We start from the raw sequence: 144179 nt of genomic DNA, 5'->3' as shown, positions 1-144179 counted from the left end.
CCACTTTACTTGGACAATTAAACACAGCAGAATAAATGTGCAAAGAAACAGCAGAAAAAAATGCAGCATTTACACTACATGTGAATATGGACTAATTGTCCAAGCAAAGTGGATGAGACGTCCTGAAATCTTCGCTCCTGGTGCGTGGAAAGACGCCGCTGAACTGTGCGGATTTGGTGTTTCTTTCTTTATAAGGCTGGTTTCACACTACGTCTTTTTAACATCCGTTGAAAACGTTATTTTAGCGGAAGTACGGATCCAGTGCAAATGCGTTTTCATTTCAATGCATTTGCAATGGACTCGCGTTAACATCCGTTCACCTGCGTTTGCGTGCGTTATAGTGCGGATCCGGTGACTTGCAGTTTTTTAACATGTTTCAAAAACGCTACTTGTAGCGTTTTTGAGCTGCGTCAAAATACTGCAAGTCACCGGATCCTGACTAAACAGCACGCGAACGCAGGTGAACGCTGGCGTGCTGATAGACAGGATCCTGCTTTTGTACTGAGCATGCCCAGAAAGTACTGAGCATGCCCAGAACCAGTCTCGCGTGATCTGTCTATCTCTCTCCTCCTCCCTCCCTCACCCTCTCTCTCTATCTCTGTCTTTCCCCCTTCCTCCCCTTCCTCTCTCCCCCACCTGAGAGCTGCGGACACTCGTAACCAAGGTAAATATCGGGTAACCACTTCTCTTAGTTACCCGATGTTTACGTTGGTTACGCGTGCAGGCAGCCCTGCTCCTAGCAGCTGCAGACACTCGTAACCAAGATAAATATCGGGTATCCAAGGCCGATGTTTACCTTGGTTACCAGCGCGTCTGCAGCTGTCAGAAGCCGGCTCCCAGTCTAGTTTCCCTCACTCCCGATCACATGACTCCAATGCCCGCCCCTAAACATCCAGTGCAGGATCCTGCAAAATAACACATGCGTTTGCATACGTTATTTGCTGTAAAAGCAGGATCCGTACTTCCGCTAAAATAACGTTTTCAACGGATGTTAAAAAGACGTAGTGTGAAACCAGCCTAAGCTTCAGGATTCACATCAGCAACAAACATGTATCAAATAAGGGGGACAATGTATAAAAAATACCGCAAACACGCAATAATCAGAGAACATTGTTATTGCACTCGTGGCGCGGACACCTGCAGAAAAAATGCAGCATTTACGCTATGTGTGAACACGGCCTCAGTGATCCATTTTTATTACATTTTTTATGGGTTTTAATAAAGAAAATTAATAAATTGCGCCTTTTTTTCCCGCCATTTACCGATCCCCATAAATAATCTGATCGCTGTGTTGTTCAGGTCATTACGATTACAGGGACACCAAATATGTCCATGTTATTTGCTGATTTGTGATGTTTATTATTTTATAAAAAAAGTGCAATAAAATTACATTATTCTATTTTTTTTATTATTTTTAGTAACTTTATTAGAAGAAAAAAAAATCCTCTTTTCCTCTCCCTCTAGAATACAGGACATAGAGATGCTGTTCTGTACAATGTAGCTGTGTCCTGTGTAATCTGCTGTGTAAAGGCCCCGTCACACTAAGCAACATCGCTAGCAACATCGCTGCTAACGAACAACTTTTGTGACGTTGCTAGCGATGTTGCTGTGTGTGACATCCAGCAACAACCTGGCCCCTGCTGTGAGGTCGTTGGTTGTTGCTGAATGTCCTGGGCCATTTTTTAGTTGTTGCTGTCCCGCTGTGAAGCACAGATCGCTGTGTGTGACAGCGAGACAGCAACAACTAAATGTGCAGGCAGCAGGAGCCGGCTTCTGCGGAGGCTGGTAACCACAGTAAACATCGGGTAACCAAGAAGCCCTGTCCTTGGTTACCCGATATTTACCTTTGTTACCAGCCTCCGCCGCTCTCACTGTCAGTGCCGGCTCCTGCTCTGTGCACATGTAGCTGCAGGACACATCGGGTTAATTAATCCGATGTGTGCTGTAGCTAGGAAAGCAAGGAGCCAGCGCTAAGCAGTGTGCGCTGCTCCCTACTCTGTGCACATGTAGCTGCAGCACACATCGGGTAATTAACCCGATGTGTGCTGTAACTAGGAGAGCATGAAGCCAGCGCTCAGTGTGCGCTGCTCCCTGCTCTCTGCACGTGTGGCTGGTCACTGGTTGCTGGTGAGCTCACCAGCAACTCGTGTAGCCACGCTCCAGCGATCCCTGCCAGGGTAGGTTGCTGGTGGGATCGCTGCAGCGTCGCAGTGTGACATCTCACCAGCAACCTCCTAGCAACTTACCAGCGATCCCTATCGTTGTTGGGATCGCTGGTAAGTTGCTTAGTGTGACTGGACCTTAAGAGGCTGCATTGTAGGTTCATTTATGTGAAATCCTCCCTCTGACATCATCAATCCTAGTGGCTCAACAGCTAGAGCAGCTAGGAAAGCCAGGAGGTTGCTGGACACAAGTTTTGAACGTTGCTGGTTTGAATCCAAGGTGGTGAAGATAAAAAAAAAATAAAAAAATTGTATTTGTATTTTTTTCCTCATTTCTTTATAGTAGTTTTATGGGAACAAATGAATCTGACTCTTTCACCAACATTGAGATACAGTATTTATCTATCTATCTATCTCTATCCCTCTATCTATCTATCTATGATTCTATCTATCTATCTATGCTTCTATCTCTCTATCTATCTAAGATTCTATCTATCTATGATTCTATCTCTCTATCTATGATTCTATCTATCCATCTATCTATCTATGATTCTATCTATGATTCTTTATATGATTCTATCTATCTATGATTCTATCCCTCTATCTATCTATGATTCTATCTCTATCTATTATCTGTCGTGTATCTATATATCCCTCTATCATCCATCCCTCTATCATCCATCCATCCCACTATCATCCATCCATCCCTCCCTCTATCTCTCCATTCATCCCTCCATTCATCCCTCCATTCATCCCTCCATTCATCCATTCATCCCTCTATCATCCATGCATCCATCCCTCCCTCTATCCATCCCTCCATTCATCCCTCTATCATCCATCCCTCCCTCTATCCCTCCATTCATCCCTCCATTCATCCCTCTATCTCTCCATTCATCCCTCCATTCATCCCTCCATTCATCCCTCCATTCATCCCTCTATTTATCCCTCTATCCCTCCATTTATCCCTCCATTCATCCCTCTATCATCCATCCATCCCTCCCTCTATCCCTCCATTCATCCCTCCATTCATGCCTCTATCATCCATCCATCCCTCCCTCCCTCTATCCCTCCATTCATCCCTCCATTCATCCCTCTATCATCCATCCATCCCTCCCTCTATCCCTCCATTCATCCCTCTATCCCTCCATTCATCCCTCCTTCTATCCCTCCATTCATCCCTCTATCATCCATCCATCCCTCCCTCTATCTCTCCATTCATCCCTCCATTCATCCCTCCATTCATACCTCCATTCATCCCTCTATCCCTCCATTCATCCCTCTATCATCCATCCATCCATCCCTCTATCCCTCCCTCTATCCCTCCATTCACCCTTCCATTCATCCCTCTATCATCCATCCATCCCTCCCTCTATCCCTCCATTCATCCCTCTATCCCTCCATTCATCCCTCCTTCTATCCCTCCATTCATTCCTCTATCATCCATCCATCTCTCCCTCTATCCCTCCATTCATCCCTCCATTCATCCCTCTATTATCCATCCATCCATCCCTGCCTCTATCCCTCCATTCATCCCTCTATCCCTCCATTCATCCCTCCCTCTATCCCTCCATTCATCCCTCCATTCATCCCTCTATCATCCATCCCTTCCTCTATCCCTCCATTCATCCCTCCATTCATCCCTCTATCCCTCCATTCATCCCTCTATCCAACCCTCCTTCTATCCCTCCATTCATCCCTCCCTCTATCCCTCCATTCTTCCCTCTATCATCCATCCATCCCTCCCTCTATCCCTCTTTTCATCCCTCTATCCCTCCATTCATCCCTCCATTCATCCCGCTATCATCCATCCATCCCTCTCTCTATCCTTCCATTCATCCCTCCATTCATCCCTCTATCATCCATCCATCCCTGCCTCTATCCCTCCATTCATGCCTCCCTCTATCCCTCCATTCATCCCTCTATCATCCATCCATCCCTCCCTCTATGCCTCCATTCATCCCTCCATTCATCCATCCCTCCATCCATCTTTGCAGCTGAATAATCTGCTTCTGGTGTCTCACCTGCAGTATAGAGGTCAAGATAACAAAATCTTCCTATTGCTTTCATTACAGGCAGTAGCTCAATGGTAAAGCTGCTGCCTTTGAAACAAAGAGCTCACAGCTCCACGAGTTTGAGTCCCGGCCGCCCCGAAAATCTAGCCGATGATAATTTAATTTATTCACTCCACTGAGGGGAGGAGCCAGGACATCAGCTGTGAGCCGCGGGAGTGCGGGACAGCCCTGATAAATCGTGCAAGTCCCGCAGAATCCGGGACGGTTGGGAGGTATGTCTACCTCCTGAACTCAACTCCTTCACTAAACTGACTTTTTCCCGCCTCCAGGCCTGTGAACTCCTCGGTGGGTGGGGCCAAATGTATGGCTCCGCCCCACCTGGTGTGGACATCAGACCCTGGAGGAGGCAACAAGGGTTTTGTTTGACGGATTTTCCCTACCAGGGGAGGGGTGTGTGTGTGTGTGTGTGTATGTGATGTTATACTGTGACCCCTGGGGTCCAGGGCGTCACACAAGAATGGATTTTTTGCCGCCAAACTGGATCCTTTACAAATGCGTTGTCATTTCAATGCATTTGCAATGGAATCGTGGCAAGATGTGGCTGTGAGGTCAGCTGAGTTCGGTCGGCACTGGAGTCCTCCGCTGATCTGAACCCAGTTGAACTCCAGCCCGCACACTCTGCGATGGATGCAGGGGGACACAGAACAAGTAATCGTCTGACACTGGAGTCAGCTCATCTGATTACTTGTTCTCCTGGCTATGAGGTCAGGAGTTCAGCTGAGTTCAGATCAGCTGACTCTAATGCCGGCCGAACGCAGCAGAATTCTATAGCCCGCACACGCTGCGATGGATGCAGAGGGACACAGAACAAGTAATCGGCCGACACTGGAGTCGGCTGATCTGAACTCAGCTGAACTCCTGACCACACAGCCCGCACACGGTCACACGTGAGCGGCACCAGGCAGTGACTGCTGTTAACCTGCATCCATTGCAGTGTGTGTGGGCTGTGTGGTCAGGAGTTCAGCTGACTCCCGATCAGCTGACTCCAGTGACGACTGATAAATTTTGTGTCCTGCTGCATCCATTGCAGCAGCCATAAAAAGTAGAAGTAGAAGGATCTGGTAAAATAAAGTACCGGTGAATTGCGGTTGCATGCATATGCACAGGATCTGGTCAAATGCGGTTTGCGGTATTTTACCCGCAGACTAAAAAACGCTGATGTAAAACCAGCCTAAGATGGCACCAACAGGTATAAGACAGAGGTCAGGGGACTTAGATTTAAATCACCACTCCAGTGGTGAAATAAAAAAAGCTGGATTGATACTTTAAGAATATCTGCAAGGGGCTTCTTTGTCCTCCGTGTATTTGCCTGGGTTTCCTCCCACACTCCAAAGACATATCGATAGGGAATTTAGATGGTGAGCCCCAATGGGGACAGTGATGAAATTTGTCCGTGAAGTACTATAGGGTATATTGGCACTATATAAAAAAAAGCTAAATAAATAAATGATCAGTTTAGTTAGTTCCTTTTCCCAAAACTTGATAATTTTTTTACTTTACGAAGATACTACTTTTCTTTAAAGGGGATGTCCACTACTTGGACAACCCCTACTCATTCCCCTTGTGCGCTCCCGTAAAAATAAATAAGCCTATACTCACCTCCAGTGTGGCCGCGGTTCCAGTGATGTCTGAAATTGCGTTCCCGGGACCCACGTGACATTGTTATAATGACGTCTGTGTCCCCTCCTTTGGACATTAGAGCAGGATGTGAGTGCTGCATTTACTTCCTGATCAAATGTCTGAAGGCGGGGAGAAGGAAGTTAGCGCTGATTGGTCACGGGAACTGTGGCATCACCGGAGGTGAGTATAGGCTTTTTTATTTTTCTGGTGTGAAGAAGGGGAATGAGAAGGGGTTGTCCAAGTAGTGCACAACCCCTTTCAAGACCTCCAGACCCTTTCTTTGTTGCTTAAATTCTTATGTTTAGTACAATATTATGTAACTATATGAGATATTTGTATACTCTGACCAAAGTGTGCTGAATTTTCATGTCCAAGTTTGTGTGGAAAAGTTAAGAAAGTGCCTTTGCTGCCCATAGCAAGAAATCAGGGCTCAGTCTTTATTCTTCTAGATCAGTTTAAAGAATGAAAGCTGAGATGTGATTGGAGGATAACTATTTTCTTCATCAAACAGCGCCACCCCTCTCCTCAGGTTGTGACTAGTACTGCCGATAGCACCATTAAAGCGAGTGGGACGGAGCTGTAATTCCATACTCATCCTGTGATCAGGTATGGCGCTGTTTGACGAATGTGGCCATGTTTTTCACATTTTTTACACCCGCTTTAACCTTTTGAATAGACACCGCAGCTGGAACCAGGAGATGAATTAGGAGTAAGCTTCCAAACAACAGGTTGTGGTTCCTCTTTTGATCTCCAGATAAATGTAAGATGTCCTGTTTAGTTGAGGTAACAATGTCCGCCTCTCCCTCGTCCTCCCCTCCGACTGTATCAGAGTTGAATGGAAGGTGACTTCCTGTAGGACAGCTGTTGTGCGTTTGACAGACTGCGGGTGGCATAGAATCACTAATGGAAAGCAGATTGTACAGGGCGGGTGACACACAACCAGACTTTAAATAGAATCTGTGACCCAGTCCAGCGCCGCACATGACATAATCGCACAGTTCACGGTGACATCATAGTCCCAGATGTTCAAACCTCCTTTCAGCAGAGTCGAAGGCTTAAGACGACGTTTAATGGGACCGCACCGGGGTCCTCTCTGGGTTATTTACACAGCAATGGTGACATCTGCTTACAGAAAAGACTAGAAAATAATAAATTGCGCACTGATTTGGACTGTTAAGAAAATCAGGCAGTAAGGGCCACAATATTGTCGTTATAATGGCACATTTTTAGGCTGCTCCTCTTCATAACCCCAGTGACGAGGTCTTAGTGTAGCAGAGTAGATTTGTTTAATGAGCCTCAGAGGGTATATAATAATTTTATGGGAAAAGCCCTAATGCAGGACGCTGACGCCATGTTCTCTAGTATATAAAAACATAAAGAAGAAAATGGTTTGTAAAACTGCTTCTTATAGAACATTTGCCATCTTTTTAAGTCACAGAGCAATGGAGCACTGCCACCTAGTGGTGAAAATAATGTCAAATCAATGTAGAGGTGGAATTGCAGATGTATTTAAACAAGGTCCCTTTATACAAGTGCATTTCAATAAATTAGAAAATCATCAAAAAGTTAATTTATTTCAGTAATTCAATACAAAAAGGGAAACGCATATATTATACGGTGTGTCCACCCATATCCTGTCCACCTCCATTAACTTGAGAACGGCGGCATCTATAGGCATAGACGTGGTGCCTAGGTATAGTAAAGTATCCATGCGCTATGCAATGAAACCACCTATAGCGCCACCTGGTGGAAAACAACGGAGTTAGCATTTTTATCTCAAAAATGGAACGAGATAGAGAAAAAAAGTGAATTACAAAGTTGTAGGGCATCATCAATTCAATATGAACCGACACCTTGCATACAGAAATGCTATGATTAGAACGTGTAAAACTCACAAGGCTGCGGATGTGAAGCAATACCTCATGGAGACCTTAATAAGGGTATGGTGGCTGCGTGGAGTGGTCTCCACGCTTACCTGACCTGACCACATTGGACTTCTTTCTTCTATGAGGTCACATCAAACATCAGGTGTATGCGACCCCTCCACCAACATTGCAGGATCTATGACGACGTATTAGAGATGCTTGTGCAAACGTGTCACCTACCATATTGCACAACGTGCAGCAAGATACAGTATGCTGTCCAGAGTCCAGATGTGCATTGTAGCTGACGGTGGCCACTTTGAGCATAAACTTAAATGAGCGCCATATACATGACCAGCATTCAATGTTTTGGGAGGGTCATGGGTTTCATATCATAGCATTTCTGTATGCAAGGTGTCAATTCGTATTGAATTGATGAGGCCCTACAATTTTTTATTTCACTTTTTTTCTCTATCTCGTTCCGTTTTTGAGATAAAAATGCTAACTCCGTTGTTTTCCACCAGGTGGCGCTATAGGTGGTTTCATTGCATAGTGCGTGACTACTTTACTATACCTAGACACCACTTCTATGCCTATAGCTGCCGCCGTTCTCAAGTTAATGGTGGTGGACAGGATATGGGTGGACACACTGTATAGAGCCATTACAAACAGAGTGATCTATTTCAAGTAGACTGTGAGCTCTCGCGGGCATGGTCCTCTTTCCTCCTGTACCAGTCTGTGCTTATATTGTTCAATATTATTGTACTTGATTTTATGTATACCCTTTTCACTTGTAAAGCGCAATGGAATAAATGGCGCTATAATAATAAATAATAATAATAAAAGTGTTTATTTCTGTTAATGTTGATGATTATGGCTTACAGCCAATGAAAACCCAAAAGTCGTTATCTCAGAAAATTAGAATAATTACCACAAAACACCTGCAAAGGCTTCCTAAGCATTTAAAATGGTCCCTTAGGGCAGCTTTACACGTTGCGACATTGCACGTGCGATGTCGATGGGATCAAATCGAAAGTGACGCACATCCGGCGTCGCAGTCGATATCGCAACGTGTAAAACCTTTTTGATACGATGAACGAGTGCAAAAGCGTCGTTATCGTATCATCGCTGCAGCCTCCGACATTTCCATAATGCCGGTGCAGCGACAGGTACGATGTTGTTCCTCGCTCCTGCGGCAGCACACATCGCTGTGTATGAAGCCGCAGGAGCGAGGAACTTCACCTTACCTGCCGCCGGCTGCAATGAGAAGGAAGGAGGTGGGCGGGATGTTTACATCTTGCTCATCTCCGCCCCTCCGCTTCAATTGGCCGCCTGCCGTGTGACGTCGCTGTGACGCCGCACGACCCGCCCCCCTAAGGAAGGAGGCGGGTCGCCGGCCAGAGGGACGTCACACGGCAGGTAAGTGCGTGTGAAGCTGCCGTAGCGATAATAATCGCTACGGCAGCTTTCACTAGATATCGCACGTGCGACGGGGGCGGGACTATCGCTGCAGCATCGGTAACACATTGTTACCGATGTCGCAACGTGCAAAGCCCGCCTATGTCTGGTTCAGTAGGCTACACAATCATGGGGATGACTGCTGACTTGGCAGATGTCCAGAAGGCAGTCATTGACACACTCCACAAGGAGGGTAAGCCACAAAAGGTCATTGCAAAAGAAGCTGGCTGTTCACAGTGCTGTATCCAAGCATATTAATGGAAGGTTGAGTGGAAGGAAAAAGTGTGCTAGAAAAAGGTGCACAAGCAGCCAGGATAACCGCAGCCTTGATAAGATTGTTAAGAAAAAGTCATTCAAAAATTTGGGGGAGATTCCCAAGGAGTGGTATATACAGTGCTGGCCAAAGGCATTGGCACCCCTGCAATTCTGTCAGATAATACTCAGTTTCTTCTTGAAAATGATTGCAATCACAAATTCTTTGGTATTATTATCTTCATTTATTTTGCTTGCAATGAAAAAACACAAAGAGAATGAAACAAAAATCAAAGTATTGGTCATTTCACACAAAACTCAAAAAATGGGCCAGACAAAAGTATTGGCACCCTTAGCCTAATACTTAGTTGCACAACCTTTAGCCAAAATAACTGTGAACAACCGCTTCTGGTAACCATCAATGAGTTTCTTACAATGCTCTGCTGGAATTTTAGACCATTCTTCTTTGGCAAACTGCTCCAGGTCCCTGAGATTTGAAGGGGGCCTTCTCCAAATTGCCATTTTGAGATCTCTCCATAGGTGTTCTATGGGATTCAGGTCTGGACTCATTGCTGGCCACTTTAGTAGTCTCCAGTGCTTTCTATCAAACCACTTTCTAGTGCTTTTCGAAGTGTGTTTTGGGTCATTGTCCTGCTGGAAGACCCATGACCTCTGAGGAAGACCTAGCTTTCTCACACTGGGCCCTACATTATGCTGCAAAATTTGTTGGTAGTCTTCAGACTTCATAATGCCATGCACACGGTCAAGCAGTCCAGTGCCAGAGGCAGAAAAGCAACCCCAAAACATCAGTGAACCTCCGCCATGTTTGACTGTAGGGACCGTGTTCTTTTCTTTGAATGCCTCTTTTTTTTCCCTATAAACTCTATGTTGATGGCTTTTCCCAAAAAGCTCTACTTTTGTCTTATCTGACCAGAGAACATTCTTCCAAAACGTTTTAGGCTTTCTCAGGTAAGTTTTGGCAAACTCCAGCCTGGCTTTTTTATGTCTCTGGGTAAGAAGTGGGGTCTTCCTGAGTATTCTACCATACAGTCCCTTTTCCTTCAGATGCCGACAGATAGTACGGGTTGACACTGTTGTACCCTCGGACTGCAGGGCAGCTTGAACTTATTTGGATGTTAGTCGAGGTTCTTTGTCCACCATCCGCACAATCTTGCGTTGAAATCTCTCGTCAAGTTTTATTTTCCTTCCACATCTAGGAAGGTTAGCCACAGTGCCATGGGCTTTAAACTATTTGATGACACTGCGCACCGTAAACACAGGAACTTTCAGGTCTTTGGAGATGGACTTGTAGCCTTGAGATTGCTCATGCTTCCTCACAATTTGGATTCTCAAGTCCTCAGACAGTTCTTTGGTCTTCTTTCTTTTCTCCATGCTCAATGTGGTACACACAAGGACACAGGACAGAGGTTGAGTCAACTTTAATCCATGTCAACTGGCTGCAAGTGTGTTTTAGTTATTGCCAACACCTGTTAGGTGCCACAGGTAAGTTACAGGTGCTGTTAATTACACAAATTAGAGAAGCATCACATGATTTTTCAAACAGTGCCAATACTTTTGTCCACCCCCTTTTTATGTTTGGTGTGGAATTATATCCAATTTGGCTTTATCACAAATTTTTTGTTTGTTTTTCATTGAAGCCAAATTAAATGAAGATAATAATACCAAAGAATTTGTGATTGCAATCATTTTCAAGAAGAAACTGAGTATTATCTGACAGAATTGCAGGGGTGCCAATACTTTTGGCCAGCACTGTATGTATGATCAATTAGAGGTAATATATGTACAAAGCCATATATGCCAACAATCCAGAATGTGCAGGGACAGTCCAAATATTTCAAAATAGTCCTGGCACATCGTAATGTCCGAGACTAAAAAAGGACAAATGGGCATTTCCAGCGAGATTGTGGTTGGCCCCTGGAATAATAAGGAGGAGGACTATATTGTTAACATTCATGTTGGTAACTTTGACCTGGTAATAAATTCTAAATTAGGGCTACGTCTGTGCAATTCAACTGCAAACAATACATGACCCCAAAGCTTAAATCTGACATTTACGTCTATATACTGTGGGGAAAATAAGTATTTGATACACTGCCGATTTTGCAGGTTTTCCCACCTATAAAGAATGGAGAGGTCTATAATTTTTATTGCAGGTACACTTCAACTGTGACAGTCAGAATCTCCCCAAAAATCCTGAAAATAACATTGTATTATTAAATAATTAATTTGCATTTTATTGCACAAAATAAGTATTTCATACTATAGAAAAAACAACTTGAAGGGATATTCCCATCTCCAAGATCCTATCCCAATATGTAGTAGGTGTAATAATAAGAATATTAGCAAATACCTCCAATTAGAAACCTAGTATAGTTCTTCTTATTCACTATGTCGCTAACTTCATGTTTAGGGCATTGCAGGACCTTAGGTATCCATGGTTATGACCACGAGCAACTAAGTAACTAACAGCTGCAACTATGACTGGGGCCCGGTGAAGAGGCTGCCCTGTTTCCTGTAGTTCTCAAGCAAGTTTGGACACCCTGCAGCAGGGAGTGTGGCCCACTCCTCCACACAGATCTTCTCCAGGTCTTTCAGGTTTCGGAGCTGTTGCTGACAATATTGAATTTCACCTTCCTCTAAAGATTTTCTATTTCAGGTCTGTATACATGACCCCATCCATCCTCCCTTCAATATGGTGCAGTTGTCCTGTCCCCTTTGCAGAAAAGCACCCCAAAAGTATGATGTTTCCATCCCATGCTTCACGGCTGGGACGGTGTTCTTGCGATTGTACTCCTCCATCTTCTTGCTCTAAACACAGCGAGTGGAGTTGATACCAAAAAGCTCTATTTTGGTCTCATCTGACCACATGACCTTCTCCCATGCCTCCTCTGGATCATTCAGATGGCTTTTGGCAAACTTCAAACATGCCTGGACATGTGCTGGCGTGAGCAGGGGGATCTTGCATACCCTGCAAGATTTTAATACAAAACAGCGTGGTGTATTACTAACGGTAATCTTTGAGACTGTGATCTCAGCCTTCTTCAAATCATTGACCAGGTCCTCCCATGTAGTTCTGGGTTGATTTTTGACCTTTCTCAGAATCATCCCTACCCCATGAGGCAACATCTTGCATAGAGCTCCAGATCGAGTAAAATTGACAGCCATCTTGTGTTTCTTCCATTTTGTAATAATGGCACCAACAGTTGTTGCCATCTCACCAAGCTGCTTGCCTATTGTCCTGTAGCCCACCCCAAGCTTGTGTAGGGCTACAATTTTGTCCCTGCTTTCCTTAGACAGCTTTTTGGTCTTGGCCTTGATGGAGAGGTTGGAGTGTGATTGAGTGTGTGGACAGGTGTCTTTTATACAGGTAACAAGTTCAAACAAGTGCAATTAATACAGGTAATCAGTGCAGAGTAGGAGGGCTTCTTAAAGAAAAAATAACAGGTCTGTGAGAGCCAGAATTCTTGTTGATTCGTAGGGGATCAAATACTTATTTCATGCAATAAAATTATTTATTTAAAAATCATACAATGTGATTTTCCGGATGTTTTTATTCTCTGTCTGTAACAGTTGAAGTGTACCTATGACAAAAATTACAGACATTTCCATTAATTGTAGGTGGGAAAACTTGCAAAATCGGCAGTGTATCACTTATGAAATTAGACCCTCTGTAGGTCTAATTTCATTATGGCGAATATGCACCTCATTTGTCTTTGCCCAGAAATTGGTGTGTAGAGGGAACCATCCGATACCATCATAATAGGGGGATAGTGCGATGTACATGTAATAAACAGTGGATATTAGGGTGCAGTGTGATGTACATGTTATACATAGTGGATATTAGGGGTACAGTGGGATGCACATGTAATATATAGCTGATATTAGGGGTATAGTGGGATATACATGTTATACATAGTGGATATTAGGGGTACAGTGGGATGCACATGTTATATATAGCTGATATTAGGGGTACAATGGGATGTACATGTAATATATAGCTGATATTAGGGGTACAGTGAGATGTACATGTAATATATAGCTGATATTAGGGGTACAGTGGGATGCACATGTAATATATAGCTGATATTGGGGTACAGTGGGATGTACATGCTATACATAACTTATATTAGGGATACAATTGGATGTACGTTATACATAGCTGATATGAGGGGCACAATGTAATGTACATATTATACATAGCAGATATTAAGGGTGGGATGTATGTACATGTAATATATAGAGGATATTAGGGGTACAGTGGGATGGACATGTTACACATAGCGAATATGAGGGGTATAAAGGGATGCACGTGTTATACATAGTGGATATTAGGGGTACAGTGGGATAGACATGTTATATATAGCTGATATTAGGGGTACAGTGGGATAGACATGTTATATATAGCTGATATTAGGGGTACAGTGAGATGCACTTGTAATATATAGCTGATATTGGGGTACAGCGGTATGTACATATTATACATAGCAGATATTAAGGGTGGGATGTATGTACATGTAATATATAGAGGATATTAGGGATATAGGGGGATTGGATTATCATATAGGGCACTTATATAGCTTATTTATAGCTTTTCTTATGCTTTCTGGAATTCTGTCTTCTTTTCGTGGTTTCACCTTCATCCCATGAACTTGTTTCCTATTTGTGGCCTCTTTTCTCTTCTCACCGTTTAATCCATCACAACTGGCTGCAGCTCCATCTCCACAAGAGGTTAAGTGGTTTCCAGCAGGAGAGAGTAAAGTAAACCAATCTGGTCCCGTCTCCGTGGCCAGAAACCGCACACTCTGCACAAACATAGCCGGGCCTTTCCCACACCACATCGGGCTACACACAGACATTTTATCTGGTGGAAGAGGAACCACAGTGAACTCTGGATGAGGACAGGATCACACCCACAAGAGCCGACCGTTCCCCTGTATCCAGGCCGAACACCCAGGGACCGGCGCAGGACATGGGCATGGTGTATGTCCTGATACAGCAATATTATATAGTGACCACATCACAAACAAGAATAATCTAAAAGCTATTTTATTATTTCATGATGATGGGGAATGTACCAATGTATTATCTGAGGCGATCACTCATGATAGGATTAGATACATCAGCTCAGCAGACAGTATCACACATGATAGGGTTAGCTACAGCTAAAACCAGAAGTTTACATCCACTATCTAAAAAGACACATCTGCATGTTTTTCTCACTATCTGACATGAAATCAGAATAAACCTTTCCCGTTTTAGGTCAATTAGGAACCAAAATTATTTATATTTGCCAAATGCCAGAATAATGAGTGAGAGAATATATTAAGGCATTTTTATTACTTTCTGCAAAGTCAAAAGTTTACATACACTAAAGGGTGCTTTACACGAGACAAACTATCGTGCGATGCATCGTCGGGGTCACGGTTTTCGTGACGCACATCCGGCATCGTACACGACATCGTCTCGTGTAACACCTCTGAGCGACGCAGTATCGCTCACAAATCGTGAGTCGTGTATGCGTCGCTTAGTTCCATAATATCGTTTAATTACAATGGCGCTGATTGTTCATCGTACCCGGGGAAGCACACATCGCAGTGTGTGACACCCCGGGAACAATGAACACATCTTACCTGCGTCACGCGGCACCCGCCGGCAATGTGGAAGGAAAGAGGTGGGCGGGATGTTTACATCCAGCTCATCTCCGCCCCTCCACTTCTATTGGCCGGCGGCTGGGTGACGTCGCTGTGACGCCGAACGTCCCTCCCCATTCAGGAAGAGGATGTTCGCCGCCCACCGTGACGTCACCCAGGAGGTAAGTACGTGTGACGGGGGTTACCGACTTTGTGCGCCACAGGCAACGATTTGCCCATGACGCACAAACGAGGGGGCGGGTACGATCGATCGTGAAATCGCACGATCGGTCGACCCGTGTAAAGCAGGCATAAGACTACTATGCCTTTAAACAATATGAAACTATATGATGATGTCATGTCTCTGGAAGTTTCTGATAGGTTTATTAGCAACATCAGAGTTAATTAGAGACACATGCACACCTGTTGATGTATTTTAATGCACATCTGAAACACACTGCTTCTTTGTGTAGCATCATGAAAAAGTCAAAAGAAATCAGCCAAGATGTCAGGAAGAGAATTGTGGACTTGCACAAATCTGGTTCATTCTTGGGTGCAATTTCCAGATACCTGAAGGTGCCACGTTCATCTGTACAAACAATTATACGCAAGTACAAACAAGATGGGAATGTCCAGCCGTCATACTGCTCAGGAAGGAGACAGGTCCTGTGTACCAGAGATGAACGTGCTTTGGTCAGACATGTGCATATGAACCCAAGAACAAAAGAACGACATTGTGAAGATGCTGACGGAAGATTGTGTCATTATCCGCAGTGAAACGAGTACTGTATCAACATGGGCTGAAAGGTCACTCTGCCAGGAAGAAACCATTACTCCAAAGAAACATTAAAAAAAATATTAATGTTTGCAAATGCACACAGGAACAAAGACCTTAATTTTTGGAAACATGTCCTGGGGTCTGACAAAACTAAAATTGCACTGTTTGACCATAATGACCATTGTTACGTTTGTAGGAAAAAGGGAGAAGCTTTGAAGCCTAGAACACCATCCCAACTGTAAAACACAGGGGTGACAGCATCATGTTGGGAGATTGTTTTGCTACAGGAGGGACTGGAGCACTTCACAAAATATGAAGGAAAGAAGATTATGGGGCAATACATCTCAAGATATCAGCCAGGAACTTAAAGCTTGGGCGGAAATAGGTCTTCAACATGGACAATGACCCGAAGCATACTGCCAAAATGGTTACAAAGTGGCTCAAGGATAACAAAGTCAATGTTTTGGAGTGGCCATCACAAAACCCTGATCTCAGTCCCATTGAAAATGTATGGGCAAAACTGAAAAGGTAGGCATGAGCAAGACGACCTACAAACATGGCTCAGTTACACCAGTTCTGTCAGGAAGAATGGACCCTACCAACTATTGTGTGAAGCTCGTGGAAGGATATCCAAAACATTTCACCCAAGTCATACAGTTTAAGGGCAATGGTACCAAATACTAATGAAATGTATGGAAAGTTTTGACTTTACAGAAAGTAATAATAATGCCTTAATATATTCTCTCTCGCTCTCTCAATATTTTGAATTTGGCAAATATAAATAGTTTTGTTTCCTAATTGACCTAAATCAGGAAAGTTTTATTCTGATTTCATATCAGATAGTGAGAAAAACATGTATATGTGTCTTTTTAAATAATGGAAGTAAATTTCTGGTTTATATATATTATATATTAACTACAGTTAGGTCCAGAAATATTTGGACAGTGACACAAGTTTTGTTATTTTAGCTGTTTACAAAAACATGTTCAGAAATACAATTATATATATAATATGGGCTGAAAATGCACACTCCCAGCTGCAATATGAGAGTTTTCACATCCAAATCGGAGAAAGGGTTTAGGATTCATAGCTCTGTAATGCATAGCCTCCTCTTTTTCAAGGGACCAAAAGTAATTGGACAAGGGACTCTAAGGGCTGCAGTTAACTCTGAAGGCGTCTCCCTCGTTAACCTGTAATCAATGAAGTAGTTAAAAGGTCTGGGGTTGATTACAGGTGTCTGGTTTTGCATTTGGAAGCTGTTGCTGTGACCAGACAACATGCGGTCTAAGGAACTCTCAATTGAGGTGAAGCAGAACATCCTGAGGCTGAAAAAAAAAAAATCCATCAGAGAGATAGCAGACATGCTTGGAGTAGCAAAATCAACAGTCGGGTACATTCTGAGAAAAAAGGAATTGACTGGTGAGCTTGGGAACTCAAAAAGGCCTTGGCGTCCACGGATGACAACAGTGGTGGATGATCGCCGCATACTTTCTTTGGTGAAGAAGAACCCGTTCACAACATCAACTGAAGTCCAGAACACTCTCAGTGAAGTAGGTGTATCTGTCTCTAAGTCAACAGTAAAGAGAAGACTCCATGAAAGTAAATACAAAGGGTTCACATCTAGATGCAAACCATTCATCAATTCCAAAAATAGACAGGCCAGAGTTAAATTTGCTGAAAAACACCTCATGAAGCCAGCTCAGTTCTGGAAAAGTATTCTATGGACAGATGAGACCAAGATCAACCTGTACCAGAATGATGGGAAGAAAAAAGTTTGGAGAAGAAAGGGAACGGCACATGATCCAAGGCACACCAAATCCTCTGTAAAACATGGTGGAGGCAACGTGATGGCATGGGCATGCATGGCTTTCAATGGCACTGGGTCACTTGTATTTATTGATGACATAACAGCAGACCAGAGTAGCCGGATGAATTCTGAAGTGTACCGGGATATACTTTCAGCCCAGATTCAGCCAAATGCGGCAAAGTTGATCGGACAGCGCTTCATGGTACAGATGGACAATGACCCCAAGCATACAGCCAAAGCTACCCAGGAGTTCATGAGTGCAAAAAAGTGGAACATTCTGCAATGGCCAAGTCAATCACCAGATCTTAACCCAATTGAGCATGCATTTCACTTGCTCAAATCCAGACTTAAGACGGAAAGACCCACAAACAAGCAAGACCTGAAGGCTGCGGCTGTAAAGGCCTGGAAAAGCATTAAGAAGGAGGAAACCCAGCGTTTGGTGATGTCCATGGGTTCCAGACTTAAGGCAGTGATTGCCTCCAAAGGATTCGCAACAAAATATTGAAAATAAAAATATTTTGTTTGGGTTTGGTTTATTTGTCCAATTACTTTTGACCTCCTAAAATGTGGAGTGTTTGTAAAGAAATGTGTACAATTCCTACAATTTCTATCAGATATTTTTGTTCAAACCTTCAAATTAAACGTTACAATCTGCACTTGAATTCTGTTGTAGAGGTTTCATTTCAAATCCAATGTGGTGGCATGCAGAGCCCAACTCGCGAAAATTGTGTCACTGTCCAAATATTTCTGGACCTAACTGTATATATGAAAAAAGCAGTGGAAAAATCCAGCTGGACTCCAAAGGGATAAATAAAAATGCTTCTTTATTTATATCAACTCGATTAAAAATATATATCCATTTCTCAAGTAAAGACATTACATTTTTTTCTGTATTTTATCTGGATGGATACCTATGTAATTTAAGGTTAGATAAATACTTCATGGTCTTTTTGTACTTTCCTCTTGTGAATTTGTGATTTTACCTGAGCAGTGTATACTCCCCTATATAATTAATTTATTGAGAACATGTGAGTTACTTCGCTGCTCAGGAAAAACATTTATAAATATCCTCTTAATCTTGTACTGACTATGACCTGAGGAAGGCGTTCCGCCGAAACGCGTAGTAGTATACATCTGCCATGCATCAGTGTGAACAAGCCGGTGTCTTTACTTGAGAAATGGATATATATTTTTAATCGAGTTGATATAAATAAAGAAGCATTTTTATTTATCCCTTTGGAGTCCAGCTGGATTTTTCCACTGCTTTCTTCTATTATCTTCTCGGCTTGCTGCCGTAATCCGTGCCGGACCAAAGGGGACTAACAGGAGGATATATTCAGGCTTGTCTCTGCAGTGGTGAGCGGTTTTGTTTGTTTTTTGTACTTAACTGTATATATGGGTGCGTTGAAATCCTCAGAAAGCTCTCGGATCTCATCCAAGTGCAGTCCGATATACACCAAAAGAGACAATGGAGAAATTAAAGACGTTTTCCACTACTAATGTGACCCCTATTCTTTTATCTTAACTCTTCCTAGCTAACACTTTCCTAATATACTTCTGCTACCTACATTACTCCTGTAAGCTGATCTTTATGTGGTGCGTATATTCCTATGTTGATGTGACCAATTGAGCAGGGTACGTCACTGGTAGGGGCGAGGCTGCCAATGTGTGAGAGATAGATATCTGGGCAGGCATGCCCAGATCACACTTCACTCTGCTCCCAGCCTGCTTTACAGTGCGGTGTTTTCATGTAACAAGCGCTGCGATGTGCCAATCACAGGGTGATATACTGTACTATGTAATGATCGGCACAGATCGCAGTGCAGACTTCACTCTCCTCTCAGCCTGCTTTACAATGCGGTGCTTTCATGTAACAAGCGCTGCGATGTGCAGGTTGTGCAATGTGATATACCATCACCACACTATAAAGCAGGCTGAGGGGAAAGTAAAGTGTGATCTGTTCATGCACGCCCATACTGCTGTCACTCATATATAGGCAGCCTTGCCCCATCTGTGACATGCCCTGCTCAGTTGGACCAATTCTAGTCCCCAGACAGGAAGGATCAAAGCCAAAACATCAACATAGGAATATACAGTACGCACTGCAGAGAAATCAGCTTACAAGAGCAGGGTAGGTAGCAGATGTATATTAGGAAAGTGTTAGTTAGAAATAGTTAGGACAAATGAAAGTGGGTCACATTAGTAGTGGAAAACCCTTTTAATTTCTCTGTCCTCATCTGTGATACGATTCTCGCATGCGAAAGAATCAGATCACATTAACCTGACGTTCGGCTCAAACACGGATCAGTTTGAGCTGGGTGTCATTAACATAATATGGCTCATTCTTCTCATGAGAGAATATATGCCCGCATGAGCGAGCCCCAATTCTGGAGCTGTGATGGAAAACATGAGCCTGGGTATGATAGAATGTCATAAAGTATGCCCTCTGAAATCAGGTCAACTTCTAAAATAAATTAATGCGTGTCCTGCTCTGCCCTTATTCACATTGATGCCATTTGAAACATGGTAGGTTTTTAATACTAAAGGCAGGTTAGGACCGTTCCGATGGGTACACCATGCCATTTTGGGATGGCTTTTATGCTTTTTTTAATCAAAATAGCGGTAACTAAGTACCCTATGTTTTTTACATGTACTATTAATATTTACTTATTTACTTGCTGCTCAATTTGCTTTTTTTTCAGGGTTTTTTCTGTGAAATGGACATAGTATGAACGTGCGCTTACACTTTGTAAGTCAACCAGCGTATAGTCCGGCTCATTTCTTTGGTTTTGCTGCAATCTCTTGTACTTGGTACCAACAGGGGCATGGTCCCCCTTTCTGAGCTAAGTATGGAGGTAAAAAAGTTTGTTTCTAATTTTGCAACCCCCAGGTGAGTGCGGTCATTGTTTTATGAGGAAATAAGAAATAACGTTTGGAACTCCATTCTATGTCTGAACTGGGTGCAAAAACCTAAAAAAAAACATCACTATGGGGAGATAAGGTATGCACACCAGTGACTATGTAAGGGGAATACATGGAATAGCAGAAACTGCTGTGTGAATACTGACATGAAAAATTCAATAGCTATATGTAAGAATGAAATGTGAAAAATGGAACCTGCATTACTGCCATGAATATATGAATAAAGAGAAATTTAGCTACTGAATTGATCAATGCAATAGAGCCCCAACACCACGCCAAAGTATTTCTCTACGTTGGGGTCCCTAGCTTGTGTGTGTCCTCTCATGCAGTTAAAAAACTTACTGTGTATGGGAAGCTGAGACCCAGGCTATATATACGATGTGGATTGGCAATAGGTGTGTATGGGGAGGGTTCACAAACGAAAAACTACTAACAAATAAGAAATAACGTTTGGAACTCCATTCTATGTCTGAACTGGGTGCAAAAACCTAAAAAAAACATCACTATGGGGAGATAAGGTATGCACACCAGTGACTATGTAAGGGGAATACATGTAATAGCAGAAACTGCTGTGTGAATACTGACATGAAAAATTCAATAGCTATATGTAAGAATGAAATGTGAAAAATGGAACCTGCATTACTGCCATGAATATATGAATAAAGAGAAATTTAGCTACTGAATTGATCAATGCAATAGAGCCCCAACACCACGCCAAAGTATTTCTCTACGTTGGGGTCCCTAGCTTGTGTGTGTCCTCTCATGCAGTTAAAAAACTTACTGTGTATGGGAAGCTGAGACCCAGGCTATATATACGATGTGGATTGGCAATAGGTGTGTATGGGGAGGGTTCACAAACGAAAAACTACTAACAAATAAAAAATAACGTTTGGAACTCCATTCTATGTCTGAACTGGGTGCAAAAACCTAAAAAAAACATCACTATGGGGAGATAAGGTATGCACACGAGTGACTATGTAAGGGGAATACATGTAATAGCAGAAACTGCTGTGTGAATACTGACATGAAAAATTCAATAGCTATATGTAAGAATGAAATGTGAAAAATGGAACCTGCATTACTGCCATGAATATATGAATAAAGAGAAATTTAGCTACTGAATTGATCAATGCAATAGAGCCCCAACACCACGCCAAAGTATTTCTCTACGTTGGGGTCCCTAGCTTGTGTGTGTCCTCTCATGCAGTTAAAAAACTTACTGTGTATGGGAAGCTGAGACCCAGGCTATATATACGATGTGGATTGGCAATAGGTGTGTATGGGGAGGGTTCACAAACGAAAAACTACTAACAAATAAGAAATAACGTTTGGAACTCCATTCTATGTCTGAACTGGGTGCAAAAACCTAAAAAAAACATCACTATGGGGAGATAAGGTATGCACACCAGTGACTATGTAAGGGGAATACATGTAATAGCAGAAACTGCTGTGTGAATACTGACATGAAAAATTCAATAGCTATATGTAAGAATGAAATGTGAAAAATGGAACCTGCATTACTGCCATGAATATATGAATAAAGAGAAATTTAGCTACTGAATTGATCAATGCAATAGAGCCCCAACACCACGCCAAAGTATTTCTCTACGTTGGGGTCCCTAGCTTGTGTGTGTCCTCTCATGCAGTTAAAAAACTTACTGTGTATGGGAAGCTGAGACCCAGGCTATATATACGATGTGGATTGGCAATAGGTGTGTATGGGGAGGGTTCACAAACGAAAAACTACTAACAAATAAGAAATAACGTTTGGAACTCCATTCTATGTCTGAACTGGGTGCAAAAACCTAAAAAAAACATCACTATGGGGAGATAAGGTATGCACACCAGTGACTATGTAAGGGGAATACATGTAATAGCAGAAACTGCTGTGTGAATACTGACATGAAAAATTCAATAGCTATATGTAAGAATGAAATGTGAAAAATGGAACCTGCATTACTGCCATGAATATATGAATAAAGAGAAATTTAGCTACTGAATTGATCAATGCAATAGAGCCCCAACACCACGCCAAAGTATTTCTCTACGTTGGGGTCCCTAGCTTGTGTGTGTCCTCTCATGCAGTTAAAAAACTTACTGTGTATGGGAAGCTGAGACCCAGGCTATATATACGATGTGGATTGGCAATAGGTGTGTATGGGGAGGGTTCACAAACGAAAAACTACTAACAAATAAAAAATAACGTTTGGAACTCCATTCTATGTCTGAACTGGGTGCAAAAACCCAGAAAAAACATCACTATGGGGAGATAAGGTATGCACACGAGTGACTATGTAAGGGGAATACATGTAATAGCAGAAACTGCTGTGTGAATACTGACATGAAAAATTCAATAGCTATATGTAAGAATGAAATGTGAAAAATGGAACCTGCATTACTGCCATGAATATATGAATAAAGAGAAATTTAGCTACTGAATTGATCAATGCAATAGAGCCCCAACACCACGCCAAAGTATTTCTCTACGTTGGGGTCCCTAGCTTGTGTGTGTCCTCTCATGCAGTTAAAAAACTTACTGTGTATGGGAAGCTGAGACCCAGGCTATATATACGATGTGGATTGGCAATAGGTGTGTATGGGGAGGGTTCACAAACGAAAAACTACTAACAAATAAGAAATAACGTTTGGAACTCCATTCTATGTCTGAACTGGGTGCAAAAACCTAAAAAAACCATCACTATGGGGAGATAAGGTATGCACACGAGTGACTATGTAAGGGGAATACATGTAATAGCAGAAACTGCTGTGTGAATACTGACATGAAAAATTCAATAGCTATATGTAAGAATGAAATGTGAAAAATGGAACCTGCATTACTGCCATGAATATATGAATAAAGAGAAATTTAGCTACTGAATTGATCAATGCAATAGAGCCCCAACACCACGCCAAAGTATTTCTCTACGTTGGGGTCCCTAGCTTGTGTGTGTCCTCTCATGCAGTTAAAAAACTTACTGTGTATGGGAAGCTGAGACCCAGGCTATATATACGATGTGGATTGGCAATAGGTGTGTATGGGGAGGGTTCACAAACGAAAAACTACTAACAAATAAGAAATAACGTTTGGAACTCCATTCTATGTCTGAACTGGGTGCAAAAACCTAAAAAAAACATCACTATGGGGAGATAAGGTATGCACACCAGTGACTATGTAAGGGGAATACATGTAATAGCAGAAACTGCTGTGTGAATACTGACATGAAAAATTCAATAGCTATATGTAAGAATGAAATGTGAAAAATGGAACCTGCATTACTGCCATGAATATATGAATAAAGAGAAATTTAGCTACTGAATTGATCAATGCAATAGAGCCCCAACACCACGCCAAAGTATTTCTCTACGTTGGGGTCCCTAGCTTGTGTGTGTCCTCTCATGCAGTTAAAAAACTTACTGTGTATGGGAAGCTGAGACCCAGGCTATATATACGATGTGGATTGGCAATAGGTGTGTATGGGGAGGGTTCACAAACGAAAAACTACTAACAAATAAGAAATAACGTTTGGAACTCCATTCTATGTCTGAACTGGGTGCAAAAACCTAAAAAAAACATCACTATGGGGAGATAAGGTATGCACACCAGTGACTATGTAAGGGGAATACATGTAATAGCAGAAACTGCTGTGTGAATACTGACATGAAAAATTCAATAGCTATATGTAAGAATGAAATGTGAAAAATGGAACCTGCATTACTGCCATGAATATATGAATAAAGAGAAATTTAGCTACTGAATTGATCAATGCAATAGAGCCCCAACACCACGCCAAAGTATTTCTCTACGTTGGGGTCCCTAGCTTGTGTGTGTCCTCTCATGCAGTTAAAAAACTTACTGTGTATGGGAAGCTGAGACCCAGGCTATATATACGATGTGGATTGGCAATAGGTGTGTATGGGGAGGGTTCACAAACGAAAAACTACTAGCAAATAAAAAATAACGTTTGGAACTCCATTCTATGTCTGAACTGGGTGCAAAAACCTAAAAAAAACATCACTATGGGGAGATAAGGTATGCACACGAGTGACTATGTAAGGGGAATACATGTAATAGCAGAAACTGCTGTGTGAATACTGACATGAAAAATTCAATAGCTATATGTAAGAATGAAATGTGAAAAATGGAACCTGCATTACTGCCATGAATATATGAATAAAGAGAAATTTAGCTACTGAATTGATCAATGCAATAGAGCCCCAACACCACGCCAAAGTATTTCTCTACGTTGGGGTCCCTAGCTTGTGTGTGTCCTCTCATGCAGTTAAAAAACTTACTGTGTATGGGAAGCTGAGACCCAGGCTATATATACGATGTGGATTGGCAATAGGTGTGTATGGGGAGGGTTCACAAACGAAAAACTACTAACAAATAAGAAATAACGTTTGGAACTCCATTCTATGTCTGAACTGGGTGCAAAAACCTAAAAAAACCATCACTATGGGGAGATAAGGTATGCACACGAGTGACTATGTAAGGGGAATACATGTAATAGCAGAAACTGCTGTGTGAATACTGACATGAAAAATTCAATAGCTATATGTAAGAATGAAATGTGAAAAATGGAACCTGCATTACTGCCATGAATATATGAATAAAGAGAAATTTAGCTACTGAATTGATCAATGCAATAGAGCCCCAACACCACGCCAAAGTATTTCTCTACGTTGGGGTCCCTAGCTTGTGTGTGTCCTCTCATGCAGTTAAAAAACTTACTGTGTATGGGAAGCTGAGACCCAGGCTATATATACGATGTGGATTGGCAATAGGTGTGTATGGGGAGGGTTCACAAACGAAAAACTACTAACAAATAAGAAATAACGTTTGGAACTCCATTCTATGTCTGAACTGGGTGCAAAAACCTAAAAAAAACATCACTATGGGGGGATAAGGTATGCACACCAGTGACTATGTAAGGGGAATACATGTAATAGCAGAAACTGCTGTGTGAATACTGACATGAAAAATTCAATAGCTATATGTAAGAATGAAATGTGAAAAATGGAACCTGCATTACTGCCATGAATATATGAATAAAGAGAAATTTAGCTACTGAATTGATCAATGCAATAGAGCCCCAACACCACGCCAAAGTATTTCTCTACGTTGGGGTCCCTAGCTTGTGTGTGTCCTCTCATGCAGTTAAAAAACTTACTGTGTATGGGAAGCTGAGACCCAGGCTATATATACGATGTGGATTGGCAATAGGTGTGTATGGGGAGGGTTCACAAACGAAAAACTACTAACAAATAAGAAATAACGTTTGGAACTCCATTCTATGTCTAAACTGGGTGCAAAAACCTAAAAAAACATCACTATGGGGAGATAAGGTATGCACACCAGTGACTATGTAAGGGGAATACATGTAATAGCAGAAACTGCTGTGTGAATACTGACATGAAAATTCATAGCTATATGTAAGAATGAAATGTGAAAAATGGAACCTGCATTACTGCCATGAATATATGAATAAAGAGAAATTTAGCTACTGAATTGATCAATGCAATAGAGCCCCAACACCACGCCAAAGTATTTCTCTACGTTGGGGTCCCTAGCTTGTGTGTGTCCTCTCATGCAGTTAAAAAACTTTCGTTTGTGAACCCTCCCCATACACACCTATTGCCAATCCACATCGTATATATAGCCTGGGTCTCAGCTTCCCATACACAGTAAGTTTTTTAACTGCATGAGAGGACACACACAAGCTAGGGACCCCAACGTAGAGAAATACTTTGGCACAGGGGTCCAGGAGGTAAGGGCAGAAGCAAAGGTAGGGAGAGCGGCACAGGAAGAACAAAACATATTTGAGTGAGCCCCTAACTTAGGTTAACATTTTTTTTACCTACAGGGACACATCGAAAATTGAATGTGTATTGGGAGAACCTCTGCAGAAGACAACTCTGTTCCTCTGTAAATCAAAAACACTTTAAAAAGACCAATATCAATATTACCACCATATGGTGACAATATATTGGTAGCTACTATATTAGCAGACCAAACAATCGATTGCAGTACAGTTATATGTGGTGAAATGTTCACTTTTCCCCTCCTTTCCATCTGACCCAGACATTAGAGTCCTGCCTCTACATGGAGGGGTTCCAGATAGAAGGGTCCAGAGGACAGGACTTTAGTGGTCAGGCCGCCAACCGTCAATGTAACGGGTTAATACTAACTGGCAAGTGAATGAAGTTGGCTTTCCCCAGTAGAGTGTCCCCAAATGTCCAAGAGCACAACAATCTGCTCTGGCACTAGTGGCTGCCAATGAGCCCCCCCTACAAGGAGAAGAGACGTGGACACGGAAGCTTCTGGGAGCACAAGGCTCTACTCTGCCCATAGTGACAGGACCACTGACCCCCTTCTACGAGGAGAATGACTCGCCCACCCCAGGGCTATGGGACACCCGGTGCCGGGCCGGACTAGTCCGGTGGTAGTCAGTGGTGGCTGGGCCCGGCTCCGTGGCCCTGGTGGGTGTCAGTAGAATATGTGGCTGATGACTTTAAGTTTGTGTTCGTGACGCCACCTGTGGTATGCGGCTAATAGGCCGCCGCTGCTGTATGAGGCCTCCGGGGGATGTTATAGCAGCAATGGTGGTACTGCTCCCCACAGGTGGAGCGGTGTCCCGGGGCACAGTTGGTGCTTGTGGAAGTCTATGGTGTTGTGTGACTAACACGGTGCAGGGCCGACAAGCAATGAAAGAAACAGGCACAAACAGTAGTCTCTTTACCTTCTCCTCTTTTACTCGGCAGAAACTTAGTCCAGGGAGACCGTCACAGATGGTAAAGATGGTCCGGCCGGCCTGGAAGTGCCTGGGGTGATCTTTGGCCAGTTGAGTATGAGGCCTACTCCTTAATCTTTCTTTGCTGTTTTAGGACACTGCACTTTGGGTTCGCAATTGCCCTCTTGCTGCTGGGACTTGTTGTTCGTCCCTTTTTCTGTGTGGTAGACTGCGCAGGCCCTCTCTGGTGCTTCGCTGCTGGAGTCCACACCGGGCCCCTGGGAATGCAGCTGTACCTTCAGATTACTTCTGGGCCAGGGGGCTTGCAGCTCTCCTGCCCTCCGGATTCAGCTACCAGGGATGGATTTTATGCCCTGGCAACCACAGACTCCGATGTCCGAGTCTCTGCTGTGCCTCTCTGCACCTCTTGCTTCACTGGGCCAAGCTATCCCAGCTCTAGGCCCCAGTTCTACAAGGCAGCACTACTCTGCGTCTGTCCTCCTTCACTCCTGTCTACAGACTAACCACTACAGAGCATTGATGACCCCACTCTATGCACGCCGGACGGGTTTTTCTTCAGGGGTGTTGAGCACACTGGTGCTAACTATGAACAATTTAGGTGTTGACCACCCATAGTCCAGTGGCCCAATTGTCCATTTTCGCAATCAAAGAAAAAGAAAAACATTTTGTACACAACATTACAGACATTTCGCATAACTATTTACATTCTAATAAATACTCTTTCTTTTTCCCTTATACAGTTGACTCTCTATACCTTGGAGGGGGTTGTCCCCGAGTGCTGCGTTGAGACCTGCGTAGCTCTGGTGTTTGCCCCTGACTACTTGGTGTGTCTTCTACCTCAGCACTACCGGTAGGCCTAACCCCGATAGGTAAGCGTGATGATTGCCTATGTGGTCTAAGAGTCGCCAAGGGTATGACAGGTTCACCACTGACAGGGGGTTGATCCTCCTGCTCCACTGCTGGCGTGTCATCTCGTGTTGGAGCGGACGGTTCTTTAGGTGGATTCGGAACCTCTTCTGTTTCTGGCTCGACCAACTGCGGAAACGTCAAAACTGGTACCACTATGGCATTGTTTATTCGGGTCCAAGTTTTAGGGAATTTTCCAAGGATTGTTTGGATCATCTCCCCCGCTTTCTCTTGACTTTGGGGACTTCCTTGTACTTCTTCCATTTCTCTTTGGATTCTGCACCGTTCAGGGCATGCTTTCAGGCGGTCTCGAGAGATGGCTTGATAGGTCTTGCCTTCATCCTTGCTTATGAGGCATACCTTACTGTTGTCAAAGTTGGAGGGGATAATGGTGTAGGGCTCGTTTTCCCACTGATCATCCAATTTATGCGTCCTCCGCTTCTTCTTGAGGACTTGTTCTCCAGGTGCTAAGGGAGTTGCTGGGGCTGTTTGATTGTAATGCTGCTCTTGTCTCGTTCTTGCTTGAGACAGGGCCCTCTCTACGCATTCCTGGACCTTCGGTACCGCTGCTGCCGCTCTGTATCCCAATCTTCCTTTTCCTGAACCGCCTCAGGTGACACAGTCTCCATCTCAAAGTCTACAGGTAACTTGCCAGGTCTGGCTCGCATCAGGTAAGCAGGGCTGCAGTTGGTCGAATTTACCGGGATATGGTTGTACAAGTCTACCAGATCTGGTAACTTTTCTGGCCATTGGTTCCTTTCTTCCAGAGGTAGAGTCTTGAGCATGTCAATAACCACATGGTTCATCTTCTCGCACAATCCATTGGTTTGGGGGTGATACGGTGTGGTTCTGATTTTCTTACAACCGTACAGGTTACAGAACTCTTGGAACACTTCTGCCTCGAATGCAGGACCCTGATCAGTCAGTACCCTTTCAGGGTAACCGTGAGGTCGACAAAAGTAGGCCTGAAATGCTCTCGCTGCTGTTCGGGCTGTCTGGTCCTTCACGGGCACTACTACCAGGAAACGAGAGTAATGGCCCACAATGGTAAGGGCGTACACATAACCTGACCGGCTTGGTGTTAACTTCACGTGGTCCAGAGCCACCAACTCCAGGGGCTGCTTTGTGACAATTGGCTGTAGGGGAGACCTCTGGCTAGCATCATCTTTCCGCCTCAGGTTACACGGACCACAGTCTCGGCACCACTTCTCGACTGTCCCGTAGAAGTCTGACTTACAGACGAAACGGCCGTCGTCCTTTGGAGGGACTCGCATCCAAGCCACCTCCCGCAATTTTATCTGCACCGATGAAAAGAACGTTTGAATAAAAAAGAATTTGTTTGGCATAGCAGCTGTTTGTGGTCGATTATTCATCTCCCTGTTGTTGGAACTCCAGCTTGAAGGAACTGTAGTTTTCTGGATTCCTTTCTGTGGGCCGTAGCTTCCTGCTGGCGTACGCTATCACCCTCTCTCTACCTCCCTGCACCTGGGACAGAACTACTCCCAGTCCCACGTTGCTGGCGTCTGTATACAGTACAAACGGCTGGCTGTAGTCAGGGTAGGCCAGAATCTCTTCTCCCGTGAGAGCCCCTTTCAGCCGGGCAAAGGATGTTTCTAGTTGGCTGCTCCATTCAAATGGAGGGCTCTGCTTCTTAGCCTGCTTTGGCTGGCCCACCAGGAGATCTTGAAGGGGCGCTGCTATCTTGGTGAAACCATCAATGAACCTTCGGTAGTAGCCCACCAGCCCAAGGAACTGCCGCACCTCCTTTACCGTGGTGGGTCTTGGCCAGTCCTTGATTACGGTGACTTTCTCTGGATCAGGTGCCACACCTTCCGCGCTGACCACATGACCCAGGTACTGTACCTTTGGCTTCAAGAGGTGACATTTGGACGGCTTTATCTTCAGGCCATACTTCGACAAGGACTCAAACACCTCTGCTAAGTGCCTCAGGTGGTCTTCATAAGTCTTGGAGTAGACTATAACGTCATCCAGGTACAACAGCACGGTTTCAAAGTTGTGGTGGCCCAAGCAGCACTCCATCAGCCTTTGGAATGTCCCTGGCGCGTTGCAGAGCCCGAATGGCATACAGTTGAACTCACAGAGGCCCATTGGTGTCGTGAATGCAGTCTTCTCCTTGTCCGCCTCTGCCACGGGAACCTGCCAATACCCACTGGTGAGATCCAAGGTGGAGAAATAGTTAGCTGACTTTAAGGCTGTTAGTGACTCCTCTATTCTGGGCAGTGGATAAGCATCTTTATGTGTAATGCGGTTAATTTGCCTGTAATCTACGCACATTCTCATTGTACAATCTTTTTTCTTTACGAGCACTAGGGGAGCTGCCCAGGGGCTACAACTATCTCTGATAACCCCAGCCTCCTTCATTTCCCGTAACATTTCTTTGGCACGCTGATACTGTGCGGGGGGCACAGGGCGGTATCTCTCTTTAATGGGATGATGATCACCCGTGGGGATTTGATGTTTAACCCCTTTCACCTGCCCAAAATCTAGGGGGTGTTTGCTGAAGACCCGCTCGTACTCCTGTACCACCCGGTAAACCCCATGCTTTTGGTGTGAGGGGGTGGAGTCGGTGCCCACATGTAAGTTTTGGCACCAGTCTTCCAGCTGCCCCTTGGAGCCATTGTCTTCCGCCTGGTCGGACGGGATCAAGGGTTCCACTGCTTTAATGGTATTGTTGCTGACAGTGTACAGTTTTGCTACAGTGGCGTACCGGGGCAATTTGGCCTCCTCCTCCCCACAATTCAGGACACGGACGGGCACTCTCCCCTTGCGGACGTCTGCTACCCCTCTGGCTATCAGGACTCCAGGCCTACTGTCTGAATACACCGGTTCTACCAAGGCATGGTAATCCTGACCCTTGAGGCCTATTGCTGCCCGACACCATATCAACATTTCACTTCTTGGGGGTATTGCAATGGGGAGGGGGTCACTTACCCTCACACTGCCAATTTCTCCTCCGGCCAGCTCTACCTGCTGCCTCCTCATCAGGGCTCTGATCTCCCTCTGTAGGGCACGCTGCTGCCCGGAGCTGGCGGTTTCAGACGCCTGTTGCAACAAAATTATCACTTCGGCAATACAATTTTCTATCACATTTGTACCAATGGTTAGCAGTGGTTCAGATTCTTTGCGATCTATATCTACAATTATCATCCCCTGACATGGCAATTCTACCCGCCCCACTTTAATGGTTACTTCTTTGTACCCAATTTGGGGTAAGGGCTGACCATTACTGGCCACAATTGTTAAATCATCATCTGGGCCATGGTCCATGTCTGAATCAGCCCAATATCTTTTGTACAGTTTGTAGGGGATGGTTGTTACCTGGGACCCCGTATCCAGGAGGGCATTCAAAGGGATCCCGTCCAGCACAATAGGAAGGACCGGGCGTCCTCCCACATACTTGCTGCGGCTGGGGGTTGAGCCGGGCTTCCTCACACCTGGGGGTTGGCTCCTGGCCCCAGGCTCGGCCCATTTAAAGGACAGCGTCGTGCAATGTGGCCCGCCTGGCTGCAGCGACGGCAGATCGGTTGTCCCGTTGAATCATACCGGTCTGTGTCTCTGCCTCGGGTCGGCGGAATCCTCCTCTGTCGCATCCAGGGGACGTCATCTGGGCTGGAGGCCAACTCGAGTCTTGCAGGCGATGGGGTCACTTGTAGAGATTGCACGGTCTTGGCCAGGGCAGCTACAGTCTTGGTCAGCTCCTGGACCTGCTGTCTGAGCTCTGCAGTGGGGTCCTTATCCAAGGACTGCGCCTCAGCCCCTGCAGCGGCTCGTGTTGCAGGCACCACCCCTGGGTACGTGATAGCAAGAGGCCGGAGGGGTACTGGGTCACTCGGTGTAGATTCTCTCAGTACCCGGATGGCCTGGTCCTTAAACTTTGCAAAGTCCAGAGCAGGGTTCTGCAGGACCATGATACGCAGCTGTGTCCTGTGGGCATCTGACAGGAGCCCTTCTATGAACTGCTCAGTTAGGAGTTTGTGTTCTTCACGTACACTCTCTGGGTCCACCTGTTTAACTGCTTTCAGGGCCTCCTGCAAGTTTAGGGCATAGTCCCTTATGCTGTCTGTGGCCCGTTGCTTGCACCCAAAGAATCTCATCTTTATCTCTGCTGCGGTGCGGGTGTCAAAAGTACTCTTTAGCTTGGCCAATATCTGGGTTACTGTCCCTTTATCTGTATCAGGCCAGGACTTCACTTCACGCTGGGCTGCGCCGGCTAGCTGTCCCATTAATATGCCCACCTTCTGGCTCTCAGTCAGAGGATACACCCGGAACAAGCTGTGCAGGCTTTCCCTGAAGTCGCTCAAGGTATGGGACTCCCCGGAGTACTGCGGTAGCCATTCTGCTCCCGGGATGTACGGCATTGTGATCGGCATTACCGGCGCTGCAGCGGGGGCTGGGGCGACGGCGACTGGGATTGCTTCGGCTGGTGCTGCGGCGTCTCGGGCTATGGCAGCCACCTGCTCTCCCTCTGAATCGGACATCTTCCTCCCCCTTAGTGAACCTTACCAGGCTCCGTTCACTTTTCAAATTTTCTTCCGGGTCGCGCGGGGTTAACAGCGCTCTGCTCTGATGGCGCGCTCCCTTCGCGCTCTTTGTCAGGCACGCCCCCCTTCTTCCTGCGCTCGGCGAGGCTAATGGCGGCGGCGGTTTGCAGACAGTACACAGTCTTTTAAGCACAATTCCTGCAGGCGCACAGTACCCGGTGTGACCGGGCACGAAATCCTGTTCACAGCGCCAAAAGTTGACTCGCCCACCCCAGGGCTATGGGACACCCGGTGCCGGGCCGGACTAGTCCGGTGGTAGTCAGTGGTGGCTGGGCCCGGCTCCGTGGCCCTGGTGGGTGTCAGTAGAATATGTGGCTGATGACTTTAAGTTTGTGTTCGTGACGCCACCTGTGGTATGCGGCTAATAGGCCGCCGCTGCTGTATGAGGCCTCCGGGGGATGTTTTAGCAGCAATGGTGGTACTGCTCCCCACAGGTGGAGCGGTGTCCCGGGGCACAGTTGGTGCTTGTGGAAGTCTATGGTGTTGTGTGACTAACACGGTGCAGGGCCGACAAGCAATGAAAGAAACAGGCACAAACAGTAGTCTCTTTACCTTCTCCTCTTTTACTCGGCAGAAACTTAGTCCAGGGAGACCGTCACAGATGGTAAAGATGGTCCGGCCGGCCTGGAAGTGCCTGGGGTGATCTTTGGCCAGTTGAGTATGAGGCCTACTCCTTAATCTTTCTTTTCTGTTTTAGGACACTGCACTTTGGGTTCGCAATTGCCCTCTTGCTGCTGGGACTTGTTGTTCGTCCCTTTTTCTGTGTGGTAGACTGCGCAGGCCCTCTCTGGTGCTTCTCTGCTGGAGTCCACACCGGGCCCCTGGGAATGCAGCTGTACCTTCAGATTACTTCTGGGCCAGGGGGCTTGCAGCTCTCCTGCCCTCCGGATTCAGCTACCAGGGATGGATTTTATGCCCTGGCAACCACAGACTCCGATGTCCGAGTCTCTGCTGTGCCTCTCTGCACCTCTTGCTTCACTGGGCCAAGCTATCCCAGCTCTAGGCCCCAGTTCTACAAGGCAGCACTACTCTGCGTCTGTCCTCCTTCACTCCTGTCTACAGACTAACCACTACTTCCTCCCTCCAGCCAGACTTAAGGAATGCTCCCTGAAGTTCCAGGTTCAGAGCTCCCCCTGCTGGCCGGAGGGAGAACTGTGTTGGGTGTTAACTTTCTGGCCAATAGATCTCCCAATTACCTCCAGGCTCAGCATTAACCCTTTGGGAGGGCAATGCTGTTGTGGCGACCAGGTCCTGGGGCGCCACAAGAACACATGTGAATACAGAAGCTTCTGGGAGCACAAGGCTCTACTCTGGCCATAGTGACAAGACTACTGACCCCCTCCTACGAGGAGAAGAGATGTGGATACAGAAGCTTCTGGGAGCACAAGGCTTTACTCTGGCCATAGTGACAAGACCACTGACCCCCTCCTATGAGGAGAAGAGACATGGATACAAACGCGTCTTGGAGCTTAAGGCTCTACTCTGGCCATAGTAACAGGACCACTGACCCCCTCCTACGAGGAGAATAGTCGTGGATACGGAAGCTTCTGGGAGCAGAAGACTCTACTTTGGCCATAGTGACAGGACCACTGACCCCCTCCTACGAGGAGAACAGACGTGGATACGGAAGCTTCTGGGAGCACAAGACTACTCTGGCCATAGTACCAATACCACTGACCCCCTCCTACAAGGAGAAGAGACATGGATATGGAAGCTTTTGGGAGCACAAGTCTCTACTTGGGCCATAGTGACGAGACCACTGACCCCCTCCTACAAGGAGAATAGACGTGGATATGGAAGCTTCTGGAGCACAGAGCTCTACTCTGCCCATAGTGACAGGACCCCTGAATTCTCCTCTACAAGGAGACTGGATATGGAGACGTTAGAAAGGTGACTGTCACGAGTTGGACTGTAGTGTTGAGCTGGGACTTACAGAACCAGTAAGTCTGGAAACAAACCAGTGTCAATTGAGACTGTGTCTGAATATGCCTTATAGAATTGAAACATGCTGGAAGATATGTGCCCGCTGTGTATAAAGTTGTTGTTGAAGATGAACCGCTGAGTAAAGAACTGTTGTTTGAAGTGAACTGTCATTCTGCTTGTGAGTACGAGTCGTCATGTGGTCCTGGCCAGCCAACATCAGTGGCAACATGCGACCTGCATGAGATCACAGCCCACACGGCACAAGTCCAGAGATGCAGCCAGGCCCATGGTTTTCATGTAGCATGCTGGGGTGTCTGGAGTCAATCCCTCTACCTTGACTACCAGTTTTGATACTCTACATATATATCACTACTGTCCTCTATATACTCTCCATCTTGCAGTATATGACTACTGTCCTCCATACACATTCCCATCCTGCAGTATATTATTACTGGTCTATACAGTGTGTCCACCCATATCCGGTTCACCGCCATTAACTTGAGAACGGCAGCAGCTATAGGCATAGAAGTGGTGTCTAGGCATAGTAAAGTAGCCATGCGCTACGCCATATGCGTGACCAGCATTCAATGTTTTGAGATGGTCATGGGTTTCATATCATAGCATTTCTGTATGCAAGGTGTCGATTCGGATTGAATTGATGATGTCCTACAACTTTGTTATTCACTTTTTTTCTCTATCTCATTCCGTTTTCGAGATAAAAATGCCAAGTCTGTTGTTTTCCACCAGGTAGCGCTATAGGTGGTTTTATTGCGTAGCGCATGGCTACTTTACTATAGCTAGACACCACTTCTATGCCTATAGCTGCCGCCGTTCTCAAGTTAATGGCGGTGGACAGGATATAGGTGGATACTGTACATACAGCTCCATCATGCAGTATATCACTCCTGTCGTCTATGTACAGCTCTACTGTCTAATTGAGTCTAATCTTTATTATTTTACCTGGGGGAAAGATGTGGAGTCAGAAGTGATTGTACTAGTAGTGGTTAATCCTTTAAAGGGAATCTGTCAACAGCTTATTGCTATGTAATCTGACAGCATCATGTTGTAGGGACAGAGACTCTGATTACAGTGATGGATCACTTAGTTTACTGGGTGCAGCAGTTATTGTAAAATCACAGTTTTCTCTGCTGCAGATCTAGCAGAGCTCAGAATGCTGAGCTGTGTATAACCCCACCCACATCACTGATTGGCAACTCTCTGTGTACATTGTATAGTGACAGTAAGTTGTTAATCAGTGGTGGCGGAGTAGTTGGACCAGGAGGCACAAGACAACTAGTCCTTTAGAGATAATCTCCTGAGGATAAAACACTGATTTTATTAAAACAAAACACAAAACAACAGGACTACGGTAGTAAGTGACATCACTGGAATCAGAGTCTCTGCCTCTACATGATCCTGGTCTGAGATTACATAGCAAAAACCTGCTAACAGGAAGTGTTTACCTGCAAAACTGAAAAATACAAGTCTAGGTGTACAGTGCCTACAAGTAGTATTCAACCCCCTGCAGATTTAGCAGGTTTGATAAGATGCAAATAAGTTAGAGCCTGCAAACTTCAAACAAGAGCAGGATTTATTAACAGATGCATAAATCTTACAAACCAACAAGTTATGTTGCTCAGTTAAATTTTAATAAATTTTCAACATAAAAGTGTGGGTCAATTCTTATTCAACCCCTAGGTTTAATATTTTGTGGAATAACCCTTGTTTGCAATTACAGCTAATAATCATCTTTTATAAGACCTGATCAGGCCGGCACAGGTCTCTGGAGTTATCTTGGCCCACGCCTCCATGCAGATCTTCTCCAAGTTATCTAGGTTCTTTGGGTGTCTCATGTGGACTTTAATCTTGAGCTCCTTCCACAAGTTTTCAATTGGGTTAAGGTCAGGAGACTGACTAGGCCACTGCAACACCTTGATTTTTTCTCTCTTGAACCAGGCCTTGGTATTCTTGGCTGTGTGCTTTGGGTCGTTGTCTTGTTGGAAGATGAAATGACAACCCATCTTAAGATCCTTGATGGAGGAGCGGAGGTTCTTGGCCAAAATCTCCAGGTAGGCCGTGCTATCCATCTTCCCATGGATGCGGATCAGATGGCCAGGCCCCTTGGCTGAGAAACAGCCCCACAGCATGATGCTGCCACCACCATGCTTGACTGTAGGGATGGTATTCTTGGGGTCGTATGCAGTGCCATCCAGTCTCCAAACGTCACGTGTGTGGTTGGCACCAAAGATCTCGATCTTGGTCTCATCAGACCAGAGAACCTTGAACCAGTCTGTCTCAGAGTCATCCAAGTGATCATGAGCAAACTATAGACGAGCCTTGACATGACGCTTTGAAAGTAAAGGTACCTTACGGGCTCGTCTGGAACGGAGACCATTGCGGTGGAGTACGTTACTTATGGTATTGACTGAAACCAATGTCCCCACTGCCATGAGATCTTCCCGGAGCTCCTTCCTTGTTGTCCTTGGGTTAGCCTTGACTCTTCGGACAAGCCTGGCCTCGGCTCGGGTGGAAACTTTCAAAGGCTGTCCAGGCCGTGGAAGGCTAACAGTAGTTCCATAAGCCTTCCACTTCCGGATGATGCTCCCAACAGTGGAGACAGGTAGGCCCACCTCCTTGGAAAGGGTTTTGTACCCCTTGCCAGCCTTGTGACCCTCCACGATCTTGTCTCTGATGGCCTTGGAATGCTCCTTTGTCTTTCCCATGTTGACCAAGTATGAGTGCTGTTCACAAGTTTGGGGAGGGTCTTAATTAGTCAGAAAAGGCTGGAAAAAGAGATAATTAATCCAAACATGTGAAGCTCATTGTTCTTTGTGCCTGAAATACTTCTTAATACTTTAGGGGAACCAAACAGAATTCTGGTGGTTTGAGGGGTTGAATAATAAATGACCCTCTGAATAAACTTTTCACAATTTAAAAAAAAAAAAAAAAAGAAATAACATTCTTTTTTGCTTCAGTGCATTTCACACTTCCAGGCTGATCTACAGTCCAAATGTCACAATGCCAAGTTAATTCTGAATGTGTAAACCTGCTAAATCTGCAGGGGGTTGAATACTACTTGTAGGCACTGTATATACCATCTTATGTAACAATGAACCTCTGGATTGAAGGTGTCTCTTTTCTTCATAGTGTGGCATGGGAATTTTTTTGGGATATTTGCAGCAGCGTCATTGAATGGAAGTTTTCTTTTTTTTTTTTTTTTTAAAACTATAAAAAAAAAGTATTGGCTAGAATTAGTATTTATGACAAATTGTGCTGGCTTCGGTGAGTAAAAATATGTATGAGTTATGCCAAAAATGCGGGGTACCCTTCTAAATGAGATAAACAGCGTTTGGGTTACACAACACAGAACATTGATGCTTACAAACACAGCCACAAATGAAGACACCAGAGAGTGTCCCGGCGTAAAGACTGCACAGACGGGAGACCACTGGACAAGGCTGGGGGTCCGTGATGTGCTGCAACAGAAAAAGCCAGAAAAAAATCCTATATACACACAGCTATACTGCAGCAAAAAAAAATCATAAAAACTCAGATCAAGTATATATTATATATATCTATATATATAATTGCCTTATTCTGTCTGTCTGTCTGTCTGTCTGTCATGCTCCGAAATTGTGTCCTTACGGTGACACAAAGCTGATTGGCCGCTGGGCTCGCCATGGCCCCGCCCCCCCCACACGGATTGGCCTCTCGCCCCGGCTCTCTGCAGGCCCCGCCCCCCTCACGCAATGCACGCTCGCTGTGGCCCAACTGACACGGGGCTCCGATTCCCAGGTGAGTACACACACACATCAGATCACACTCACTCTCACACACACCTCACACACACCTCACACATCACATCCACACATCACAACATGCTGGGATATCACTTGCTTCTACACCGGCTCCGTCAGGATCCCGGCAGCGCCAGACATAACCTTGCGATGCTGGGATCTTAACGGAGGCCGTGAAAGCTGGTAACCATTATAAACATCGGGTAACTAAGGTCCCTTAGTTACCCGATGTGTATCATAGTTACCAGTGTACACCGGCTCACACTCACTCTCACACACACCTCACACACACATCACATCGCATCCACACATCAAGGTCCTGCAGCTGCGGAACACACATAACATAACAGCACACACACACACACACATACACACACAAATCAGATCACACTCACTCACACACACACATCACATCGCATCCAAATACTCACAACATCCTGGGATATCGCTTGCTTCTCGGCGGCGATATTGTGCTGTGAGCTTCCAGGACCTGACGGAGGATCACATGGCCAGAAGCATGTGATATCCCCGGATGTTGTGAGTATCAGCGCGTATGTGCAATATCGTCAGTGTCTGTGTGTGTGAGTGTATGCGATCGGGTGTGTGTGAGTGGATGCGATCGGTTGTGTGGGTGAGTGGATGCGATCGGTTGTGTGGGTGAGTGGATGCGATCGGTTGTGTGGGTGAGTGGATGCGATCGGTTGTGTGTGTGAGTGGATGCGATCGGTTGTGTGTGTGAGTGGATGCGATCGGTTGTGTGGGTGAGTGGATGCGATCGGTTGTGTGGGTGAGTGGATGCGATCGGTTGTGTGTGTGAGTGGATGCGATCGGTTGTGTGTGTGAGTGGATGCGATCGGTTGTGTGGGTGAGTGGATGCGATCGGTTGTGTGGGTGAGTGGATGCGATCGGGTGTGGGTGAGTGTCGGCAGAGGAGCACGGCGTGCTGGAGGAGGCTGGGAGCAGAGAGGCTGATCTTGGGGAAGGCTGGGAGGGGGAGGCTGATGCTGAGGGAGGCTGGAAGGAGAGAGGCTGAGCAAACGTGCTCCATCCGCCATACTGCGCACTCCCCATCGTGCTGCATCCCCCATGCTGCGCACTCCCAAACGTGGTCCATCCGCCATGCTGCGCACTCCCAAACGTGGTCCATCCGCCATGCTGCGCACTCCCAAACGTGGTCCATCCGCCATGCTGCGCACTCCCAAACGTGCTCCATCCGCCATACTGCGCACTCCCAAACGTGCTCCATCCGCCATACTGCGCACTCCCCATCGTGCACCATCCGGCATGCTGCGCACTCCCAAGCGGATGGAGCATGATGGGGGGTGCGCAGCATGGCGGATGGAGCACGTTTGGGAGTGCGCAGCATGGCGGATGGAGCACGTTTGGGAGTGCGCAGCATGACGGATGGAGCACGTTTGGGAGTGCGCAGCATGACGGATGGAGCACGTTTGGGAGTGCGCAGCATGCCGGATGGTGCACGATAGGGAGTGCGCAGTATGGCGGATGGAGCACGTTTGGGAGTGCGCAGTATGGCGGATGGAGCACGTTTGGGAGTGCGCAGCATGGCGGATGGAGCACGTTTGGGAGTGCGCAGCATGGCGGATGGACCACGTTTGGGAGTGCGCAGCATGGCGGATGGAGCACGTTTGGGAGTGCGCAGCATGGCGGATGGAGCACGTTTGGGAGTGCGCAGCATGGCGGATGGAGCACGTTTGGGAGTGCGCAGCATGGCGGATGGAGCACGTTTGGGAGTGCGCAGCATGCCGGATGGTGCACGATGGGGAGTGCGCAGTATGGCGGATGGAGCACGTTTGGGAGTGCGCAGCATGGCGGATGGAGCACGTTTGGGAGTGCGCAGCATGGCGGATGGACCACGTTTGGGAGTGTGCAGCATGGCGGATGGAGCACGTTTGGGAGTGCGCAGCATGGCGGATGGAGCACGTTTGGGAATGCGCAGCATGGCGGGTGGAGCACGTTTGGGAGTGCGCAGCATGGCGGATGGAGCATGATAGGGGGTGCGCAGCATGGCGGATGGAGCACGTTTGGGAGTGCGCAGCATGGCGGATGGAGCACGTTTGGGAGTGTGCAGCATGGCGGATAGAGCACGATGGGGAGTGCGCAGCATGGCGGATGGAGCACGTTTGGGAGTGCGCAGCATGGGGGATGCAGCACGATGGGGAGTGCGCAGTATGGCGGATGGAGCACGTTTGGGAGTGCGCAGCATGGCGGATGGACCACGTTTGGGAGTGCGCAGCATGGCGGATGGAGCACGTTTGGGAGTGCGCAGCATGGGGGATGCAGCACGATGGGGGGTGCGCAGCATGGGGGATGGAGCACGATGGGAGGTGCACACCTCCCCCCAACACACACACACACACGCGCACTGCACAACACACACACACTAGGAATCACAAACAACGCCCTACACAGACACCCACACACACAGACAACGCTGCACACACAAATATACGCACATACTGCACAACACACACATTGCTCAAAACATACCTCCCCCCAAAACACACCACACCCACACAAACCGCACAACACACACACACAACGCTACAGACACACAGCGCTCCACAAACAACGCAACACACGCAACACACATACAACACCGCTCTCACCCCCCGCGACACTCAGAACATGTACAGCGCCCTACACAAACACTTGGTAACTACACACAACAACATCTATATATATATATATATATATATATATATATATATATAACAAAAATCATACATGAACTACACAATACGTAAATTCTAGAATACCCGATGCGTAGAATCGGGCCACCTTCTAGTATATAATATATATATATATATATATATATATATATATATATATATATATATAAAAAGCTGATTGTGTGTATGTATGTATGTATGTGTGTGTGTGTGTGTGTGTGTGTTTGTATGTATGTGTGTGTGTATGTATGTCCGGGATTGGCATCTGCACCGTCGCAGCTACAGCCACAAAATTTTGCACAATCACACTTCTGGACCCCGAGAGCGTCATAGGCTATGTTTTGAGGGGAAAGGTTAACCCCGCGCTTTACAGTTATTCACCCAAAAAACTGCCTACATTAAAGCGAATGGAGCTGGGAGCCACAGTGCAGCCAGAACTTCAGAAGAATGCGCAGCCACACCCTTAAATGGCATGTTGGCGTGTCACAATGCAGCCAGGGAAAGAGACAGACACAGACAGGGAAAGAGGCAGACACAGACAGGGTAAGAAACAGACATAGACAGGGTAAGAGACAGACACAAAGAGACAGACAAAGAGACAGACTGACAGGGAAAGAGAAGGAAACAGAGAGACAGGTTAAGAGACAGACACAGACAGGTAAAGAGACAGACACAGACAAAGAGACAGAGACAGGGAAACAGACAGACAGGGAAAGAGAGGGAAATAGACAGACAGGGTAAGAGACAGACAAAGACAGGTAAAGAGACAAACAAAGAGACAGACAAAGAGACAGAGGGAAAGAGACAGACAGGGAAAGAGACAGACAGGGAAAGAGACAGACAGGGAAAGTGACAGAGATAGATAAACAGACAGGGAAAGAGATAGACAGACAGGGAAAGAGATAGAGACAGACGGAGAAAGAGACAGTCAGAGACAGACAGGGAAAGAGACAGACAAAGAGATAGAGAGAGAGACAAAGAGATATATACAGAGGGGGAGACAGACATTACAATTACATTTATATCTATTTGTTTTGTGGTTTTTATGTGCAGAATACATTTTTGTTAATACATTCTATTTTGTTAACAGCAGTTATTAACCCGGGCGAAGCCGGGTAGTACAGCTAGTATATATATATATATATATATATATATATATTTTTTTTTTTTTTTTTACTTCAATGCACTTATTTGGGGCTAAACAATCATTTTGCTATTGGGTTAATTTAAAAAAACAAAACAACATTTGCCTTTACACACTTCTGTGTTGGCAGAAGAATATGTTATCTAAGAATTCATCAGCGAGCTTTATGTATTTATTTGTATAAATACATGTGTGGTCAATATAAAGGACTGGCACATGACTTATTTCTTCCAAAGACAATACTAAGGACCAGGGGGCACTCACTGCGAGTGGAAGAAAATCGATTCCGGCAGCTGAATAGGATAGGGTTCTTTACAGTTAGAGCAGTCAGATTGTGGAATGCCCGACCACAAGAGGTAGTAATGGCAGATACTATAACAGCTTTAAAAAAAGGGCTAGATGATTTCCTCAGTACACACAAAATTGTTGGTTATAAGTGACTTAGGGGTACTTTGCACGCTGCAACATCGCTAGCCGATGCTTGCGATGCCGAGCGCGATAGTACCCGCCCCCGTCGCACATGCGATATCTTGTGATAGCTGCTGTAGCGAACATTATCGCTACAGCAGCTTCACACGCACTTACCTGCCCTGTGACGTCGCTCTGGCCGGCGACCCGCCTCCTTCCTAAGGGGGCGGGTCGTGCGGCGTCACAGCGACGTCACACGGCAGGCGGACAATAGAAGCGGAGGGGCGTAAACATCCCGCCCATCTCCTTCCTTCCGCGTTGGCCATGGAGGCAGGTAAGGAGATGTTCCTCGCTCCTGCGGCTTCACACACATCGATGTTTGCTGCCGCAGGAACGAGGAACAACATCGTATCTCCTATTGGTGCGATATTATGAAAATGACCGACGCCACACAGATCACCGATTTACAACGCTTTTGCGATGGTTTATCGGTGCTTCTAGGCTTTACACGTTGCGACGCCGTTACCGGCGCCGGATGTGCATCACTTTCCATTTGACCCCGATGATATCGCAGTAGCGATGTCGCAACGTGCAAAGTACCCCTTAGGGACAAAATGTAGAACTGGTGGAGGAAGGTTGAACTAGATGGACCTAGGTCTTTTCAACCTAAGTAACTATGTAACTATGTAGCTCATTCTGTTCTCTTTCATCTGCATTTTTCGGCGCTCCTCTAGGCTAAATTGTGACCACATCAAAGTTGAGATCCACTTTGTGCTCGTAAATCAACTGATGAGCTCTGAAAAGACAAGAATCTGATGGGAGTCACAAACTTTCACAAAGGAGCAAGCTCACTAACAAATCCTCAGTTAACTCGTTCAGCAGCCAGCAATGTGCAGGGAAGCAAAAAGTCTGTAAAAAACAAAACGGTGCAAAGTTTTAAATAAAACCAAATAGCAAAATTTAACCCCAAATATAAATATTTATGTAAAAAAATGAACATTTTAACCTAATATGTCTCACAGCTGCGGTTTTGCTACAAAGGTGTAAAATTCGGACAATACTCAATATGTGACATACACAGACTGGTACATTGTAGCAAACTATCAGCACATGAGAGCTTTTCACTTTTCACTTCTGTCTACACTGGATACAATTGTAACAAAACCTCAGCTGTGAGAAGTTGAAGAACTTTAAGGACCGTGTTATTAAAAACAAGAAAAAAAATGAATGACACGCGTTTCGAGCTTGTAGAAATGTGGAGAATTTTCTCTGGATTCTGGGAGGTTGATATAAGGTTTATAAACAGGATACGTGTTCTTGTGAGGCGCAGTAAGTGGTTAATCTATGTTTAAGGAAATCTTGAGTGTGTTTAGAAAGTCTCCAGTGTGAATTCCTGTCTTACTGCGGGATCGCAGCCACAGGACTGGATGTTGAAAGCCTCTCATACCTGGGATACCATTATAAAAGATAACAGGCCCAGCTCCGGCTAATAGTATTATTTTAGGTATTTCTCTGAGGAGCGGATTTGGAGCCATTAAATAATCACTCGCCGCTCCATGTGTCAACACTGAGCATTTCTTCCATTTCCCCCCAGGTCTGTGGTATGTCCAGAGATGTGTCCTGAGGACCAAGAAAGTGGCCAAGTTATTATCAGCATAATCCTGCCCCAAGCGACTGGGTAATTAGCGGCTCCAGAGACCGAAAACAGCCACTGATATCACAGCTCTCACATGTGACTAAAGGGAAAGTCTCACAACTGATAGGAAAAGTTCAGCGGAGTGACCCTATTTTTAAGACTATAACTACTATAACACTGCCCTCTATGTACAAGAATATAACTACTATAATACTGCCCCCTATATACAAGAATGTAACTACTATAATACTGTTCCCTATGTACAAGAATATAACTACTATAATACTGCTCCCTGTATACAAGAATATAACTACTATAACACTGCCCTCTATGTACAATAATATAACTACTATAATACTGCCTCTATGTACAAGAATATAACTACTATAATACTGCCCATATGTACAAGAATATAACTACTATAATACTGCCTCTATGTACAAGAATATAACTACTATAATACTGCCTCTATGTACAAGAATATAACTACTATAATTCTGCTCCATATGTACAAGAATATAACTACTATAATACTGCCCCTATGTACAAGAATATAACTACTATAATACTGCCCTCTATGTACAAGAATATAACTACTATAATACAGCCCCTATGTACAAGAATATAATTACTATAATACTGCCTCCTACGTACAAAAATATAACTACTGTAATACTGCTCCATATGTACAAGAATATAACTACTATAATACTGCTCCCTACGTACAAGAATATAATTACTATAATACTGCCTCTATGTACAAGAATATAACTACTATAATACTGCCCCCTATGTATAAAAATATAACAACTATAATACTGCCTCCTACGTACAAGAATATAACTATTATAATACTGCCACCTAAGTATAAAAATATAACTACTATAATACTGACTCCTATGTACAAGAATATAACTACTATAATACTGCCCCCTATGTACAAAAATATAACTACTATAATACTGCCTCATATGTACAAGAATAAAACTACTATAATACTGCTCCCTACATACAAGAATATAACTACTATAATACTGCCCCCTACGTACAAGAATATAACTACTAAAAAAGGACTATTAGGTCCTATTTACTGTTATCAATGTGAGCATATGCAATACTGCGCTCCCTAAGCCGCAGAGAATAGTGCAGACACAGGAGCAGGGAAACACAAAGTCAATAGTGATCAAAAGAGGATGTTCAGTATCCACAATCCTTTATTAGTCCAGGAAAAAAAATCTATAATGCAAAGTGAGGTGTATGGGCACCATGGCATTCTTGACCGATAACAATGGCATTCTCTCTATACTATGGATATTACTTCTTGTTTGGGGTCTTCAGTCGATTTTGTTTAGTTTATCGTTACTTAAGGAAACCTGGAACGTCACGTGCACACAGTGAGTATTTGGTGAGTTTTTTACCTCAGTATTTGTAGCCAAAACCAGGAGGGGGTAATAAATACAGAAGTGGTGACGAGTTTCTATTATACTTTTATTCTGATTGTTCCACTTCTGGTTTTGACTTACAAATACTGAGGTACAAATTGCACCAAATACTGAGCGTGTTAATGTCGTCTTATAGATCTCTGCACTGCAGGCCGTTTGAAGGTGCAGTTTGCCCCATCCAGGTGGAGTAGGATCTGTAAGGCCCCGTGTGTGGGCCCTATCAGTCTCCCCCACCCTGGCAGTCTGGAGGTGCAATTTGCCTTATACAGGTGGAGCGGGATCTGTAATACCCCGTATGTGGGCCCTATCAGTCTCCCCCACGCTGGCGTCTGGAAGTGGAGTTTGCCCCATCCAGGTGGAGCGGGATCTGTAAGGCCCTGTGTGTTGGCTCTATCAGTCTCCCACACCCCAGCAATCTGGAAGTGCAGTTTGCCCCATCCATGTGGAGCAGTATCTGTACCCTGTGTGTGGGCCCTATCAGTCTCCCCCACCCTGGCAGTCTGGAGGTACAATTTTCTCATCCAGGTGGAGTGGGATCTGTAATGCCCCGTATGTGGGCCCTATCAGTCTCCCCCACGCTGGCGTCTGGAAGTGGAGTTTGCCCCATCCAGGTGGAGCGGGATATGTAAGGCCCCGTGTGTGGGCCCTATCAGTCTCCCGCAGCCCGGCAGTCTGGAATTGCAGTTTACCCCATCCATGCATCCATGTGGAGCAGTATCTGTAAGGCCCCGTGTGTTGGCCCTATCAGTCTCCCCCACCCCGGCAGTCTGGAGGTGCAGTTTGCCCCATCCAGGTGGAGTAGGATCTGTAGGGACCCGTGTGTGGGCCCTATCAGTCTCCCGTACCCCAGCAGTCTGGAGGTGCAGTTTTCCCCATCCAGGTAGAGCAGGATCTATAAGACCCCGTGTGTGGGCCCTATCAGTCTCCCCCCCCGGCAGTCGGGAGGTGCAGTTTGCCCTATCCAGGTTGAGCGGTATCTGTAAGATACCCGTGTGTGGCCCCTATCAGTCTACCTCACCTTGGCAGTCTGGAGGTGCAGTTTGACCCATCCAGGTGGAGTAGGATCTGTAAGGACCCGTGTGTAGGCCCTATCAGTCTCCCCCATTCTGGCAGTCTGGAGGTGCAGTTTGCCCCATCCAGGTGAAGCAGGATCTATAAGACCCCCGTGTGTAGGCCCTATCAGTCTACCTCACCCTGGCAGTCTAGAGGTGCAGTTTGCCCCATCCAGGTTGAGCGGTATCTGTAAGACCCCCGTGTGTGGGCCCTATCAGTCTCCCCCACCCTGGCAGTCTGGAGGTGCAGTTTGACCCATCCAGGTGGAGTAGGATCTGTAAGGACCCTTGTGTGGGCCCTATCAGTCTCCCCCACCCTGGCAGTCTGGAGGTGCAGTTTGACCCATCCAGGTGGAGCGGTATCTGTAAGACCCCCGTGTGTGGGCCCTATCAGTCTCCCTCACCCCGGCCGTCTCTGATTTTATTGCCATGACTCTATCTCAGAAGTATTTTTGCAGTAAACAGAACTAATTTGCCCCCCTCGCCTCCTTCTTCCTTCAAACAGCTGTTGACATCTGTAATTCAGGAACAATCATGAACTTTCCTAAACTGCGTCTGGCTGTAAACACATCACAAATCAGCAGCAAACAGGGACTGAAGGTACGAGTCCTCCCCAGCAGATACATGGGGCCGTTTCACGTGACCTCTGCGGTATATACTTTATCATTCCATAATTTTTAAAGGGGAAGTCTACTTCAAAATTACAAGTCACCCTTCTAAGTCTGCAGCCTAAAACCATGGACAGTGATTCCTGCTTGTATCCTGAAACTGCAGGGTTTCTTGTGCAATCTCCTCCTCGCACAACCGCACAACAAGTCTGTGTGGCAAGGAAAGACAGTCTACTGTATAGCAGGCTGAACTTGATATGACATCAGTAAGAGACGTGAAAATCGGTCATGGAACAAGCAGGTCTGGATCACAGACTATGTGTATACCAATGCTTGGCATTCGGCCGGCATTACCAGTGGGCTCCCACAATGATCGGAGGTCTATCCAAGAGGCTATCCATCATGTCGTTTATGGAGGAGGCAGTGAACACACTGTATGTCCAGCCCTCTTCCATGGAGCAGAGTATTGTGTGTAGTTGCTGGCCCCTGGACCCCCGGCAACGCGCCTGGTCAGAAGTGTATGGCGTCAGCACAGTTTGCAGACTGTATCCCATAATATCCCTAAGCTATAATTTTCTCCTAGGCCAAAGTGCAACCATTCTGTAGCCAGTGATCAGGGACAGTCATGTTTCCAAGAGGTGTTTGTCATATCACCCCTGTACTGGGACCCGAGTGCCTCCAAGAAGGGGTTAACATGCTATTTCCAGTCATGAGGGGGAATCAGTGGTCCATGTAAGTTGCCTGTGGTTAAAGTCACTTTGTATTAGTTCCAGTGATGTGGGCTCCCAGCACTGAGAAAGGTCAGAGAGCTGGAGGGGGGAGGTGTCAGACTGGAGTTACTGCTTTTATTGTCCAAAACAACCCTAAACTGTGCTACCCTGGAAGAAGCTGATGTGCAGCCCGAGATATCTGTAGGAAAGACGGCCTGGAGTGACGGCCAACAAGCGGCCGGGGCACCACAAGCTCAACCTGTGTGTGACAAGCTGCCCAGACCCCAGCAAGAGACATGATACTGTGCTGTACCCCAAGTGTCACTGTCCTGTACCCCGAATGTCAGTGTCGCTATCCTGCACCCCAAGTGTCAGTGTCACTGTCCTCCAAGTGTCAGTGTCATTGTCTTGTACCCAAAGTGTCAGTGTCATTATCCTGTACCCCGAGTGTCAGTGTCATTATCCTGTACCCCAAGTGTCAGTGTCTTTGTCCTGTACCCCGAGTGTCAGTGTCATTATCCTGTACCCCAAGTGTCAGTGTCTTTGTCCTGTACCCCGAGTGTCAGTGTCATTATCCTGTACCCCGAGTGTCAGTGTCATTATCCTGTACCCCAAGTGTCAGTGTCTTTGTCCTGTACCCCGAGTGTCAGTGTCATTATCCTGTACCCCGAGTGTCAGTGTCATTATCCTGTACCCCAAGTGTCAGTGTCTTTGTCCTGTACGCCGATTGTCACTGTCCTGTACCCTCAGTGTCAGTGTGATTGTTGTGTTCCTCAAGGGGGTCATTTTCCCCTTCCCCAAATGTCTGTGTCATTGTCCTATGTCCAAAGAATTCACTGCACACATTAGGTTTGTGATCCGAAAGAGTGGTATTTTATTAAATAAAAAACGTGACTGTTAAATCAAATTGACGTTTCGACCCTCCCGGGTCTTAATCAAGAGTCGCTGGAGGATGGGTAGCAGGGAAGTATACACACTACCCACAGCAATAGCGCTGTTGCGCTTTTAGGCTCACCCACCACAATCCTGAAGGACACCTACATAACACAAACAGTAGCGCTGTTGTGCCCCTACTTCCACTTCCCTGCTACCCATCCTCCAGCGACTCTTGACTAAGACCCGGGAGGGTCGAAACGTCGATTTGATTTAACAATCGCGTTTTTCATTTAATAAAATACCACTCTTTTGCATCACAAACCTAATGTGTGCAGTGAATTCTTTGGACATATTACTATAGGGCCATTGACCCATTTTTCACTTGCACTTAGGATCCTAGTCTGAGTGCAGACCATTTTTTGTTTCTGTGTTATTGTCCTGTACCCCAAGTGTCAGCGTCATTATCCTGTACCTCAAGTGTCATTATTTTGTCCCATGAGTCAGTGTCATTATCCTGTACCCTAAGGGGTACTTTGCACGCTGCGACATCGCTAGCCGATGGTAGCGATGCCGAGCACGATATTACACGCCGTCGCACATGCGATATCTTGTGATAGCTGCCGTAGCGAACATTATCGCTACGGCAGCTTCACACGCACTTACCTGCCCTGCGACATCGCTCTGGCCGGCGACCCACCTCCTTCCTAAGGGGGCGGGTCGTGCGGCATCATAGCGACGTCACACGGCAGGCGGACAATAGAAGCGGAGGGGCGGAGATGAGCGGGACGTAAACATCCCGCCCACCTCCTTCCTTCCGCATAGCCGGTGGAGGCAGGTAGGAGATGTTCCTCGCTCCTGCGGCTTCATACACAGCCATGTGTGCTGCCGCAGGAACGAGGAACAACATCGTACCTGTCGCTGCAGCGAAATTATGAAAATGACCGACACTACACAGATCACCGATTTACGACACTTTTGTGATCGTTTATCGGTGCATCTAGGCTTTACACGTTGCAACGTCGTTACTGGCGCCGGATGTGCGTCACTTTCGACTTGACCCCGACAACATCGCAGTAGCGATGTCACAACGTGCAAAGTACCGCTAAGTGTCTGTGTGTCATTATCCTGTCCCTCAAGTATCTGTATATTAAACACTTAACTTTGCACCATTGTGGTCTGTTTATTGGGTGGTTACATGACCAAATGCTCTAGTAAAAGTAGCTGAATACTTCTTTACCTCCAATAACTTTGACAGGGATGAATTATGGGTAGTGAAGGAATTTTACTCTTTGTAACGTAATCTAGTCATGACTGTATACGTCACTTATATTCCATTGGGGACAAAACAGACCAAACACAACTTGATTTCCACTCGGGGTCTGAGAGAGGTGAAGGCTCAGGGGTCACATTTTAAATTCTTTAGTGAAGCATCTGGTGGAGATTTAAGAGGTCACAGAGCAGACGTTATTTTCAGAGTCACCTTACCCCGTCATCAATCATTATTAGGTGGCTCCGTGTTGGAGAGGTGGGTAATCTGCGCCCATGGGGACCTGTGCAGGTCAGGGCGAACTTCTAAGTTACCCATAACTCATGTCAGTAGCAGCAAGTGTGAGGAAACACTTTCTCAATGTTCCTGCATCTGGATTAACCAATGAAGTACTGCCTGATGGAAGGACCAATGTCGGAGAAATGCCGACTCTATATAAGTAGCAGATGGAGCGCTGTACATTATGATATAGTGACATATTATTTAGGGAGTCTAAATACATATTCCAAACATCTGTTCACTTATCTCCAGATTAGCAGGATGTCCTGACCATCCCATGTCATGGTCCCAATTCATGTCAACGAGGTAGCCTTTGAGTTTCATGGGAAATCAGTTGACACAACTTGGATCTTAGAAAATCTAAAAATTGACACAAACCAACATCGTCCTTAAAAAGGGTCACCAATGAACTCTTTGCTCTAGGAGTCAGTGAGGTTCTCAAAATGCCAAGGATCTACTAAGTGCCCTGAACCTTCATTAACCCCAACGATTTTTGTGTGTCTGAGTAAAGCCTCCGGCTACAAAGGAAATAAATAATAATGATTAGTGATGAGCAAATACTAAAATATTTGGGTTCTGGATATTTATACCGAACACCTAGCACTATTCCAGTATTTGTCATGAATAACAAACCTAATGCAAGGCAATGGTGGACTCAAGCAGTTTTCTGGGAATTCAAGAAATATGCTCAGGTTCCCCATTGACTTGCATTAGGTTCGTTAGTCATGACGAATACTGGAATAGTACTAGGAATTCAGTAAGAATATCCCGAACCTGAATATTTTACTATTCGCTCATCACTAATGATGATATTACCTTGATATTACCTCATTACCTTGTGCACAGTGGATGTATCCACTCTGCTGGATCTACCTCTCTTTCCATTATAGTACCAATGCTTTATTGGGAGATCCACCATCGTAACGTTGCTGGTCTTGATCTAAAGATTTCGATGACATAAACATTTGCTTATCACATGTCAACGAGTCTTTTACTTCCAGAATTAGATGGGTTTGCAACTTAAGGACCACCATATATACAGTGGAAACCACAAGTTTACATCCACACTCTATAAAGACTCATCTGCATGTTTTTCTCACTATCTGACATGAAATCAGAATAAACTGTTTTACGTCAATTAAGAACCAAAATTATTTATATTTGCCAAATGCCATATTAATGAGACAGAGAATGTTTTAAGGCATTTTTATTACTTTCTGCAAAGTCAAGAGTTTACATAAATTTCATTAGTATTTGGTACCATTGCCCTTAAACTGTATGACTTGGATGAAACGTTTTGGATCTCCTTCCACAAGCTTCTCACAAAAGTTGGTAGGAATTTGGGCCCATTCCACCTGACAGAACAGGTGTAACTGAGCCGTGTTTGTAGGTCGCTTTGCTCACACCTGGCTTTTCAGCTTTGCCTACACATTTTCAATAGGTTTGAGATCAAGGCTTTGTGATGGCCACTCCAAAAAATTTACTTTGTTATCCTTAAGCCACTTTGTAACCAGTTTGGCAGTATGCTCTGGGTCATTGTTCATTTGGAAGAGCCATTTCATACCAAACTTTAAGTTCTTGGCTGATGTCTTGTGATGTTGCTTCAGTATTGCCACATAATCTTCTTTCCTCATTATGCCATCTATTTTGTGAAGTGCTCCAGTCCCTCCTGCAGCAAAACAACCCCACAACATGATGGTGCCACCCCTGTGTTTCACAGTTGGGATGGTGTTCTTAGGCTTCAAATCAGCTCCCTTTTTCCTCCAAACGTAACAATGGTCATTATGGCAAACAGTTAAATTTTAGTTTTGTCAGATCACAGGACATGTCTCCAAACATTAAGGTCTTTGTTCCTATGTGCATTTGGAAACATTATTCTGGCTTGTTTATGTTTCTTTTGGAGTAATGGCTTCTTCCTTGCAGATTGGCCTTTCAGCCCATGTTGATAGAGTACACGTTTCACAATGTTACCAGCTTCCACCAGCATCTTCACAAGGTCTTTTGCTTTTGTTCTTGGGTTGATATGCACATGTCTGACCAAAGCACATTAATCTCTAGTACACAGAAGCCTTCTCCTTCTTGAGCGGTATGATGGCTGAACATCTTGAACAAGGTACCTTCAGGTATCTAGAAATTGCACCCAAGGATGAACCAAATTTGTGCAGGTCCACAATTCTCTTCCTAAAATCTTGGCTGATTTCTTGTGACTTTTCCCATGATGCTACACATAGAAGCAGTGTGTTTTAGGTGTGTATTAAAATACATCCACCGCTGTGTCTCTACCTAACTCAGATTTGCCAATTAATCAGAAGCTTCCAAAGACATAACATCATCATATGGGCTGTCCCATATTGTTTAAAGGCATAGTACTCTAAAGGTTGCTTTACGCCTTACGATATCACATACGATATCGTATGCGATCGTACCCGCCCCCATCGTATGTGCGGCATGTTCAATTTGTTGACCGTGTCGCACAAACGATTATTTCCCGTTACACGTACTTACCCTTACGCGATGTGTACTTACGACCTCGATGTGGATGGCGAACATCCACTTCCTGCAGTGGGAAGGACGTTCGGCGTCACAGCGACATCACGCGGCAGCCGGCCAATAGAAGCGGAGGGGCGGAGATGAGCGGGACGTAAACATCCCGCCCACCTCCTTCCCTCCGCATTGCCGGCGGGAGCCGCGGGACGCAGGTAAGATCTGTTCATCGTTCCCGGGGTGTCACACACTGCGATGTGTGGTACCTCGGAAACATTGAACAACCCGACGTGCAATTTTAAGGAAATGAACGACGTGTATGCGATGAACGGTTTTACGTTCAATCGCAATCGCACGTAGCTGTCACACGCTACAACAACACTAACGATGCCGGATGTGCGTCACTTACGACGTGACCCCGCCGACACATCGTTAGATTTGTTGTAGCGTGTAAAGCCCGCTTTAGTGTATGTAAACTTTTGACTTTGCAGAAAGTAATAAAAATGCCTTACAACATTTTCTCTCATTCATTATTCTGGCATTTGGCAAATATAAATAATTTTGGTTCCTAATTGACCTAAAACGGGAAAGGTTTATTCTGATTTCATGTCAAATAGTGAGAAAAACATACATGTGTCTTTTTAGACATAACTCCTAATCTCAGAGCCTTGGCATGGAAATTAGGAGAAACCCCAATGACATAACTCAGTGCCCTATAACTCAGTGCCCTATCTGAGGGACTAAATGATGACCTGTCTCAATAATCCTTTCATTTGTAGGTATATCCACTGAAAATATGACAATGGGACTGGTTTTAGTACCCAAGATGTAAAGGAGACTGATTTATTTCCACTCTGTACAAGGACATGATTCTGCAGCTCTGACATCAGCCAGAAGACTGGATTAGTATTGTTTTTTTATTGCTATCTATCACCTCATCTTGAGGAAGGTCTCATGTATGGATGGCTGGTGATTCCAACCTGACACGACAGACCAAAGTCAAATGTCTCCAAATATTAATCATCGTCTCACTCAGTCTTGTGTCGGCAGCTTGAAAGAAGATCGGAAAATTGTCTGAAGCCAAGAATGCTGTGAACTCCAACCACAAGGCAGAATATGAAGTGGACATATGATTGCAGAATGTTTTATCTCCCCATCGGCCCCAGTAAATAGTACAGGAGACATAATGATTGCGTATCGCTCCTGGGGCAGAAATAGAGCCTGTTCCCGAACCTCCTGCAACACATAGAGCTGTGACGGAAACCATGTTCAGAATGAGATAAAACACAAGTGGACAGGACCTGAGCGGTGGGATTGGACAGGTGAGTGCAGTAGGTTGTTATTTGCTGGTTGGATCGTATATGGCTGCGGATCTTCCATGCTATTAATGACATCCACAGGTCCTGACCACCATGTTCCTGTATTTTTTAAGTATCACATTGGAGCTGTCGTCAAAATAGAGAACAGATATGGCGGTGAGCTGAGTGGGAGCACAGCACGGCTTGGGCACGGTATCCGGGTTGATAAAATGAACCTGTGTGGAGATAGAAAAGCAAATTCCAGTTATGAATGGACTTTCCTCTTAAAGATAACATGTAGACATTGTATATACACGTCTATACACAAAGTCAGAGAAGATGTAAAATATTGGGAAAACAAGTAGGTAGGAAGGTGCACTGAACTGTTTGACCACACCAAGGGTGCACCGAGAACCTTTCCTTGGTTTGAGCCGTCATTCAGTACTGGCAAACTCCCTTTAAGGTGTTATTCTGAAGTAGTCTCTTGAGCAATACACAGCTTTCCAGTCTCTTTACTTCCTGGTTTCTGACTGGGCAGGCTCTCCTCTTCGGGATACAGTATCGGTGAATTGCAGAACTGTATTATTAGTAGATTTAAAAAGCTCAGTTCTGCTGTAACACATTCAGTCATCAGTGCTTTGTTCCGGAGTCTACAGTATTATCACTCTATTTAAACAAAGATAACAAAGCATTTTGTGCAAAATGTGCATTAGGAGTGGTGAGTCCCTGGCGGTTTCCTCTACAGGTATATATCCGTGTGTTTTGTACTTTAGGGATAGGTCTCCTTGCTGTCTGTCTCTATACTTTATATATGATCAATCCCATTTTGGTAATAATACTGATTACCATCATTGCTCTTTGTTCTTTTAAATAATTATTTAGCTGGATGTCACTATATGCTTTAAATGTATATAATTTATTTTTTTTATGGAACTGTGAGGGATAAATATATAGATGTCAAGGTGTTCTTAGCAGTGATGGGCGAAATCGCAGGTATCAGGGATCGGCGGGACTGACCGGACTTAAAAAAAAAAAAAATCAGTTGCATCCCGGAACTGATCCCAGATATCTGGGCGGATGCTGATCCCCATAGAAGTCTATGGGGACCAGAATCTGGAGCTTAGAAATGGTTTTAGAAGGGATAGGAGGATTAGAGCAAGTGCTCTATATTTACCAAGTCTCCAGCACGGTGTAACACCTTCCAGGCCCATCACGCTTCTTCCGGGACCGCTCACTTACCTTCATCCATATTCACTGCTTCCCCTACCCACCAACAGTTCTGGCGTTTGTGAATGGTTGCAGTCAGATGCGCCCCCAGCCTGTGTGACAGCGTCTGACTGCTTGCAATCGTACACCGTCTCTGCGGGTCCCTATTGTGGTATAAATTTACATAAAGAAAATGGTGTAGGATCCCCTTGTATTATGATACCCAGCACACATAAAGCAAATGGCTACAGGCTGCAGACCCCAGTCGTGCGCTTATCTTGGTTGTGTATCAAAATAAGAGGAACCGCATGTGGCTTTTTTTAAATTTTATTAGTTAATGAAATAATTTTAAAAAATGGCATGCGGTCCCCCCCCCTCCCAATTTTGATATACAGCCATGATAAAGCTGACAGCTGAGGGCTGGTATTCAGTCTAGGAAGGCCCATGCTTATTGGGCCCCCCAAGCCTAAAAATAGCATCCTGCAGCTGCCCAGGATTGTCGCATCCAATAGGTGTGACAATCCCAGCACTTTACCCGTCTCTTCCCAATTGCCCCAGTGCAGGGACAATCGGGTAATAAGGGGTTAATAACAGCCCACAGCTGCCACTAAGTCCTAGATTAGTAACGAGAGGCGTCTATGAGACCCCCCTTTACTAATCTGTAAGTGAAAAGAAATAAAACACAAATACCCAAAAAATTGTTTATTTGATATATAATCAAAACAAAACCACCCTCTTTCACCACTTTATTAACCCCAAAAGCACCCACATCTGACGTAATCCACATGAGGACCCACAACTATTCCAGCTCTGCTACATCTGAAGGCACAGTGTGCAGCCAGAGAACATGACCACCTACTGTGAGCTTTAGGCAGAGAACAATTGAGCCACACAATGAGTGGTGACGTCACTCAGGTTATTTACAGTCACAGCTGGAGGTTCCCAAGGTCCTCCACCTGTGATCACAGGTAACCTGACCTCAGTAAAGTCAGTCACCTCACCTCAGGTGAGGTCTCTGAGTTTACAGACCTGCATCTCCTGGCAGGCTATTTTTAGGCTGGGGATCCAATAAGCATGGGCCTACGCATGCTGAGAATACCAGCCCCCAGCTGTTGGCTTTATCATGGCTGGGTATTAAATAAAAATAAAAAATGCTGCATGCGGTTTCTCATATTTTGATACCAGCCAAGATAAGCGCACGGATGGGGGCTGCAGCGTGTAGCCGTATCCTTTATCTGTGCAGGGTATCATATTACGGGGGGACCCTGCGCCAATTTATTTATTTAATTTTATACCACGATAGTGACCCACAGACAAGGTCTATGATCGCACGCAAGCAGTCGCTATCACACAGGCTGGGGGCGCGTCTGACTATAACCATTCACAGATACTAGGACTGCTGGTGGGAGGGGGAAGCAGTAAGTATGTATGATGTTAACAAATGGCCTCGAAAGAAGAGTGCACAACCCGGAAGCAGTTATAGCCATGCCGGAAACTAAGTATAGTTTATGGTAAGTATAGTGCACTTGCTTTACTTTTATTTTTCCTTTTTTTTTTTTATTTTATTTCCAGAGTTACTGGATCCAAATTATCAGCTGGAGTTCACTGAGCCGGAGTTCACTGGGCTCAGGTCCATCACCCAGATACTTTTGAAACCGCGTGGATCCGAACTTTTACAATCCGGGCCCGCCCATCACTAGTTCTTACCTTTAGCCTCTTAAGCGGGCTTTACACGCTGCGATCTCGCTAGCGAGATCGCAAGCGATCGTACCCGCCCCCGTCGGTTGTGCGACACGGGCAAATCGCTGCCCGTCGCACACAACCTCGCTTATCCCCGTCACACGGACTTACCTGCCTAGTGACGTCACATGGCAGGCATCCAATAGAAGCGGAGGGACGGAGATGAGCGGACATAAACATCCCGCCCACCTCCTTCCTTCCGCATTGCCGGTGGAGGCAGGTAAGGAGATGTTCGTCACTCCTGCGGTGTCACACATAGCGATGTGTGCTGCCGCAGGAACGACGAACAACATCGCTAATTAGAAGAGAACAATTTTTTGCTTTAGGACGACCTCTCCGCTGCAAACGATTTTGGCCGCTTATGCGATCGTTGTAAGTCGCACATAAGTGTCACACACTGCGATATCGTTAATGACGCCGGATGTGCGTCACAAACACCGTGACCCCGACGATAATTAATTAACGATATCGTAGCGTGTAGAGCCCGCTTTACTGTTTGTTGCCTATTGACTTTATGTTTTTACTCTTTTTTGAAATGTTACCAGGCTTCAGTTATATTATTTTAGGTGTGTACACATAGCGATACCAAAGCATTTGAACACACACAGGGCTCAGTAGAATGAGAACCAAGATTAGGAGACCTGCTCTTAAAGCTACTGATGCTGGGGGGATGATGATTTTGCAAGACTTATAACATCAGCTTGTCAGGAGCTGATAGGGAACAGGAGGAAGGTGGCAACTGGAGGAAGGTGAGCGGCTAACTGCTGTATTTAAATCACTTAGCTGGAGAGAGGTGGCTGGTATGTTAGGAGTTAACCTCTCCTGGACTGAAATTACTGCACACTATTGGCCAGGGTCTGGTGGCTGAGCTCCATGGAAACCAGCTGTACATTATCAAATATAAAGGCTGTCATTGCATGAGATTGAACACAAACAAAAGAATACAGTAGCACACTGTAAGCGCCAACATGTATGCAAACATTCTACATATGAAATCTGAAATGCATTACTGCTATATGAAATACTTGGCGCATAAATTGGCTAATTCAAAAAAGTCTATCAGCCATGGCAAGGCATCCTTCCTTGATGGGACTAATATCATGCGGCTAAAATTCTACAAATTTAAGGGCAGGTAGGATTCGGCACTAATTAAAAATAGGGAGGAGTGCTCAGTCAGAAAAGTATATTCCATATAGCAGTAATGGAGTTCAAATTTCATATGTTCAATGTTTGCACAAATCTTGGAGCTAACAGAGTGTTGCTGTATTCTTTTTTTCTATATTATGCAGTCATGGCAGCTTGTACCTGCTTACACTTGCTTTATTCTGTTTGGAGGTGTTAATCAGTGTTTTGTTTATGGTCCAGGAGTGAACAAAGCATTCTATATACGAAACACACGTGTATGGCGACTCTGCCTGTATTTATCTCTTTGGACATAATATGTAGGTATCTTTGGACATGCTATAAAATGTATCCATCCACTTAATTGTGGACTTCCATACTGCACATGGACTTGTACATATATTTGTGCACTTTACACTGTATTAGTTTTTTGTTGACACACTTGTCTTTTTTGATGCATTATATATTTATATAGTTTTATACTTTTTGAGACTTGAAAAAATATGAAGTATATTTAAATATTATTTTATACATTTTTGGGGGTGATATTTATCTTTATAACTCCTTGCGTACAGTATATAGATGCTCCCATTTAGGCTTTCTTTTATACATTACTGTAATATAGGGTGTTTCATGTTTCTTTGAGGGTGTTTCATGTTTTATATCTAATTTTATTGGGTTGCATATTTTCTTTTGTTGTTGTTAAGTTCTGAGGAAGAGTTTATAGTTCTTATCTTCCTTCTTTTGACCACATCAAAATTCAACTCAGCTTTGATGTGATCTGTGGTTAAATATCAGCACAAAAATAGAGATAAGCGTGTTACACTCTAATTGTTAAAATGTTAGACTCCAAGTTAAAGGGATTGTTCACGACTGGATAATCTTTTTTTAATATCCCTAACATGTCTATTAAAATTAATAAAGAGCAAATTTTCCTCCCAGACTGATGCTCCCCTGCACCGCATGTTGTGTTCCCTGGAAAGTATTATTTATGTCACATGGGTTCTGCAGCCAATCGGTGGCCACTGATTTTCTCAAAAAATGTTATTAGGCATATTAGGGACATTGAAAAGTTGATGTCCTGTACTAAATAGAAACTTATTTAGCAGCCAGCAATGTGCAGGGGAAAAAAAGTCTGAAAATCAAATGGTGCAAACGTTTTAGTGAAACAAAATTGCAAAATTCATGCCTCAGGCTTAACCCTCATGACATATAACAAGTCCATACAACTTACCAGTGTTTGTACGATAGCGTGATTTGTCGCATTCATGTAGGAATTTAACGGAAAAGCGCACTCTCCTTCACAGTAATATGCAGCGTAACCTTCAGGAGCGATGATCCAGTCCTGTGTGAAATGGAGCAGAGCATTTACATTAAATCACGTTTAGTTGATGAATTTATAGTGAACCTGGTCAATAAAGGTTGGTTTCTGTCTTTGTGAATCTTTCACCATTGAGATATTCTATTTGGTCAGTGTTAGGCCGGGGCCACAAGGGGCACTACTGCGATGCTCGCATGACACTCGGCTCGCGCTGGCAGCACAGCAGGAGCCGAGTGTCATGCTAGTATCCCTGCGTCTGAGGTCCGACTGTGCGTGTGGAGCTCAGCTGTGGGGGGCGGTCCGGCTCTGCAGAGGGACGGGCTGGCACAGAAGAGGGGAGGGAGAGATTTATCTCCCACTCTCCTCCGTAGCCAGCTATTGCCATTCTCGCCCTGCACTCGCATTACACCGGTGTCTGCGAGTGCAGTGCGATTTTTCTCTCGCCCCATAGACTTGAATGGGTGCGAGAGAAAAGAGTCTCGCATTACAATCACAGCATGCTGCGATTGTTTTCTCGGTCCGATTAGGGCTGAGAAAATAATTGCTCATGTGTGCTGACACACAGGCTAGAATTGGTCCGAGGGGAATGCGATGTTTTATCACACTCCACTCGCACCGATTTTCTTGCTGTGTGGCTTAGGCCTTAAGCTATTTGAGTCAACGAGTTGCTCTTCGTAAATGGATATTGTCAGATAGTGCTTATTACATAGTTACAAAGGTTGAAAAAAGACCTAGGTCCATCTAGTTCAGCCTTCCACTACCAATTATACAATTTTGTCATTAAGTCATTTATAACCCGACAATGTTATGTTATATTAAAGGGAACCAACCAGCAGCTTTTTCACATATAAAGTACAGGCAGTGCCATACTTGCGCTAGCATGGTGAATCAAATTATGCCTTTACTTTACAGATTGGATGCTTGATTGCAGAAAACTCCTTTATCAAACCTTCACAAATTACGTCATTGATGCAGTGCCTTGATCATCGGGGTGGGAGTTTGTGGGTTGGGTCCTCTGGAATGATTCCTCCATTGCTGATGTTGGCGGCGCATGCATAATGCTAGTATGACACTGTCTTCAGCAAAATGATGCATGTACCGTGATCGCCGGCGCCATTTTATTGAAGACACTGGGAAGATAAATATGAGCGGTGGCGCATGCGCAGAATTAATTTTTCTTTTTTATCAGCGCATGCGCCGCCGCAGCTCATTGAGTACACTGTGGAGATGACTGGCGCAAGTAATGAGAACATTAAATAAAGAAAAGGAGGCAATGCAGGAGGAGGAATCATTTCAAAGGACCAGACCCACAAAGTCCCGCCCCGATGCTCAAGCCACTGCACCAATGACATAATTTCTGAAGGTTTAATAAAGGATTTTCCTGCAATCAAGCACCCAATTTCTAAAGTGAAGATATAATTTGAATTAGCATCCCAGTACAAGTATGGCACTGCCTGTACTTTATATGTGAAAAACCTGCTGGCTGGTTCCCTTTAAAATCTGCAGCTGCTCGAGATATTAACACTATTCTATTGTTTACAGCACGTTGCCTAGGCGACTGACCACTGCTGCTCCCCAGCTTCAAGCACTGTCCAGAATTAGGCGACAGCGTGCCTGAGCAATCGTGGTAAGCTTCAAAACAGTGCTTACGAGATCAACAGGAATGAATCTGTAAGCACTGCACATGTCCTGCAGTCTAGGAGTGGTGGTCGGTCTCCAACGCAATGAACTGTAATCAAGAGAAAAGCGTTAATATCTCAAGAACCGTCGAAAATTTTAACAAGCAATAAAATGCTAAATTGTTTGTAGTTACAAGCACTATCTGTCAATATCCATCTGTGAAGATGATAATACCCCTTTAAATGTGTCATAATATATAAGTCACTTGACTCTCCTGCACCAACACAGAATTACGGACTACTGCCCAAGACATTATTCATTCTTTACTGCCTATAAATTGGAGTGGTCTGTCATTTGGCAGACTGGTAGGTAAGTAATCTACTTGCTAAAAATCGTATACCTTGTTAAAGGGGTATTCCAGCTGGAAGCATTTAGCGCCCATCCACTGGATAGGCAATAAATAAAAGAGAAAGCGGTGGGAGTCTGACAGCTATGGCGACAGGCAGAACCAAAGACTCCGGCCCCCCTTTCCACTGGCCCATGACCAGGAAGGAGTATGAATAGACCGATGGCCAAACATGCTGCTCCATGACAGAAGAAGCCGAGTGCTGCAAAGGGCAGTCAGATTTAATCATGTCTTTGCAATAAGCTCCCTAAAATGAAAAAAAAAATAAAATGTGTTACCTGCCATCCCAGGTCCCGAAAGCTGACATATAGTTCGTGCTTCTTGCAGGCCTGCTTCTGATCTGTGCTGGTGTTCTCTGTAGAGATGGGGGAAAATGCAGAAAGGTGATGTTAGGCAGGATTGATGCTCCGGGTCTGCTGCAATCGCCCATTTTCATTCCATGTTAAGGTGGTGTCACACACAGCGACGACGACAACGACGTCGCTGCTACGTCACCATTTTCGGTGACGTTGCAGCGACGTCCCGTCGCTGTCGCTGTGTGTGACATCCAGCAACGAGCTGGCCCCTGCTGTGAGGTCGCCGGTCGTTGCTGAATGTCCTGCTTCATTTTTTCGTCGTCGCTCTCCCGCTGTGAAGCACACATTGCTGTGTGTGACAGCGAGAGAGCGACGAAATGAAGCGAGCAGAGAGCAGGAGCCGGCGTCTGGCAGCTGCGGAAAGCTGTAACCACTGTAAACATAAGGTAACCAAGGGAAGACCTTTCCCTGGTTACCCGATATTTACCTTCGTTACCAGCCTCCGCCGCTCTTGCTGCTAGTGCCGGCTCCTGCTCTGTGACATGTAGCTGCAGTACACATCGGGTAATTAACCCTATGTGTACTGTAGCTAGGAGAGCAAGGAGCCAGCGCTAAGCAGTGTGCGCCGCTCCCTGCTCTCTGCACATGTAGCGACGTTATGATCGCTGCTGCGTCGCTGTGTTTGACAGCTAAGCAGCGATCATAACAGCGACTTACAAGGTCGCTGTTACGTCACAGAAAATGGTGACGTAACAGCGATGTCGTTGTCGCTATGTGTGACCCCAGCTTTATTGATTCTCTCTCTCCAGCAGGAGGTGAAGTGATTTACGACCCTTGGTTTGGGTGGATATCTTTGTACCTACCGGCTATATTGGCTACTCGCAGCGCCTCCTGGTTCTTTGGTCCTTTGGATCGGTTTTGGTTGCGCTGCTTGCCACCTGTTGATCGAATGCTTCGCAGGTGAATCTCTGTAGCTTTAAAGAAGGCCACCATGAATGGCTGCTTGTTGTGAGGTCCATTAGTCCCAACCAAACCGGCTAGTTTAGGGTTTATGCTCTGACCTAATACACAAATGAACATTTCACATGATAGATAGATAGATAAATAGATAGATATGAGAGATGGGTAAATACACTGCATGGATAAAAGTATTTTGCCCCCTTCACATTACACCCAGAGGAGTTTATGACTTCCCATTCTACGTTAATGGCCATTAATATGTAGTTATTCACCTCTTTGCCACTATAACAGTCTCTACTCTACTGCGAAGCTTTTCTACAAGATTTTGGAGGTGTCTGTGTCAATTTTTACCCATTTGTCCAGAAGAGAATTTGTGAGGTCAGACAATGTTGGGCAGAGGCTGGGCTCATAATCTCTGTCCTGATTCATCAGGTTGGGGCTCTGTGCAACCGTTTACGTTCTTCCCCCAAAAAATTCCCTCAACCATATCATAGGTAACAGAAAAGGACCTTTTCTCAAACTGCTCCGACAAAGTTGGAAGTTACAATTATCCAAAATGTCTTGTGCTGAAGTATTAAGATTTCCCTTTACTGGAACTAAGTGACTTAGGCTGATTACTGAAGAACATCCTCATATCATTATTAGGGATGATCGAATACCACAAATATTCGGCTTCGCGAATATCCGACGAATAGGTTGCCACTATGCGAATATTCGATGCGCAATGGAAGTCTATGGGAAGGCCGAATAGTCGTTATTTGGGTTTCCCATAGACTTAGGGGTACTTTGCACACTACGACATCGCAGCTGTGATGTCGGAGGGGTCAAATAGAAAGTGACGCACATCCGGCGTCGCTGTCGATATCGGAGTGTGTAAATCGTTTTGGATACGATTAACGAGTGCAAAAGCGTTGAAATCGTATGATTGGTGTAGCGTCGGTCATCTCCATAATCTCGGAAGGACCGATGTTACGATGTTGTTCCTCGTTCCTGCGACAGCACACATCGCTGTGTGTGAAGCCGCAGGAGCGAGGAACATCTCCTACCTGCGTCCTGTGGCTCATGCCGGCTATGCGGAAGGAAGGAGGTGGGCGGGATATTAACGTCCCGCTCATCTCCGCCCCTCCGCTTCTATTGGCCGCCTGCCGTCGCTGTGACGCCGCACGACCCGCCCCCTTAGTAAGGAGGCGGTTCGCCGGCCAGAGCGACGTCGCAGGGCAGGTAAGTCTGTGTGAAGCTACCGTAGCGATAATGTTTGCTAGGGCAGCTATAACACAATATCGTATGTGCGACGGGGACTTTCGCGCTTGGCATCGCAAGCATCGGCTTGCGATGTCGTAGTGTGCAAAGTACCCCTTAGGCTATGTGCGCACTAGAAATGTGAAGTTTCTCAAGAAAATTTCTTGAGAAACTTCTGGGAGTGAAAGATTTCCGGACCTCCGGAAAAAATCCGCACCAAATCCGCATGCGGATTTGACGCGGATTTGCCGCAGATTAGCCGCGGAATTGCCGCGATTTGCCCGCGGGTGGTTCCCTGCGGATTTTTGCAGGCTGTACTGCCGAAATCTGCAGGGTACCTGCGGAAATAATGGACATGTTCATTTTCTCAAGAAAGTTTCTCGAGAAATTCTTCTCAAGGAAATTTCTTGAGAAAAATCCGCACCAGTGCGCACAGCTTTTTTTTTTTACCATAGAATTTGCTGGGAAATGTCTGCACAAAGATTGCAGACATTTCTCAAGAAATTTCCGCGGCAAATCCGCGGGTAAATCCGCGGGCAAAACAGTCGAATAGCAGCAATCTATTCTGCGAATATTCGTGAAGATGAATATTTGTGGTATTCGATCATCCCTAATCATTATCCCTCTCCACCAAACTGTACATCTGGCACAATGCAGTCAGGTAACGTTCTCCTGGTATTCACCAAGCCCAGACTGATCCGCCAGATAGAGAAGTGTGATCCATCACTGCACAGAACACGATTCACTGCTCCAGAGTCTGGTGGTAGCAGCTTAACACCACACTGTCCATAGCTTGGCATTGTGCTTGGTGATGTACGGCTTGCATGCTCCATACTATGTAGCTCCTGGCACATGTTTGTGCTGATGTCAATGCCAGACGAATGGACTCTGCAGTTATGGAGTCAGAAGAACGTTGGTGACTTTTATGCCCTCTGCTCCTCAGCACTCGGTGACCCCGCTCTGTAATGTTATGTGGTCTCCACTTCGTGGCTGATCTGCTGTGGTTCCTTCCACTTCTCAATAATATCACTCACAGGTGATGGTGAATATTTAGGAGAGAGGAAATATCATGAACGGATGTGTTACCTGGTGGCTCCCATCACAGGACTGCACTGGTATCAGTGAGCTCTTTACCACCAGCCACACTCTTCCATGTTAGTAAAGAGACGGCATGGCAAGGGGTTTGATGTTATACACTGGGGGCAATGTGGCTGAGCAAAAAAAATCTGAATTCAGTAATAAAGATGTATGTCTTAATACTTCTGTCCATACAGTGTGGATACATTGTATATAACTGCTCTCAGCATATCACATCTCCTTGGGTGCACCCGGCACAGCGCCTATATTTGCCTTTCTCTGCACGTCTGAGGAATCAGTCACCGGTCACCTAATCCCGGCCTGTGTACAGTTAAGTTAGGTAATAAATAAAGCCGCTAACCCCACCGCTGCCCCTGACTTGTTCTAAAGGGTTGTACAGAGTTCACCATCTTTTAACACCAGAAGACCCCCCCTACATCAACCTAAGAAAAATAAAATAAAATAAAATTGTAAAAACAACAAAAAAAAAGTGCGTAACCCCCATACAAGTAATACCCGTGTTCCTCAGGAGAATCTTAAATTCCAGCCTCAGGTAATTTATTCAGCGCAGAAAACAAATGCGGCCTGTAAAATGTGTTACTAGATTGTGTGAGATAGGCAGGGGGCCGCTCCCTCGCTCAGGAGCAGGGGTACAGCCGCCACTGCCAGCAGATCACATAGCGCCGAGAGACCCCGCACTGCAAGCTGAGAAATCAAGATTTAAAGGGATTGTCCGCTGTGATGTAAAGCTTTTGTTTTAAAAAAAAAAAGTTAAAACTGCATGTTTTTAATAAACTTCGTATATCCTTTAATGATTTATACTTGCAGTTAGTGATGAGCGAGCACTGCCATGTTCAAGGGCTGAGTACTCGTAACGATTAGTGATGAGCGAACACTGCCATGCTCGTGGGCTGGGTACTAGTAACAATTAGTGATGAGCAAGCACTGCCATGCTCGGGGGCTGGGCACTCGTAACAATTAGTGATGAGCAAACACTGACATGCGCGGGTGCTCGGTACTCGTAACGATTAGTGATGAGCGAGCACTACCATGCTCGGGTGCTCGGTACTCGTAACGATTAGTGATGAGCGAGCACTACCGTGCTCGGGGGCTGGGTACATGTAACGATTAGTGATGAGCGAGCAATGACATGCTCGGTACTAGTAACGATTAGTGATGAGCAAACACTGCCATCCTCGGGGGCTGGGTACTCGTAATGATTAGTGATGAGCGAGCACTGCCATGTTCAAGGGCTGAGTACTCGTAACGATTAGTGATGAGCGAGCACTGCCATGTTCGAGGGCTGAGTACTCGTAACGATTAGTGATGAGCGAGCACTGACACGCTCGGTACTCGTAACGATTAGTGATGAGCGAGCACTACCATGCTCGGGGGCTGGGTACTTGTAACGATTAGTGATGAGAGAGCACTACCATGCTCGGGGTCTGGGTACTCGTAACGATTAGTGATGAGTGAGCACTGACATGTTCGAGGGCTGAGTACTCGTAACGATTAGTGATGAGCGAGCACTGACATGCTCGGTACTTGTAACGATTAGTGATGAGAGAGCACTACCATGCTCGGGGTCTGGGTACTCGGAACGATTAGTGATGAGCAAACACTGACATGCTCGGGTGCTCGGTACTCGTAATGATTAGTGATGAGCGAGCACTGCCATGCTCGTGTTCTAGGTATTCGTAGCGAGCAGTCGGACACTCGGACAGACTTGACTCATGTACTGATTAGTCAATGGGGGACTCGATCATTTTTCCGGATCTTTGAGTACCAAACCCCCGAGCATGGTAGTGCACGCTCATCACTACTTGCAGTCAGTAAATGGAAACATTTCTTTTCTCTACATTCAGAGGCTGAAAGTCCATAGTCTGCTGTCTGTTATAATGTGTCAGTGCAGGAAATAGTGAAGGAGTCTGGGATGAGAGATCTGTGATCACACAACGTCAGGGCTCGGTGCAGTGTTTGCCAGTCCTCTCTAGTACATCTGTGATTGTCACACAACGAGGACACATTCTGATCCTCCAGGAGGAACTAATGAAAGTTTTTAACAAATAGGAAGGGCCATCAGTCTTTTTACTTGGATTATTTGGTCATGCCTTAGATTATAGGGTCATGCCTTCTGACTGAGCTCTCCTGCTCTTCAGCCTTAGGCGATTTTATTTCTTTATAATAGGTTCCTATTTACCCATAAATTGAGGGGGGGGGGGGGGGTTTAACCCAAAAAGAGGCATTAGTGTAGATAGGGACCAAACATCAAAAAGAGAATTTTGTTTACTTACCGTAAATTCTTTTTCTTATAGTTCCGACATGGGAGACCCAAACCATGGGTGTATAGCTTCTGCCTCCGGAGGACACACAAAGTACTACACTCAAATGTGTAGCTCCTCCCTCCGGCTATATACACCCCCTGGATGACAATCTACCCAGTTCAGTGCAAAAGCTGAAGGAGGACATCCACCCATAAGTAGAGATAGAGTAAAACTCGGCAAGACCAGAACTCTGTCTACTAACAACAGCCGGTGAAACACACGGAACAAAAAACTGCCAACAGGCAACAGGGAGGGTGCTGGGTCTCCTATGTCGGAACTATAAGAAAAAGAATTTACGGTAAGTAAACAAAATTCTCTTTATCTTTATCGTTCCTTATGGGAGACCCAAACCATGGGACGTTCCAAAGCAGTCCATGGGTGGGAAATAAACCAAACTGAGAAGTAGGCAAAACCTAACTTCACAAATGGGCGACAGCCGCCTGAAGAATGCGTCTGCCCAAGCTCGCATCTGCCGAAGCATGAGCATGCACTTGGTAGTGCTTCGAAAAAGTGTGCAGACTGGACCACGTGGCAGCCTGACAAACCTGCTGAGCCGTAGCCTGGTGCCTGAAAGCCCAGGAGGCACCGACAGCTCTGGTCGAGTGCGCCTTAATCCCTGGCGGAGGAGGCACCTGAGAACACTGGTAGGCATCGGTGATAGCCGACCTGATCCAACGAGCTAGGGTCGGTTTAGAAGCAGCGAGACCCTTGCGCTGACCAGTGGTTAGCACAAAAAGTGATGTGCACCGCCTAAAAACGGCGGTGCGTGACACATAGATTCGGAGCGCCCGCACCAAATCTAAGGAGTGCAACGCCTTCTCAAAACGATGCACAGGGGCCGGACATAGAGAAGGCAATGAAATGTCCTGGTTAAGGTGGAAAGGAGACACCACCTTAGGGAGAAAGTCCGGAGTCGGACGAAGAACCACCTTGTCTTGGTGAAACACCAAAAAGGGAGATTCCGAAGAGAGCGCAGCCAAATCAGAAACTCTCCTGAGAGAAGTTATGGCTACTAGAAAGACAACTTTCTGTGAAAGTCTAAACAAAGGAACCTCCCTGAGAGGCTCAAAGGGGGGTTTCTGTAAGGCCGTGAGGACCAGATTAAGGTCCCAGGGATCCAAGGGCCGCCGGTAAGGAGGAATGATGTGAGATGCGCCCTGCATGAAGGTGCGCACCTGAGCCAGTCGGGCGATACGCCGCTGGAACAATACCGACAAAGCCGACACCTGTCCCTTGAGGGAATTGAGGGATAGACCTAGCTGTAGACCGGACTGTAGAAAAGACAGGATGGTCGGCAAGGAGAACGGCCAAGGAGCGTGGTCGGAAGAGCGACACCAGGACAGGAAAATCCTCCAAGTCCTGTGGTAAATCTTGGCCGAGGAAGACTTCCGAGCCTGAGTCATGGTGGAGATGACCTCAGAGGGAATGCCTGAAGCCGTCAGGATCCAGGACTCAAGAGCCACGCCGTCAATCTGAGAGCCGCAGAATTCTGGCGGAAGAACGGACCTTGAGAGAGAAGGTCTGGGCGGTCCGGGAGATGCCACGGCACCTCTACGGACAGACGGAGCAGGTCTGGGTACCAAGCTCGCCTGGGCCAGTCCGGAGCAATGAGTATGACTCGACGGCCCTCCATTCTGATCTTGCGCAGAACCCTGGGCAAGAGCGCTAGAGGGGGAAACACATAGGCCAGACGGAACTGAGACCAATCTTGAACCAGTGCGTCTGCTGCGAAGGCTTGAGGATCGTGGGAGCGAGCCACGTAAACCGGAACCTTGTTGTTGTGCCGGGATGCCATTAGATCCACTTCTGGAGTGCCCCACTTGCGGCAGATTGATCTGAACACTGACGGATGCAGGGCCCACTCGCCGCCGTCCACGGTTTGATGGCTGAGATAATCGGCCTCCCAGTTTTCCACGCCTGGGATGTGGACTGCAGATATGGTGGACTTGGAGTCCTCCGTCCACTGGAGGATTCGTTGAACCTCCAACATCGCCAGACGGCTGTGAGTCCCGCCCTGGTGATTGATGTAGGCAACCGCTGTCGCGTTGTCCGACTGAACCCGAATGTGCCTGCCCGCCAACAGGTGGTGAAAGGCTAGGAAAGCTAGAAACACAGCTCTGATCTCCAGCACATTGATCGAGAGGGCTGATTCGGACGGAGTCCAAGTGCCCTGTGCTCGGTGATGGAGAAATACTGCTTCCCAACCGGAGAGGCTGGCATCCGTGGTGAGGATCACCCAGGACGGAGTCAGGAAGGAGCGTGCCTGTGACAGAGAGAGGGGCCGAAGCCACCACTGAAGGGAGCTCCTGGCCTGTGATGACAGAGCGACCAGCCTGTGCAAGGAAGAGATCCGCTTGTCCCAACAGCGGAGAATGTCCAGCTGCAGGGGACGCAGATGGAACTGGGCAAAGGGAACCGCTTCCATTGACGCCACCATCTGACCCAGCACCTGCATGAGGTGTCTGATGGAATGACGGCGGTGCCTCAGCAGAGAGCGCACCGCCAGACGAAGGGACTGCTGTTTGACTAAGGGCAACTTGACAAGTGCCGGCAGAGTCTCGAATTGCATCCCTAGGTACATAAGTACCTGGGTCGGGGTCAGAGTGGACTTGGGCAGGTTGACAAGCCACCCGAACTGAACTAGCGTGGCGAGAGTGAGAGAGACACTCCGCTGGCAGTCTACACTGGATGAGGCCTTGACTAGAAGGTCGTCCAGGTAAGGAATCACTGCCAACCCCTGGAGGTGCAGGACCGCAACCACTGCTGCCATGACCTTGGTGAACACTCGAGGGGCCGTGGCTAAGCCAAATGGGAGAGCCACGAATTGGAAATGTTCCTCTCCGATTGCAAAGCGTAGCCAACGCTGGTGTGAGACCGCAATAGGCACATGCAGATAGGCATCTCTGATGTCGATGGATGCCAGAAAATCTCCTTGGGTCATTGAGGCAATGACCGATCTCAGAGATTCCATGCGAAAGTGCCGCACCTGAACATGCTTGTTGAGGAGCTTGAGATCCAGGATGGGCCGGAAGGAACCGTCCTTCTTGGGGACTAGAAAGAGGTTTGAGTAGAAACCGCTGAACCGTTCCCGGGCGGGAACCGGAACAATTACCCCGTTGGCCTGCAGGGATGCCACGGCCTGAGAGAAGGCGGTGGCTTTGGAGCAGGGGGGTGTGGACAGAAAAAATCTGTTTGGCGGGCTGGAAGAAAATTCTATCCTGTAGCCGTGGGAGATGATATCCCGCACCCACTGATCGGCGACGTGTTGAAACCACACGTCGCCAAAGTGGGAGAGCCTGCCACCGACCAAGGACGTTGCTGGCGCAGCCAGATAGTCAAGAGGAGGCTGCCTTAGTGGCAGCGGCTCCTCCGGTCTTTTGAGGACGCGGCTTTGCGCGCCAGTTTGATTTACGATCCTTGGCTGCGGTAGTGGACAAGGTCGAGGGCTTAGAGGATGACCAGTTAGAGGAACGAAAGGAACGAAACCTCGATTGGATCCTGCCCTGGACAGGTTTCCTGGCTTTAGTTTGTGGCAAGGAAGTACTCTTCCCGCCAGTAGCTTCCTTAATTATGTCATCCAGCTGTTCCCCAAACAGCCGGGACCCAGCAAAAGGGAGACTCGCAAGGTACTTCTTAGAGGAAGCGTCTGCTTTCCACTCTCGAAGCCACAAGATCCTGCGGATCGCGAGGGAGTTAGCGGAGGCCACCGCCGTGCGGTGAGAAGCCTCCAGGATGGCAGACATGGCGTAGGATGCAAAAGCCGAAGCTTGAGAAGTTAAGGTATCCATCTCAGGAATAGAGTCCCTGGTAAGGGAATGTATCTCCTCCAGAGAGGCAGAGACTGCCTTAAGAGCCCACACTGCCGCAAAAGACGGGGAGAACGAGGCTCCTGCCGCCTCATATACAGACTTGGCCAAAAGGTCAACCTGGCGGTCAGTGGGATCCTTAAGAGAAGTGCCATCAGCCACAGCTACGACTGTGCGGGCTGAGATTCTGGACACCGGAGGGTCTACCTTTGGGGACTGGGCCCATTTCTTAACCACCTCTGGTGGAAAAGGAAAACGGTCATCTGAACTACGCTTCGGAAAACGTTTGTCAGGACAGGCCCTGGGCTTGGTAACAGTGGTCTGAAAGCTGGAGTGGTTAAAAAACATACTCCTAGCTTTCTTAGGTGAGGTAAACTGGTGCATCTCTACCAGAGAGGCTTGTTCCTCTGACTCTGGTGGGTTGAGGTTCAGTACGGAGTTAATGGACGCAATCAAGTCACTGACATCCGCATCACCCTCAGACAAGTCAATGGGGTACATAGAGGTAGCGTCTGAGCCCACAGTAAACGAATCCTCCTCGCCCTGTACCTCGGCACGTGAATCAGAGCCGTGGGAAGAGGAAGGAGAAGGGTCCCTGCGTCTCCGTTTAGGGGGACGGGGTCCTAGGACATGCTCTGAGAGCTCTGCAGAGCTAGGAGCAGCAGAAGCACCCTGAGAAGGGGGCTGATGCATGGTCAGCAGTGTCCGGGACAGCTGCCCCATGGAGTCGGCAAAAGACTGGGAAATAGCTTGTGAAAAGGATGCTACCCAAGCCGGGGGTTCAGCCACCGGGGCCGGAGCAGCCGGAGGGACCCCTGAGGAGGCTCCAGGCTGAGACACAACCATATTAGCACAGGCATCACAATGTGGGTATGTGCTTGGCTCTGGCAGAATGAGCTTACATGCAGTGCATATAGCGTACATGTTTGCAGCCTTGCTCCGGGTGACAGACATGCTGCTGAGGTGGAAGCTCTGCAGCAAGAAAACACTCCTGTAGAATGTCCTGAGAGTGTAATAAAAAGCCCACAACCAGAGGTTGTGGCTTACCAGACCGCTCTCTGTGTGCCCTCCGGATTCCACAGCTCAAAGCGCAAGTGAAGCGTCAGCCCTCCTAAACAGCAGCAGCTGCAGCATCCAGCGCCGTCCAGTGTAAGAACGCTGAGAAAATGGCGCTGGAAGGAGGAGGGGGGCGGGTATTAGGCCAAGAGCGGGAAAACGGAGGGCCAGGGAGAGATGCAGGGATAGATACAGGGGAGGGAACATCTCCCCAGAGAGGAGTGCCCTCCCCTCTGCTGGCCGAGCGGTGGGCGGCGCCACGCTATGCCTCCTGTATGCATGACATGCAGAGAAGCCGAAACCGAAACTAGGCCCAAACTGAAGCCGGGGCCTAGATTTTAAAATGCGGCCGACGAGCAGGCACCTTCGGCGCGGTTCTCAGGGGAAACCCCCAGAACCGGCCGGAATTTACAGTAACGATAAAACACATACTGTCCCCCTAATAAAAGTACCCGGGACCCCTGAAAAACGTCTCAATACTTAGCTTTTGAGACGCAGGGCCAGTCCCTGAGGGGGGGTGAACGCTCCTTCCAGCAGGAACCAGACAGGGCTGAGGATGGAGACCGGTCTCCTGCAAGCAGAGAGGACCGTGACGGCTCCCACTTCAAACCAGAGCCTCTCAGAGGATGTGAAGGAGCACGGCATGTGAAGGCTCCAGCCTTGTAAAGTCAACCTTAACAGCACCGCCGACAGAGTGGGGTGTGAAGGGACATGCCGGGAGTCCAGACTGGACCCGCTTTTCTTCCAAATCTTGAAAATCAAAATAAAAATGAAAAAATATCAGAGAATGCAAGTGTGTGTACCTCCTGAAAACACAAAGCATTGAACTGGGTAGATTGTCATCCAGGGGGTGTATATAGCCGGAGGGAGGAGCTACACGTTTGAGTGTAGTACTTTGTGTGTCCTCCGGAGGCAGAAGCTATACACCCATGGTTTGGGTCTCCCATAAGGAACGATAAAGAAAGATACACCTTGATATTGGCTGTTGGGCTCACATAAAACTGGCCTCTTTTATATACCAATTAACTCCTTTTTTATATGGGGTTTTTTCCATAGCAGTAATGCATGTCCATATTCCTATATTCATTGTTAACATATCTTAGTATTGCAGGGTGCAACTGTCTGTTTAGGCTAGTTTCACACTTGCGTTGAACGGGATCCGTAGCATTGCGTTGTGTGACGCATGCAACGGATCCGTTGCATATAGTGGCACAACGCATGCTACAGATCGTACAAAATAACGCAGTCCGTTGTAGTTTTTTTTCCTTGACTTTACACATCTGGGCATGCGCAGTTGTGTAAAGTCGGAATCCGTCAAATGACGCATTCTAACGGAATCCGCCACCATAGGGGTCCATTATAAAAACAACGGACGCCTAACGGATTCCTGCAGATTGCGTTTTTTTGACACTCCGCCAAGCGCAGAAAAACGTTACATGCTGCGTTCAATCCGCTAGACGCAGCGTCAAAATAACGCCGCTGTGTCGTCTAGCGGATGCAACGCAGACACTTGCGTTACAGTGCGTCGTCCATACAACTCTATGGAGAATAGCGCGGTCCGTTAACGGACTGCGCTATTCTTCATAGTGACGGAATGCGCTGAACGCAAGTGTGAAACTAGCCTTATTTGTTAATATAGCTCAATCTCACTATGCACCTGTTCACACTTGCGTGTTATGAAATGCCATCAGTCTTTTTCCTTTTATTTAATGTAGATTTTTATTCAGTGACTGCAAGCAGAAAGTTTGATAATTGCACAAAATTAATAACAAAAATCCCGTAGCCTTCCCTTGAGCATTTTCCATAAAGCAGCAGTCACATCTGTGACATCTGCTGCCCAGAGAGCCGGGGATCGTACAGTACGGCATCTGTCCGGGATACCAGAGGTACACACGGCTCACATGTCGGCCTCATTATCCCAGTACTTTTTTTTTTTGTTGTTCCTTTTTTTGCTTCTTTCCTGGTAATTTTTTTTATGGGTAAACACAAACTTAACTATCTTCCGGACGCCATTTACTGATAATATCTGCTGCGGTTTCCGCACAGCACATGTGCTGATCATAGGGCTCACGTCAACCAGAATGGGACTACCTGACTTATTAACCCCTTGGCACCACAGTCCGTTATTACCTATAGGATGTGGAGGTTATTTTTCCATTTACGACCTTTTTATTTTTGGATCGCCATAGTTATATAAAGACTTGATATTTGTGGAACAAGTAATATTTTTAAATGGCTTGATTTGGGGGTATAATATATATATATATATATATATATATATATATATATATATATATATATATATATATATGTATATATATAAAATATGTGCATAAGTATGTTGTTTTTTTCTATTCAGTGCCAAAAAACGACTAACAAGTTTTGCTAATGTCTAAAAAATATTATTTTTTTTATTTTTTATGGTTTTATTTATGTTATGTTTTAACCCTTTTCCAACCCAGCGATTTTTCCACTTTCATTTTTTTTCTTCCCCGTCTTCCAAGAGCCATAACTTTTTATATTTTTCCGCCAATATCATTTTGTTATTTTGCAAGATGAGTTGTAGATTTGAATAGCGTCATTTGGTCTACCATATACTATAGTAAAAATCTGAAAATGTTCAGTGAAATAGTGGAAAGAAAGCAATTCTACCATTGTTTCGTTTTGGGGAGGGGGGGGTTGGTCCTTTTTATTATTATTATTATTATTTATAGAGCACCATTGATTCCATGGTGCTGTACATGAGAAGGGGGTTACATACAGAATACATATATAAGTTACAATAGACAGGCTGGTACAGAGTGAAGAGGGCCCTGCCCTTGTGGGCTTACATTCTATAGGATTTTGGGGAGGAGACAGTAGGTGGGGTGTAGATTGGGCGGCAGCTCCGCACAGTGGTGGGGCGGCAGCGGTCCTTGTACGGAATTCATTGTGCGATAGGGCTATGTGCACACAGTGCATTTTTTGATAGTTTTTTTTAAAAGGAACCAATCAGCAGGATTTTCGTATATAACTAAAGCCAGGGCTATACTGGCACTATCAGGCTGATTCTCTACATACCATTAGTGGTCAGCTCGGATGTTTAGGTTTTGAAATCCAAGAAAGTAAAGTTTGTAAAATGAGCTGCTTCTTGAGTGACAGCAGCTGAGGATCAGATAATATATTCATACTTATCTCCTCCCCCTGTTAGAATTAGCATAAGCATTATACAAACGACTCACTTTGTCTGGCAGGACTTGTGGTGAGGTCATACCCATGTGACCTGGTATCCAGCTTTGGTGGCTGAGGCCCCGCCTTCTGGTCACATGGGTATGACCTCACCACAGGTCCTGCTAGACAAAGTGAGTCATTTTTATAATGCTTATGCTAATTCTAACAGGGGGAGGAAATAACTATGAATATATTATCTGTTCCAGTGCAACTGTCACTCAAGAAACTACTCATTTTATAAACTTCACTTTCTTGGATTTCAAAACCTAAACATCGGAGCTGACCACTACAGATATGCATACCTCCCAACTTTTAAAGAAGGAAAAGAGGGACAAAGTTTGCGGCGCGCGTAGCGCGCCGCGGCAAATTTTTAGGCCACGCCCCCTAACCACACCCATTTCACAGTCACGCCCATATCCACTCCCCATCCACACCCATTCAGCACAAACACGCAGGCAGCCGGCGGGCCTCCAGCACGGACACGCAGGCAGCCGGCGGGCCTCCAGCACGGACACGCAGGCAGCCGGCGGGCCTCCAGCACGGACACGCAGGCAGCCGGCGGGCCTCCAGCACGGACACGCAGGCAGCCGGCGGGCCTCCAGCACGGACACGCAGGCAGCCGGCGGGCCTCCAGCACGGACACGCAGGCAGCCACAGTGAGGCGGCCGGTCGCCTTCACAGACAGGCGGCCGGCCGCCTTCACAGACAGGCGGCGGGCCGCCCGCACAGAGAGGCGGCCAGCCGCCCGCAGAGAGAGGCGGCCGGCCGCCCGCAGAATGAGGCGGCGGGCCGCCCGCACAGACAGGCGGCGGGGGGCGCCCGCACAGACAGGCGGCAGGGGGGCGCCCGCACAGACAGGTGGCGGGCCGACCGCACAGACAGGCGGCCGGCCGACCGCACAGACAGGCTCCGGCCGGGGGTGAGGGGGGAGGGAGGGAAATCAGCGCTGGGGAGATTAGTTTACTGTACCAGCAGCAGCACAGGCAGCGCTCCTCTCTATGCCACGTCTACTAGGATGGTAGGAGGGAAAAGCAGGGAGGCGGAGAGAGAGTGGGTGGGCGGAGCCCGGGAGCCGGCCGTCCCGCCCGTGGCAACGGGACAAACAACGTAAAGCGTGAAAGTCCCGCTGTATCCGGGACGGTTGGGAGGTATGCAGCATGTTAGAATGTGTACATAAGATCCTGCTGGTGGTGGCCGCAGCTTATAGGCCCCAAATCTGGTGACAGGTTCCCTTTAAAGTGAACCTGTCAGGTGCAATCTGCACTCAGAGCCAGGAGCAGTTCTGGGTGTATATTGCTAATCCCTGCCTAACTGTCCCTGTATACACTAGCATAGATAAAGAGATCAAGAACAAATATTTTTAAAGATCTTATATCTTATGCTAATGAGCGCGGGGACTAGTCACAAGGGCGTTACTTCACTTGGCTAGTCGGCTCGCATAGCATGTTAGCATGTTATTACGCCCCTGTGTGAGTACTAACACGCTATATGAGCCGACTAGCCAAGTGAAGTAACGCCCTTGGGACTAGTCCCCGCGCTAATTAGCATAAGATATAAGCTCTTTAAAAATACTTTTTCTATAGATGCCTTTATCTATGCTAGTGTATACAGGGACAGTTAGGCAGGGAATAGCAATATACACCCAGAACTGCTCCTGGCTCTGAGTGCAGATTGCACCTGATAGGTTCCCTTTAAAGGGAAACTGTCACCAGAAATTTAGCAAAAAAAATAAAAGATTCCCCTCTGCAGCTCCTGGGCTGCATTCTGGAAAGGTTCCTGTTGCTATTGTGCCCCCTTTGAGACTTAAAATAATACTTTATGAAGTCTTACCTTTTTGTATGCAAATCTGTTTTTATGGTCACGGGGGCGGGCTGCCTGGCGTCCGTTATTCCCCCTCCTGCCGTTGTACGCCGTCCCCCATTGCTCATTTCCATACATGAGGACGCCTTCCTCATGTAACTGTCCTCCTGAAGTTTTGTGCATGCCCAGTGCCACTCTCGCGGGAGTGAGCACTGTGCAAAGTGTGAACGCTTTTGAGGTGATTGCGCAGGCGCGAGATTATGGGCGGCGCTGTGATTGTCATCAGCAGCGTCATCCAAGTACCCGCCCATAATCTCGTGCCCGCGCTTCTCACTCTGCCTCCACCGTTATGCGCAAGCACTGGCCATATGAACCACGTTACCTATTACCATGGGCGCGAGATTATGGGCGGCGCTGTGATTGTCATCAGCAGCGTCATCCAAGTACCTGCCCATAATCTCGTGCCCGCGCTCCTCACTCTGCCTCCACCGTTATGCGCAAGCACTGGCCATATGAACCACGTTACCTATTACCATGGGCGCGAGATTATGGGCGGCGCTGTGATTGTCATCAGCAGCGTCATCCAAGTACCCGCCCATAATCTCGTGCCCGCGCTTCTCACTCTGCCTCCACCGTTATGCGCAAGCACTGGCCATATGAACCACGTTACCTATTACCATGGGCGCGAGATTATGGGCGGCGCTGTGATTGTCATCAGCAGCGTCATCCAAGTACCTGCCCATAATCTCGTGCCCGCGCTTCTCACTCTGCCTCCACCGTTATGCGCAAGCACTGGCCATATGAACCACGTTACCTATTACCATGGGCGCGAGATTATGGGCGGCGCTGTGATTGTCATCAGCAAAGTCATCCAAGTACCCGCCCATAATCTCGTGCAAGCAGTAATAGGTAACATGGTTCATATGGCCAGCACTTGCGCATAACGGTGGAGTCAGAGGGAAACGTGCGGGCACGAGATTATGGGCGGGTACTTGGTTAACGCTGCTGATGACAATCACAGCGCCGCCCATAATCTCGTGCCTGCGCAATCACCTGAAAAAGCGTTCACATGCGCAAAACTTCGGGAGGACAGTTACATGAGGAAGGTGTCCTTGTGTATGTAAATGAGTAATGGGGGACTGCGTAAAGCGGCAGGAGGGGGAATAACGGACGCCAGACAGCCCGCCCCCGTGACCATAAAAACACATTTGCATACAAAAAGGTAAGACTTCATAAAGTATTTTTGTAGGTCTCAAAGGGGGCACAATAACAACAGGAACCTTTCCAGAATGCAGCCCAGGAGCTGCAGAGGGGAAGCTTTTACTTTTATTGTGAAATTTCTGCTGACATGTTCCCTTTAACTGGTAGGGGAGCCAGGATAAAGCAGAGCTGAAGCTGTTGGGAAGCTAGGACCCAGCAGCTCTGCTCCACAGGCAGGAGACCACTGATCGGTAATAGAAGCCTGCAGATGTCACTCTGCATAGGTTATTGCCACTGCTATCTGCAGGAGAGAGAAGTGCTGATTGCACGGTCTCCTCAGCTTCCTGACTCCACGTGTATCTGCAGCAGTGAGAAGCCGCACACGGGGAATCAGAGAACAGCTGCAGACAAACGCAGGCTCCGGGACTGGGGGGGGTCGGCTCTGGTGCAGGGGGGGGGCTCTGCTGCAGGGGGGGGGGGTCGCTCTGCTGCAGGGGGGTCGCTCTGCTGCAGGGGGTGATTCATACCTCAGCAGCAGTCACAGGAGTAGGTGCGCGCTCGGCTCTGTAATGAATAGTAGAAGGGAGAAACAGCGAGGCGGGGCTACAGTGGGTGGGTGGAGCCGGGATAAACAGCCTCACGGGCGGGACCCGGGATCAAAGGCTCAGAAGAGGGACTGTCCCGCTGTATCCGGGACGGTTGGGAGGTATGGATATGTATAGAATCAGCCTGATAGTGCCAGTATAGAACTGGCTTTAGGTTATATACAAAAATCCTGCTGATTGGTTCCCTTTAAATACAGTTTTGTAAGAAAACAGAATGCTAGTAAAGTCAATGATAATCCTGAAGTTTTGTGCACGTTGCTTTTTTTCCCTAGCCAATTTGTAGCAGAAAATAAACTGCAGCATGGCAACTGTTTCAGAAAAAAAGCATGCAAAAACGCATCAAAAACACATTGAAAAAAAATGCAGCATTTTTCCTGCAAAGAGATGCAGGTTTGGTGTCAAAATATCTGCAACCAAATACTCAGTGTGTGCAAAAAGCCTAAGGCTATTTTCGGCACATAAAAAAAGCATGTTTTGGCAGGAAAAACGCAGCAGAAAACAATGCATTTATTATTGGGTTTGCACGTTTTTTCATATGTGTTTTTCCCTGCTTCTTTTTGGGCCATTAGGGGGAGGTGCGTTCGGAGTCACAGCGACGTCACCGCAACGTCACTAATCGGCCGGCCAATAGAAGCGGAGAGGCGGAGATCAGCGGGACATAACATCCCGCCCACCTTCTCCCTTCCGCATTACCGTCGGGACACAGGTAAGGAGATGTTTGTCGCTCCTGCGGTGTCACACACAGCGATGTGTACTGCCGCAGGAGCGACAAACAACATCGTACCTGCGGTCGACCCGACATTATGAAAATGACCGACACTACACAGATCACCGATTTCCGCCGCTTTTGCGATCGTTTATCGGCGCATCTAGGATTTACACGTTGCGATGTCGTTACCGGCGCCGGATGTGCGTCACTAACGACGTGACCCCGACGATATTTCGGATGCGATGTCGCAACGTGTAAAGTACCCCTTAGGCTATGTGCAGATTGAGGTTTCCTTCTGTTGGTCACTCACCATTGTTGCTCTCCACAGACAGCTGCAGGCCAAGGTTTTGTTGTGGGATGAGCACCCAGTGATTGCTGGTGGCGGTAATGTCGAACACTAACCAACCTTCTTCCGCTGCCCAGATGGTCCTGGAGTCGATCAGGAACAGGTCGGAATCCCTAGAGAGATACTGATGATTAGAAGATTGTAAAATGTATGAACCTGAGGATCATTATCGCAGAGGATGCATCAGTAAGGCTAGTTTCACACTTGCGTTGTGCGGCATCCGTTGCATTGCGTTGTGTGACGGATGTAACGGATGCGTTGCATATAGTGGCACAACTGATGCGACGGATCCTGCAAAAGAACGCAATCCAATCAAGCTTTTTTTCAGTGATTTACTCAACTGAGCATGCTAAATTGTGTAAAGACAGATCCGTCACAGGAATCCGTCAAATAACGGATTCCGACGGGTCCAGCCACCATAGGCTTCCATTATAAAAATGACGGACGCCGACGGAACCCTGCACATTGCGTTTTTTTGACGCTCTGGGAAGAGCAGAAAAACGCTACATGCTGCGTTCTTTCTGCCCGGCGGATGCAGCATCGGCCAGCGGATACAACGCAAGGCCATCCGTCGCAATGAGTCGTCAATACAACTCTATGGGAAACAGTGCACATCCGTTAACAGATTGCGCTGTTTCCCAAAGCGGCGGATTGCGACGGCTGCCAAACAACGCAAGCGTGAAAGTACCCTAACGAAAACTCAGCTCTGAGCAGTATCCGGCCTGTGGCAGTTTTCAGCTATTAGATGGAACCAAGGATATTTGGTAAGAGATCATAGATGATATACCGTATATATAGTCAAAATTCTGCATCATCCTTTACATCCACTCTGCTCACGCCAAGATCTCTGCTTGCTGTCAGAGGGTGAAAATCTGGTGGAGTGAAGCTTACAATGGATGCAGTACATTGCAATATGACCTGCAGAGCTGTGATCATCATATGGAGAGGACCAGGACAGATTCTCATTTTCTGTGGTTCTTATTGAATGACATCAAGCAGAGATCTTGAAAACAGTGAAGGATTCCAACGCTAATTTAGAGGAAATCGCAAAACTGGTAGTAGTAGGGCTGAATCCTAAAAGAAGAAAAGTGCAGCTTATCAATGGTAAAGTGGAGTGCACTTAAAGGGACTTTCCCATCATTTAGCATACTGCCAGCTTATGCCATATCATGATGATTTCTGCACCTCTCAGACCCCCGCCACCTACATAGGCACAGCCGTCATTTCTTCTGCTCGGCATCCGTCACAGGCGCCCACTCTACAAGGAACTGCAATGCTCGGTGCTGCGGTCACTTATTTCTTCTGATCGGAGGGGGCCAGGCCATCAGATCCCATCTATCTATGCCATTACAATCTGTGGTGGAGAAACGCCCTTTAATAAAACTCCCATGGAACGGAAGGGGGAGACTTGTACCCTCTGATTTCTGCATTCCCCCGTTTGTGGGTCACTTTTACATTCTTGGTTATTTCAATCAATTTTGTGCTACAAAATAAGAGAAATAAAAACCCTTTCTTGTTTATTCTACATTGCGTCTCTTATTTTGTCAGAGGGGTACCATATCCCCGGCTGAGGTCTTTGGTGTAATGACCTGTACACTGGACTGCAGAGAGTCATAAACGCTGCTCATAAAAGGTGGATCCAGGGCCATGGCCGCCAGGCGGAGGGAGCTGCAAAGATATTTATTGAAATTCTTCACGCACACGCGCCCTCTGTGGGGGCCATAAAACATGGCTGCTGGAGATGGGGAGCAAGGCCAAGAATCCCGACACCCAAAATGTAACGGATGACGGGACAAGGATTCGGTTTTAGGATCCTAATGGATCTGAGGAAAAAGAAGCCAAAAAGTGCCCATAAGGTGGCACAAACATGTCTATACCAAAGTACGTCTATAAGCATTAAATGAGCAGACGCAGTAAACAACCCCCCCGAGCTATAAGACAAGGGGGAGGAACGAACATTTCTCATGCAAACTCAATGAAGATGTAGAGTAAGATATGTAACAAAGTCCAGGCTCCAAACCAACCCTCTAACAGGTTCCCCGACCTATTACTTATCCTGAGTTACAGCCTTTATTATACTCCAGAGCTGAACTCACTATTCTGCTGGTGCAGTCACTGTGTACATACATACATTACTTATCCTGTACTGATCTTGTGTTATATCCTATATTATACTCCAGAGCTGTGCTCACTATTCTGCTGGCGCAGTCACTGTGTACATACACTACATTACTTATCCTGTACTGATCCTGAGTTATATCCTGTATTATACTTCAGAGCTGCACTTGTGAAGCCCCACAGGTGTTGTGTCGGTGCATTAACTTCAGGGACTCCACTCAGCTGGATCTGGTCACAGGTAGGAGATCTTCTTCTTGTCGTGACGCCACTCTCAGTATTGCGGTCAGTGGGGACCGCCACTGCAGGTTAAGGGACGCCTGGGGCTAATGGTGTGTGCAGTTAGTTGGAATAGCCTCCTGAGAGTGAGGCAAGCCCCAGGGCCCGGTGTAGATGTGTAGAACTACAAGGCGCAGAATAACTCAACACAGGCAGGATGTCTTTCAGGGTTTTTACTCACAGTTGATGGCAGGGTGAGTGACCCGGGCGTAGCTGGGATGAACCAAGTGGGAACCAGGTGTCCTTCAGGCTGACTTGTGAGGGTGACTACTAACTCGCCTTCCTTAGCCCTTGGTGGTTTGGGGTAACCCCGACTTTTAGTCCCTATGGGGGTCACCCAGGGAAGATGCTGAAGCCTCTCTCCCCTTCGTTTGCCGTGTGCTTGTCGCCTAGGCCAGATCACTCCAGCTTCTTGCCTCCTGTGACCTATGGGCCCTAACTGTGGCTACGTGGCTGCGGCTTTTGTGGTGTTGTGGCGTGGGCTTTGAGAGCCCCACACCGGCAGGTTTAGCAAAAGAAAGCTGGATCTATCTCCGCTTCGGGATCTGCCGCCCGTTTGGGCCTGGTACTCCCTAGCAGTCTCCTTACTTCCCACTCCGTGCTCTCTCTCTAGCTGAGATGGGTTTCGGGTAGCACTCCTAGTTGACCGTTCTCCCCCGTCGGTAGCCACTGCGCGGACGCTGTCAGACTACAGCAGCCCAGGGGAAGGGGTCAGCTCTCCTCGGAGCTCCCTGGACTCTGCTCTGAACCGGCTCACATCTGGGACCTTCACTGCTGCTCCTGTCAGAGCTTCACTTTCCTGCTCCTCACTCTTCCACACTCTGCTGCAGACTCTAGACTGTTTACTCCTCCTTCTCTTTTCCCTTTTGTGCCTGCCTACGCCACCTAGCAACCAGACTCTCTTACCACACCCCTTGAGAGGAGATGGAGGCTTTTGGCCCCCTCCACTATTCCAGTGAAGGTGAAGGCTTTTCCCCCTCCTGGGATCCCCAGGGGTCCTCTCATAGGTACATGTGTGAGACCTGATCACTATGCGCCTGTGTAGTCACACCTCGGTCAGCCTTCTGGATTACCTGTATTGTACTGTCCCCAGCATGGGTGCAGTACTCAGTGGTGCCTGACCAGGTCAGGGGCGCCACACACTCACTATTCCACTGGTGGAGTCACTGTGTACATACATTACTTATTCTGTACTGATCCTGAGTTATATCCTGTATTATACTCCAGAGCTGCATTCACTGTTGTGCTGGAGCTGCCTTCTTGTACATACATTACATTACTTATCCTGTACTGATCTTCAGTTACATCCTGCATTATATTCCAGAGCTACACTCACTAGTCTGCTGGTGGAGTCACTTTGTACATACATTACTTATCCAGTACTGATCCTGAGTTACATCCTGTATTATACTCCAGAGCTGCACTCACTATTCTGCTGGTGGAGTCACTGTGTACATACATTACATTACTTATCCTGTACTGATCCTGTGTTATATCCTGTATTATAATCCAGAGCTGCACTCACTGTTGTGCTGGAGCTGCCTTCTTGTACATACACTACATTACTTATCCTGTACTGATCTTCAGTTACATCCTGCATTATACTCCAGAGCTGCACTCACTATTCTGCTGTAGGCACATACATTACATTATGTATCCTGCACTGAATCACATCCTTTAAAATACTCCACCAGCCGACTAGTGAATGCAGCTCTGAAGTACATTAAAAGTAATGTTCTGTATTACAATGCTGATCAGTATATAGAATTTAGCCCCACACATTGTCGTGTATAACTCTGCTGTTATCTGGACTTCGCTGACAGCAGCAGTGTGTTTCTTGTCCTCCACTAAAGTGGGCTTTACACGCTGCGACATCGCTAATGCGGAGTCGTTGGGGTCACGGAATTGGTGACGCACATCCGGCCGCATTAGTGATGCCATTGCGTGTGACACCGATAAGCGATTTTGCATCGTTGCAAAAACGTGCAAAATCGCTAATCGGTGACATGGGGGTCCATTCTTAAAAATCGTTACTGCAGCAGTAACGAAGTTGTTCCTCGTTCCTGCGGCAGCACACATCACTCCGTGTGACACCGCAGGAACGAGGAAGCTCCCCTAACCTGCCTCCCGGCCGCTATGCGGAAGGAAGAGGTGGGCGAGATGTTACGTCCCGCTCATCTCCGCCCCTCCGCTGCTATTGGGCGGCGGTTCAGTGACGCTTCAGTGACGTTGCTGTGACGCCGCACGGACCGCCCCCTTAGAAAGGAGGCGGTTCGCCCGTCACAGCGACGTCGCCGGACAGGTAAGTATGTGTGACGGCTGTTGTGCGACACGGGCAGCGATTTGCCCGTGTCGCGCAACAGATGGGGGCGGGTACCCACACTAGCGATATCGGGACCGATATCGCAGTGTGTAAAGTAGCCTTAAGCCCTTCTTGACGGTCCATCCTGCTTTTTCCTTTAGGTCTTCTGCCCTTTGATGGGACTCTATCTTAATTTATTTTCTCCTTCCTGGCCACAAATGACATCGTAATCTCTCCTGCATTTATTCTTTCGTTACATTGTAGGCATGACACGTACCCTCCTTCAGTGGTTGCAGCCGTCTGCACTTCTGGCCACATTCTAAAGTATGTCAATGACAAATTGTTCAGATGTTATGGACCTGCGCAAAGGACATGATGGCAGCCATGCTCTATTCACTGTGCAGCCCCATCATTATGACAACCAAGCATAGCACCTAAAGCCAGCTTTACACCTTACAATTAGGGATGCGATCTCGTATGCGATGTGACACGCCCAGGTCGCATATGCGATTGAATGAGATTGCACGTAGGTCGTTCATTTGCTGTCACACGTGCGTTAGTAGTCTATGTTAAATTGATCAATTTTGTGTGCGATCCTTTAGATCATGTGATCTGTGACGTATGCATCGGGCACCCTTTTTTTTTTATTTATTGACTTGACAAGCGTGTGTAATGTGTAGGGATGCGTTTTTACTATGTCATCTGCCATTCAGCTCTGCTACATGGCCGCTAACAGCAGCCACAGACAGCCATGTAGCAGAGCTGAATGGCAGATGACAGCAGACACAGACAGAGCCGCACTGTCAGAATGAACTCGGGTGAACTTCACCCGACTTCATTGTCATGCTGTGGCTCTGTCTGTGTCGCGTCCTGATTAGCGGTCACCAGTGAAGGGTTCACCGGTGACCGCTAATCCCCTGAGTGACTGAATTGAGCAGCCCTCTCTCATACTCACCGATCCCCGGCGCTGCACGGCATTCACACTGCTCCGGCGGCTTTTACTGTTTTGAAAAAGCCGGCCGCCCATTAAACAATCTGGTATTCCCTGCTTACCCCGCCCACCGGCACCTATGATTGGTTACAGTGAGACACGCCCCCCACGCTGAGTGACAGGTGTCACACTGCACCCAATCACAGCAGCCGGTGGGCGTGTCTATACTGTGTATTGAAATAAATAATTAAATAATTAAAAAAAACGGCATGCGGTCCCCCCCAATTTTAAAACCAGCCAGATAAAGCCATACGGCTGAAGGCTGGTATTCTCAGGATGGGGAGCTCCACGTTATGTGGAGCCCCCCAGCCTAACAATATCAGCCAACAGCCGCCCAGAATTGCCGCATACATTATATGCGACAGTTCTGGGACTGTACCCGGCTCTTCCCGATTTGCCCTGGTGCGTTGGCAAATCGGGGTAATAAGGAGTTATTGGCAGCCCATAGCTGCCAATAAGTCCTAGATTAATCATGTCAGGCATCTATGAGACACCCTCTATGATTAATCTGTAAGTGACAGTAAAAAAACACACACACCCGAAAAAAATCCTTTAATAGAAATAAAAAACACAAACACATTCCCTCATTACCAATTTATTAACCCCCGACAAACCCTCCATGTCCGACGTACTCCACAGTCCTCCAGCGTCGCGTCCAGCTCTGCTGCATGGAGGTGACCGGAGCTGCAGAAGACACCGCCGCTCCGGTCACCTCCACGCAGGTAATGAAGACAGCCGCGCGATCAGCTGATCTGTCACTGAGGTTACCCGCGGCCACCGCTGGATCCAGTGACAGCGGGTAACCTCAGTTACAGCTCAGCTGATCGCGCTACTCACCTCCGCTCCGGTCAGCTCCAGTCAGCAACTGAGGTAAGTAGTGCGATCAGCTGAGCTGTCACTGAGGTTACCCGCGGCCACCGCTGCATCCACCGCTGGATCCAGTGACAGCGGGTAACCTCAGTGACAGATCAGCTGATCTCGCGGCTGTCTTCATTACCTGCGTGGAGGTGACCGGAGCGGCGGTGTCTGCTGCAGCTCCGGTCACCTCCATGCAGCAGAGCTGGACGCGACGCTGGAGGACTGTGGAGTACGCCGGACATGGAGGGTTTGTCGGGGGTTAATAAATTGGTAATGAGGGAATGTGTTTGTGTTTTTTATTTCTAATAAAGGATTTTTTTCGGGTGTGTGTGTTTTTTTACTGTCACTTACAGATTAATCATGGAAGGTGTCTCATAGACGCCTGACATGATTAATCTAGGACTTATTGGCAGCTATGGGCTGCCAATAACTCCTTATTACCCCGATTTGCCAACGCACCAGGGCAAATCGGGAAGAGCCGGGTACAGTCCCAGAACTGTCGCATATAATGTATGCGGCAATTCTGGGCGGCTGTTGGCTGATATTGTTAGGCTGGGGGGCTCCCCATAACGTGGAGCTCCCCATCCTGAGAATACCAGGCTTCAGCCGTATGGCTTTATCTGGCTGGTTTTAAAATTGGGGGGGACCGCACGCCGTTTTTTTTAATTATTTAATTATTTATTTCAATACACAGTATAGACCCGCCCACCGGCTGCTGTGATTGGGTGCAGTGTGACACCTGTCACTCAGCGTGGGGGCGTGTCTCACTGTAACCAATCACAGGCGCCGGTGGGCGGGGTAAGCAGGGAATACGAGATTGTTTAATGGGCGGCCGGCTTTTTCAAAACAGTAAAAGCCGCCGGAGCAGTGTGAACGCCGTGCAGCGCTGCGCTGGAGATCGGGGATCGGTGAGTATATGAGAGAGGGGGTAAGAGGGATAGACTGACATGGACAGAGAGAGAGGGACAGAGATAGTGACGGACTGACAGAGATTAGTGCATGACAGACATTGTGAGGCGCTTCAGAACGCAGCTTTTCAGCTGCGCTCTGAAGCGGACCTTTTTGAAGCTGCGGTGCAGAGCGCACACCTGCGCACATAGCATCAGACACCAAAATCGTATGAGGGATGTCACACGTTACAATTCACTAGTTTCGTACTACCAAACGTCCAATGTATGAGGAATAAACGACGTGTATGCGATCACCGTATTTTCGTTCAATATCGATCGCATGTAGGTTTCACACGCAAACACGTCACGAACGATGCCGGATGTGCGTCACTTTCAACTTGACCCCGACGACGGATTGAAGGATTTATTGAAGTGTGTAAAGCAGGCTTTAGTGTGCAAATCAGTAGGAGTCACCCATTAGAGATCGCCTCCATCAACCAGAGCAGGATTGTAATGGATGTCCTTCCATACTGTACATTCCCCTGGCAATCTCCATCCGTACCCATCAGCTCACTTTTGGGGAGACCCATACAACAAGGGTAAACCTCTCTGCGGTTTCTCTCAAGACTTCACTTACTTTCCTTGATGTTCCTGCAGAACTTGATAGATGCTGATCTGAAAGGTCTCATTGTCAAACCGCTCTCGAATATAATCCTTATATATCCTGAATTCAGCGGCTGTCACTGCTTCGCCCTCTGGGATTTTGGCGAGATCGAACCGGAACTCGCGGTGGTGACGTCTCCGGTGAAAGAACTCTTTATCGTGCTCCACTAAAAGATACAAAACAAAATAATGCAGAAGAGGTCATGGACATTAAAGAGCAGCCCAGACATCAACATATTTTATCATTAACTATGAGACTTACATCTTCTTATGCTAGCTGCACTGATGAGGGGCAAAAACCCCTAAACAGCTGTCTGCAGATGGAGGCCTTATGGAAAAGACTCTGGCTTGGCAAAATAGCTTTAAGGCTGGAGTAAAGCGGGCTTTACACGCTGCGACATCGCTAATGCGGAGTCGTTGGGGTCACGGAATTTGTGACGCACATCCGGCCGCATTAGCGATGTTGCTGCGTGTGACACCGATAAGCGATTTTGCATCGTTGCAAAAACGTGCAAAATCGCTAATCGGCGACATGGGGGTCCATTCTCAATTATCGTTACTGCAGCAGTAACGAAGTTGTTCCTCGTTCCTGCGGCAGCACACATCGCTGCGTGTGACACTGCAGGAACGAGGAAGCTCTCCTTACCTGCCTCCCGGCAGCTATGCGGAAGGAAGGAGGTGGGCGAGATGTTACGTCCCGCTCATCTCCGCCCCTCCGCTGCTATTGGGCGGCGGTTCAGTGACGCTTCAGTGACGTCGCTGTGACGCCGCACGGACCGCCCCCTTAGAAAGGAGGCGGTTCGCCCGTCACAGCGACGTCGCCGGGCAGGAAAGTATGTGTGACGGCTCTGGGCGATGTTGTGCGGCACGGGCAGCGATTTGCCCGTGTCGCGCAAGAGATGGGGGCGGGTACCTACACTAGCGATATCGGGACCGATATCGCAGTGTGTAAAGTAGCCTTTACACTTGCGAGTGCCTCGCGCGAGTCTTGCATTGCATCACCCAGCACGGTCGCACACTCTCCTGACAGGAGCGGGTCAGCTGCATGTATCTCTATGCAGCTGAGATGCTCCTGTTCGGAGAGTGTCATGTCATACTGGGCGATGCAATGCAAGACTCGCGCGAGATGCGCTCGAGGCTCTTGCAAGTGTGACTTCGGCCTAATCCTGTTGCAAGTCTAGTGATCTGCAGGTAAAACTGTGTTTAAAGCATGTCTGGCTGGTTTAGTGGAGGAGCAGCTACAGCTCGCATTCAGTCAGCCTGACCTGCACACACACGATGGAGTGCAGAATGTCAATCATTATGGTAGGGAGTGATTACAGTGCACTCACTATATAGTATGAGGTGAAACCTGCGCCACCCTCAAAGACTACAAGTGAGCGGCTACAGAGATAATAAAACTTTATTTTCTCCCTGTAGCTGCTGCTCCTGTAAGCCAGCTACCCAGGATTTAAAAGCTATTTACTTGCAGGTAAATAGTGTTTTTTGTAGCTGCCAAGTTCCTTTTAGAAGAAATCTGACAGCAGGATTTTGCTATGTAATCTGAAAGCAATATGATACAAGGACTGAGATGCTGATTCCAGCAATCACAATTTCCTATGCAGCAAATCTAGCAGAGCTCCGAATGTTGAGCTGTGTATAATCTCGCCCACACCACTGATTGGCAGCTTTGTGTATATATTGTATAGTGACAGAAAGCTAATCAGCGGTGGGGAAGTGGTTGAACCAGGAGACATGAGAAACCTAGGCCCTGTAGTGATAATCTCCTGGTGATAAAATACTGATTTTATTGAAATAGTTAAACACAGACTAGGAAGTGACACATCGCTGGAATGAGGATTTCTTCCACTACATCATGCTACTCTCACATTACTGTCACCATACAATGTACACGGAGAACTGCCAATCAGTGTTGTGCAGGGCTATAGACAGAACATCATTCTGAGCTCTGCAGTAGAGAAAACTGATTCTAGCACAACTGCTGCACCCAGTAAACTAAGTGATACATGTCTGGATTCAGCGTCTCTGTCCCTACATCTTGCTGCTGTCAGAAAACAAAGCAAAAACCAAGTGACAAATACCGTTAGGGTTGAATTTTGACTTCTAAAGATAGCTACCCTCAGTAAATGACACGTAAGTTGCCAGTTTTCTTTTTTACAAACAAAGATAATTTGCATACCTTTTTCCCAGAAAGCACTCTTGAACTACTGTATAAGTCTCCCTAAGCTGGCAGCCTGCAGCAAACCAGTACCCTGTTCTGTACTGACAAGGGGCAAGGAGGACCCCAGAAACAGCTGTCCGTATATGAGAGTATTTTCCTTCCGGTTTAGGGTCTATGTCCTATGTTCTGCTGTAGGGTATGTTTAAGGCTTGAACATTGACTTTTGGATGCTACTCCCAATGGGTGCCAGTAGAGAGCCAGCTTTTCATTCTGGAAGGTAGCTCATTTGCATCCCCTTTTTCCAGAGACCAGAGCTTCAACTATAAGACTCCATAAGCCAACTGGCAGTGTTCATAAGGTAATACAGTACTCGAAGACTTCCATCAAAGGCCTCTAACCCAGCCACCCAGTATCCTACTTAGCCGCTTGAGGGTTCTTGCCCTTTGTCAGTGCAGTCTCTTTGGGTATATGGGTGCATATGGTTAGGCAAAATTATTTAAGTCATGTGGCAGAACTTGGTTAAAGGGTTATTCCAATATTCATAGACGGATATTGTAAAAACTATCATTTTTGCTTTTTACTACTTACTAGCTGTAGTACCCGGGCAAATTGCCCGGGATAGTAACTGTCTCTCTTCGAGTTTCTGTCTGTATCAGTCTCTCTGTCTGTCTCTCTCTATCTGTCTGTCAGTCTCGTTCCAGGTCTGTCTCTTTCCCCGGCTGTCTCTGTCCCCGGCTGTCTCTGTCCCCAGCTGTCTCTTTCCAGGGCTGTTTCTTTCAAGGGCTGTCTCTTTGCCCGGTCTGCTTCTTTCCAGGGTTGCCTCTTTGCCCGTCTGTCTCTTTCCAGATCTGTCTCTTTCCAGGGCTGTCCGTTTCCAGGGCTGTCTCTTTGCCCGGCTGTCTCTTTCCAGGGCTGTCTCTGTCTCTCTCTATCCGTCTCCCCATCGACATCATATTACCTCACACATAAGCTTCTTATACTAACAGTTTATTTTGTTCCTATAGCAACCACTGACAGTTGCTATTAATGATCTTTAGCTCCCACCTCCATTCAGTTAAATGGAGGCATGTTTTTTTGAGTGTAACTGTAAAGCATGAGGTTCAATTTTCCTGTCAAAACATAGTCTATGATGTTCCCTGGGTCACATGGAGTGTGTGCAAAATTTCGTGATTGTAAATGCGACGGTGCGAATTCCTTTAGCGGACATACATACACACATACACTGCATACACTGAGCTTTATATATTAGATTAAAATTTGCAGCTGTTCCACTTGTTTACAGTCCGTTGCCTTGGAGACTGACCACCGTTGTTCACCAGCTTGTAAACACTGCGCTGAAGCTGGCCGGGATTAGGAAGTAACAGCCCACTCCAGTGACCAGTTTCACAGCAGTGCTTCCAAGCTCAACAGAAAAAAGCTGCGAATGTTATACTATTTGGCATCGGTGGTCGGTCTCCACGGTAACAAGCTATAAACAAAAAAAAAGTGTTAATAGCTCAAGAACAGCTGCAACTTTAAATGCATAGTATATTGCTTGAATTTACAGGCACTATCTGACAATACATCTTTATAAATAATCTGTCATATCTGATAATACGACTTTATAAAGATGAGCATAACCTTTTACAGGCTAAGACAATGCATTAGGTAGCTCTTCTCATTGTTGAGAGGAGCTGCTTTGCATATTGGGACTACAGTTACATACAAAGCTGCGTTAAAAAATGTATTAGCCCGTTTCACACATCCGGCTTTCCGCTGGTTTGCCAGATTCGGCGCACGGCAGTACAGTGTATACAGTACAATGGCAGTGCCGCAACTTATGGGTCACATGTTACGGTCACATGACAGCATGTGACCGGCGCTTGTCGCGCTGCCATTGTACTGTATACACTGTACTGCCGTGCGCCGAATCCGGCAAACCAGCGAAAAGCCGGATGTGTGAAAATAGCCTTAGCGCTGCCATTTCTCAGGTTGCGCATCTCAAGGTGACAGAGAAACGATCAGTTGTATTGCCAAACATCAATCAAAACTGTAGTCCTATCCAGATCTGAATTCATAATTCTGCTTGTTTATTTTCCTCTTTCTGGTTATTGGGGGCTGACTTTTCACACTGGAGTGAACCCACAATGGGTCGACCTTTCTAAAGCGTGGGTGAGACCACTAATCATTTGCTACTGTGAGGAAATAACAGATACACGCAACCAAGTTTCCAACACAAATGTTATGGTGTTATTTCATTTTTCAATCTGTATTTTGTGTAATAGGAAACAGAAAAAAACTAAAAATTCCACACGTTATTGAGGCTGGCATCCATGCTGCGGGTGGGTAATGACCCGCTCCACCTTCTGAATGATGGAAGCTGCAGATCCTAAGTGACGGTTTTGGCAGAATCTTTCCTGTAATATTTTCTCCATGGCTTTTTACGATATTTTAATGTTCTGCTGGTGACCTTGGCTGTAATCCCCAGAGCACATCAAAGTCTCACACACCCAGAATAAACAGCTCCTCTGCCCAGGCCGGTGGCTGTGCCAGTCTCTTGAAATTTACACATTTATCAATCGGTGGACAGAAGTCTGCAAACAGAGAGGCCAAACTCTGAGATCCAAAGTTTATTTATGGAGGGAGTTAGGTGATCTGGAACGAGGTCGTCGTCCCCCTCCTCCTGCCTTGTGTGGGCAACGCTGGGGCCTTAAAATGTACAGAAAAAAAATGCATTGCAAAGCCAAGACGCTCAAGAATCACATTTAACCACGGTTCACGTTTCAGGAACGCGGCGGACAAATGAGTTTTTGAATGGGACAAATACTAAACTCTGGCCTACGACTGATTCCCAGGAACTTACTGTCTCCTAATAATGGCATATTATATACTGTATGTACAGGGGTCTCAGACGTAAGGAAACCCCCATAGAAAAGGAAAACAGTTTTGAAGGAGATGATCCAATTTTAGACACTAGTTATGGGAGAATTGGGTAAAGCTATGACTATAGCTGCCACCTTGAATGTTGCCATCCTGGATTTATCTTCATTGTTTTAAACGGGAAGTCGTGTGTGTGATATATATCAAGCTGGAAAAGGATTTCACCTGAAAAACAATGGTGTGCGTCATGGTGGTATAACTTATGCGTTCTCATGATTTTTCTTCTTTCCGGGCGATGTGAAGAATGATGTTATCCCAAGCAGAATGTGTTGACATTGTCCTCATGTCTGGTGTAGGGAGCACGTGTTACGCACCTGTCTTGGATCCATGCCTTGCTTCCCCCTCCCTAGTCCGCTAGACTCATTTTCTCCATGTCGAGCTTTGCAGATGGCCCACCATAATCCCACGTGGCCTATATAAGGTTCACCAAGACATACCCTTGTGTATTAGTATCAAAACTTCAGTATTACTAAGACTTTGACTTGCTTCATATGCCACTTGCCTGTTGTCTCCTGGACGTCTTGTACTTGCCAGCAGTTTCCAGCATCCCTCCTGCTTACATGCAGTCTCCTGGACATATCCCGCATATTTGCTTGTGGTCTCCTGGATGTATCCCACCTACTTGCCAGTGGTCTCATGGACATCTGCCACTTTCCAGCATCCCGCCTGCTTGCCTGTAGTTTCCTGCATCCCACCTACGGTCTCCTAGACGTTTTTCACCTACCTGCGGTTCCTGCCCTGTGGCTGTCTCTGTCCCACTTATCTCCTACCTGTTTCACTGACGCTCTTGGTCTGTGTACCCACCAGGACCTTGGGCTTGGAGGGTCCACCTCACCCGAAGAGTATAACACAATCTCACACGGTGAGATTAACAACATATGTCAGAACAGAAGATTTCAACCAACACCACCAAAAAAATAATTTTTATGACCTGAAACACAGTGGATTAATTTCTTACCAATTTCTAATAATCCAAAAAAGAGAAAACAAGATGCTCAGAAACCAAACACTTGACCGTTGTCCTGGCCTCAATCATCAAGATCCCACACTATCGCACGCTGCGTCTGTCTCTGGAACAAAGCATCAGCCAGGCCTCAATTGACCAAATTTAGTCTACTCATGCATGGAACCTGTACTAAACTCAGAGGATGAAACACCTGACCGAGGACGACCCAGAGTGATGGAAGCCTCAGGAAGTTCAGGTAAGAGGTGATGTTCATTGATGGTAAAAAGTTTGCGGGTCATGGGAGGTCTGTTTGGGTGGCGTTGGTGGAAATCGGTGAGGACACACGTGCTTCCTTCACCAGTGGACGATCTCAACACGTTCTGCTTGGGATTACACTATCTTCACTTCACCCGTAGAGAGAAACAATCACTGATTTATAATGACACCAAATAAACTTATTCTAAAATGAAGGAGTTTAGAGATGAGCGAACCTACAATTTCCAAGTTTTACCAAGGAAACAAAGTTCGGGGCCGGATGCTTTACGAATGCAAACCACTCACGCGAGTATCACAGTGCTCTGGTACGCTTGGTGCTTTGCCCAGTGAGAGCCGCTTGCAGTGTTTGACCGGCTGACGCTGGCGGTAACACCAGCGTGATCAGATTTAGTGTGCGCCACACAAAAAAAAATAAAATAAAATGGAAAAAACCCTGTCCGGAAGTGTTCTATTTATGGATGGCTGCATGTGAGCGGAGACCCGAACTACCAATCAGTGACTTCATATGAAGTTCAGGTCAAATCCGGGTGCAAAACCGAACTTTAAAAACGTTCACTGGACCCGCAGAACATGAATTGCTACTGGTCCACTCATCTTTAAAGGAGACCATTGTTTCTCAGATAAAATTCCCTTCCGGTTTGATATATCACCCACCAAATGTCTTATTTGAATCCAAGATTGTGACATTCATGATGGCTACTATGATGGTGTCATGGCCTTATAAGTTTCTACCATAGCTTATGTGTAACATTGGATCATCTGCTAAACCGTTTTCATTCCATATTTCCTTACCTTTGAGTCGCCCTTTGCAGTTTTGTGTTGCATTGTTTGGATGCGCATATTTTACAGGTGAAACATAGTTTTTTACATTTTTCATCCATAAAAACCATACAACAATGCAGCAGCATAGATTATATTTATTATGCTTGCTTTTATAGTGCTGAATGTTCCCATTGGGGCTCACAATATTATTCTCCATTGGTGCTGCTCTGGACTATGGTAGAAAAGCATAGTACAAGAAAACCCACTAAAACAAGGGAAGAACAGACAAACAGTGCAACTTGGCCTTAGTTGGATTTGATCCGAGGACCCTAGTGCTGCAGGATGACAGTGCTAACTTGTAACCCTGATACCCTACTACATTTCCATATAAGAGCAGTGGGCATCAAGGGTGGGCTACTTTTCTAGACAACCTCTATCCATGGCCCATATTAGGGATGCAATAGATGGATATATGGGCTATTACCCCCCTCAGGGCCCCTCTGAATAAACCAGAGGAGAGATTATATCCAAAGTCCAGAACACTCCCGGTCACCTCCGTCCCTTTGTGTAACATTTTATGGTCTACATACATATTAAAGTTGGCTGAACCACCAGCTTTTGATTGGATTGGCTGACAATCCAATTTGTATGGGGGCTCCAAAGTGTTCCATGATAAAGTATATTGGGGAACATAAGGATGGGCTGGTTGGTATTTAATTCCTCGATCCTTTTGTTGTGCGGGGAGAATAGTGGTTGACCGAGGAAACTGGCACGGACTCTATCATGGAGAACACGGCAGCGTTTGGCCGAGCGAGCGATCCTGTGTATAGAGGAGTTGGGGCGAATTATAGTTTTGCCGATAGGGATCTGATATGCCTATCCAGCTTTACCGCTGCAGGAGAAATGAAGACTTGATGGCTGCTTCCAAAATACCCTGAACAAACCAGACAGGCCCTACACAAAGCCAAACCCACAGCAAGGTACCATCAGACCATGACGCCCACCTTGCCCAAAAGTGGATACACCAGGGGTGCTTTTTGGACAGGTTGGACTGTCTGCGCTGGGGCAGCTATGTAAGTTAGACCAGAATGGTGCCGTCTCCCGCCAATCCCATGACATTGTGATGTCATAGAAACGCTGTAGTCTATCAGTGCCCCTGATGGGCTGCAGCCTTCATAATTTCACAACCAGTGGAGACACAAGGCCAACAATGCTAGAATGGTGCCAGTCTAGGAGGCAAATATGATTTGGATTTTTTTTATTTTGTCTTGGGCACTTTAGAAATTAAGAAGGGTTTGTCCAGTAGTGGACAGCCCCTATAATATCCACCTACCTTGTACACTTTCCTCTGGAGACCTTCTGCCTTATCATCATTACTCTAAATGAACAGAGGGTTACTATCCTGTGCCTTTAAATTTCCCTCCCAGCTCAGAGTCTCCTAAGGACTGGTTTTTAATAACCCAGTTACCATTACAGGCGATGCTGTCATCTAAGCGGAGACCGCTAATGACCATGTGGATTTACGTGGAATGGGTTAATTGCGCAATCCTGCTCCAAATGGCCCTATTAACCCCATCTGCCCATCCCACGTAGCGTATACATTATGACTCAATTCCCCTAATGACCAGATGTCAAAGAAAATCGCAGGAGAATGGGCTTCAATGTAAATGAAACACTTAAATCTCAGCACATGAGCGGCTCTTAAGCAAACAATCAAATCTTTGTAAACTGAAAAATATGGGATGGATTCAATTAGCCCCCAGGCCGGAGGAGGGGGAACATTTCTTCATGTTTACCCGCGCTACCTATTACCGCTTGTATGTAATAAGACATCCTTGACTACAAGAGACTTCAATTTTGCAAATCTGCGCTGACGGATCGGGCTTTTCAGGGAACAGCTGGTTTCAAGCATTTCAGAAGTAAATGAAATCAAATGAGAATTTATAATCCATCCTGGAGTCTGGATTCCATCATCCTGAAATCATTACGCAGCAAAGTGCAGGTGCAGGACTCGGAGAAAGGTTTCTTCTCTCTCCACATAATCCTATAGATCCGTATCTCTGCCCTGGAATCAAAGTCTTCTCATAATGTGTAAAACTCCTAAGATGTCGAAAGGAATGGTTGTCCCTTAAAGAGGTATGCACACCAAAAAAACTCCTGCACGGATTCCAGGGTGTATCATGTATTATACGCTGAGCTGAACTCACTATACTGCTGTTGGAGTCACTGTGTACATACAATACATACATTATTATCCTGTACTGATCCTGAGTTATATCCTGAATTATACTCCAGAGCTGAACTCACTATACTGCTGCTGGAGTCACTGTGTACATACATTACATACATTATTATCATGTACTGATCCTGAGTTATATCCTGAATTATACTCCAGAGCTGAACTCACTATTCTGCTGGTAGAGTCACTGTGTACATACATTACATTACTTATCCTGTACTGATCCTAAGTTTTATCCTCTGTACTAGCTGTACCACCCAGCGTTGCCCGGGATAGTAACTGTCTCTGTTTCTTTCCCAATCGCTGTCTGTCTCTTTCCCTGTCTTTCCCTGTCTGTCTCTTTCTCTGTCTGTCTCTTTCCCTGTATGTCTGTCTCTCTGTCTCTTTCCCTGGCTGCATTGTGACACACCAACATTCCATTTAAGGACATGGCTGCGCATTCTTCTGAAGTTCTGGCTGTACTGTGGCTCCCAGCTCCATTGACTTTAATGGAGGCACGTTTTTTGGTGAATAACTGTAAACTGCGGGGTTAAAATTTAAAATGGGGTGTCTGTGCAATATTTCGTGATTGTACATGTGACGGTGCTGATTCCTTTAGCGGACATACACACACACACACACACACTCAACTTTTTATATTAGACTAGCTGTAGCACTCGGTGTTGCCCGGAATAGTAACTGTCTCTCTGTTTCTCTCCCAGTCTCTGACTATCTCTGTCTGTCTCTTTCCCTCTCTGTCTCTCTCTTTCCCTGTCTGTCTCTTTCTCTGTGTCTGTCTCTTTCCCTGTATCTGTCTCTTTCCCTGTGTGTCTCTTTCCCTGTCTCTCTGTCTCTTTCTCTGGCTGCATTGTGACACACCAACATTGCATTTAAGGACATGGCTGCGCATTCTTCTGAAGTTCTGGCTGCACTGTGGCTCCCAGCTCCATTTACTTTAATGGAGGCATGTTTTGTTTGGCAAATAACTGTAAATCGCGGGGTTAAAATTTCCCATCAAAACATAGTCTATGACGTTCCCTGAGTCAAATGAAGTGTCTGTGCACAATTTCGTGACTGTGCATGCGACAGTGTGAATTACTTTAGCGGTCACACACACACGCACACACACACACACACACACACACGCATACACACACACACTCAGTTGTATATATTAGATTATACTCCAGAGCTGCACTCAGTAGTCTGCTGGTGTGGTCTCTGTGTACATAGATTACATCACTTATCTTGTACTGATCCTGGGTTATATCTTGTATTATACTCCAGAGCTGCACTCACTATTCTACTGGTGCAGTCACTGTGTACATACATTACATTACTTATCCTGCACTGATCCTGAGTTACATTCTGTATTATACTCCAGAGCTGCAATCACTATTCTGCTGGCACAGTCACTATGTACATACATTACATACCCTGTACTGATCGTGAGTTACATCCTTATTATACTCCATAGCTGCACTCACTATTCTGCTGATGGAGTCACTGTATACATACAATACTTATCCTATACTGATCCTGAGTTACATCCTTATGATACTCCAGAGCTGCACTCACTATTCTGCTGATGGAGTCACTGTGTACATACATTACATTACTTATCCTATACTGATCCTGAGTTACATCCTGTATTATACTCTAGAGCTGCACTCACTATTCTGATGATGGAGTCACTGTATACATACAATAGTTATCCTGTACTGATGCTGAGTTATATCCTGTATTATACCCCAGAGCTGCACTCCCAATACTGCTGGTGGACTCACTGTATACATACATTACTTATCCTGTACTGATGCTGAGTTATATCCTACGAGGTTACTGACACATTTTGCATCGTTGGTAACCTGTAGTAAATATACTTCCCAGAGGTGAAATTATCACAGAGAGCTGCAAGCAGACACTTCATTAGCTTTTTATTCTAGTGAATGACCAGCTTTTTACAGGTTACAGGACCCCCCCCGTGGCTTGAGCTGCAAAGTGTTGCTGTCATTATCACATAGAAAACATTCCTATAACTATGTAAAACCTCAGCACATATAAAATGGTTTAGAAATACAAACAAAACATTTTGCTTGTAGTTCAGGCTACACGTAGGAATTATACAAATTGTTCATCCTGATCTTCCTTTTCCTAGTCACTGACAACATGGCGCAATCTTGAAAATGGTGAGGAATTGGCGAACGTTACATTATACAATGATGTAGCTATGGCTGGTGGAGTAGAGAGGAGGCGATCAGTCATGTTTTTGGGGCGACCAACCACAGTATGTTATTATTCTGTAGGCTGATTTTCTCAAGAGCTGAACTCTCCCGTGTATGTTCCTCCATTTCTCCAGCGCTCGCGCTGACAGTGAAGCAGAACATGTACACAGCCGCACCTTCCTCACTGCGCTGAATACATGTTACATAAGGTAAGGACCTTATAGCGAGTTTCTCTGGCTCCACATACCAGAGCCATGACGCTCCGGCAGGGCCTAATTATAGGTGACGTGAACGCCAGCCTTGTTCTGCTCTTCGAGGTCACAGCTGGTTTAGGGTCAGCATTACATAGAAGGTGACGCACCCATACTAAATGCTTAAGACTGTCCCGTGAGCCCATTAGGGTCCTCTATTGATCCAGAGAGTTCCTTAAGGGGTAGGATATCCTTAGTACTTCATTATTGCCCTCCCTTCTTAGGGTGTGATGATAAAGGGACAACTGCCTAATTTAAAGGGGAAATGCATTTGTCTCTTGGTTCAAATTTATGGAAAACGTAAAATGTTCACGCCATGACAGGAGGGCATTTAACTACAAACAGGCAATGGGGATTTCCTCATCTCAAACAATTTATTGAAACAAAAGCCAACAGTGGTGGGTATACCCCCCCAAAATGTCAATATCTGAATAACTTGTCATGTGTCCTTCAGCATCAAATACAGCTGACAACAACATCTCTTGCTGGTTACAAGTGGAGTTATTGTCTGCTAAGGCATGTCATCCCACTCTTCTTAAGGGGTGGCCCTTAAGTCATTGAGGTTCTAGGGTACAGAATTACGAGGCTCTACACTGCAACTCAACTGATCCCATAGGTTTTCTATGGGACTCTGGTCTAGAGAAAGTGCAGGCTGCTTCATTTGAGGTGCCCCAGTCTCCAGCAGCTGTTCCCTAATGACACGATCTTGATGAGCTTAGTCGTCCATGAAGATGAAATTAGGCCTGTGTTCGTCATGCAGCAGCACAATGACTGGATTAATGTTATTCAAGTATTAGGGGCTTGTCACTGTACAATTCACAAAGTATAGGGCAGTTCTGTATTGACTAGACACACCTGCCCACACTCTAATACCACCACCACCAAAGGCTTGTCTGGTGACAACAGTGGCAGATGTATAGCGTGCTCCTTGAGGTCTCCAACATCATTGGTGACCATCATTTCTGCTCAGCGTGAATCGCCTTTCATATCAGTGAAAAGCACTGAGGCCCACTGGTCCCTCGTCCAGCAAGGTGATGACGCCTGTGCCTGGTAGTGAGGTCAGATACCTATGCAGATCGTTTAGCACGCAGAACATGCTGATGTAAACGGTTTTGAATGGCCTGATGTGATACTTGGGTTCCCCACACCTCCCTTAAAAGTGCCTGGAGTTGTGTTGCATTCATCATCCAGTTCAATGTTTACAATGAAGTGGTTATCAGTGTGGGATGTGGCCATCAGTGTGGGATGTGGCCAAAGCACATCCACTTCTATGACTTTCTGTGACTCTTCCAGTCTCTCTGTTGTGACCTGCTGATGACAGTCTGTGACACTCTAAGCTCAATGGCCACTTCCGTATGAGAAAATGCTGCTTGAACCCTCTCAGTGGCGAGGTAGTGGTGATCAATTGTTAGATGTCGTCTTAGGCGGGCTTTGCACGTTGCGACATCACAAGCCGATGCTGCAATGTCGCACGCGATAGTCCCCGCCCCCGTCGCAGGTACGATATCTTGTAATAGCTGGCGTAGCGAAAATTATCGCTACGCCAGCTTCACATGCACTCACCTGCCCTGCGACCGTCGCTCTGGCCGGCGACCCGCCTCCTTCCTAAGGGGGCGGGTCGTGCGGCGTCATAGCGACGTCACACGGCAAGCGGCCAATAGCGGTGGAGGGGCGGAGATGAGCAGGATGTAAACATCCCGCCCACCTCCTTCCTTCCGTAAAGCCGCCGGCGGCAGGTAAGGTGAAGTTCCTCGCTCCTGGGGCGTAACACATAGCGATGTGTGCTGCCGCAGGAACGAGGCAGCATAATTATGGAAAAGTCGGAGCCTGCAACGATGATACGCTTTTGTGCTCGTTAATCGTATCATCTAGAATTTACACACAACGATGTCGAAAGTGACGCCGGATGTGCGTCACTTTCGATTTGACCCCATCGACATCGCACGTGCAATGTTGCAACGTGCAAAGCCGCCCTTAGTCTCATGATGTCAAAATGTGAACAGCATGATGAGGAGGACTGTTTAAATACGTATTCTATCTGAACCCCGAAATGTATTGGGCGATTCATGGATCAAACACCTGCTGTGAATTTTGCCATTAAGCTCATTGTTTGAGAACAGCAAGTTGTACAAGTAGTACTGAAACAGTGAACAGTTGGACATGTGGATTCAAACGTTTAGAGAAAGTCACATGAAGTTCACCTAAAAAGGTTAGAGGGCATTTTAGGATCATCCTGAAATTTCACACAAAAGCCAAGTATCCCTATTTTTTTTTAATAATATATATTTCCAAGAAAATACCAATTCTGGATCCACTCTTCGTACAATTCTGCGTTGTGACGTTCCTTTTTTACTTCTGGAAATTTATAACCCTTCCCACGAGTGGTCAACCAAAGCTGGTGTCACACATAACGACGACGACAACGACGTCGCTGCTACGTCACCATTTTCTGTGACGTTGCAGCGACGTCCCGTCGCTGTCGCTGTGTGTGACATCCAGCAACGACCTGGCCCCTGCTGTGAGGTCGCCGGTCGTTGCTGAATGTCCAGCTTCATTTTTTGGTCGTCACTCTCCCGCTGTGACACACACATCGCTGTGTGTGACAGCGAGAGAGCGACGAAATGAAGCGAGCAGGAGCCGGCACTGGCAGCTGCGGTAAGCTGTAACCAGCGTAAACATCGGGTAACCAAGGGAAGACCTCTCCCTGGTTACCCGATGTTTACGCTGGTTACCAGCCTCCGCTCTTGCTGCCAGCGCCGGCTCCTGCACTGTGACATGTGGCTGCAGTACGCATCGGGTAATTAACCCGATGTATACTGTAGCAAGGAGAGCAAGGAGCCAGCGCTAAGCAGTGCGCGCGGCTCCCTGCTCTCTGCACTGTGACATGTAGCTGCAGCACACATCGGGTTAATTAACCCGATGTGTACTGTACCTAGGAGAGCAAGGAGCCAGCGCTAAGCGCGGCTCCCTGCTCTCTGCACATGTAGCACAGCGACGTTATGATCGCTGCTTCTGCTGTGTTTGACAGCTAAGCAGCGATCATAACAGCGACTTACAAGGTCGCTGTTACGTCACCGAAAATGGTGGCGTAACAGCGACGTCGTTGTCGCTGTCGCTTAGTGTGACACCAGCTCAAGAGATCATCCCAAAAGCAAAGCATATAATAGTTCATTAGACCACAAAGGTAACCTTTAAGTAACTAAAGGACTTTCTCACTCTAGATAATGTTCATAAGTCCGCCATCAGGAGGACACTAAACAACAATGGAGTGTGTGGCACGATCACAAGGAGAAAGCCACTGCTCGCCTAAAAGAATGCCTATCTGTAGTTTGATAAAGATCACCTGAAAATGCCAGAAGGCTATTTAAACAATGCTTTGTTAATGGATGAAACTAAAATAGAACTTTTTGGTTCAAATGTGAAGTGTTATGTTTGGCAAAAGAAAACCACTGCATTATAGGATAAAAACCTCATACCAGCTGTGATACACAATAGTGGTAGTATCACGGTTTGGGTCGGTTTTGCTACACCGATGGAAAAAATAATTCTATAAAGGAAATTATCAGGACCTTTGTCCGTGAGGTAAATTTCATGAAAACATGGGTCATGAAGCAAGACAAGGAGTCAAAGCACACAAGTCATTCTACAAAGGAATGGTTAAAGAAGAATAAGGTTTTGGAAATATTAAAGGGGTTGTGCAGAACGTGGGTCATTATTGTGAAATTGGTGGAGGTGCAACACCCAGCACTCCTGCCAAACAGCTATTCTCGATGATGCCGCCGGCCGGAACCGCTCAGTTTCGGAGCTGCACAGCACCGTCAACTCTAGGGAGGCCACAGCTGGGTACTGCACATCCACCACCTATTGGAATCAATAGGTGGCAAATGTGCAGTATCCAGCTGCATTAACTATTCTGTCGATGGAGCTGTACTGTGTATCTTCGAAACTGAGTAATTCTGGAAGAGGGCAACACTGGAAACAACTGATCGCTGGGGGTGATGGGTGTCGCATCCCCACCGATAAGAAATTGATTACCTATCCTAAGGATCAATGCTAAAATCCTGGGTGACCCTTTAAGTCAAAGTCTTGACCTTAATGCTGTGGAAGGACCTGAAGTGAGCAGTACATGAGAATATACTCACTAAAGGGCACGTTACGATTTATCAAACGAGATGTCGTCGGGGTCACGTCGTTAGTGACACACATCCGGCCTCGTTTGACATATCGTAGCGTGTAACACAAATGAGCGACTGTGAACGAGCAAAAATACTCACCTTATCGTTGCTCGTAGACACGTCGCTCATTTCCTAAAAATTGAACGTACTTCTGTGCTCCGGTTGTTCATCGTTCCTGAGGCAGCACACATCGCTCCGTGTGACACCCCGGGAACGATGAACTCAGCTTACCTGCGTCCTGCCGGCAATGCGGAAGGAAGGAGGTGGGCGGGATGTTTACGGGATGTTTATGTCTGCTTCTATTGAGCGGTTGCTGAGTGACTTCTCTGTGACGCCGAACGTCCCTCCCCTTTCAGGAAGTGGATGTTCGCCGCCCACAGCGAGGTCGTTTGGAAGGTAAGTGCGTGTGACGGGGGTTTACGACTTTGTGCGACACGGGCAAGAAATTGCCCGTGCCGCACAAACGATGGGGGCGGGTGCGATCGCACATGCGATCGCGCGAGAAATTGAAGCGTGTAAAGCAGCCTTAACATAACAGAATTGAAACTGTTTTGTAGGAGGAATGGGCTAAAATTCCTCCATGCCGATGTGCAGGACTAATCAACAATTACCTGATCTGTTAAGATGTAGTTATTGCTGCACATGGATGTCACACCAGATACTGAAAGAAAAGGTTCACATACTTTTGCCTTACACAGACGTGTGATAATGGATCATTTTTCTCATTTAAAAAAATATTTATAATATTTTTGTCTCATTTGTTTGACTTGGTTCTCTTGATCTACTTTGAGGACTTGCATGAAAATCTAATACAGTCAAATATGCCATACTGTTGACAGCAACTGTGGACTACAGATGCCCTAGGATTGGAATGTCATGGGAAATATTTATGTAATGGCTCGAAACTGGGCTTGTTCTGGTGACCTCTGGTTGTGTGATCGGTTTCCCTCTCCGTTGGACAACAGCATGTTTTGTATCAATGAAACTGCTGTTAGTTCTCTTGTCTTTCCTTTCCTTGCCTTTCTATGTGAGATCTACTCAGGTGTGTTCACTTCCTTGTTTTGTTTGCCCTATCACACTTTGGAAAGGACCATTGCTCGCCATGCACATTCCTTCAGGGCTGGCTATATTCCAAGATTGATGGATGTTTGTAGTTCCAGCTTCCTAGTTTGGGATAATCTTGCTTAGTAATCGCTTTTGCTTTTCCTTGCGGCTTGTTTGTGTACCTTTTTAGCCTTCTCCCATTCTGTATAATTTGGGATTTAGAGGAGTTCCACTTATTCTATAAGTATTTTGGGTTTTCCTTCAGTTTCTTCTGTCCTTCCTGTACCACTGTGTGAACACGTCTTTAGTCCCATGTCTGTCTATGTGCACTTTTTTATGTGTACTGGTGTTTTGTGTTACACTTGGTTTATAGTTTAGGGTGTAGTTAAGGACACTCACGATCAGCCGACATTAAGTGAGGGCGGCATTGAGTAATTTTAGTGTGCCACCCTATGTGGTCAGGCAGGGACAAAACAGGGTCAGGTTTAAGGGTACTCCCAGTCCTTACAGGGACCTTTGGTTAACATCTCCTCTAGTATGTTTATCCCATGTGAGTGGAAGGGGTTAGTTGTAACATTTTACTATAAGATACATATCAGGAGCTGTAACAACTCCTTTTCAAAACCCCCTATATGAAGTGGGAGCTTAACGAGGAGCGCATTATGTAAAGCATATTCCATTCGATGGAATCTTGCTGGCGAATGGTCAAAGCGCACCGCTGCTACATTCTTCTAATCGCTCCCAGAGAACGTCCTGCTGTTCTTAAACACAACTTGCAGAAAGCGTCTTTAAGTGTAAAACCACGAGACGAAAAGAAAATAATTCCAGAGAATGATGAGCAGAAAGAAGACTAAGGAAAGCAGCGGGGAAAGCTGTTGTTTCAGAGGAGAACTGTAAAGAAAGTCTGTCACCAGCCAATCATCGTGTATGACAAAAACATGAGCGTTTCAGTTCACTGCAAGAAAGCAGAGACCTTGAAAATAGTGAGGAATAAAAACAAATAGTATTTTAAAAAGTTGCAGAACCAACTGAATGAGACCCCAAACTGCTACTATGGGGTGAGACTAGAAGAAGACACGTCCCTACAGGTACCTGATGTTTATGGCCAGCCTCATTGCAGCTGTGTGACCAGGACCAGGTCAGGTCAGCTTGTCTGCCTATACATGGCTGCAGTAAAGATTTAAAGGGAATCTGTCAGCAGGTTTTTGCCATCTCATCTGAGAGCAGCATGATGTAGTCAAAGATGTTCTGAATCCAACAATGTATCACTTAGATTACTGGATGCAGCTGTTCTGACGCAATCAAAATTTTTAGATTAAAGGGTACTTTACACGTTGCGATATCGGTACCAATATCGCTAGCTAGCGTACCCGCCCCCGTCGGTTGTGCGTCACGGGCAAATCGCTGCCTGTGGCGCACAACATTGCTAACACCCGTCACACGTACTTACCTGCCCTGCAACGTCGCTGTTGCCAGCGAACAGCCTCTTTTCTAAGGGGGCAGTTCGTGCGTCGTCACAGCGACGTAACACGGCAGCCGTCCAATAGCAGCGGAGGGGCGGAGATGAGCGGGCCGAACATCCCACCCACCTCCTTCCTTCCGCATTGCTGGTGGAGGGCAGTAAGGAGATGTTCATCATTCCTGCGGTGTCACACACAGAGATGTGTGATGCCGCAGGAACGACAAACAACCTCGCTACTGACCAGACAACGATTTTTGGTAAATGAACAACCTCTCACATACCAACGATTTTTGTCTCTTTTGCGATCGTTTAAGGTCGCTCCAGTCTGTCACACGCTGCGATGTCGCTAACGACGCCGGATGTGCGTCACAAACACCGTGACCCCGACGATATATTGTTAGCGTGTTAATGGCCCTTTAGGCTTGTATCAGAACTGAGGGAGCTTCCCATCCTACACCACTCTCAATAGAGATTGTACATTGACAGTGAGGTGTCAACCATGGGAGAGGGCGTGGCGGACTACCTGTGACTTTGTAGTTAAAGCAAAGAGTCCTGCTGCTTAAACAAACATAGCAAACAACCAACAGATTGGACCTTGACAAGACAGGCATCCCTGAATTCTCTGTGTTAACCCTTGAATCATGCTGGCTTCAGCCTTCTTAGCAAAAACCTGCTAACAGATTCCCTGTAAGATTTTCTAAAATATAGACTTCTTTATAACTTATTACTCATTTTGTACAGAAAATGCTAGATATAAAGGGGGTTGTCTTTAGAGAAATCTGATTGATAATTCAGCTGGTGATTTAAGATGCCACCAATCTGTTTCTCAGCATCTTTGTGGTCAGCTCAGTGCCTATTCAGGTCTGTGGTGAACATGTCCATCTGCAAAAATATCCCAACAACCACACACTTTTTACAACATGGTTATCAGGCACCACTTCCTTAGCAGCCAGTTTCTTTTACCTCACACACGTTTTTTGCTCAAGGCCAAACTGCAACGAGAGCCCCCATTTCCGAAATCCATGATTTCCTTACTATTACGTGCCACCACATACTTGGCACAGTCCTGGATATGCTGGAAGTGTCCCAAACTTTTTGGAAACAATCCCAGCAAATTAGGGCATAACTCAGCCCAGAAGGGGGCATTTCTCCTCCTACAAGTGGGTGCTTCCTTTCAGTTCAGGGGCATTCCTGGGGTGAGGCTGAATATGGGCCATAAAAGTCCCTTTTTTAACCAAAAGACATTATTATTATTATTATATATTATTCTATATGCACATCTAAGAGCCCCCCTAAAATGAGTTGTGAAGTCTCCTTGGCACTGAAGAAAACTTCCACTTAGGCTACTTTCACACGTCAGTTTTTTCCCATCAGGCACAATCCGGAAAAACACGAATAAAACGGATCCGGCGCCGGATCTGTTTTATCCCCTTTGATTTGTATTAGTGCCGTATTGTGCCTGATGGCCTAGCGTTGCATCCGGCTTTTGCCGGATCCGTCGTAATTGGCTAATGTGACGGCCAGGTGGAACGTCTCTTGTAACATTTTTTGTCTCTGACGAAAAACCGCATCGCGCCGGATCCGGTGCGATATGGCGTGATTTACAATGGAAACCTATGGCGTAATGCGGCAAAAAACGGATGCGGCCGCCGGATCCGTTTTTTTAAACTGAGCATGCTTCAATTTATTGAAAAGAAAAACCAAAAACGGATCCAGCAAAAAAACGAACAAAACGGATGTGCCGGAACCGTTTTTTGACGGATTAGGTATACCGATCCGTCAAAAAAAAAAAGGATCCGGCGCATCCGTTTTTGCATATTCTGCGCCAGATCCGTTGCATCAGGCACACGCTGGATTGTGCCTGATGCCAAAAAACTGATGTATGAAAGTAGCCTTAGTGGGGTTCCCAAAAATGTGTTGGTGCATGACATCAGAATGAACCCCAATGTCTACATACACATTTAGGAGGCATGAAAAAGGCCATGGCTAGTAAAACTGTCTCGGCCGAGCGCTCCAGTGCTCTCTATGAGGCCTCCGATAGACTTTTGGTAGCCGCTTATTTGTTTTTGTTGTTTATGCAAAATAAATTACTTTGGTTCCCACCTTCCTCCAGAGGAGCACTTTGATAGGTTGGGGTGTCAGCTGCAGAACCTCTTTAATCTGTATAAAAACTGTGACAGCCCATCAGGCTCTCTGGTATATTTTTCGTGCTTAATCCTCGGAGAGACCTCTCCCCTGGAGATGTGACCGTCAGCCAAGAGAGGGATTCAGTCTAATCACAAGCAGATACCACCATTGAGTGCAGGAGGGAACAGCGAGGGGAGGAAAAAAAATGCCTGTGCCTGAGTTTAATGGCTGGCAAGTTTAATGCAGCCCATTGCTATATAAAATCCCCAGCTTGGCAGGCCTCGTCCCTCCATGGGAACAAATTAAAATTGGCATACCGAACACAGGAAAGTAGAAGGAAATGAGAAACACGACCGGGCTTTGGCCAACCCTTTGAAATCCTGTACAGTGCTACTGATGTCAATTAATGACAAGCGGGGTTTGCTGAGAGGGTCTGCTTGGAAAACACATTAACACACGTTAAACATGTTTGCACAAGCCGTAGATTAGAAGTATTTTGGGTTCCAAAACAATAAAGCCATTACTCTAAAACCTCATACTCTCTGGCTAGATCCAAATTAAAGGCAATCATTTTGGAGAAAGGGAGATGAGACGCAAGGAGCCAAGGAGTCCATCGCTGCTGATTGATTAACCCCAAACATGCTGAAAAATACCTAAAAAACAGCTGCATATTGCAAATTTAATGAGTTGCTAGTTATAGGTGTTGTTCTTTACTTAGATCCTTAGGATAGGCAATCAATAACTGATCAATGGTGGTCCAATGCTCAGTTTCACCATCGATCAGTTACATCAGTACCTATAATTTCAGCTGCATGACCAGAGAACGGCCACTACAAATTGTTCATACGCTCTTTATGTTCAGCCCCCCCTGCGAACAGCTGATCAAGTGGGAGTGATGGGTGTAAGACCCCCAACAATCTGAAACTGATGACCTATCCTAAGGTCACACATTGCTGTGTATGAAGCCGCAGGAGCGAGGAACATCTCCTTACCTGCCTCCACCGGCTATGCAGAAGGAAGGAGGTGGGCGGGATCTTTACGTCCCGCTCATCTCCACCCCTCCGCTTCTATTGGCGCCTGCCGTGTGACGTCGCTGTGACGCTGCACGACTCGCCCCCTTAGGAAGGAGGTGCGTCGCCGGCCAGAGCAACGTTGCAGGGCAGGTGAGTGCATGTGAAGCTGCCGTAGTGATAATGTTCGCTATGGCAGCTGTCACAAGATATCGCATGTGCGACGGGGGCGGGTACTATCGCGCTCGGCATCGCTAGCCTTTGCTAGCGATGTCGCAGCGTGCAAAGTACCCCTAAGAATAGGTCATCAGCATCCAAGTCCTGGACAACATTTTCAGGCAATTATTTTAAAGGGAACCTGTCACGTGCAATAAGCACCCAGAACCAGGAGCAGTTCTGGGTGCATATTGCTAATCCCTGCCTAACCGTCCCTGTATACACTAGTATAGATAAAGAGATCTTTAGAAAAAGTATTTCTAAAGATCCTTTATGATATGCTAATGAGGTCAGGGACTAGTCATGAGGGTGTGAGTTCCCTTGGCTAGTCGGCCCACATAACATGGTAGCACGCCCCTGTGGGCATACTAACATGCTAATGAATGCGCAGCGACACTGCCCACACCTCAGTTTTGATGGCAACCAGCAGAGGATGGATGCGCACTGCGCATGTTCCAAAGTCTCAAGGACTTCCGGTCATACGGACTATAGCTCAATAAAGCCGCAAAGCTTACATCCAGCATCAATTTAGTGCACATGATCGGAAGTCCAGAGGACTCCGGATCATGCGCACTTCGCATCCATCCTCCACCGGCCACCATGAAGAGTGACGTATGTTTGGCGAAGCTGCGCATTCATTATCATGTCAGTACGCCCACAGGGGCCTGCTACCATGCTATGTGGACCAACTAGTGAAGGGAACTCACGCATTTACGACTAGTCGTGGGCCTCATTAGCATATAAGAAATGATCTGTAGAAATACTTTTTCTAAAGATCTGATAATTTTTGCTACTTTTGGACTGCTAGGCAGGGATTAGCAATATGTACCCAGAACTGCTCGTGGTTCTACGTGCATATTGGACCTGACAGGTTCCCTTTAAATTTTCTACAAATTGAAGTCACACTTTTACACAGGAGGTCAGACAAAAATCTATTAGACATTTATGTATATACTAGCTGTACTACCTGGCTTCGCCTGGGTTAATAACTGTTGTTAACAAAATAGAATGTATTAACATTCCCGGGATAGAATGTATAAATAGAATGTATTAACGCCCGGGATAGTTACTGTCTCTCTGTTTCTCTCCCATTCTCTGTCTGTCTCCCCCTCTGTATATATCTCTCTGTCTCTCTCTTTGTCTGTCTGTCTCTTTCCCTGTCTGTCTCGGACTGTCTCTGTCTCCGTCTTTCTCAATCTCTTTCCCTGTCTATCTATCTCTTTCCCTGTCTGTCTATCTATCTCTGTCACTTTGCCTGTCTGTCTCTTTCCCTGTCTATCTCTTTACCTGTCTTTGTCTGTCTCTTACCCTGTCTGTCTCTTTCCCTTTCTTTCCCTGTCTGTCTGTTTCCCTGTGTCTGTCTCTGTCTCTTTGTCTGTCTGTCTCTTTCCCTGTCAGTCTGTCTATTTGTCTGTCTCTTTGTGTCTGTCTCTTGCCCTGTCTATGTCTGTTTCTTACCCTGTCTGTGTCTGCCTCTTTCCCTGTCTGTGTCTGTCTCTTCCCCTGGCTGCATTGTGACACGCCAACATTCCATATAAGGGCGTGGCTGCGCATTCTTCTGAAGTTCTGGCTGCACTGTGGCTCCCAGCTCCATTCGCTTTAATGGAGGCAGTTTTTTTGGCGAATAACTGTAAAGCGCGGGGTTAAAATTTCCCCTCAAAACATAGCCTATGATGCTCTCGGGGTCCAGACGTGTGAGTGTGCAAAATTTTGTGGCTGTAGCTGCGACGGTGCAGATGCCAATCCCGGACATACACACATACATACACACATTCAGCTTTATATATTAGATTAGCTGTAGCACACAGCGTTGCCTCGGATAGTAACAGTCTCTCTATTTCTCTCCCAGTCTCTGTCTGTCTCTTTCCTTGTCTGTCTGTCACTTTCCCTGTCTGTCTCTTTCCCTATCTGTCTCTATCTTTTTCCCTGTTTGTCTCTTTCCCTGTCTGTCTTTTTCCCTGTCTGTCGGTCTCTTTCCCTGTGTCTGTCTCTTTGAATGTCTGTATCTGTCTGTGTCTGTCTCTTTCCCTGTCTGTCAATCTCTTTCCCTGTCTCTGTCTCTTTGAATGTCTGTATCTGTCTGTGTCGGTCTCTTTCCCTGGCTGCATTGTGACACGCCAACATTCCATTTAAGGGCGCGGCTGTGCATTCTTCTGAAGTTCTTTCTGCACTGTGGCTCCCAGTTCCATTGACTTTAATGGAGGCAGATGCTTTAGTGAATAACTGTAAAGCACGGGGTTAAAATTTGCCCTCAAAACAGTCTATGATGTTCCCTGAGTCAAATGGAGTGTCTGTGCAAAATGTGATTGTACATGTAAAGTGATTGTACATGCGACGGTGCGGATTCCTTTAGTGGACATACACAAACACATACATACATACACTCAGCTTTATATATTAGACTAGCTGTAGCACCCGGCGTTGTCCGGGATAGTAACTGTCTCTCTGTTTCTCTCCCAGTCTCTGTCTGTCTCTCTCTTTCCCTGTCTGTGTCTCCCTCTTTCCCTGTCTGTCTCTTTCCCTGTATCTTTCTCTTTCCCTGTGTCCCTCTCTTTCCCTGTATCTGTCTCTTTCCCTGGCTGCTTTGTGACACACCAACATTCCATATAAGGGCGTGGCTGCGCATTCTTCTGAAGTTCTGGCTGCACTGTGGCTCCAAGCTCCTTTGCATTTAATGAAGGGAGGTTTTTTGGCAAATAACTAACGCGTGGGGTTCCAATTTCCCCTCAAATCATAGTCTACGACATGCCCTGAGTCAAATGGAGTGTGTGCAAAATTTTGTGATTATACATGCGACGGTGCGGATTCCTTTAGCGGATATACACACACATACATACATACTGTATATACACTCAGCTTTATATAATAGATTCTTTGTGTGCTAGGTTGTAGTTTTTATATGCTAACACGTCAACGTTTTTTAATTTTGTATTCTTTTTTTTTAATGGCCTTCAGCTCGATCTCGAGCCATGGCAACTTGATGGATGAACACTCTATAGGAAGATTGATCTTGTGCAGCCTAGATAGGTCCACCAAGGTCTTCTCCACTGTTTTCTTGATTGTATCAAGCCATTGGGTTGCTGGCGTTCCTCTTGTTCCCTCAATATTTCCGACCATGATGTCCTTCTCCAGTTTCTATTAGTGGTTTGCAATCTGTTAAGAAACTATAATACCAACATGCTCCGACTATAGCCTTCACAACCTCCTACGATTCTCACAACAGTTGGACAATCACAGTCATTGTCATCTTATTCATGGCATCTTGCATTGATCTACACGAAGACTACAAAAAAAATAAGTTTAGCTGGTAAGAAACTCGTTTTGAAGCTCTTGCACTGGAAATCCATGTATATTTTGGATATTTTACCCACGATCCTCAATACTCGTGAGGTAAGAATCGCTAATTAGTTACAGTGTGAGAAGCTCATAGTCCCATCACTCATCAAGCAGAGAAGTATTCAATGTGACAACGTCTGCTCAGCATCTGTGTGATACACCCCAGATGTCCGTGTAAAACACTAAAGCAGGACTGGCCCCAAGATAAAAAGGTATTATTTCTGTTTCTCAAAATATAATAAATATTAAAAGGTATAATTAGTGGTGGTGCTGGGCACTCTTCCCACCCATCCAACAAGGTCAAAGACCTCACTAGATCTACACTTAATGTTTTGTATGGCCAAAAAAAAAATAATCTGAAAAACAGCAATTTTGCAATACTTTGCCTACGTAAAGTTCGAAAATACTGTCCCCTATGAATAAGGCCTCATTCACACGTCCGTGAAAAACCACGCACGTTTTTCACAGACATGTGAGAGGTGCGTTTTGCCCTCCGTGACCCGTGTGTATGGCACTAAGTGTGTTCTCCGTGATAACATACGGAGAATGAGAACTTTCTCCTCACCTGTCCCTGGTGTCGCTGTCCGTGGTGCTGATCTTCGGTCTCCGGTCCTGCCGACTCCCCGCTGCTGCTGCTGCTTCCGGCCGCAGTGAAGTGAATATCCAATGAGCATAATGAGCGGCAGTTGGCAGCAAGTGACAGCAGCGGCAGGGACAAGAGGGCTGGAGAATGTGAGTAATGTTTTGTTTTTTTCTCACAGACACGTCTTCTCTCCGGTGCATGTCACACGGAATACACATCCGTCCGTGTGTGTTACGTGTGACACGTTTGCGTTACGTGTGACACCCGTGATGCCGGAGAGAAAACAGACATGTCGGCGTGAGAAACACACGGACACACGTAAGTACGGAACGCACACACGTTCCGTGCGCAAATACTTACGTGTGTCCAAAACCATAGGAATACCTAGGTTTACGTGTGTACGAGTCTCCGGTACGTGAGAAAACTGCCAAACACGTACCGGAGGCACGTACGTGTGAAGGGGGCCTAAGAATGTAAGTACTATAACACTGCCCTCTATGTACAGGAATATAACTACTATAATACTGCCTCCCATGTACAAGAATATAAAAACTATAATACTGTCCCCTATATATAAGAATATAATTACTATAATACTACTTCCTATGTACAAGAATATAAAAACTATAATACTGCCTCCTATGTGCAAGAACACAACTACTATAATACTGCTCCCTATGTGCAAGAATGTAACTACTATAATATTGCCCCCTATGTAAAAGAATATAACTACTATAATACTGCCCCTATGCACAAGAATATATCAACTATAATACTGCCCTATTTGTACAACAATATAACTACTATAATACTGCCTCCTATGTGCAAGAATACAACTACTATAATACTGCACCCCATATGCAAGAATATAACTACTATAATACTGCATCCTATGTATAGGAATATAAATACTATATTAATGCCTCTAGTGTACAAGAATATATCTACTATAATACTGCCCCATATGTATAAGAATATAACTACTATAATACTGCCCCATATGTATAAGAATATAACTAATATAATACTGAAAGAAAAGGAAACTTCCAAAAGGAATCCAAAGTTTAGTCATAGAAAAAAAATCAATAAATTCAATTGTCGCATGAACTCTCTACCAAACACCATTAAAACTAATTGAACATAAGAGCAGACATGTTTCGGATGTGAATCCTTAATCATTGCATACAAAATAAGTGAAGTGACAGCATATTCTAATAATATGGCTGCTGCACTTTCCATTCCCTCTTTACCCCTGAAGTACTACAGTGCCCTTGCAGGTGAAACCGTCTTCGGGTGAGCCCACTACAGTGACCTTCTCTATTCTTTCTCATATACTATATTACTGCCCCTCTGTATAGGAATTACTGCCTCACTACACAGTATATGGACAAAAGTATTGCAACACCCACACATTATGCCTAGATGTCCTGTTTTGCAATTTCTTCATTCTAGTTCATCCCACTGGACCTAAGGTTTGGGCTCTGTGTGGACCAGTCAAGTTCTTCCACACCAAGCTCACCCAACGATGCCACATGGACCGTGATTTGTGCACAGTCGTGTTTGGATAAAAAATGTCCTTTACCAACCTGTTCCCACTAAGGTGAAAAAGCATTACGATTTCCTTTTGCTCTAATTAAAGGGGCTATATCATCAGATGAAATACATCCCCATATTATTATCCCTCTCCAACAAACTGTACATCTGGCACAATGCAGTTGGGCAGGTAACACTATCCTGGCATTCACCAAACCCAGACTTGTCCATCAGGTGCCAGACTTCCACTGCTCCACAGTCCGGTGGCCGAGTCTTCTCACCTCTCCATCCCATGCTTGTATTCTGTGCTGTAATGTTTGTATACAGCAGCTCAGCCATAGAAACACAAGTCCTGAAGCTCATGGTGCAAATTTTGTGCTGATGGTAATGCCAAGGAGGGTTCTGCCCTCTGCTCCTCAGCATTCGGCCCCCCACTCTGTAACGTTACGTGGTCTCCACTTTGTGACGGAGTGACTGCGTTTCCTTCCACGTCTCAGTAACACCACTCACGGATGATGGGAGAATATTCATTGGGAGCAGGAGGAGAAAATTTATGAACTAACTTGTTACAAGGGTGGCTCATAGGACCGGGCTGGTATCGGGGAGCTCTTTATAATTGTTCACTCTTTCACAAATGTATATAAAAACTTGGATGTTATGGCGAGGCCTGAATTTATACACCGGTGGAAATAGATGGAATGAAGAACTTATTACAGAGTGTCAAGATGGAAAGCTCAAACATGGGACTCCTACTCAATACAAAGAAGACAAAGATATTGACTATGGCGAGGTACGACCGGGACACATTTGAGATGGACAGCGATGACCTGAAAGTTGTAAAGGACTTCAACCTACTTGGATCAATGATCACTCAAGATGCAGTGACGACACCGGAAGTCAATAGGAGAACACCTATGGGCAAATCAACAATGGAGTCACTGGACAAGGTCCTCAAATAGAGGAATAGAGGAACATGTTACCGGTGACAAAGACCCAGCTCGTACATAGTCTGGTCTTTTCTGTGGTAATATAGGGATGCGAAACCTGGACGAAAAAGAAACAAGACAGAAGAATCAACGCGCTTGAAATATGGTGCTGGAGAAAGATGCTATCAATACCACACATGGCAAGAAGAATAAATCAATTTTGAAACAAATCAAGCCGGACATGTCACTCGAAGCAACGAGCTATGACTTGTCTACTTTGGAGATATCATACAATGAGTGCAATCAATGGAGAAGGACATCATGGTCGGAAAAAGAGAAGGAACAAGGCAAAGAGGAAGACCAGCAACCCAATGGCTTGATACTATCAAGATAGGGAGAAGACCATGGTGGACCTAACTAGGCTGCACAAAATTAATCATCCTACAGAGTGTTCATAAAGCAAGACGTGATCCTACAGAGCGTTCATCCACCAAGATCCCATCCTACAGAGCGTTCATTCAGCAAGACGCCATGCCTCGAGATCGAGCTGAAGGCCATTGAAAGAAAGAAAGCAATGGGATTGTGTTATTAGGACGTGTGTCTCAATACATTTCTCCATTTCCTGTACAGATCCTATCTAATGTAGATTTTTGAGATCAAAATTATTGCAACAGCCCAATATTCTAATTCATGTACAGGTTGATCTACTGTGATTGAGTGCTAGGAAAGAGAAAGGTTCCTCTGGATGACTAGGTGACAGATAATTATCCCCATAACAGCTAATATGTACAATTGTAATTAATTAAACAGCTATTACTGTCTCAAACATGAAAGGGAGACATCTGGAGACAAATCACCTGAATCTAGCACAGAGTAAGACTGCACATAAGGATGGTGAATATTTTCTTTTCTGATCGACCGGCGGTATGGCACTGGATGGTAGATGAGCAGGAGATGGCGTGTAACATATAAGAGCCATAAAGACAACAGTCAGGAGACACCATTGCCCTGATCTGGCTCCAAGATTTGCTCATATATGAGGCGGCTGCACCGTGATATGAGACCGCGCAGCTCCCTCTCTGGGCTACTGTTGTACTACCCAATGCTGTCAAGACATAGCTGAAGTCACTGAAGTTTCTGCAGCCCGGGAAAAATGACTTCCGTAATCCGCTGTATAGATGTAGACAGGATAATGAACCCTCACATCACGGTAATATATACAATTTCACCGTACAGCTTTTCCAGGTACAAGAAAGATCATCTGTCTATACGTGAGGAGATACTAAGAGGCGAGATGTCCTCAGCACCTCCGATAATCCAGACACTCTCACATTTCAACACTTTTAGAGATTTAGTAAACCTGGTGCCATAAATTGGTGTTTGTTGTGTGATATTCCCCATATTAGAAAGTTTATACGTCCTGATAAATTTTTGCACAAGTTGGAAATTTCTAAAGTCTGTGATTGGCTGCAACGGTCAGGTGACTAGAAGAGCATATTTTTCTGATGTCACGCTCTTCTAGTCACCTGACTGCTGCAGGAAATCACAGGCTTCTGTGGTCTACTGACATGCGGCCGGAGTAGACGTGTGGAGTGGCCTGCGTTTTATCCAGAGGTAACATAAGGCGAGTGTGTCTCCACTTATTTCAAAACATTCATGCCTTTACAGGAAACAAAAATCCACATTGGACACCCCCTTTAATACTGATATATCTGCCTTTCACTGCCACTCCCAGGAACTCCTCATACAACCCTTTAAAGGCCTGTCAGCAGATTTTTGCTACCTCATTTGAGAGCAGCATGTTGTTAGCAAAGAGATCCTGAATATAATGATGTATCACTTAGATTATTGGGTTAGATTGTGCATGTTAGCAGAGCTCTGAGAGCTGCCCCTGCCCACACCAGGCTTTCAGTGTACATTTCCATAGACAGAAGCTACTAGTCAAAAAGGGGGGTGGAGTCTAACTAGAGCTCACTGGCTGCTGAGACCCACTAATGACAAAGATAACAGGCTTAAGCTAACATTGCGGGTAAACAAAAAAAGACTGAGATAACAGGGCTGAAGTCTCTGTTTTAACACTTGCGGTAGCATGCGGTCTTCAGGTTACATTGCAAAAATCTGCTGACAGAGTCCCTTTAAAGGGGTTTGTTCAGTTTTATAATACGAAAAGCTCTATAACTTTCAATACTGTGAATGATGGAAATAAAAGACATCTCCACTTGCTATAATTGAATGGAAATAATAATTTGTCACATCACACTATAGATCAAAACATTTCTCACAGCTGAGGGTTTACTACAATTGTATCCAGTCCAGAAAATCCTCTAAGTACATCAGCATTACCAGTGTCTCCTTCCCTGAGAGCTTGTTACAATATATCACTGCGGGTGACTGTACCCATGTGTGGTCAGGGAATGGGATGAAGCCTGGGATAAGCTGTGTAGGCAGGACTAGGTCTGAAAAGATTCTCACGATCAGTATTTGGTGAGGTTTTTACCTCAGGTATGTAGCCAAAATCAGGAGCGGAAGAGTATAAGGCTGCATGCCCTCGATCAAGGTTCACAGCATTTTGGACGCAGCGTGTTATCACTGCCTCCAAACCGCTGCGTTGTGCAGTACAAGCATAGTGGATGGGATTTATATGAATCCCATGCTTGCTGTGCTTGTTTTCCCACAGTGTAAACTGACCTGCGGTGAGGCTTCCCAAGCCGCGGCATGTCAATTTATTGCTGTGGAGTTGCGCGTGTTCTCCGCAGGGAAAACAGAGAAAAAGACCGCAGCGGCCCAAACCCTGAAGGTGGGCTTGGGCAGCTGCAGTCTCCTGCGGAGAACACTCGAAGCCCCGCAGAACGGCTGACACTGTGACCAGGACGCAGTGTCTCCGCATCCTAATAGAAACATGCGCACCACTTCTGTATTTTATACCCACTGCTGGTTTTGGTTTACAAAAATACTGACCGAATACTGAACGTATGAACGTGGCCAAATTACAAGCAGTTCACATTCAAGGGCAGCAAGCCGAGATACTGGAAACAGCAAAAACAAAGTCTACTAGAAGTTGCAGACGCTTTTAGGATGGGATGATATAGCGTTAAGCCCCCCATGAACGTTACACTAATGTCATCTGATTCTGCCAATATCGATAGCTTTGGCCAATGGTTTAGGCTAGCGCCACACATCCGTGCCTCCGGTACGTGTTTGGCATTTTTTTCACGTGCCCGGCGGCACGGAGACACGTTAAGCAATGCTACCCTATGGTAGCAGGCACACACACGTAAAACCACACGGAACGTGTGTCCGTGTGCGTTTGTACGTGTGTGCGATTTTGAAAGCGCTGACATGTCAGTGTTTTCTCCGGCAGCACGGGTGTCACACGGCCCGCACCCGTACCACACGGGTGTAGTGTGGATGCGGTCCCGTGTGACACGCGCCGGAGAAAACACACATGTCAGTGAAAAAAAAGAAAAACATTAACTCACCTTCTCCTGCCCTCCTGTCTCTGCCGCTGCTGCCTCTTGCTGCCGACCGCCGCTCATTATTCTCATTGAATATTCACTTCACTGCCTGGCAGCAGCAGCAGCGGGGAGACGGGAGGGCTGGAGACCGAGGATCAGCACCACGGACAGCAGCGCGGACATCAGGAAGGACCAGGTGAGTATAATAATTAACGATTCTACGTGTGCTATCGCGGATAGCACACGTAGAACACACGTGTCACGCACGCACCAGAGACACGTACTTACCTGCACGCAACACGCAGGGAAAATACGTGTCTCTCGGCACGTGCGTGAATTTCACGTGAGTGTGGCAGAAGCCTTAATGTGTATGATGGCCGTGACTCTCCCCCGGTTCTGAATCTGCCAATATCGGTAGGTTCAGCCAATGATCTACTGTGCATGGTGGCCATGACTCTTGTGTATGAAGGAGTCGGGCGAAGAAGCTGCCAGCCGAAAGATCGGCCGAGCCATCATTCAGTCTACAATCATCTAAGATATATGGGGGCTTCGCAGTCCGCAGCACAGGCGTGCACAGTATACAGCACTGTCACATCTCAGTTAACCTTTGGCAGTTCACCAGCGGATTGGAGGGGGGCCTGTAACGAGCTGGAATGTGCACCCCCTTCCAGAGAGAAGGACTTAACACAAGCCAGGTTACAGCTGCAAACGCCTATAACCGGCACTGGCTTTATAAAACATGGCCCCGAGGAAATGCTCCAGCTCTGATCCCTCATCCCTGGTGTCCTGCAGAGTAACAGCCGAAACCCCCCTATCCCTACAGGGGGGCCGACCCCGACCGCAGGGCTGTTCTGTGCCCCTACTACAGACACCAGGAGCCTGCATCACACAGCATAGGCTGAGGTACAGCAGCTCAGCAGAAAGCATCACACACCAAAGGCTGAGGTACAGCAGCTCAGCAGAAAGTACCACAAACCATAGGCTTATATAGAGCAACTCAGCAGAAGGCATCACACAGCACAGGCTGAGGTACAGCATCTCAGCAGAAGGCATCACACAGCACAGGCTGAGGTACAGCATCTCAGCAGAAGGCATCACACAGCACAGGCTGAGGTACAGCATCTCAGCAGAAGGCATCACATAGCACAGGCTGAGGTACAGCATCTCAGCAGAAGGCATCACACCGCACAGGCTGAGGTACAGCATCTCAGCAGAAAGCATCACACAGCACAGGCTGAGGTATAGCAGCTCAGCAGAAGGCATCACATAGCATAGGCTGAGGTACAGCATCTCAGCAGAAGGCATCACACAGCACAGGCTGAGGTACAGCATCTCAGCAGAAGGCATCACACAGCACAGGCTGAGGTAAAGCATCTCAGCAAAAGGCATCACACAGCACAGGCTGAGGTACAGCATCTCAGCAGAAGGCATCACACAGCACAGGCTGAGGTACAGCATCTCAGCAGAAAGCATCACACAGCACAGGCTGAGGTACAGCAGCTCAGCAGAAAGCATCACACACCATAGGCTTATATACAGCAGTTCAGCAGAAAGAATTACACACCATAGGCTTAGATACAGCAGCTCAGTAGAAAGCATCACACAATAGGCTTAGATACAGCAGCTCAGCAGACAGTATGATATGATAGACTTACATACAGCAGCTCAATAGAAAGAATCACACATGCTGTGATTAAATACAGCAGCTCAGCAGAAAGTATCACACATGATAGGCTTAGATACAGCGGCTCAGCAGACAGTATTACACATGATAGGCTTAGATACAGCAGCTCAGCAGATAGCATCATCCATGATAGGCTTTCATACAGATGCAGCACCATACAGCATAGATGCAGCGGCACAGAAGACTGTATTTCAAAGGATAAGACATACAGTATCACACATGAAAGGCTTGGATACTTGGCTCCACAGACAGTATTATTCATAACAAGTTTAGATATAGTGTATCAGCAAACAGTATCAAACATAACAAGCTTAGATACAGCAAAAATTGGACGTAATTGTAGAGTACTTTGCTGTACCTGCAGATCGGGGGATTTCTTTTCTCAGTCTTTTGCTCTTACTTTTTTATAGTCTTTTTGTTTTGTTCCAGTGAGATTCGTAAACAACACTGATTATTTTAATCAGCACCAGGGCATGTTTACCAGGCTGGGAAAACCTCAGGGCTTTGGGAAAGAAAAATATGTTCTGAGTCAAATGATAACAGGCTACAAGGAAAGAGGCTTAGCTAATTGCACCACGGACCCTGGAATGATCCCGCCTGATAGGGGCTTCACCGCAGATGTCCACTAGGGGGCCTCGTACAAGGCAGCTGGTGGTATGGGCATATTGTTTGTATCTGCTTTATAATAGATAAGAACAAGAATATAGTTGTAGCAGAAGAAACGCAATACAAGACAGTGGTCACAAGAATATAGCATACTAGCTGATGTACCCTGTCTCTCTTCCAGTCTCTGTCTCCCTCTTTCTATCTCTTTCCCTGTCTCTCTATCCCTATCTTTCTCTCTTTCGGGGTCTGTCTCTCTTTCCCTATCTCTCGCTCTCTTTCCGTATCTGTCTCTTTATCACTTTCCCTATCGGTCTCTTTATCTCTTTCCCTATCGGTCTCTCTATCTCTTTCGGTGTCTGTCTCTTTCCCTGTCTGTCTCTTTCCCTGTCTGTCTCTTTCCCTGTCTGTCTCTTTCCTTGTCTGTCTCTTTCCTTGTCTGTCTCTTTCCTTGTCTGTCTCTTTCCTTGTCTGTCTCTTTCCCTGTCTGTCTCTTTCCCTGTCTGTCTATTTCCCTGTCTGTCTATTTCCCTGTCTGTCTATTTCCCTGTCTGTCTATTTCCCTGTCTGTCTCTTTCCCTGTCTGTCTATTTCCCTGTCTGTCTCTTTCCCTGTCTGTCTCTTTCCCTGTCTGTCTCTTTCCCTGGCTACATTGTGACACGCCAACATTCTTCTGAAGTTCTGGCTGCATTGTGGCTCCCAGCTCCATTGACTTTAATGTAGGCAGTTTTTTTGGCAAATAACTGTAAAGCGCAGGGTTAAAATTTCCCCTCAAAACATAGTATATGATGTTCCCTGAGTTAAATGGGGTGTTTGTGCAAACTTTTGTGATTGTACATGCGACGGTGCGGATTACTTTAGCGGACATACAGTACAGACCAAAAGTTTGGACACACTTCTCATTCAAAGAGTTTTCTTTATTTTCATGACTCTGAAAAGTGTAGATTCACATTGAAGGCATCAAAACTATGAATTAACACATGTGGAATGAAATACTTAACAAAAAAGTGTGAAACAACTGAAAATATGTCTTATATTCTAGGTTCTTCAAAGTAGCTACCTTTTGCTTTGATTACTGCTTTGCACCCTCTTGGCATTCTCTTGATGAGCTTCAAGAGGTAGTCACCGGAAATGGATTTCACTTCACAGGTGTGCACTGTCAGGTTTAATAAGTGGGATTTCTTGCCTTATAAATGGGGTTGGGACCATCAGTTATGTTGTGCAGAAGTCTGGTGGATACACAGCTGATAGTCCTACTGAATAGACTGTTAGAATGTGTATTATGGCAAGAAAAAAGCAGCTAAGTAAAGATAAACGATGTGAATCTACAATTTTCAGAGTCATGAAAATAAGGAAAACTTTTGAATGAGAAGGTGCGTCCATACATACATACACTCAGCTTTATATATGAGATAGCAGAACTTACAAGGGGGAATAGATCGGGCACCTATAATACGGCTGGTGGCTACAAGCAATGTGTCAGAGTGCTGCCGTAACAGAGATATGTCTGCATAAATTACGCCACTACCATTGATTACCAATATCTGGAATTGCACCTCTAGTTGTCAGATTTATATACACCTCCAATGTATCCAATCATGACTGAAAAGGTTTAAAGGTTTCTAAAATGTAAAAAATGATGCATCTAATCTGATGAAAAATCTGCTGCTTGGTTGCATGTACAACTCCTTTGCAGAGCTATGTGTCTCCATGGTCCTGGTTATGACTGCAGGAAGAGACCACACAGACATACGGGCAGCACAGTGGCTCTGTGGGTTGCACTGCTGCTTTGCAACACTGGTGTCCTGGGTTCAAATCTCACCAAGGACAGTATGTTCCCCCCTGTTTTTGTGGGTTTCCTTCTGGTTTCTGCTCACATGCTAAAGACCTAGTGAAAGGGAATTTATATTGTAAGCCCCATTGGGGACAGTGATGATCACATCTGTAAAGTGCTGTGGAATTAACAGTACTATGTAAGTATGTTTGTGGTCTTTAATCATGGAGATACACCTCTGCAGTGCTGTATACACATATTTAAGAGTTAAGGCCCAGTCACTAAACAACTGACCAGCGATCCCAACAACGATACAACCTGATAGGGATCGCTGGTAAGTTGCTAGGAGGTTGCTGGTGAGATGTCACACTTAAGCCTGCTTTACACGGTACGACCGATTGTGCGATTTCACAATCGATCGTACCCGCCCCCGTCCTTTTTGCGTCACGGGCAAATCGCTGCCCGTGTCGCACAAAGTTACTAAACCCCGTCACACATACTTACCTCTCGTGCGACCTCGCTGTGGGCGGCGAACGTCCACTTCCTGGAGTGGGAGGGACGTTCGGCGTCACAGCGACGTCACACGGGCGCCGGCCAATAGAAGCGGAGGGGCGGAGATGAGCGGGACGTAAACATCCCGCCCACCTCCTTCCTTCCACATAGAGCCGGAGGCGGCCGCGGGAGGCAGGTGAGCTGCTCATCGTTCCCGTGGTGTCACACGGAGCGACGTGTGCTACCACGGAAACGATGGGCGACTAAAGTAACCGATATTATGGAACCTAACGAGCAGTACCCGACTCACGATTTGTGAGCGATACTGCGTCGCTAGGAGGTGTCACACAGGCCGGCATCGCCAGCGATGCCGGATGTGCGTCACAAAAACCGTGACCCCGACGATCTATCGCAAGATAGATTGCCTGGTGTAAAGCAGGCTTAAGCGACGCTGCAGCGATCCCACCAGCAACCTGACCTGGCAGGGATCGCTGGAGCGTCGTGGAAGCATGCTGCGCTTGGTAACTAAGGTAAATATCGGGTAACCAACCCGATATTTACCTTGGTTACCAGCGCACACCGCTTAGCGCTGGCTCCCTGCACTCCTAGCTACAGTACACATCGGGTTAATTACCCGATGTGTACTGCAGCTACATGTGCAGAGAGCAGGGAGCAGTGCACACTGCTTAGCGCTGGCTCCCTGCTCTCCTTGCTACAGTACACATGGGGTTAATTACCCGATGTGTAATGCAGCTACATGTGCACAGAGCAGGAGCCGGCACTGACAGTGAGAGCGGCGGACGCTGGTAACTAAGGTAAATATCGGGTAACCAAGGGAAGGGCTTCTTGGTTACCCGCTGTTTACCGTGGTTACCAGCATCCGCAGAAGCCGGCTCCTGCTGCCTGCACATTTAGTTGTTGCTCTGTCGCTGTCACACACAGCGATCTGTGCTTCACAGCGGGGGTGCAACAACTAAAAAAATTGCCCAGGACATTCAGCAACAACCAACGACCTCACAGCAGGGGCCAGGTTGTTGCTGGATGTCACACTAAGCAACAACGCTAGCAAGTTGTGCCTCAGCAGCGATGTTGCTAGCGATGTTGCTTAGTGTGACGGTACCTTTAGAATCAAGTTTTTTCTATTACTGCATTGAAGCCCCAAACCTGATTGCTGGTACACATACTGTATGTGCATGGTGCATTGGTGGACATATCCTTTAAATCCATCTCTCCCCCAAATACTGTAGATTGCACATTCTCCATTGTGAGCTGGGCATCTGATGCATTAAGAAGCAGGAGAACTACAATGTTGCTGTATGTCAGACACCGGCCTCTAAAATTCTATGGACAGGACCTATAATTACGTACAAAAATAGCCTCTTGTTACACAGATTCACCCATCCAGGGAGATGGAGGAGAATGCTGCACAGGCATGCTGAGAAACTGAGGATTCAGAGTCAGAGGAGCAGAGGGTGCGACCACAACCGGGTCTGTGCGAGAAGAGGGCCTGCTGTTCACCTGGATGTGCATCCTTGGAAGCACATTCAGGTGAAATGTACTGCGGCACAGAGACCCGCGGGCTCCGTGTACTGCAATACCCACTGCCGGCCAATCAGAGTCCGGCAGCAGACGTTGGCTTGTCCGTCACGGCTAGTGTGTGGCACTGCGTATGCCGACACACCAAAGTCAACGGCCAACTTCTGCATTGGCTAAAGAGGACGACGCTGCACGTTGTGGCAGCGAGGGAATATAACAAGAATTGTTTATTTTATTGTTTATTTTATTTTTTTAACTGTGTTTAATAGGAATGAAGGACATTATTACTGATAGGGGCCAAGGAAGAGAGCCATTATATCAGGAAGAGGCCCAGGATGGGGGACATTATACCAGGAAGGGCCCCAGGATGTGGGACATTATACCAGTAAGGGCCCCAGAATGTGGGACATTATACCAGTAAGGGCCCCAGAATGTGGGACATTATACCAGTAAGGGCCCCAGGATGTGGGTTATTATTACAGGAAGAGGCCAGGATGGGGGAGATTATACCAGTAAAAGCCCCAGGATGTGGGACATTATACCAGTAAGGGCCCCAGAATGTGGGACATTATACCAGTAAGGGCCCCAGGATGTGGGTTATTATTACAGGAAGAGGCCAGGATGGGGGAGATTATTACAGGCAGCATTAATGACGGGGGGCATAATTACATGAGGGCCATGTATGTATTTATAAGCTCTAGAATGCTACAAAGGCCCATACATCTGACCAACATGCAGGTGGGGACCCAGGTCCAAATTCTGCACCAGGATCCATGAAACTGTAGTTATGCTAGTTATCTGCAGACATCTCAGGTAATTCTCTTATGCCGGCGTCACACGGGACGATCTATCGTGCGATTACACGAGCGATCGCACCCACCCCCGTCGTTTGTGCGTCACGGGCAATTAGTTGCCCGTGGCGCACAAAGTCGTTTATCACCGTCACACGTACTTACCTCCCGGACGACCTCGCTATGGGCGGCGAACATCCACTTCCTGAAGGGGGAGGGACGTTCGGCGTCACAGCGACATCACACTGCGGCTGGCCAATAGAAGCGGAGGGGCGGAGATGAGCGGGATGTAACATCCCGCCCACCTCCCTCCTTCTGCATTGCCAGCGGGACGCAGGCAAGCTGTGTTCGTCGTTCCCGTGGTGTCACATGGAGCGATGTGTGCTGCCTCAGGAACGATGAACAACCAGAGCACAGAAGGAGGACCGACTTTTTGAAAATGAACGACGTGTCAACGAGCAACGATAAGGTGAGCATTTTTGCTCGTTCACAGTCGTTCCTAGGTGTCACACGGTACGATATGTCTAACAATGCCGGATGTGCGTCACTAACGACGTGACCCCGACGACATATTGCCTGATATATCGTACCGTGTGACGCCGGCATTACTGTCTATGGCATCTACGATTACAGCAGTTTAGATAAAGCAGCCAGGATCAGAGGTGTGAAGTCCAGCCAGATCATTTATAAAGCACACTAATGCGCTTTTTTATCAACTTTGATGCCTGAAGTTTAGAAAATCATTCAAATATACAAGTATGTATTGACCTCCTTCTCCATAGCACCAAACTGAATTAAGGGTGCTTTACAAGCTGCGACATCGCTAACGATATATCGTCAGGGTCACGTCATTAGTGACGCACATCTGGCGCCGGTAGCGACATCGCAGCGTGTGACACCAAGGTGCGATGATCAACGAGCGCAAAAACGTGAAAAATAGTTGTTCGTTGACGCGTCGCTCCTTTTCAAAATATTGTTGCTGCTGCAGGTACGATGTTGTTCGTCGTTCCTGCGGCAGCACACATCGCTACGTGTGACACCGCAGGAACGACGAACATCTCCTTACCTGCGTCCACCGGCAATGAGGAAGGAAGGAGGTGGGTGGCATGTTCCGGACGCTCATCTCCGCCCCTCCTCTGCTATTGGACGGCTGCCATGTGACGTGGCTGTGACGCCAAACGAACTGCCTCCTTAGAAAGAAGGCGTATCACCGGCCAGAGCAACGTCGCAGGGAAGGTAAGTCAGTGTGACGGGTGTTAGCGATGTTGTGCGTCATGGGCAGCGATTTGCCCGTGACGCACAACCGACGGGGGCGGGTACGCTCACTAGCGATATCGGTACCGATATCGCAGCGTGTAAAGTGCCCTTTAGTCTAGAAAAAAAAAGTTGAGTCACTTTGTATATGTAGAGAGTTACTCAGTATGGACATTGCTTTTAGGCTATGTGCCCACGCTGCGGAAAATGCGCGGATTTTGCCGTGGATTTCTCGCGGAAATGCCGCGGATTTTTCAGAAATCTGCAGCACAGCTACTCCCCAGCCATTTCTATGGCATTTGGTTTCCTGTGTGCCCACGCTTCGGATTTTTCTGCAGCGGAAATCATGCGGATTTCCGTGCGGAAAAATCTGCAGCATGTCAATTATTGTTGTTGATTTACCTGCGGATTTTGCCTATTCAATTGAATGTAAAAAAAAAAAATCGCAAAATCCGCAACGAAATCCGCAACAAATACGCACAAAATTGGCACCTATGAAAAGGTGCGGATTCCGGGGGAATGCTGCGGATTTAGCTGCAGAAAAATCCTCAGATACAGAGTCCCGTGGGCACATAGCCTTATACTCCAGAGCTAAATTCACAGTTCTGCAGGAATTAGAACTGAAATATCCCAGTATCTCCCTGTCTGTGCAGTGTCTGGAGAGAGCTTTCTTGATTTCATTCTGGGAATGTCTTCCTTACATCAAGATGTGTACAGTAATCTCTGCCCCCCCCCCCATTCCTCTGTATTATAGGAGCTCAGCTAAGAGATAAGGTTTGTCAATAACAACCAGCAGAATGGTGAGTGCAGATCTGCAGTGTAATACAGGATATAAGTCAGGATCAGTTCAGGATAAGTAATGTAATGTATGTACAAAGTGACTGCCCCAGCATAATAGTGAGTGCAGCTCTGGAGTATAATACAGGACGTAACTCAGGATCAGTAATGTAATGTATGTACACAGTGATTCCACCAGCAGAATAGTGAGTGCAGCTCTGGAGTTTATAAAACAGGATGTACAGGAAATGGTAGATAGACTCCTTTTCATTCATGATCATATCTTAAAGGACTTTTCCAAGTTTCAAAGGGAACCTGTTTTATCCTGCCCGAACAATAGGTAGCATAAGTCAGGCGGCACCTGCATTGTAAACATCTTTGTTTTTCTCTGGAATGCCACATGAGTCAGTTGACAGGTACCCTTTAAGATACTGGTGACCTATGAATAGAATAGACCATTAGGGCATGTGCCCACGATCTGGACACGCTGCATCCTGGACGTAGCGGGTCCTGACCTGCGGGGCTGCGAGTCTAGTCCGAAGGAGAACGCATGAGACCGCAGCTGCTTGTACCCACGATCATGGTTCGGTGCGCTGAGGTCTCTCGCTTGTGTTCTCCCTACGGAGGACGCATGCGACTCCACTGTAAACAAATGACATGCTGCGACTTGGAAAGACGCTCCACAGGTCAGTTTGCTGCAGAAAAAACAAGCATAGTGGGCACGGTATTTCTAGAAATCCCATCCACTGTGCTTGTACTGTACAACGCTGCGTTGTGGACGCAACTGAAGCATGCTGCATCCAAAACTCTGATCGTGGGCAACAGGGCTGTGAAGTCAGAGTCGGAGAGTCGGTGCTCATTTTGGTGGGGTCGGAATAAAATGGACCTGGATACAGGAGTGCAATGCAGAATGTGTTGAATATTCTCATATGAATTTGGGAAAGTTATGAAATGTCCTATAAATGGCTGTTCTATTTTGGATCTAAGGCTACATTCACACACAGCGTTTTTGCTGCGTTTTTTGAGGATACGTTTTACAGCTGCAAAAGCAGATCAGCTTTTTAAAAAAACGCATCATCTGAAAGGTTTTTGAGCTCATAAATAATGCTTTCAATAGCAAAAGCAGATTAGAAAACACCACAAACTGACATGCTCATTCTTTGTGAGGATCCGTTTTTGAGGCCTCCAGTTTATCCAGTGGAAAAAGTTCTGCACTATTACGAACTCAAAAAAGAACAGGTTCTTGCAATTGTAACGGACAATGCTTCACACATGATAAGTAAAATTAAAGTGATGAATGAGAGTAATGAACAACAGCTAGAAGAAAATTTAGGATTCAGTATGTGTGAGATGGAGCCACAGTGCTGTTCATGTAACTGAGGAACAAACATATTACAACAGAAGAACAGCAAAATGATACTTTAGAATTAGATGATCTTGTTGAAGCCTCTTCAAAACACTTTCATATCCATCACATGTGCTGTGTTGTGCACACGCTGCAGCTGGCAATAAGAGATAGTCTGCAAGAGGGACATGCTGGAAATCTGATTGGAAAAGTGAGGAAATTGGTTATTGCCACCATAAACCCTAAAATTGATTCCATCTTGAAGAGACGTGCTGGGAAAGAGGTAATTGTCGATCAAGCCACTCGGTGGGGCAGTACTTATTTAATGATTGAGCGATTGCTTGAACTAAAACCGTTTCTTATAGATATGGCGAACCCTCAAGTAACCCTAAATGAATGTCAATGGACACAGATGGCTGAATTGAAGGAATTGCTTAATCATCCATTTACCGTGACTAAAAAATTACAAGCTGAGAATTTAACTTCTGGTATTATCATAGGGGAGTGGAAGAACTTGCTATTTTGCCTGTCCCAAAGAGGAGGTTTAATCGCAGATGGCATTGCTGCTTCAATGAAACGGAGAGAGACACAGCTATTGGAAAATAAAATTCTTCTGGCAGCTGTTTATGTGGACCCAAGTCATCGTATACTGCTTGATGATCAACAGCTTACTAAAGGAAAAGAGGCTTTGAGTGAGGTAGCAGTTAGGATGAGTGGCCTACAGGACTGCCAGGCGCAAGAGGACTTCTAAAGTTGTATTCCAATAAATATATTTTATGTTCTATCTAAATATCTTGATTATTGCATCATAAAAATGATTAAATGTCTGATGTTCACATTGTACTACAATACATTTTTCACTTAAATATAAGCAATATATGTGGGAGTCGAGTTGTGGAGTCGGTGCAGGGGAAATTGAGGAGTCGAAGTCGCAGGCTTGGCTTACCGACTCCACAGCCCTGGTGGGCAGGCACCCTTAATATCAGGTCAACACTCAGCATCCTCAGGGATCAACTCAATCAGTGACTAGATGAATACAGTATACAGACTATACGGAGCTGATCGGCACAGCTCTCTCATACTGTGTGGTGACTATTGCCAGGTATTGCAACTCAGCTCCTACTCACTTGACGTGACCTGCAGTACAGGAAAATGGCTACCACACAGTAAACCGAGCTGAGCAGTTCAGCTTCATTCATGGTTTACACCTGGCCACTACAAGAGCAGAAAACAGTCACTGTTGAAGCCTATACGAGTCTATGGGTCCATGAGAATAACTGACCGCAGACAGCTGGCATGTGCGTGGTGTAAAGGGTAAGAGAAGTTTTTCAATTGTTTTTATTTGCATACGAAAAAAAAAAACATAGTAAAAACGGCCACACTGAAGAAAATGTGATCCAGCACGCTCATGGAATTTAGCCCATTTATTCCTCATATGCCCCAAAAACACGTGGATGACAAAAAACTGTATTCAGACATACACAACAGTGTATCTATAGACTGATGCAGCCTCCCTCCCTGCCACTGATGCGATCCCTGGACTTCCACTGCAGGCGTCCATCCACCTCCCATAGTGACCCTGTCACCCCTTCACCAACGAGCACACTCTGCAAAACGTGTGGAACCTTACCTCTCTTTGTATACATCCGGCTATCCTCCGTGACCCGTGCCTTCCTGTTCTAACCATTGATGCAACACCTTGAGAAAGGCTCTTTGCCGAAACGTTGGTGCTGTTGCTCTGGTTAGGTTCCTTTTGCAGTGTGTCTGTGAATAAATCCACTTGCATACATTTCCCTTTTTTGTCTTCATTCTGAGTGCTGGGGTTTACAATACTCTATCTATAGACTGAAGCTGGGCATACAAAAATAAAAATGTTCTTTTGACTATATTGTCAGGTTTGTCATATGTTTTTCTTAAACATGTATATATATTTAATATATATATATTAAAAAGTAGTAGACTACTTATGAAAGATGGGGGCATCCGCTACGTCTTGAGGAAAGAAGATTTAATCATAATCACAGACGAGGATTCTTTACTGTACGAGCAGTGAGACTATGGAACTCTCTGCCGCATGATGTTGTAATGAGTGATTCACTACTAACATTTAAGCAGAGCCTGGATGCCTTTCTTGAAAAATTTAATATTATCAGTTATGTATATTAGATTTTATGACAGGGTATTGATCCAGGGAACTAGTCTGATTGCCGGATGTGGAGTCAGGAAGGAAATTTTTTCCCCATTGGAACTTGTTTGCCACATTGGGGTTTTTTTGCCTTCCTCTGGATCAACATGTTAGGCTACGGGTTGAACTAGATGGACTTAGAGTCTCCCTTCAACCTTAAAAACTATGATACTATGATACTATATGTTTTTTTCTCTTCTATTCTTAGTGGGAAGTGTATAGAAACATATGGCTCTATGTTACAATGCTTGAGAGCATACCAAGGGGGTGTGAAGCTGTCCTCAGAGTAAAAGGGGATTGCTTTGAGGAATCTAAGGTTTAACACATATTCTGGTTTCACATGGGTTTCTTTACTCTGTTTTAATATACTGTATGTTCCTTTGTGGATTTGCCGCCTCCAGTCTGATTCTACAATGTGCACATTCTACTAACAATAAAGAAAACCATTGCATGAACAGATGGGTCCAAACTTTTGACCGGTACTGTACATCGAAATTCACACAAACGTAATTTGATGTATGACACCCGCTTGCATACCTTTCTACTATATGTCCTACATTAAAAGCTTGTAGATGTACAAATGTGAACCTAGCTTCAGGGAAATCTGATTCGTATTCTTCTGGATCATTACATCTTGAAGATGCTGTTCAGCACGTTGCTTAAGCAAGCTCCAAATTCTGCTGTAAAGAGAAACCTGTCACCTACTCACCTGCAGGGCAGTCCGGTCCGGTCAGATGGGTGTCGCTGGTCTCGGTCCGGCGCTTCCTCTATTCTTGCTATTACCGTCCTCTTTACGTGCTTTGTGTGGATGACATGTCCTACATCATCCACACAGTGTCCACCATTTCTCTCCTGCGCATGCGCTCATCTCTCTGCCCTGCTGAGAGCAGAGCACAGTATTGTAGTGCGAAAACGGTCTTAGACTTTTCCCTGCACCTACGCATTACAGTCCTTAGCTCTGCCCACAGCAGTGCAGAGAGACGTGTGCAATGAAGAATCCCGTGTTGATGACGTAGGACGTATAATGTTGATAAATGTAGAGTAATGCAATTAGGACAGAGTAATCCTATTGCTACATACACTTTAAATGAAAATATACTTGGAGCTACAGAACAGAAGGACTTGTGTATTCTTATTACAAACAAGCTGAGCAGCAGCACTCAATGTCAAGCAGCAGCTGCAAAAGCAAACAAGATTTTAGGGTGTATAAAAAGAGAGATTGGATCCCGTGATGCTCATGTACAGTGCCTACAAGTAGTATTCAACCCCCTGCAGATTTAGCAGGTTTACACATTCGGAATTAACTTGGCATTGTGACATTTGGACTGTAGATCAGCCTGGAAGTGTGAAATGCACTGCAGCAAAAAAGAATGTTATTTATTTATTTTTTTAAATTGAGAAAAGTTTATTCAGAGGGTCATTTATTATTCAACCCCTCAAACCACAAGAATTCGGTTTGGTTCCCCTAAAGTATTAAGAAGTATTTCAGGCACAAAGAACAATGAGCTTCACATGTTTGGATTAATTATCTCTTTTTCCAGCCTTTTCTGACTAATTAAGACCCTCCCCAAACTTGTGAACAGCACTCATACTTGGTCAACATGGGAAAGACAAAGGAGCATTCCAAGGCCATCAGACAAGATCGTGGAGGGTCACAAGGCTGGCAAGGGGTACAAAACCCTTTCCAAGGAGTTGGGCCTACCTGTCTCCACTATTGGGAGCATCATCCGGAAGTGGAAGGCTTATGGAACTACTGTTAGCCTTCCACGACCTGGACAGCCTTTGAAAGTTTCCACCCGTGCCGAAGCCAGGCTTGTCCGAAGAGTCAAGGCTAACCCAAGGACAACAAGGAAGGAGCTCCGGGAAGATCTCATGGCAGTGGGGACATTGGTTTCAGTCAATACCATAAGTAACGTACTCCACCGCAATGGTCTCCGTTCCAGATGAGCCCGTAAGGTACCTTTACTTTCAAAGCGTCATGTCAAGGCTCGTCTACAGTTTGCTCATGATCACTTGGAGGACTCTGAGACAGACTGGTTCAAGGTTCTCTGGTCTGATGAGACCAAGATCGAGATCTTAGGTGCCAACCACACACGTGACGTTTGGAAACTGGATGGCACTGTATACGACCCCAAGAATACCATCCCTACAGTCAAGCATGGTGGTGGCAGCATCATGCTGTGGGGCTGTTTCTCAGCCAAGGAGCCTGGCCATCTGATCCGCATCCATGGGAAGATGGATAGCACGGTCTACCTGGAAATTTTGGCCAAGAACCTCCGCTCCTCCATCAAGGATCTTAAGATGGGTCGTCATTTCATCTTCCAACAAGACAACGACCCAAAGCACACAGCCAAGAAAACCAAGGCCTGGTTCAAGAGGGAAAAAATCAAGGTGTTGAAGTGGCCTAGTCAGTCTCCTGACCTTAACCCAATTGAAAACTTGTGGAAGGAGCTCAAGATTAAAGTCCACATGAGACACCTAAAGAACCTAGATAACTTGGAGAAGATCTGCATGGAGGAGTGGGCCAAGATAACTCCAGAGACCTGTGCCGGCCTGATCAGGTCTTATAAAAGACGATTATTAGCTGTAATTGCAAACAAGGGTTATTCCACAAAATATTAAACCTAGGGGTTGAATAGTAATTGACCCACACTTTTATGTTGAAAATTTATTAAAATTTAACTGAGCAACATAACTTGTTGGTTTGTAAGATTTATGCATCTGTTAATAAATCCTGCTCTTGTTTGAAGTTTGCAGGCTCTAACTTATTTGCATCTTATCAAACCTGCTAAATCTGCAGGGGGTTGAATACTACTTGTAGGCACTGTATTGTTACCCCTCTATAAGTCACTTGTAAGGCCACATCTGTTATATGGGATCCACTATTGGGCTCTACATGGTAAAAAGCATATTTACAAGAGTCACCTTCAAAGGCGGCAACTTGATGATGAGAGGTTGGAAAACTTGGGCTTGTTTAGTTTAGAAAAAAGAGGCCTCAGAGATGACATTTATACACTGTGTGTAGAATTATTAGGCAAATGAGTATTTTGATCACATGATAATTTTTATACATGTTGTCCTACTCCAAGCTGTATGGGCTTGAGAGCCAACTACCAATTAAATAAATCAGGTGATGTGCATCCCTGTAATGAGGAGGGGTGTGGTGTAATGACATCAACACCCTATATAAGGTGTGCTTAATTAGTAGGCAATTTCCTTTCCTTTGGCAAAATGGGTCAGAAGAGAGATTTGATGGGTTCTGCAATGTCCAAAATTGTGAGATGTCTTGCAGAGGGATGCAGCAGTCTTGAAATTGCCAAACTTTTGAAGCATGATCACCGAACAATCGAGCGTTTTATGGCAAATAGCCAACAGGGTCGCAAGAAGCGTGCTGGGCAAAAAAGGCGCAAAATAACTGTCCATGAATTGAGGAAAATCAAGCGTGAAGCTGCCAAGATGCCATTTGCCACCAGTTTGGCCATATTTCAGAGCTGCAACGTTACTGGAGTATCAATAAGCACAAGGTGTGCCATACTCAGGGAAATGGCCAAGGTAAGGAAGGCTGAAAAACAACCATCTTTGAACAAGAAACATAAGATAAAACATCAAGACTGGGCCAAGAAATATCTTAAGACTGATTTTTCAAAGGTTTTATGGACTGATGAAATGAGAGTGACTCTGGATGAGCCAGATGGATGGGTCAGTAAAGGGCAGAGAGCCCTACTCCGACTCAGATGCCAGCAAGGTGGAGGTGGGGTACTGGTATGGGCTGGTATCATCAAAGATGAACTTATGGGACCTTTTCGGGTTGAGGATGGAGTGAAGCTCAACTCCCAGACCTACTGCCAGTTTCTGGAAGACAACTTCTTCAACCAGTGGTACAGGAAGAAGTCTGTATCGTTCAAGAACAACATGATTTTCATGCAGGACAATGCTCCATCACATGCATCCAACTACTCCACAGCGTGGCTGGCCAGTAAAGGTCTAAAACCTGAAAAAATAAGGACATGGCCCCCTTGTTCACCTGATCTGAGATCTACAGGGAGGGAAAACAGTACACCTCTCAGAACAGTGTCTAGAGGCTGTGATGGCTGCTGCACGCAATGTTGACAGTAAACAGATCAAGCAACTGACAGAATCTATGGATGGTAGGCTGCTGAGTGTCATCAGAAAGAAAGATGGCTATATTGGTCACTAATTTTTTGGGGTTTTGTTTTTGCATGTCAGAAATGTTTATTTCTAAATTTTGTGCAGTTATATTGGTTTACCTGGTGAAAATAAACAAGTGAGATGGGAATATATTTGTTTTTTATTACATTGCCTAATAATTCTGCACAGTAATAGTTACCTGCACAAACAGATATCCTCCTAAGATAGCCAAATCTAAAAAAGCCCCACTCCAACTTCCAAAAATATTAAGCTTTGATATTTATGAGTCTTTTGGGTTGATTGAGAACATAGTTGTTGATCAATAATGAAAAAAATCCTCTAAAATGCAACTTGCGTAATAAATCTGCACACGGTGTATGTATAAATACATGTGTGGTCAATATAAAGGATTGGCACATACGGTAACTAGTTCCTTCCAAGAACTAAGGGGCGTTCATTACATATGGAGAAAATGTGATTATAACAGCTAAGTAGGAAAGGGTTCTTTACAGTTAAAGCAGTCAAGAATGTGAACTGCCTAAAGGTAGTAATGGCAGACGCTATAACAGCATTTAAAAAAAGGGCAGGATGCTTTTCTTACAACAAAGGACCTTGTGGGCTATAAATACCATAATCTAATGCTGAGAATGTACAGTATAACTGGTGGAGAAAGGTTGAACTTGATGAACCTGTGTCTTCTTTCAGCCTATATATAACCATCTCTGCTTGTAGATGGAAATATTTGTACATCTCACAACCTGTACAGATCCAATCAATCTCACAGCTGAGTGTTTGTTACATTTGTATATTATTCCTAGCTGGGTTGTTATGGAGCTGACAACAGAGATGAGGAGGCGGCAGCAGTCAAAACATGCCCGATCCCGGGATTATTAATCAGATTTCCAGAAAAATAATGGCGACGCTATGATCAGGGCGGGGTGGTCTTACAATGGGAGCCATATATTTGGAAAGATCAAAATAGGTAATGGCAAAATAGCCTGTTCTACCATCTCCCAGTCCTGTCTTTAGTTTAACCTCTTCTCTGCCAGGGACACTCCCTACAATGTTTTGCCAATTACTCTGACAGCGAGTTACATGGAATAATTTAGTCATTTTGTACCTCTCAGATACATGAAGGGATGAGACCTCAGCAATGACTCATATTTACCCTTTCAGGAGAAGTGGCTGTAAATAGCTGGAGTCAAAAAATACAGGCTTAGGTGCTCACGTGTACAACGTAGCGTATAGAAAAACATAATCAATGGCAGCCCATCAGAGCAGTGCTTGAACTTTATATGGAATTTATAGGGTTGGTTTTCCTTGTGCTGCTTTTTATATATCCAGATTGTTTATTATTTACATCAATTTATATATTAAAGCCCATCTATAGTCAGTGGCTCCAATCTAGCTGCAGTGTTTGTTTGAGGCCCAATTCATCAAAGCGTTTATACGAGAATTCTAGAGCAAAAAAATCTTTGAAAAATTGCCAAATTTTGACGCAACGCGAGACTAGGCTAAAATCTTGCTATGGTTCTTATTACAGTCTCACACCATTTTATCTCAGTGATTGAAATGTGATTATTAGGCAACTACACTGGCAACAGGAGAGAGGTACCGAGCTATCAGGAGCAGTATCAGGGAGGAAGAGCCTAGAAATCAGGAGGTGCAGCAACTGGGGGCAAGGAGCCTAGATATCAAGAGAAACAGCAACAGGATGGATGAGCAATATCAGGGAGAGAAAGACTAGATATCTGGAGGAGCAAGATCAGGGAGGAAAAGCCTAGATATCTGGAGGAGCAAGATCAGGGAGGAAAAGCCTAGATATCAGGAGGAGCAAGATCAGGGAGGAAAAGCCAAGATATCAGGAGGAGCAAGAACGGGGAGGAAAAGCCAAGATATCAGGAGGAGCAAGATCAGGGAGGAAAAGCCTAGATATCTGGAGGAGCAAGATCAGGGAGGAAAAGCCTAGATATCATGAAGAGTATCAATGGGGGGTAGCCTGGATACCAAAAGAAGCAGCAACAGGATGGATGAGCAATATCAGGGAGAGACAGCCTAGAAATAAGGAGGAGCAAGATCAGGGAGGAAAAGCCTAGATATCAAGAGGAGCAAGATCAGGGAGGAAAAGCCTAGATATCAGGAGGAGCAAGATCGAGGAGGAAAAGCCTAGATATCAGGAGGAGCAAGATCAGGGAGGAAAAGCCTAGAAATCATAAAGAGCATCAATGGACGGTAGCCTGGAAATCAAACAAAGCAGCAACAGGATGGAATATCTTAGAAATCAGAAGGAGCAGCAACAGTGAGTAAAGGTCTAGAAATCAACAAGAGCAGCAACAGGAGGGAGAAAACTAGAAATATGGAGGTGCAGCAACAGGAAGGAAGAACGTAGAAGTCAGGAAGAGCAGAAACAGGACAGAAGAGCCTAGAAATCAGGAGAAGCAACAACAGGAGGAAAGCGCCTAGAAATCTGGGGAAGCAACAACAGGAGGGAAAAGCCTAGAAATTAGGGCGAAGCATCAACAAAAGGGAGGAGTCTAGAAATCAAAGGGAACAATAACAGGAGAGAAAGGCCTAGAGATGAGGAGGAGCAACAACAGGAGGGAAAAGCCTTGAAATCAGGGGAAGCAACAACAAGAGGCAAGCGCTTAGAAATCAGGGGAGCAAGAACAGGAGGGAAAAGCCTAGAAATCAGGAGACGCAAGATCAGGAGGAAAGAGCCAAGAGATCTGGGGGAGCAACAACAGGAGGGGGAGACTGGAAATCAGGAGAAGTAAGATCAAGAGGAAAGCGCAGGAATCTGGGGAAGCAACAACAGGAGGGAAAAACCAAGAAATTAGGGAGGAGCATCAACAGAAGGGAGGAGTCTAGAAATCAAGGGGAACAACAACAGGAGAGAAAGGCCTTGAAATCAGTGGGAGCAACAAGAGGCAAACAATTAGAACTCAGGGTGAGCAAGAACAGGAGGGAAAAGCCTAGAAATCAGGAGGCAATAATAGGACGGAAGAGACTAGAAAATAGAAAAGGTAGCAACAGGGTGAGACAAATCTCCTGATGAGGAGCCTAGGCACCAGGAAAGAAGCAACACTGGGAAGAGCCTAGAGATCAGGTTGCGCAGAAATAGGGAAGAGCCTAGAGAAAAAAGGAAGATTCTGATAATCAGAATAGGCAGCAATGGGTGTAGGAGGCCATAAATAAGAAAGCGCATCAACAGGGATGAGAATTCTTGGAGAAAAGAATCAGTACAACTAATGATTTGAAGATCATCTGGAATCTGAGATTCAGGAGAAGCAGCAACAGAGGAGTTACTTGAAAACTAAGGCTGCTTCCACACATCCGGTTTTAGCAGTGCGGCTAAATCCGGCTCTAAAACCTATGCAACGGATGCGGCGAAAAAAACGTATCCTTTGCATAAGTTTTTACATGCGGCCCGTCCGGTTTTTGCTGGTTGCGGCACGCTACTGAGCATGCGCAGTGCAAAAAACCGCATGCGGCGGCCGAATGCGGTTTTTGCCACATCGCGCCGCATGTGGCATCCATAGGCATGCATTGGAAAAAGCGCTGCATCGGCCGGATGCGGCGTGATGCGTTTTTTTTTTTGCCGGACAAAAAAACATGCCAGGCAACGGTCCATCCGGCCACTGCATGGGCTAAATATGCCGCATCCGACAAAAACCGGACCGAACGCAAGGCCATGCGGCACAATCCGGCACTAATGAAAGTCTATGTGGAAAAAAGGCAACCGGCAGCAAAAAAAAAAAACGGTTGCGTTTTTTCTGCAAAGAGCCGGATTGTGCCGCACAGCAAAAACCGGATGTGTGAAAGCAGCCTAAGAAAAGCAGCAAGAGGAGAAACCTGGAAATGAGGAATTGCTGCAAAAGTTGGAGGAACCTGCAAGGATGGGGTGAAAGATCAAGAGCTGCACCAGAAGTTAGAACCTGGTGAGCTGGAAGAGGAGCAGCTGAAGCCATGACCTGTGTATCATGAGGAACAGCAAGAACACGGAGCCAAGACCGAGGAGAGTAGCAATATCAGAAGAGGGCATAAAAACTATTTAGACAGAATTTTTTTTTACAATAAATGAAATATATATATATTTATTAGCAGTGACAGGGAGGTGGGAAGAGCCTATAAATTAGGAGCAGCAACAGAAGGTGTATAGCCTACAGATTAAAAGACTGCATTCAATGAAATTATAATATTACGTATAATAACAGATGTAAAACAGAAATGATACCGTGCTACAATAATTGTACCGTGACTCACGCCTCAGTGATGTCACCGTGTTAATTCCGATGTTACCTCACAAGGTAAACACGAGCGTGAGTCATCAGCAGAGACAGGTTGTGGACAAGTGACATCACCGGAGAAGTGTAATTTGTGGACATTTCAAAATGAAACACGATTTAGTCAAGTAATGAAATCCTCAATGACAACTTCGACAAACATTAACCCCTCAATGACTTTAAAGCCTTAAGGGCCCCAACATTTCTTTTTGTTTTTGCCTCTTGGCATTCCGTCAGCCGTTTTTTCTAAAGTTATGCAGTTATTTGAGGGCTTGTTAAAAAGCTAAAAAAAAAATAAAATTGTATGTTTCTTTAGAAAAAATCTAACATGACAGCATTTAACGTGGGTTTTCTAATTTTGAAAAAAAAAAATCCCTCTTCCTCAGCTACAGGTTGTTTAAAAAAAAAAAAAAAAGTGTGCTTTACTCACACTCCCCAGGTCTAGCATGATTGGCTGCATCGCTAAGCTCACATCGACAGCACTGCAGCCAATCATGGCATTCATAGCATCCTCTGTGTTTGGCTGCAGCACTGTCGATGTAATGTCAGCCCCACAGATTATAGACACAAGAAGCTGTAAATTCAGTGTTGGACCCGGGGAAGGGGGGGAGGGGGGTAGTGTTCTTTATCAGGCTCGGGGCTTTTATAATTACCCATTTCTCGTTCTAAAAAAAAATTCTTTGTGCTAGGGGTCATTTGTCAATTTTTATATAGATGAGCCGAATGCTATCGCCAACACGTACATTGTAATGCTGGATGGATATGGGGAATGGTTAAAGGGGCTCTAACCCTGCTATCTATGCAGGTTGGGATGGGATAAATGACCAGAAGTGCTGAAACCTCTCCATCCACTAATCACTACTTGTGTCACAAATTTTCAGGACACAAGACATTTGTCGTTAAAGCGTGGACAGTTAGATATGATCTTCGGAATTAAAAGGGTTAATCACTTGATATGTCCATTGTCCTACCTGGGAAATTTCAGATAATTGTTGTTAACTGCAACCCAGAAAGGTTTTGAAGCATGTCCAATAATTTCAATGGCTTAAAAGGCAACTTGATAATTGTACCAAAACGCGTGGGTGGGCATGAAGCTACGCCACTGCTCTTTTTGGGCATATAATGTGTGTATAGTCTTTTTGGTCCTTGGCATGCTCACTTCATGCACGTTGTCTCTTTAAGAGTCACTTTTCCACTAGGACAGGGGTCTGGCAAGCAGCTTGAAGGATGTTATTATGTCCCCCTAATGGGTCTGGGTGTCCATTTGCGCTTAGTGTTGCGGAGTGAATCACTGAGGGCTGTGCTTTGAACTCGGAGCTTCCTGCTCCCCTCTCTCATCCTGTACAATAATTGCTACTTCAAAGAGAAAGCCGAAAACCTGTCGGATCATGTAGAATCCAAAGAAGCTGCTGGGACGGTGCCTTTTCGAGAAGACACATGCACCTGAAAACTTTATACCTTGGCAGTGTGCTCCAGATGAGATTCCTCTCATAGTCAAACCCCTACCTCCCCCCCTCTCCTCCATAAGCAGGGAGGGGAATCATGGGAGAGGCGGCAGATGAAGCGGAAGAGCTTACAATCTAATTTCTGAGTAACCTTTATGTTGCGATCTTGGGGGGGGTCACACTCTTGTGTCTTGTTTTTAGAACTATGTCTAAAACAATTCATGGGCAACAACATGGCTCAATGGCTAATCTCGCAGCACCAGGGTCTTGGTATCGAATCTGAATGGCACGCATGCATATGGAGCTTGTATGCTCCCCCCCATGTTTTATTGCTTGCAACCCCTTAAAAAAACTAAAACAAGTGGTCATATTCAAGGCATAGCCCCAATGATAAAGATTAACCATCCATGAGACTAAAATGTAACTTTTTGGAACAATGGAAACTTGCTGGTTCGGTCCTTCTGCAGATTTTTGTACAGACTATGTTGACCCACCAATACAATTTTCGGTGCAGATGTCTTGAAGTGTATATCCCTTTCACAACTACTTGAAGCCATGCAAACAAACCCATATAAGACTGTCCTAAGATATCAGACCGTGACTCCCACAGGTAAAAAAGAACAAGTATGAAATCCCACAAGAATCTTCGATGCCCTCAGGTCCCCAAGTTGCCAGATACCCAAGCCATGTTGCATGGGATCCCAGACCCAAAGACAATGAGGCTGGGGTCTTTTTCACTACTCACCTAAGTTGACAAAACTCATGACCATGTCAGCATCGTTGAGGAAGTTGCTGTCCTGTTGAACAGCAAGTGGTGGACCTTGCGTGGTGAAGATGGGCTTGTATGGATAGGAGAACCCTTCTGCCTCCTCTTCCTCGACTGTCATGGCATTGTATAGATCCAGCATGAACATGGGAGCAGAGTTCTGTTTGCCATACAAATGTGGACGTGGTCTATGAGGCAGCCCCAAAATAGACAAGATCTCCCTCTGCATCTCTCGGCGCTCCTGACTCCGTAACCTCCTCTGGATGAAGCTGGAGTGGACCTCATTGTCCAAAGTGAAGTCAGCCAAGATGGTCCTTAACAACAAGTAGCCGCAGAGGAGCGCCGAACCCGTCTTGTGCACCAATAAGACATTCATTTCCCCCAGATCTGTAGGCTACGGCTTATTGCACCTGCACTTCTATCCAAAGGGGAGTTCATAAATACGAGAGCATTAAACAAACCAGTGCATCTATACAAGTCCTTGGAATCACTGCTGGGGTTTCCGCACGTCAGCTGAAGCCGGTCATGGCTGGAGTGTAGAGCGGAGCATGTGTATGAACGGCACCCAGAGGAAGGTGGACGGGTCCTAAGGTTTCCTTTCCTACAGGTTTTTTGATGCGTCTTCACTCTTTCCCTAGTAAAGTCTAAGTGGTGGTTTGTGAAGGCAGCAGACGAAGCCAGCAGGGGACTGAATGTGATGGGAGGAGCAGGCAGAAACCAGGAGGAGGGAAACTTGCAGAGTAAAAAAAGAGAAAGAAATAAGTTTAGTGCGCTGCTGCTCCATCCCATCAGGTTGATTCTTTTGGAGATGTTTGGAACAGGGTCTATTGTACAAGAAGGGTGGGCCACGTCCTGCGGGTAATTCAGAATAAACAGATTAAGGGTTGTCTGTGTGTCTTCTGCTGCTTGCT

At 46.0% G+C, this 144179-nt stretch overlaps 1 protein-coding gene across 1 annotated transcript; it reads right to left on the bottom strand.

The window, feature by feature from the left end:
- Positions 1 to 53932: 53932 nt before the first annotated feature.
- BMP7 (bone morphogenetic protein 7) lies at positions 53933 to 143912 on the bottom strand. Its single transcript, XM_075350568.1, has 7 exons — positions 143248 to 143912; positions 88534 to 88726; positions 80426 to 80574; positions 62993 to 63190; positions 62112 to 62188; positions 59721 to 59831; positions 53933 to 54654 (listed from the first exon to the last, which is right to left on the bottom strand). Exons 1-7 carry the CDS (start codon positions 143642 to 143644, stop codon positions 54505 to 54507), a joined length of 1275 nt encoding a protein of 424 aa, XP_075206683.1. The 5' UTR covers positions 143645 to 143912; the 3' UTR covers positions 53933 to 54504.
- Between the last annotated feature and the right edge of the window lie 267 nt (positions 143913 to 144179).

Source organism: Anomaloglossus baeobatrachus, chromosome 5, assembly GCF_048569485.1.
Source record: "Anomaloglossus baeobatrachus isolate aAnoBae1 chromosome 5, aAnoBae1.hap1, whole genome shotgun sequence".
NCBI lineage: Eukaryota > Metazoa > Chordata > Amphibia > Anura > Aromobatidae > Anomaloglossus > Anomaloglossus baeobatrachus.
This window is presented reverse-complemented; position numbering and strand designations above follow the sequence as displayed.

Coding starts and splice junctions, on each gene's coding strand:
- BMP7 (XM_075350568.1), bottom strand. CDS start 143,644: ATGAATGTCTTATTGGTGCACAAGACGGGTTCGGCGCTCCTCTGCGGC. Junction 62,189..62,992: donor GCGAGTAGCCAATATAGCCG/GTAGGTACAAAG, acceptor CCATCTCTACAG/AGAACACCAGCACAGATCAG. Junction 59,832..62,111: donor TTCGGGACCTGGGATGGCAG/GTAACACATTTT, acceptor CATTTCACACAG/GACTGGATCATCGCTCCTGA.